At 37.2% G+C, this 115,471-nt stretch overlaps 6 protein-coding genes and 1 long non-coding RNA gene across 12 annotated transcripts; 5 read left to right on the forward strand and 2 right to left on the reverse strand.

Annotated features, from left to right (window-relative positions):
* Positions 1-13,287: 13,287 nt before the first annotated feature.
* On the forward strand, positions 13,288-20,381 carry urp2 (urotensin II-related peptide). Of its 2 annotated transcripts, none has more exons than XM_051910306.1 (5): positions 13,288-13,624; positions 17,376-17,861; positions 19,697-19,737; positions 19,832-19,985; positions 20,100-20,381. In XM_051910306.1, the coding sequence occupies exons 1-5, from the start codon at positions 13,510-13,512 to the stop codon at positions 20,129-20,131; spliced, it is 828 nt and encodes a 275-aa protein (XP_051766266.1). In that variant the 5' UTR covers positions 13,288-13,509; the 3' UTR covers positions 20,132-20,381. The 2 variants fall into 2 exon arrangements, with proteins under 2 accessions (XP_051766266.1, XP_051766259.1); XM_051910299.1 differs by having other exon boundaries at positions 13,306-13,624; positions 19,829-19,985; positions 20,100-20,378.
* Positions 20,382-20,641: 260 nt separating this feature from the next.
* LOC127521008 (chloride intracellular channel protein 4) lies at positions 20,642-31,513 on the reverse strand. 4 transcript variants are annotated; one of them, XM_051909857.1, is made up of 7 exons: positions 29,869-31,513; positions 28,715-29,508; positions 23,552-23,661; positions 22,432-22,557; positions 22,238-22,344; positions 21,954-22,135; positions 20,642-21,618 (listed from the first exon to the last, which is right to left on the reverse strand). In XM_051909857.1, exons 1-7 carry the CDS (start codon positions 31,391-31,393, stop codon positions 21,457-21,459), a joined length of 3,006 nt encoding a protein of 1,001 aa, XP_051765817.1. In that variant the 5' UTR covers positions 31,394-31,513; the 3' UTR covers positions 20,642-21,456. The 4 variants fall into 4 exon arrangements, with proteins under 4 accessions (XP_051765817.1, XP_051765809.1, XP_051765801.1 ...); XM_051909849.1 differs by having other exon boundaries at positions 28,715-29,628; XM_051909841.1 differs by having other exon boundaries at positions 28,715-31,513.
* A 1,100-nt stretch (positions 31,514-32,613) lies between these two features.
* On the forward strand, positions 32,614-51,512 carry rcan1b (regulator of calcineurin 1b). 2 transcript variants are annotated; one of them, XM_051910339.1, is made up of 4 exons: positions 32,614-32,972; positions 44,548-44,721; positions 46,889-47,048; positions 48,307-51,512. In XM_051910339.1, exons 1-4 carry the CDS (start codon positions 32,853-32,855, stop codon positions 48,477-48,479), a joined length of 627 nt encoding a protein of 208 aa, XP_051766299.1. In that variant the 5' UTR covers positions 32,614-32,852; the 3' UTR covers positions 48,480-51,512. The 2 variants fall into 2 exon arrangements, with proteins under 2 accessions (XP_051766299.1, XP_051766310.1); XM_051910350.1 differs by lacking the exon at positions 32,614-32,972 and adding an exon at positions 42,917-43,243.
* Positions 51,513-52,662: 1,150 nt separating this feature from the next.
* LOC127521266 (small integral membrane protein 11-like) lies at positions 52,663-54,976 on the reverse strand. Its single transcript, XM_051910446.1, has 3 exons — positions 54,814-54,976; positions 52,892-53,103; positions 52,663-52,814 (listed from the first exon to the last, which is right to left on the reverse strand). Exons 1-2 carry the CDS (start codon positions 54,826-54,828, stop codon positions 52,915-52,917), a joined length of 204 nt encoding a protein of 67 aa, XP_051766406.1. The 5' UTR covers positions 54,829-54,976; the 3' UTR covers positions 52,663-52,814; positions 52,892-52,914.
* Positions 54,977-82,761: 27,785 nt separating this feature from the next.
* Positions 82,762-86,980, forward strand: LOC127513916 (uncharacterized). Its single transcript, XR_007930526.1, has 3 exons — positions 82,762-83,176; positions 84,111-84,265; positions 86,664-86,980. It is a non-coding gene; the product is annotated as an uncharacterized LOC127513916 (long non-coding RNA).
* Positions 86,981-88,818: 1,838 nt separating this feature from the next.
* atp1a1a.4 (ATPase Na+/K+ transporting subunit alpha 1a, tandem duplicate 4) lies at positions 88,819-98,501 on the forward strand. The gene is made up of 22 exons (XM_051896039.1): positions 88,819-88,978; positions 89,124-89,237; positions 89,337-89,396; positions 90,061-90,264; positions 90,375-90,488; positions 90,570-90,704; positions 91,720-91,837; positions 91,923-92,191; positions 92,266-92,574; positions 92,724-92,858; positions 92,937-93,129; positions 93,220-93,395; positions 93,680-93,816; positions 93,905-94,055; positions 94,146-94,314; positions 94,402-94,556; positions 96,718-96,841; positions 97,472-97,617; positions 97,713-97,843; positions 97,933-98,034; positions 98,126-98,217; positions 98,365-98,501. The coding sequence occupies exons 1-22, from the start codon at positions 88,967-88,969 to the stop codon at positions 98,391-98,393; spliced, it is 3,075 nt and encodes a 1,024-aa protein (XP_051751999.1). The 5' UTR covers positions 88,819-88,966; the 3' UTR covers positions 98,394-98,501.
* A 2,785-nt stretch (positions 98,502-101,286) lies between these two features.
* Positions 101,287-111,760, forward strand: LOC127513882 (sodium/potassium-transporting ATPase subunit alpha-1). The gene is made up of 22 exons (XM_051896025.1): positions 101,287-101,527; positions 105,436-105,555; positions 105,646-105,705; positions 105,812-106,015; positions 106,117-106,230; positions 106,315-106,449; positions 106,528-106,645; positions 106,731-106,999; positions 107,101-107,409; positions 107,799-107,933; positions 108,013-108,211; positions 108,369-108,544; positions 108,634-108,770; positions 108,855-109,005; positions 109,331-109,499; positions 109,588-109,742; positions 109,833-109,956; positions 110,085-110,230; positions 110,317-110,447; positions 110,530-110,631; positions 111,043-111,134; positions 111,518-111,760. The coding sequence occupies exons 1-22, from the start codon at positions 101,516-101,518 to the stop codon at positions 111,544-111,546; spliced, it is 3,087 nt and encodes a 1,028-aa protein (XP_051751985.1). The 5' UTR covers positions 101,287-101,515; the 3' UTR covers positions 111,547-111,760.
* Positions 111,761-115,471: the final 3,711 nt, after the last annotated feature.

Raw genomic sequence — 115,471 nt, forward strand, 5'->3', positions numbered from 1 at the left:
ATAAATATATGGAATATATTAATATTTTGAATAATTAATATTTGAAAACCTTTTGCCTGCCAAGTTCACTTAAGTCAATACAACCAATATGCATGACGACATTTTGTTGTCATGTAACAAGAAAACTATAAAGCAGGGAATTATATCACCAACAGACCCTTATGGAAGCCTGTTTCTGCCATGAAATAAAAAATAAAAAAGGTAATTGCGACTTTTCTCAGAATTCTGGCTTTTTTCTCGCAATTGTGAGATATAAACTCAATTGCGAGTTATAAAGTCAGAATGTCCAATTGTGAGGGAAAAAAGACATTTTTTCTCAGAATTGCAAGTTTATATCTCGCAATTCTGTAGAAAAAGTCAGAATTGCGACTTTAGAAGATGCAATTGCGAGTTTATATCTTGCAATTCTGAGGAAAAAAAAGTCAGAATTGCGTGATAAAAATTGTGAGAAAAAAGTCGCAATTACCTTTTTAATTTTTTTATTTAGTGGCAGAAACAAGCTTCCGTAGACCCTTCATGGCTTGAAAACAACTAAAAAATGTTTTCTTCATTAAATTCTCAGGACAGTAAAACCATCTTTAACTTTTAGACTTCAAAGTGCATTTAACATCAGAAATTTTAAAAATGTGGAATTAGATCATTGTATGTGTCTAGTGTCAGTAAGTCTCATAAAAATATTAGATAATTGGACCTTTTCATGACACATCAAATGAGAAATGGTAGAATTCCAATAAAAATGCATGATATTCATGATTCAAATACTTTTTACTTTATTTATTAAATACTGATTATTGATTACACAAGTGCAAGAGATTATGATAGAAATAAAGTGATTCCACAGTGAAGGATTGACAGCTAGTTTACATAAGGCTGTCAACATGAAGATTTTGAAATGTTAATTTTATCTAACTGATGTGGGTCAATGTTTTACAGAGACAAACTAACTCACAACACCACAAAACATCACAGAATCCATCAAACACATTGGTAATACTTACTATTATTTGTGCTGTCTGTTTTCTCTCTAAAATGATGTCACTTCCTGGAGGATAATGTCTTCCTCAAGGTTTGGCTGCACAGTTAGCCCCTGCTGGTAGATGCTGTAACTACAACAATCTTTCTTTCTTGATTATTAATTAAAACTAAAATTATTACATCTTTACCCTTTTTGAGTGTAAAATTTTATTCAATATTTTAAGATATGATGATGGTAATGACAAGAAATATATATAAATAATATCATTGCATTCTTTCAGACACTTGTGCAGCAATACTTTTGCCGTTCCTTCAGCATCTCCTCACCCAGAAAAAAGACGTCAGAATCTGTCTTCATCTACTTCACTTCTGTCCCAGTCGCCCCATCTGTCAAAGCCGGATCTCATCCTCTGTGCCAACCCAGAGAAATGGAGGAGGAGCCAAGGAACTAGCTGAAAGACAGAGAGAGAGAAGGTAAGAAAGAGATGGCAGTAATTTCATTCTGCATCTTTCTGCTTCTCCATGTTGACTTTTATTAGAGGATCAATATTGTGGGAGTTGCAGCAGTTCCATGAGATGGAAAAGTCCTGTAATCACAGATGAAGTGTATCGGCTGTCACTGTCAAAACCCACCCCGGAGTTTGACTCGCGCGGCCTGAGTGACCAACCCACTGACCCCTGAACCAAAGGCATAGGACAGAGAAATCACAAATGAGATCTCTTTAAAATCTCAGCTGTTTCTCTTGCACACAACAGATACCAAAGTCTGAACATCCAACTGCAAAAATACTCAGACCGACTTTTTCCATCTTTTTCTTCAGAAAATGTAAACATCTAACTTGGTCTGTTTATTTCTCCTAATGAATTTCAGGAAAAACCTAATTGGTTTCTATAATTCGTACGAATTCGTACGATCTCACTCGTACGTTTTCGTAGTTCGTACCATAAATCCCAGCGACGGGTAAGTTTAGGGGCGGAGTTAGGGGTGGCCGTACGTAGTTACGTAAAATAGTACGTTTTCGTAAGATTCAAATCGTACGAATTCATACGAAATAGCCATTCGCCACCTCGTAAAATAGTTACGTTTTCCTGTGAGATCGGGTTGGGTTTCTTCAGCTAATTTCTTCCCTGTGAGGGGCGATAAAATCATCCGCTGATTGTGGTGGGTCAGTTTTTTTCTTTCGTAAAAAGCATGCGAATTGTATAGATAGAGTGTGGTTAGGTTTTGCAGTCAGTATTTTGTATATCTGAGGCGCAGTCTGTTGAAGTTCGTCTCGCGCAAACACAATTTGACTTAATCTAGCCCTATCAACGTTAGCCGAACCTCTCAAACGATTTAAACAAAAAAAATAATAACAATAATTTAAATTATATAAATCTACAATAACGTAATTAACAATACCTATGTTTTGTCGACTGTCAATCGTCGCCTGTAACGGGAAACGCTCGAGCTGCTTGCTGTTGTTATGGTTACTTCCTGACGCAAGCTAACGTCTGTTCGGCGGCGTCGATTTGGCGCCAGGAAAACCTAAACGGACAAAAATGTTTGAAAATACTGTTGAAACGCTTCTTGTATGCATAATATACATGATTTAAACTATTATTATCTGTAGTATACTCTGTCTGTACGTTTTAAAGATCTCAAAAAAGGAAATAAAAGTCACGGAAATTAATAAAATATATATTTTTTAAAAATTAAGAAAATGTGACGCTGATGACTGGAGTGATTTCTACTGAAAATTCTGTTTTGATCACAGGAATAAATTACATTTTAAAATATATTCACATGCAGAAAACACTTATTTTAAATTGTAATAGTATTTTGATTGTGACTTTTGTGATTTCCAGACCTAAAAAAGGAAATTTAAAATCTTTAAAAGTCACAGAAATCAAAAAAAAAAAAAAAAAAAAAATCAAAGCATAATTTTATTTATGAGCTCTTAGATTTAATCAACTAGATGGAGCTCTTTGTGAGTGCAATCTTTATAAAATGATTTCTATAAAAATTATTATGACCAATTCATGTAAATTAATTGGTCAAAAGATGTGGGAAATAATAGCAAAACACACACAGTTTTGATAGAGGAATTTAAATGATGCTACTCTAAAATGCATCATTATGACATCATGCACTTTGAGTCAAGGTTAATGTCCCTCTCTCTCTCTCTCTCTCTCTCTCTCTCTCTCTCTCTCTCTCTCTCTCTCAATGTCCACCTGTCTCTCTCTGATCATTCACTCTCTTTTATCACTTGTTCCTCTCTTGTTGTCCTTCTCGCTTTCCCTCCCTCTCTCTGCGCTATAAGTACCATGGTACTGAATGTATAATTCATACCTGCTAATGGGGAGCCGGTGCTGTAGAACCAGAGCCTCAGGTATCGGATCTCTGCTCTGGTCACCGGACACCGTGCTGTATGCAGTAACGTATACTTTAATTACGGCTCTGGTGGAAGCAGCACGGGCTCAGGTGTCCGGTGACTTTGGGAATGTGTCACTGGCCTGGGATGGAGGGCCGATGACAGCTGTGTGCGCTGAACATGTGTGGATAGGATTAAATATTATGCACTAAACTACTACATCCGTTTCGGAGGAAGTCAGTCAAACATTTGTGGGGGAAAGTAACAAAAAAACACCAAAGCTACCAATGTTTTTTGGACATTATAGCATGGTATTATAATAATATTCTTTGAGACAAGCAATGCCAAGCTACAGTAGCATGGGCTCTATTCCCAAATAAAGGGTATACATGCACTGTAAGTCACTTCAAAGTGCCTGCCATGTGCATTAAATGGGTCATTGACGAATAAGGTTTTCAAAAGTGTAAAAAGCAAAAACATAATGGAGATATAATTAATTTTTTATTTAAGTTTTATTAAGTGTTAACAATGAGATTGTGGTTTTTATAATCAATTAACACTGCTTTTGTCATTTTTTGCAAGATGGACAAAATTTGTCACCCAAAAAGTCATTCGGTTAAACCAAAATTTTGGTTTTACCGAATGACCATATTTTCAAACAATGCTAACAGGCTGATATCTAGCTAGCTAGCAAAAGGACAATCAAACATTTTATATTTAGTACAAGTTTTTAAAATATTTCAACATTTTCCATGTTTTATAGCGGTTGTACCGAATGACCTGATGTTTCGGGACATGCGTATGAGCAAGTGAAAACATGAATTTTTCAAATAGTTAAGAGAGAGTTAGTTACTTTGCTTTATGACCATGTGGTCCTTTGCAGGTGTCTGAATGATGTCACATCCTGTTACATGACATTGACGCTTGACTTGATCTAAAATGGTCCCTTTTTATTGGTTACTCCAAATGACATCAATGAAATTCATTTTTCCGGACATTCTTTCTCATAACAAAGCAATGACTTCTACACATAATTTTAATACCACTTTGCATTATGTTGATATATGATGTTATAAAATAATTCCAGAATAAAAAATATATACACTTATTACATTTTAAGATATTTTAATCACAAATGAAATGGCCGTATTGGCCTTTGGACGGTTAAACCGAATGACCTTTTGACAATTCAAAATCTTTAAAATACTTTATATGTAGGAAAATATAATTAAAATCTTTTGAATTTAATAAAAGAAATCCAGTTGTACTACCTTACATACTTTGGATGTCATATCTTTGTTTTTTATTATTATTAAGGCCTTTGGACAAAAAAATGAGCCGTCACGTCATTGACCCATGACAAAAACGCACAACAAAATTACTAAACCTTTAATTAAAATTAAAATAAATAGAAAAATAAAAACTAATAATTCTATAAAAACTATAATATTATGATAAAAACTAGTTATTTAGTATCACTAAATCTACCTAAATACATTATTTATACCAACAAAACTAACATTTATGGGTTAAAAGAAAGAAAGAAAGAAAATATAAAAAATGTTTCTCAACATTTCTCATTTTCATGTAGTTTTAAGTTGATCTAAAAACTGAAAATAAAACTGAAATACAAATAATGAAAACTATAGACATAAAACAACATTAAAAAACAAAAACTAATGTAAATGGCAAAAACACACTTAAAAAAGTAAGTTACCTGGTTGCCTTAAAATTTTGAGTTCATTGAAATTAAAAATTTGAGTTAATACAATGAAGGCGATTGATTTAATCAACAGAAACTCAAAATATTATGTTATCTCAACCACATTAATTATCTAAGTTGATTTGACAAGAAAAAATGTTGTGATAACAAATCATGAAAATAATTTTTAACAGTGTAGCTGTTATTAATACTATAATTAATATTAATACAAACTAATAGCTGTTGTGCCCCTAAAGATATAATTTTTGCAAATTTTTTTCCAACACTGTACTTTTTTTGTCAGAATTACAAACAGACACTGAAAAGAGCACAAGACTTCGAGGGAGAAAAGGGAAAGGGCGTGATCATTTTCTCTCCTTTTTGGCCCGTAATCTTTTTTAAAGCTGATTAAATATTTAGCGAGCCGAGGGAGTTCGCTCGACGTGCAGTAATGATTGATGGCTGGACGGGAGTGCAGAAGTTAGCACTAAAAAACATGCGATCGGGTTACGGTCCTTATCAATGTCACACCCATTAGTGTCTCCTAATAGTAACCAATCAGTCGCAGCGTCAGCCTCAATTTCCTTCAGGACACTTCCACACGCTCTCAGCCCATGGAAACCGTTCTTCGCCGTTACTCATCCTGCTCTTGCCTTTCATTTCTCTTCCTATCTGTTACCGTTCTTCTCTGAGCTGTCACGCTTCAGTCGAAAGACTCGTGTCTGTCACATTGTGGTCTCTGTGATATTTATATAGTGTTGTAATACTGTAGATCAAGCTGTCATTCTGAGTTATAAAGGAGTGACCAGTTCTAGATGTCTCAATCTCAGTAACTATAAGGTTTAGTCCAATTACACAAAGATCATAGTTCAAAACTGTTTTAATTCAGAACAATTTGTGAAGACAAGAGTGTCGGATCAGGGCAAGTTGTACCACGTGATTTATATGTTGTAATTTTATTTATCCAGTGTTTGGGTTGTTTTCGTGTTACCCAGCTCCTAGGTCAGACGTAACAACCCAATGTTTGGGTAGTTTTTATGTTACCCAGCTCCTGGGTCAGGCGTAACAACCCAGTGTTTGGGTAGTTTTTATGTTACCCAGCTCCTGGGTCAGGCGTAACAACCCAGTGTTTGGGTAGTTTTTATGTTACCCAGCTCCTGGGTCAGGCGTAACAACCCAGTGTTTGGGTAGTTTTTATGTTACCCAGCTCCTGGGTCAGGCGTAACAACCCAGTGTTTGGGTAGTTTTTGTGTTACCCAGCTCCTGGGTCAGACATAACAGTCCAGTGTTTGGGTAGTTTTTGTGTTACCCAGATCCTGGGTCAGACGTAACAACCCAATGTTTGGGTAGTTTTTATGTTACCCAGCTCCTGGGTCAGGCGTAACAACCCAGTGTTTGGGTAGTTTTTATGTTACCCAGCTCCTGGGTCAGGCGTAACAACCCAGTGTTTGGGTAGTTTTTATGTTACCCAGCTCCTGGGTCAGGCGTAACAACCCAGTGTTTGGGTAGTTTTTGTGTTACCCAGCTCCTGGGTCAGACATAACAGTCCAGTGTTTGGGTAGTTTTTGTGTTACCCAGATCCTGGGTCAGACGTAATAACCCAGTGTTTGGGTAGTTTTTATGTTACCCAGCTCCTGGGTCAGGCGTAACAACCCAGTGTTTGGGTAGTTTTTGTGTTACCCAGGTCCTGGGTCAGACGTAACAACCCAGTGTTTGGGTAGTTTTCGTGTACCCAGATCCTGGGTCAGACGTAATAACCCAGTGTTTGGGTAGTTTTTGTGTTACCCAGCTCCTGGGTCAGACGTAACAACCCAGTGTTTGGGTAGTTTTCGTGTACCCAGATCCTGGGTCAGACGTAATAACCCAGTGTTTGGGTAGTTTTTGTGTTACCCAGATCCTGGGTCAGACATAACAACCCAGTGTTTGGGTAGTTTTCGTGTTTACCAGATCCTGGGTCAGAAGTAATAACCCAGTGTTTGAGTTATTTATTGGGGGCTTTTTGCGCCCTCTTCAGGAGAGAGCAGTGCAGCTCCGTCAAATTGGTGCATGTCTTTGGTAAAATACAGGTTTGTGTATTTTATTTTATCTAAAAATTTGTCATTGTTCTGTATATCATTTAATTTTATGCAAAGCAACATACAGGGGCCTGATGTGAGTCACCTAAACGAGTGTCGCGTCTGTCTTTTCGCATGATGGAAATGCCTGATGCCTCGCATAAAATGTTATGATTTTATTCAAAAAGATACAAAATATAAATACTTAGGATGTTAAAATATGTTCTCAGAACACTGATTATTTATGGACAAGTTATGGAGTCAGTCACAGCAATTTTCAGCCATGAGTGAAACGCATTACAGCGGTCTGAAGTTATCAGTTCCCCCGCCGAGCGTGAGTCATCTCCGGCACGAGATCCAGTGCCGTTACGGTGGAAACAGGACAACAGAGACTGGTCCATTACACTTGAATTACTTCTAAATGTTTAATTTTTACTTATAATATTTGTTAAACAAGCTTAAATGTAGGCAATATGTATTAAAAAAAAACAATATAAAATATTCTATACTGTAAAATATAATCAAAAATAAAGGAATTATCATGCAAACCAGTTTTGTGTGGAGTATTTTTAAAAACATTGAGGGGATTTAAGTTAATGCATAAACATTAATTCATGTATGAAGTAAAAAAATAAAATAAGATAGTATTATAGTAAAAATGAAGTAGCCTAATGTGAGTAATATTATCTAAATAATTGTTTTAAACCATAAAAAAAAAAAAAAAATGATTTGTTGTTTTTGGCAGGATGATTTTACACACAATATTGGCAAAGCATCCATACAAATACATATATCAATACACCTAAAAGCACACAGAGAATGTATTGCTATTTAACAGTGGCGTGTTTCTTCCATCACCTCCAGCGGTCTGTCTGCTGTAACTCAATGATGTTTGCGGTGAGTGTCTTCGGGCCCGTCTGTGGCACAGCGGCGGGTGGCACCGTCACATGCAGCAGATATTGGCTCTCGCCCACAGTCTGTCGGCTTGGGTGGCCGGCCTGCTCCTGTGGTTAGAGGTTTCAGACGTTTCCAAACCTTCCCTGAACCACACTGGCCTCTGGTGAGCCACAGCGTCCGTGAGGTGTAGAGTGACAGCAGACAGCAACACACACACACACTCATTCACACACTACAGATTCAACACACCAGAAACAACCAGAAAAAATGGGTTTATGTCTGTAGAAAAAGTAGTCCATAAAAAATTAAGTAGATAATATGGTAAAGCCTAACTGTGCTAAAATCACCATAACATGTCACTTTTCGCAAACAGCAGCAAATGGCAATTTGTTAAAATACACCTATGTTTAATAAAATATTATATTTATCAATAATGATAATTAACAATAAACATTTCTTTCGGCAAATAATAGTTGATTCGTTTAATGACAGTTGATAGACAATATGCCACATTAAAATAGAATTCAGTTAATGTGCAGAATGTGGATTTTAGAGCCAGTACTACTTGATAGTATATCAGATGGGAACATTCTGTCAAAGTTGAACAAACGTTCTTCCAGGAACTTTAATAGAACGTTCAAAGTTATCTGGTCTTTAATAATGTTCTCAATACATTAGCACAAATAATGCTATTTATACATCATTCACGGAATGTTTTATCTGAAACGTCTTAGTTTGAATGTTTGTCTGACATTTTTTAAATGTTACTACTGTTTCAGAATGTTCAGAGAACATTTAAAAGTAACGTTCCACAATGTTTGCAAAAAGACAAAATGGAATGTTCCCTTAACATTTCCTTAAACATTTTAAAAATTGATGTTTTAAACATTCCAAGAACATTCAGAAATAACATTTTACTGGCAACCTTAGTGAAATGTTCTTAGAACATATTTTGTTAGCTGTGATACTTTGACACTGTAAAAAATGATTGAATACTGTACATCTAACCTACAATTTGAGTGATTTTACAGTAAAATAATGTTAAATGTACCATTTTTGGTAGTAAAAAATACAAATTTTCTTATTTACAGTAAAAATCTGTAAACTGACAGAATTCCCTGCGTGACGCTTCATTTGATGGTTTATAATTGTAATAATTATGTTTCTTCATGCACATCAGGGTTTTATGATCCATCTTATGTTGTTTGTTGAATGTTTGTTGGATTATTTTAGTGTTGTGTGTTACCATGTTGGTGTTTGTATTTGTGTGTATGACACTGTACCTTCCGTATATTAATATTTCCCTCCGCTTGTGTAAAAGCTGCTTGTGATGAACTTTGATTCATCGTATGTCTTTTCTCTTTGTAAATTCAGCAAAAAAGGCTGAGTTTAGAATGTAAATTTCCCCCCCTAAATTACATGCAGTTTTATATTGTAAAATTTACTGGTTCTGTTAATATTTTTACTGTATTTATTACAGAATCATTCTGGCAAACGCAGCTGCCAGTTTTATTTAGTAAAAACAAACAATTTTTTTTTTTTTTTACGGTGCTGAATGATTAACATTTTCATGTTATTTACATAGTACTTCCATAGTACTATGCCCCAAATCCTTTTTATTTATACAGCAAGGACCTATAAAAATAGGGGGAAAAAAGCCATAATGAATGAATATTAAAAATAAAACTAATTTATATTGATATTTGGGCCTGGGCCTTGCTCTGTACAAACAAACAAACAAATAAAAGTCACCAACAGAATCACACACACACACACACGGCAGCTCACACAGAAATTCTTAGGTCGTGCCCTTATTGTGTTGCATGGCTTTGGTTTCATCCTGACAAGTGGTAATTGATTCCGCTGTAGCTGCGCCGGCGGTAAGTGGGGGTGAGCGCTCGAGTTTCACTGAAAACAAATCGCTCTTTTCTGCGGCCTGACCTTCCCTTCCCTCCTCTGTCCAGCCTCACACTCGTCTTTATCTCCCCGCTGCTCACACTTCCCTCCTCTTCATCCTGTGATTTAGATGCTAAAATCTGTATTCTTGCATTTCTGGACAGACTCTGTGTGCTTGTTACTAAAGTTTCAATGGGAATATTTCATATTCAGATATAGTGATATTGTCCAATTCATTTCTCAGTGATTCAAGAATGTGATATTTACATGTAATGTTCAAAAGTTTGTTGATGTTTTAAGTCTCTGATGCTCACCAAGGCTGCATTTATTTGATCAAAAATACAGTAAAAATAGTAAAATATTATTACGATTTAAAATATCTGTTTTCTATGTGAATATATAGTAAAATGTAATTTATATCCAGTGATCAAAGCTGAATTTTCAGCATCATTACTCCAGTCTTCAGTGTCACATGATCCTTCAGAAATCATTCTAATATGATGATTTGATGCTCAAGAAACATTTATGATTATTATCAATGTTTAAAACAGTTGTGCTATATTTTTCAGTATTCTTTGTTGAATATAATAATAAATAAAAAAAAACAGCATTTATTTGAAATAGAATCTTTTGTAACATTATAAATGTCACTTTTGATCAATTTAATTTGTCCTTGCTGAATAAAAGTATAATTTTTTATACTTATATACTTTTAAAAGAAGAAAAAAAAAAAACTACGGACCCCAAACTTTTAGAGTGTACAAATAGTGTTAAATAGTGTACATATAAAGGTTAAAGGTCAAATTTACAAAATTTTAAGATTGTGACTGAATATAAAATGGACTTAAAAGAACAAAAGACAAATAAATAAATGAAAGTCATAGAGGGTATTTTAAAATGGACTAAAATTAAAATAAAGAAAGTAAGAGAAAAAAGTAGAATAATGACACTGAATTAAAATAATGCAGGTAAATTGCAGCACAATATGAATGCTCAGGTAAACAGATGTGTTTTCAGTCTAAAATACTGCGGGAAAAAACATACATTTATGATTAAGATTAAACAGATCATCTTGTTTCTATCTCTGAAATTGGCATCAGATTCAGGACATGCTAAATGAAATCCAACACTGCCCTCTAGTGAAGGATCTCAGCAAAAAAAACAAACCTAGTGTCAATCATGAGCTGACAGGACAAAATATATATTTAAAAGCCATCTGAAAAAATCAGGCTCTAGGTTAAAAATCTGCTATAATATAATGAAACATTTTTGTTTTTATGTCACAAAATAAGAATTCTGTTGCTCTCAGGAAGGAACATGAACGCTGCAAAAAAAATAAAATAAAGGTCACTGACACGGGCGGCCTGGTTCTTGTTCTGACAGAGTCGTGGGTTTTGTTCCTGTCTTGACTCCAACACTGGTTTCCAAACAAACAAGAAAAGGCTACTTTCTTGGCCGCAGCAGGGAAACATTTACTTTCAAAAGAGAGGAGTGCAGACAGTCTCGAGATGTTTTGAAGTTTTGAATCTCACTCAGAGACTCTCTTCACAGAAGTGGTGACTGTATTCAGGCTGAGAAGGGTAATGAATCACTGGATGCTCTCAGGTTAGCTTCTCCCTTCCCAGCAACCTCCATTGAGTCCCGTCCGTCTGTTCTGAGCGCATTCCCCGTCCCGCTCTCCTGACATCACGGCTCAAAGCAAACAGAAACCGGCACTTCCTGTGTCATTAACTTCCAGCAGGAACACACTAAACTTTCCAGAGCAAACGTTACAGATTTTATTATTTGCGAGTGATTTGCTTTATTAGAGATGGCACTGTTGCTCATATTGCTCATATTCTAGATATGAATGATTTCTCTAAGCATGTGTCTTCTTGAGGCGGGCTATAAAATGGGAAAAAATGTAAAATGTAGAGATCATAATTTCATTTCATAATTATATTTATTTGAGGGTTCACTCTTTTCACTTGGGCTAGAAACCACCCAGAACACCTTAGCAACTGCCTAGCAACACCCTAGCAACCACCCAGAACAGCCTAGCAACTGCCTGTGATATATATAGAATATAAAGAACACCCTAATGAGTTAATTTGGGTTGTTATATATATATATATATAATCACAAATTAACTCATTAGAGTGTAATATATATTCTAGGCCTATATATATTGTTAACTACAACTATTAAAATGAATTTTCATTAATTGAAATAAAGCGAAAATAAAAAAAATAAATACTAGATGAAAAACTTCAACAACTTAAATGAAAATTTGAAATGTGGCCTTGGCAACTGAAATAATATAAGTTTAAATGCTAAAATAACTAAAACTGAAATATGTACTGATGTATTAAAGCTCTATATTTATTATTTTATTTAGTATTATTAATTATTCTTTATTATATATATTTATTTAAAAAACATCAACTTATAAAAATGACACAAGCACATAAAATCACTAAAAAATTAAGTAAAATTAAAATAAAAATATAAAATTAAAAGTTAATTTGAAAATATTAATAAATAATATAATATTCTAATATACTAAAATAACACTGAGTTACTGTAAATAAGTGGTGCGACGACATCAAAACTCACAGACACAGGTAAATTATGCTGTTTAATTGAAATTATTTTTATATACATGTGACTGATCTAGTGTCAAGAGAGAAAACTAATACAGATTTCATTATGATGTCATAAATAAGTTATTTATAAATATTTTAAATAACTGTAAAAAACTAAGCAAATTTACACAGTTACATATCGTTTTCCATTGAAACAGTAATATACCGTAAAAACATTGCATTCTGGGTAATATAATTTGTCGTTTTCGAGAAAGTAACCTATAGCCTACTTTCTCGAAAATGACAAATATTACCCAGAATGCATTGTTTTTATGGTATATTACTGTTTCAATGGAAAACGGTATTTTGCTGTGTACATTTTTTTCTTTTTTAGAGTGTAGAACTATTAACTAAACATACTCCTATATTAAAAAATCCACCATAATCACATTCAATATTTTTTTATAAATATATGACTAGTTTATAATGAGTTTAAATGCACCAATGCATCATCGTCATCAAACGCACTTCAGCTTATGCTAATTTCTCCTCATATGCATGAAGGTTATTTGCATTGGCGCACACATCAAACGTGGTCCAGATTCGGGATGGCCCTTTTGACCCCGTTGAGGAGTGGACAAAGTCATTGGGTGCGCTGCTGTGTAAGCAGTGATAAGGCACTTCTTAATGTGTTTGCACAGGAGCCGGAGTGAAAAGGGCCTCTGACGCAGAAGGGCCCACTGCCTGCCGCCACCTTCACAATGGAGGACCCCGACACCAAACACAGCCCCAAATGTCACACAACGCCTGGACGTGGCGGGGAGGGATGCGCAGCCTGATTGGACGGTGTCTCGTATAAAAAGGCCCTGTGGATGTGGCGTGACGGCAGAGGAAGCGCGGCGTAAAATACTGTAAAGTACAACACACTTGACAAGCCTTCTCATCTTAGAGGCGCATCAGTGTAAAAGAGTGTGGCAGGTGTATGAATTCACCCAAACACAGACAGAGAGATCTTAACGCGTTTGCATTCATTCATAGCTGGACCGTCTCACCTTCAGGTCACTGAGATGTATAAGGTGGACATGTTGAAAGTATTGACCACAGTCGCCCTGCTGACCGTCGCTTCGGCTGCTCCGTTGATGCCTGGAGAACCAGATGCTTTTGAAGAACCTGCTGATGGAGGTAAGACGGGTCAAAACCAGCATTTGGCATTCCCATTGCATTCAGTGTATGCATTTGATTATTTCATGCATTTCAATTCAAGTCAAATTTATTTGCAGTGCTTTACTTTTACAGTGTCACATTACTTTCCTGGGAAATGAACCCTTGACCTTGGCGTTATGCTCTGTATTTGAGCTTCAGGAACGCTGATTTCTAACCTTATGGTTCCAACTTGCAAACATTCAGCATAACAAATTCAAAAGTCTCAATGAATTATAAATGTTTCAAGAATCAACTTCGTCTCAGTTGTTTTTCTCTTTGGAGAAATAAAAACAGAAGCAAAGGAATCAACAGTTGTCATACAAATATAGAGCTGCAAAAAATGAAAATTTGATCTTGGGAGAATTTGATGAGAAATGTTTGACTTCTCTGACTTTCGATTACATATACACATCTTAGCACAGTTAGTGACATTTTTGAGATGTCTTGGGAAACTCACATGAGCGATTACTGCACTCTAAAAAATGCTGGGTTAAAAACAACCCAAGTTGGGTTGAAAATGGACAACCCCAGCAATTGTGTTGTTTTAACCCAGCGATTGGGTTAAATGTTTGCCCAACGTGCTGGGTAATTTTATTTAACTCAACTATTGTTTAAAAATGACTATATGTCTGGCTTAAAATGAACCCAAAATAGGTTGGAAATTAAAAATCAGACACATAATTACTAGAGGCAACAATAATAATCAAAAGGTGAACATTTATTAATAAGCAATGAATGTTCATTTCCAACATACTTTGGAATCATTTTAAGTCAGCCATATAGTAATTATTAAACAATAGTTGAGTTAAATAAAACTGCCCAGCAGGTTTGGCAAACATTTAACCCAACCGCTGAGTTTGACCATATTTAACACAACTTGGGTTGTTTTTAACCCAATTTATGAGATTTTGGTCTTCCATAACATGTCTTTTTTTCTCAGACAGTTAAGTGTGTATTTTATTGCACTTTATTTATTTGCATCTGTAGGTTTCAATTACAATAAATATCTTTAAAAGCTGTGAGTTTTTTCTCCTGCGCTGAGTCAGAAACCTCCACTTCAGCAGCTTTACTCACACCAAAGGTTTGTTCATATATAATTCACCTGATATATACTTCTAACTTATACTTTTTATTCCCAAAAACATTGTGACAATGTATTTTATTCTTTCTGTTGACTGATTCATGGAGTGATAAAAACAGATATCCAAAAATCATTTAACACCAGTAAGTCAACAAAATCAAGCATGAAATTTGAACCTGGTTTTACCCAATGTTCAGATTTCTCTTCTGGACATTTATGCAAATTAGTGCATATTTAATCAAATAACTCTTCGTTTGCATATTTAAACATAACATTTCAGAAAACTGTGATTTAATCAGCTGGGGAACGTATGGTGATATCTATTAGTTTCCACCCTATTCACCTGTGGTGTCTTGCCGTAAAGAGGTCTCTGTGATTTCTCTGTCCTGTGATGTTAGTTTCACTGTCGTCAAGCCTACAGACTCAGAGATGGCGCTGGACCAAGGTAATTAGTCCAGTGGCGCCGGCTCTTGTGGTCCTCTGTTGGTCTTGTGCTGTCCGCACTTCCAGTGTGTGCAAACCTTAAATCTGTCGTTCCACATTCAGGATCTGGACTCGTCCTAATGCTAAAATTGGCTCAGGAGTTTCAAGTAGGGTTATGCAATGCTTGAACTAGGTCATTAAGTCTCAGCGGATCTCATTTAGGTTAATTCTGATGGTCTTCATGACCTGGATGTGCTCCTTATCTTCATGCAACAATAAATCTCAATGCACATGCATGAAAAGTATTCATAAATCAGTAAGTGCATGCACTGATAAAATGAATCACTATGGTTTAGGTCATGCTAATTTATTACCAAATGCAATCTAGTGCACTTTTTCATTGCAACAATGAATTAAGGGGATAATACCAACCTTATTTTATCAAGAGCTCCTTCAAAGTGTTTTTAATGGAGTGATGGCAAGTTCAGAGTTTACAAATGTCCAAAATACCCGCCTACGACGTCACCGAAGTGGTCGTCCAAGCAACTCCCTGTCTTCCCCAAGACTTCTGTCAACATGGATGCAGGCTCCACATGTGTTTGTACATGATTGTGAACAAGCGATTTGTCAGCGTCCACCTCTAACATCAGAATGATGATGAGGAACGGGTTAGAAAGTTCCTCGGACAAAAGGCATTTATCATCTGTTATGTCGTGTATGTTTGTCCAAGCCAAGAAAAGGCCTTTTAAGGGATGTTTGATGTTCGGAATGTCTCTCTTTTCAAGGTTCTCAGGGAGTTTCAGAGCACTGGCATTTCCCATTGACTTGTTTCTATGGGTATGGGAACAATTCCGTGTCAACAAGATTCGGAACGCCACTAAATGAGACAAACCCTTTCAGAGAACAGAAGGATGCATCATTCTGGTACCAACCATAAACTGGGATTTTAGAGACATGCAAACACTTTTCTGTAGCTGAAACTAATTTAATTGCATTCCACTGAGCACTAAAACAGTCTACAAAACAATGTTCCAATTCTTTTTTTTTTTTTTTTTTATAGAATATTTATTAATGATTTATCCGTGTACAACATTTTCTTTTTTTTTTCAGTAATCTTTAATCAAAATAACTTCCCCTCTGCTCTTGCAGTGACATCTCTTCTCTGATGACGTGTTTACTGGCGCGAGGGCAGGGCATCTCACTCACATGAGATCTACCAATAGCAAACCAATAGCAAACCACCAATCAGTTGCCTGTGGACAAAATCAAGCCCCGCCCTACATTTGTTCTTGTCAGAGAAGCCATTTCACTCGGATATATGAAACAATACACTTTTAAAATTAAAGGATCTTTTTTGGCATCAATGGTTCCATGAAGAACCTTTATCATCCATAGAACCAAAATGTTTAGATTATAAAAACGTTCTTCATACTAAGAAAAAAATGGTTCTTTTTAAGCCTGGTTCTTTGGGAAAACAAAAATTACCCTTCTATAATGGCATTAATATGAAAACCCCTTTTGGAATCTTTATGAAGTCTAAAGGCCCATTTACACCGAGAACAATAACTATAACGATAACTATATTTGCGTCCACACCAACAAATGATAACGGTCTGTTTATTCTCACGCGCTGCGGTTTCAAAGTGTGTACAACATGTTTTTGCTGTTCTTGTTGCATTTACACAGCTTTAACCAGCAGATGTCCTCAGCATGAGATGTTTTGAGTGAATAGCTAGTGTAATCGATCAGTGAATTAGTGAATTAATGAATTAATTTAGCTGACAAAGTCCATATAGTGGAATAAAAACAACGTCTAGTCTTTTCCACTGCAACGTCAAAGGAAGCAAGACAATGTTGTTGAAACTAGTGCTGGATACTGAGATAATTTTATGTTACACTGTTTGTTAGCCTGGCATAATGATCTCATTGTTAATACTTCTCAACATTTATTCCGTGGGTATGACCAATTGTTTTCCATATTTGCATTTTCTTTCAAGTATCCTTGAAAAGGGGGTTTGACTTGTCAAACAGTGGTGGCTTTTTCAAGAACAGCCAAAAAGAAACAGACCATTATCTTCCATTAGTGTGGATGCAAATAGTATCATTATAGTTATCTTTATAGTTATCATTCTTGGTGTAAACAACTTGGTGTTAACAGTGTAGGAAAGAAATGACTATCTCAGCTTCATTTCATACTGACTTTAAAGTGTTTGTATTTCCCTCCAGATCCAAGGAGAACTGGCACAGATGAAATAAACACAGCAAGAGCAAAGCTACTGAGGACCGGACCAATGACGACATTTCCCGACGGAGATGGAAAGACTGTAGTGATGAGAGCTTTAGACAAAATAATTACAGCGACAAGTAGCCCAAATGTCAGAGACAAAACAGGTATCAATAATCTATTAAAGACACTAACACTCCTTTCTGACGGACACGAGGAGATTGATGGATCTCTGAGGACAGACCGCACAACCAGTTCCCCCGATTCCCAGCGGCAAACGGAGAAGAACAGACTGTTCAGGCTGTCAGAGGTGATTGGGTCAAACGAGCACGATGACACTCCAACAGCAGCCAAACAATCCAAGCCTGATCCTGTCACGGGTGATCCTGAGGCTCGAGAGGAGCTGGTGAAGATGTTGAGTGCACTTGAAGAGCTTCACAAGTTAATGAACCGCACACTGAGGCATCGAATCACCATCATACCCAGAGGTGTGTTTGATTTTATTTTTAAAGGATTAGTTCACTTTCAAATAAAAATTTCCTGATAATTTACTCACCCCCATGTCATCCAAGATGTCCATGTCCTTCTTTGTTAAGTCGAAAAGAAATTAAGGTTTTTGATGAAAACATTCCAGGATTTTTCTCCTTATAGTGGACTTCAATTGGCCCCAAACGGTTGAAGGTCAAAATCAGTGCAGCTTCAAAGGGCTTTAGACAATACCAGGCGAGGAATAAGGGTCTTATCTAGCAAAATGATCTGTCATTTTCTAAAAAAAATTAAAAATTATATACGTTTTAACCATAGATGCTCGTCTTGAACTAGCTCTCTTCTTCTTCTTCTTCTTCTTCTTCTCTATTAGAATTCCGGCAGTGTAGACGCTGCTAAGTGAATTACTGCCCTCCACAGGTCAAAGTTTGAACTAAATTGTCATATACAATATGCTAGTGCAAGTATATAACAATAGTTCAAAATATGACCTATGGAGGGCAGTAATACACTTAGCAGCGTTTACACTGCCGGAATGTCCAAGGCATGGACATGTGGATGACATGGGGGTGAGTAAATTATCAGGAAATTTTTATTTGAAAGTGAACTAATCCTTTAAGACAATACATTTATTTAGCAAGGATGCATTAAATTTATCAAAAGTGACAAAATATTTCTATTTCAAATAAATGCTGTTCTTTTAAACTTTCTATTAATCAAAGAATCCTGAAAATATTCCCCTGATTCCTTGGCTCAAGATGATTCGATCGCACCATCTGACGTCATTTTCAATCATGATCATTTTTCCGCCATTTTGATTTTTCCGAAAAACCTACTTTTTCGAACTCCTCATGGGCTGTTACTCCGATTTTCTTGAAAATTGAACCAGATCATTTTCAGACCATGCTGACAAACAGTTATGAAATTCAAGTCGATTTGTCAAACCGTTTTCGAAAAACGCATGAACAAATTTTATGTAGCGCTTGCAAAAATAGACGTAAGGCTGTATCTCCTCAACAGTTTATCGTAATCAGACCAAACTTGGTCCATGTCATCACAAGCATGACCTGAGGTAACATGCTGCGTTTCGACACAGTGCCACCTACTGGTCCGGAGATGCAAAAATGGCTATTTTTGCTTATAACCTATGAACGGTTTGTCGTTAGATTCGGGGCATCATGCCGAGTCCAATGATATCCAATTTTCCCATATTGGCCATTTTGAATTTTGTCACAAAATGCTATATTTTACGAACGCATAGGCATATGTTATGAAACTCGGTATGTTTCTTCGGCACCATGCCCTGAAGGCACTCAAAATATTTTGGTGCAGCACCACCTTGTGGTCAAAAGTTAGAATAAGTTATAATATAAAATAAATTTACAAAAATGCTAATAACTTTTAAAGTAAATTAGCCTATTGTAATGAAACTGGTCTTAATAAATTCCTTGGGTCATGCCAAGAACATAGATACCAATTTTGCCATAGTCAGCCAAACTTTCTGTCCACCATTTTGATTTTCTTTAAAAAACTATTTTTTCTAACTCCTCCTAGACCGTTACTCCGATTTTCACCAAAATCGAATTGCATCATCTTCAGACCATGCCAGCAAAAGTTATGGATATTTTGTTAATAGACAAACAACATTTTCATATACCACAGCAACGAATTTGAGGCATGATGCCAAAATTACTTTTGAGGCCGTATGTCTGCAATACTATGGAATATTGACACTAAACTTTGCGTGTTTCATTGTCACCACACTATATATATATATATATATATAAAACATACATATAAATTATTGGCTTTTGTTGTCTTTTTTCTTTTTGTGAAGGAAATAGCAATGGGCGAGGTACTGGGAAAAAGAACAAAATGGTATGCTCAGTCAGTTCCTAAAACAATTATAAGCATATATAAACTAAAGTTCAATTTGTGCTTTATGCTATAAATAATATTTTATAACCAGCAGGTAGTGACAGATGGAAACCTGAAATCCACCACAGCGACCACTATAGACAGCGGTGGGATTTCACCGAAGGCCAGCACTGACCAGATGGATCCCAAACTCAATGGAAAAGCCTTTAAAAAGTCTGTTCCATCAGCTAAGAAACCCAACAAAAGAGGTATGATGCAAAGCAAATGCTTTAGATAACAAAATGTCATGTGCAATGATAGATACAAAGACAAAAAAAAACACCAATACATTAACTACTGCTTATCTTTCTCCAAAAAAACAGTGTGCTTCTGGAAGTACTGCTCTCAGAACTGAGCTTCGCCTAGATGAGCGACAGATTTCACCCTCATTTCACCAACCTTTGAAATGCCAAGCAACAAATCCTGTTCTCAAACATAGATGCTTAAACTCTTCTCAATGGACCATCAATAACATGACTGACCGCTCTGACCCCTGTGACGTGTGTACCCTTGATTTTGTGCACGAAATCCTGTTAACCTTCTATCAACAACACCAATAAAAATTCCAATAAAAATGACAAAGCATGCAAAAATACTGTGATAATAAAGAGAACTTTATTTTTCTACAGATATCTCTCTCGGTGATCATTGAAGACAGTGGTCATGTGATTTGTTACGATTGGCCTCACTGTATTAGCGTTTGCACAAGTTCTCATCACTATGGTGAAGCGGTAGTAAGTCAACAAGAAAGACAAGCTGTTGATATTATGCCTTCTTAATTGATCTGATTGCTAAGTGCTGTTGCTTGGGTGACCCTACAAAATCTTCACACACCCTTTGGAAATGAAAAACCATGAAGACTTGATGAATTCTGATTAGTTTAATTAAAGTCTCCTCGTCAGAGCTTCATAAGGCGTTCATGCAAGGTTACACAGTTGCATAACAAATTCTGTGCATTGATAAAAAAAAAAAAAAAATCAAATATAAATGAAGCAGCTTCGCACTAAGTGTGGAAAGACAAAACAATTACCTAGAAATGGAATTAATTTTTAAAAAATCCATCAACCTGTGGAAAAAAGCCTTCGTGTGATGATATAAAAGGAGAGTTTCATTAAACTATATGGTGATATTGTAAATAATGAACTTGATTCTCCATATTATTATTATTATTATTATTATTTATTAAATAGAAAATGTAAATAGAAAATGTATGCGTATATATTCTGGCCTGACCAGAGGAATCATAAGTAAAAATTCAGATAAAAACAAAACAAATATGCAAAATATAGAGATCCAGAAATATAGAGATCCATAGCTTAAAAGTGATTATGAGATCAATTTCGGTCAAGGCCATGGTGAACATTATGAATATACCATAGCTAGTCTATCTATATCATCCATGAAGACAGATAAGATACATATGGATTTGTTAAGAGTACTAACAGACAGAATATTTCATCTCTGTGTCTGGTCTTATACTATTTTCCTGGTCCTGCCATTGATTGAAGGAAAATGGATGCCAATCTATCGATTTAGGATCAATACACCATAGTATTAATGCAGCTCCACCAGTGAGTGCACACACACACACACACGCACATACACACACACGCATACAGTTACACACACAAGCATGTGAGGTTGACTACGAGTTACCACTACTTGTCTCGTCATCCTGAACTATTTGATCTTTTTGGCGACGTCCAGGTAAGCGAACTCAATCTCCCGGTCAGCAGGGCAGGTGTTCATGAATTCTTCTCTCTGGTAGGCGTTATTCAAATATCGTAAAATTCCGGTCATCTCAGCAGGAATCTCAAAACCTCTGTATTTCCTAGCAACAATCTACAAACCAGAGTATGCAGGTGATTAAACTGATTGGTCAAATGTAATCCAGCATATGCATTTTAAATTACTGGGTGAAAAATGTGTGCATGCAAAAAAATTTTTGCAATTACATTATATACATTTAAATAAAAATAAATAAATAAAAAAACATATTATGCATAAACCACCTCCACTTCCCCCAGCTCCACCTGCCTAGATCTGCTATGGGATTTATGTCTGTCTATTTATACAGCAGCAGCAGCATATCTTACATGCTCACAGCAGTATTTGCATTGTCATATTCAATAACATGCTAAAACTATTCAGAGAGTTGTCATAATTGAAAGACGCACCTTCATGATGTGTAGTTTGGGAAGCAGGTTACAGTCGGCCAGCGTGAGGTCTGGTCCATCCAGAAAGCCTCGTGTAGATGCACCAGGATCATCTAGGCTGTTGGCATCAATTTCCTCGGGCAGCGGCGTCTGCAAATACTCATCCAACCTCTTCAGGGACTTCAGAAGAGCTTTCTCCAGACCTGAATACATACAGACACCAGATTAAAACAGAATTACAGAAGAAAAGAGTCTCATTTCACAACCAAGACCAAGATCTTTTACTAAAAACCAATTAAACTCACCCTCATTAGCTTCTTTACGAGGGTTCTTGATGTAGGCAGAAAACTTGGCAAATACATCTATTCCTGCTGTGTTGGATTGTGGATGCTTTGCTGCCAACTTTGGATATCTAAAAAAAAAAAATAGTTTAAAATAATGTAACAAATCTCTGAGGCAAGTGCGTAAGAAATGACGAGTGAACCGATATGGAACGTACCGTGGTGGGACCAGTCGTTCCTCGAGAAACTCCTCAATCTTGTTGACGTCCACCAGAACCTCTCCATTGAAGGTCATGAATGGCGGGTTTGTTCCTGGAGCGAGATCCTGTAAATCCGCCGGCTTCCTGTGAGACACGGATCAACAAACCCGTCCTTCATCAGTGTTGTTATTGTAAAATAAAACTAAAACTATTAAAAAAAAAGTTTTTGTTATTTCAAATGCATGTTTTTTTTTTTTACCATGCTACTAATTCTTTTACACCCTTTTTATTAATTAAAAGAATTGAGAAATTCTTTGAAATTTAAAATTTTATAAGAACTACAGTAAAAACCAGTGCAAGAACATTTGTATCAATATTTATGAGAAATTTTATTTGAATATATCATTATATAAAATTTATAAGAACATATAATATGAGAATTACCAGTATGAACTCCATTGACCTCAATAGATTTAAATTCCTTTTAACTTAAAAAGGTGTTTTTTTTTTTTTTTAATTTACACTATTTGGTCTATGAACGTTTGATCATGACGTGAAAAATGTGTGTGTGTGTGTGTGTGTGTGTGTGTGTGTGTACATGTGTGAGTGTAATCTAACTAATATAAGTATGTAAAATAAAACAGAAAAAAAGAGCATAATTTCATGTGTACACAGTTCACTTGTGGGTCAAAATGGACACGAAAGCAAAAGACTATGGATTTTTTTTTTTTTTTTGATGTACCTCTTCCAGGTCAAAGCGGTCCCAAATGCATTACTAAAATAAAAATGAAAACTGAAAATATAAAAATAAAAGCCAATTCAAAATATTAATAAATACAATAATTGTATATACAGTACTAAAATAACACTACCTTTCTTCAAAAACCTTAGACTCCAATGGAACTTCCGATCATTTTTTGGAAGCAAAAGGATCTTAATGGGATTAAATAAGATCCCAATGTATAGACATTTTCTATATGATTTAGTAAATCAGAATAATCTCTTACAGAAGCTTAAAATCCTAAAAAAAAATTAAATAAAATCCTTTTGCTGTTCTTTAGGGGCATTTGGGAATCATAATTGTCCTAATGGGAAGTATGTGTTGTTTGTGTCTGTATCTGTGAATATTGTGCTTCACCTCTTGAGGTCCACAGTGGTGACGTTGAAGATGACTCCTTTCAGCCAGAGGATCATGAAGAGTCTCTGAGAGAAGGGACAGTTCCCGATACTCTCTCCATCACTGCCGGCCTGTGAGACACACAACATGCACACAGATTATGCCAGCAGTCCTATAAGTACAAAATCTGAAAAACAAGGTTATTCATTTCAGCATCTTTGTGATAGACTGACAACGGTCATTAGTATACTGTCTATTAACACTTTATTTTAATACTCCCCAACAGACAGTTGGGGACCATACTGACTATAACTTTGCAAATACATATCAACTTACTCTATTAACCCTAACTTAACAGTCTACTAATACTGCAATGACAGTTAGTTTAGATGTAGTTGCAAATTAATGACAGTTAGTTTAGATGTAGTTGCAAATTAATGACAGTTAGTTTACATGTAGTTGCAAATTAATGACAGTTAGTTTACATGTAGTTGCAAATTAATGACAGTTAGTTTACATGTAGTTGCAAATTAATGAGTTAGTTGACATGTAGTTACAAATTAATGAGAATTAGTTGATGTAGTTGCAAATGAAGGAGAGTTAGTTGACATGTAGTTTCAACGAGTTAGTTGACATGCAGTTGCAAATTAATGAGAATTAGTTGATGTAGTTGCAAATGAAGGAGAGTTAGTTGACATGTAGTTGCAAATTAATAAGAGTTTGTTGACATGTAGTTGCAAATTAATGATTTAGTTGACATGTAGTTGCAAATTAATAAGAGTTCGTTGACATGTAGTTGCAAATTAATGATAGTTAGTTGACTTGTAGTTTCAACAATGAGTTACTTGACATGTAGTTGCAAATTAATAAGAGTTCGTTGACATGTAGTTGCAAATTAATGATAGTTAGTTGACATGTAGTTGCAAATTGACGAGAGTTAGTTGACTTGTAGTTTCAACAATGAGTTACTTGACATGTAGTTGCAAATTAATGAGTTAGTTGACATGTAGTTTCAACGAGTTACTTGACATGTAGTTGCAAATTAATGAGAATTAGTTGATGTAGTTGCAAATGAAGGAGAGTTAGTTGACATGTAGTTGCAAATTAATAAGAGTTCGTTGACATGTAGTTGCAAATTAATGATTTAGTTGACATGTAGTTGCAAATGAAGGAGAGTTAGTTGACATGTAGTTGCAAATTAATAAGAGTTCGTTGACATGTAGTTGCAAATTAATGATTTAGTTGACATGTAGTTGCAAATGAAGGAGAGTTAGTTGATGACATGTAGTTGCAAATTAATGAGAATTAGTTGACATGTAGTTGCAAATTAATAAGAGTTTGTTGACATGTAGTTGCAAATTTACTTATAGTTTGTAGAATGTCCAAAGAGTCGAAAAGTAAAACTGATTTCACTTGTTAGCAGGCAGCTTGTTTAGACAAACAGTTTTGTCATTATTAATATTTTTGAATAAATATTTTGTCTGGGAAAATGCTAAGCAAAGCTTTGATTGCACACACACAAAAAAAGGCTACAGCTGAAAGTTTAACCGCACAAAAGAGTTTCTCTGTGACATTTATTTTATAATTAAAACACAATGCAAAACGATGTATATTGTGTCGGCCTACGATTTTTTTTTTTTTTTTTAATAAGAACAAATGTTTTATTTCTTCGTAGGTTTAATGTGAGAGCGTCTTACCTTCACAAACAGCTCAATGCTAGGAAATCCCAATTTTTTAGCTGCTACATCAAACCAAGCCATTGTGAAATGCTGCAGATACACTGCTTTTACATGTCTAATAAAATTGAATTCTCTGAATGCATGAAAATGCCTTTGTGAATCCAGAATGGCTGATTTCATTTGGTAAGAGTCTGTCTTCGTGTTCTGTGGGTGTTTGGGCTGGAGAACACGGTCAAACATGCAGGATGAGACACTGAGACGTTTGTTCATTGTTATCAGCAATAGAGAAGCCGTTCATGAGACGTGCATTAGGAAAGAGTTTTACAGGTCATCATTGTAAAAAAAAAAAGTTCTTTATGATGATGGGAATCACTATTATGATTTCCAGTATACAGTATATATAATATAACATTGCATGATCAGCTATACATTTCCATCCAACAGTTTAGTTCAGTGGTGTATATATGCGTGTCTCCTGCTTGTATGTGTTCTAAAGGGCCGTCAGGATCGAGTAAATTTACTACTGTGACTGTATTTATGAGTCTGGAGGATGTGGAATGATTATGTGAGGTCTGGTCACCTGAAGATAAGCTAAGGGAGAGATGAGGACATGAGGGTAAACCAGACCAACATAACCCCAGTAGAGGGCAGTGCATCATCTTTAGAGAGACTTTAAAACCTGATTTGATAAGGAACATTTGGATACAAGCACTCCGGTGACTGCACTGCAATTAAATTATAATAATTAAATTGTAAAATGTGTCACATTTTATGTCAAATTTTGTGGGCCAATAAACAGCTGCTTAACAACCATCCAGAATACCGAAGGAACACCCTAGCAACCGCATAGCAACATGCTAAAAAACACTCAGAACACCCTAGCAACCACATAGCAAATTATCCAGAGCACCATGGAAAACAATCCAGAATACCCTAGAAACGCCATAGCAACATGCTAAACACCACTCAGAACACCCTAGCAACATTATAAAAAACATTCAGAATACCCTAGCAATTGCATAGCAAAATGCTAAAAACCAATCAGAGAACCTTAGCAATTATCCAGAACACCCTAGCAACAATCTAGAATACTCTAGCAACCCCATAACAATGTGCTAATGCTAAAGACCACTCAGAATACCCTAGCAACATTCTAAAAACCATTCAGAACACACTAGCAATCGCATAGCAAAATGCAAAAAACAAATAAGAGAACCCTAGCAACAATCCAGAATACCCTAGCAACTCCATAACAATGAGATAATGCTAACAATTCAGAACACCCTAGCAACATTCTAAAAACCATTCAGAACACCCTAGCAATTGCATAGCAAAGTGCTAAAAACTAATCAGAGAACCTTAACAATTATCCAGAACACCCTAGCAACAATCCAGAATACCCTAACAACCCCATAGCAACATGCTTATGATAAACACCACTCAGAACACCCTAGCAACATTCTAAAAAACATTCAGAACACCCTAGCAATCGCATAGCAAAATGCTAAAAACCAATCAGAGAACCCTAGCAATTATCCAGAACACCCTAGCAACCTCATAGTAACGTGCTAATACTAAACACCACTCAAAAAACCCTACAAACATTCTAAAAACCATTCAGAACACACTAGCAATCGCACAGCAACATATTAAAAACCAATCAGTGAACCCCAGGACACCCAAGAATCCAATACCCTAGCAACCATTAGGAACACACTGGTAACCACACACATCATGACAGTGAGTTTTGCACATGCAGGAATCATATTATGACTGGACAAAGTCACTCAACCGCCCAAAATCTCAGATCCTTCTCACAGCCGACTCAGACCAACAAACATCTTAATCAGATTAGTATGTAGAGGAATGCTGGGAGATTAACCCACTATACTTCAGCTTCTCTATCAGGACAGAGGCATAGAGGTGTGCAGTTAGTAATTCATATTCAAATACAAACACATTATTCACTGTTCAATATAAGAGCAGAGAGGCAAAACACATCAAGAAACAGCTGTTTATCACTGAATAACAGGCACAGGTGCATCTTTAATAATAATTGTGAGCACATGTCATCGCTTAGATCCTGCTCACCAAAGCAAAACTAAATGATACTTTTGTGATCTGAAATGTACAGAGACTGTGGGAGTTGCACTTTTCACTGTGTTCCACTGCAACTTGCACAAAGGACGTCTTTGTTACGGGAATTGCTCTGCAGAAACATATGGGTGGGATTTAAGGACATTTTTACCAGGCTTAACGTCCTGCTGCTCAACCTCCTTCATATAACAAGAATTTGGCTGAGCGCTTTGTTTCCAAATGTTTCAGACAATTCCATGTAAAAAAAAAAAAAAAAAAAAAAAAAAAAAAATATATATATATATATATATATATATATATAAGCCAGTTCTTTCCTAATATATTTTGAAATTATACTTCATATGGTACTTTCTATTGGACTGTTCTAGAATCAAGTTTTGTCTGTTGTGTCAGATTCATTTTTAGCTCACTGATCAATCCATCAGTTTAACACACTGCTGAAAATAATCTCAATTAACTAAGTGCATTATATCACCAGCAACAACCATTTAGACAGTACATCACAAACAGGGTTGGAATTATGGTTGGAGGGGTCAGGCTCCAATTCCTCATATATTACTTTAAATTTATTGCACATTGATTGATTATTTGTTTATGTCATATGAACCAGTTTACCATAATTAAAACAGTTTAAAACAACCTGGCGACTTAGTCTAAGCTATTGAAGTTTCTGGTCAGAACAGTGGCTGTTGAATAAAAACAGCCAACTGACATAAAAAGGTTTGGCTCATGATTAGATTAGTTCAGTTAAAATGCATTATTAGTTAGGGTTTGGCAAGTCACTCAGCAGTGATCAAGTTGGTGTACCTGCCTAATTAGCTTGTGCCAGTAACATTGCCCAGGACTGGGAATTACAGTCTGGTTTTCTAGAAGCAGGATGACAGCTGACCAACTGACCAGTAGAGCAAAGACACTAATACAATTAGTGTTGATGATAGTAACACCATCTGCTGAGCAGAAGGACATGCTGTCATTGTAGGAACCTGTATGCTAACATGGCTAACAAGACAGCCTTATCATTGTCTTTTTAAAATATGACTTTACAGGGTTCAATTCATTATTTCTCTCAGCGTTTCTACAAAAATCTTAATTTTGTCTGCTTTTTAACAGGTTATATGGTATGTAAAATTCTGCCTTCCCTGTAAAATGTACTACAATAATCATAGTTCTCACCAAATTACTAAAACATTTATTGTTACTAAGGTAAAACTGTGGTAACTTGCTATTATAGCTTCTGATAGTTTCCAGATTGCATACTGATTACAGCAGGTCTACCGTTTTTGAGTAGAACCTGTGGTTATCATGAGAGTCACAAGAAAACCCATGTGACTCTCATTTCCTTCTAAAGGTCCAAAATGCAAATAGAAATCTTGACCATCATCTGGCTATAAATAACAATAGAACATACCTTCACATAGAGGGAGATCTGCTGGTCATGAGGATCGCCCTCCCGTTGAGTTGCTATCCTCGTCGGCATTACCAGGGGTTTTTTGTCTTCCTGTTGAACTACAGAAGATGGTATCTCAGGGAACCCATTGGCCATGGTGACCTCCTGTCCTTTGGTTTTGATATTCAGTTCCCCTTCACTGCCCCCACTCATGGTTCTGATCTGACTACCAAGGGTCTTCGGTGGCTCTTGGAAAGGGGCATCCGAGCTCTCATTGGCCTTCAACCAGGCAGGTATGGTCACTTTACGCCCCCCCTGGGCTTTCCTCCTTGGCTCATCTTCAATGACAGCCTTGAGCTCTTCTAGCCACTTCCCCGCCCCCGCTTCTATTGTTGTAGGGACTTCTTCCTTGACTTGTCTTGGCTGTTCCTTTGTAGCATCACTTCTCTCTGCGACCTCCCGTTTGTCATTGCCAAGCTGTTCCTCCTTCTTACATGCCCCCTCTTCTATAGGCATTGGCACTTCTTCATTGACTAGTCTTGGCTGTTCCTTTGCAGCGTCACCTCCCTCTGCAACCTCCCATTTGTCATTGCTGAACTGTTCCTGCTTCTTACATGTCCCCCCTTCTATAGGTATTGGCACTTCTTCATTGACTAGTCTTAGCTGTTCCTTTGCAGCGTCACCTCCCTCTGCGTCCTCCCATGCGTCCTCCCATTTGTCATTGCTGAACTGTTCCTGCTTCTTACATGTCCCCCCTTCTATAGGTATTGGCAATTCTTCATTGACTAGTCTTGGCTGTTCCTTTGCAGCGTCACCTCCATCTGCGACCTCCCATTTGTCATTGCCAAGCTGTTCCTCCTTCTTACATGTCCCCCCTTCTATAGGTATTGGCAATTCTTCATTGACTAGTCTTGGCTGTTCCTTTGCAGCGTCACCTCCCTCTGCAACCTCCCATTTGTCATTGCTGAGCTGTTCCTGCTTCTTACATGTCCCCCCTTCTATAGGCATTGGCACTTCTTCATTGACTAGTCTTGGCTGTTCCTTTGCAGCGTCACCTCCCTCTGCGACCTCCCATTTGTCATTGCCGAGCTGTTCCTGTTTCTTACATGCCCCCCCTTCTACAGGTATTGGCACTTCTTCATTGACTAGTCTTGGCTGTTCCTTTGCAGCGTCACCTCCCTCTACGACCTCCTGTTTGTCATTGCTGAGCTGTTCCTGCTCCTTACATGCCCCCCCTTCTATAGGTATTGGCACTTCTTCATTGACTTGTCTTGGCTGTTCCTTTGCAGTGTCACCTCCCTCTGGAATCTCCTGTTTGCTATTGCCGAGCTGTTCCTGCTTCTTGCACGCCTCCTCGTCTACAATCTCAGGTGCATCAGGTGACTGTTCTACCTCTGTACAGCTTCCCTCCTCTGATGAAAGCTCCTCCTTCTTGACCAGCTTTGGCTCCTTGGTAATCTCCATGCCTCTTTGAATCCTTTCATTGCTCTCTTCCTCTTTATCAGCTTCTTTATCTCCTCTTGTCTCCTCGGGTCCATTGACAATGGCTGATTGGGTATCCGCCACAGTTCTCTCACAGTTCCCTAGATCTGTGTCACCCACCACCTGTTGCAGCCACTCTAATCTTTCACATTCTTGCACGTTGCTTTCTGCCAACTGATCTGAATTCTGGACCATCTCCTCTATATTTCCACCACACAGATCAGTTTGAGAAGGTTGTTCTGTTGCAATCCAGTCAATCACCTTTTCATCTTCTGCTTTGTTAATGGTGGACGTCTCTTCATCGTTATTTGTGGCTAAGGCATCATTGTGCATTGGTTCTCCAATTGCTTTGCAGTCCTCAAATAAAGCCACCTCGGTCATAGACTTTGCCTCGCCAATGTTATCAAATGTTGCTGGTTCTTCCTCTTCCTCAAGACTCTGAAAGTTTTCTTTTGAACCGGCTTCACTGGTAGAAACCATCCGTGGCTCTTCATCCACAACGTTTTTTACACCCTCATCATCACAACCTTCCGCCTTTACCTCTTCATGCTCCTCTTCTTGCAAAACTATTTCATTTTTTACTTGCTGCATTTGATCATCTCTGCACTCGATTTCTATTTTCTCTTGAAGGCAACAAGTGACCTCTCTTACCTCAGAGAGAAGCAGCTCTTGTGTCTCCGTCTTACTTACACTCAAAGTCTGCACTTGTTGTTCATCGCTTTCCTTTTCATCTTCGTACAGTGTTTCCAACTTGTGATCTGCTCGATCCTCGTCCACTTCTTTGAACGCTCCTGCACGCACTTCAGCTTCGTTTTGAAGTTTCAAAACTTGTGTTTGCGCTGCAATTGAGAGTTCAACTAGTAGCTTAGACCTTGTTAGTTTGGCAGTAATGTTCACTTCATCTTCCATCTCTCCATCCTTTACCTCTTTTGTAGATTCGTTTTGCAGAATCGCTCTCTCTTGGTCCTCCAGATCTTCCATAATATCCTCTTGCTCTGTTTTATGGACGATGACATCTGTTGAGGGCATTACATTGTCTTCTCCACCATCGTCCATATACTCATCCACCTCTTCAGCTAGTTCAACCTCATCTTCCTCCTCCTCTTCCTCCCCAGTCCGCCGATCTTCCATCTCCATGCATGATCCTACAGGACAGTGGATAACAGCTCCGTTAGAAATCTCCATGTTGATACTTGTATCACTTTTGGCCTGGGCCATAATTCAAAAGCCAGAAGAGTGTTTAGAGTTCGCTATGACTGTAGAACTTGTTGTATAACTAACACACCAAAGCTCTTGTGTCTACCTCTCCGGTCTATGTTCTGTAGAGGTAACTACGACTTACTCTCTCCCCCCCTTTTTCCTCTAGAGGATTATGGTAAATTTCGGATTCTGATCCCCACATGACTTGCCTGCCCTCTCAAATCCGCTCCAATGGGAGCCTGGTCAGCTCAAGATGATCGGTTTAAGGGTACAGCATGCATTTAAAATGAATTGGAATTCTTTATCCTGTTTGCTATCTTAATGAAGTAGAATTAAAATGAACTGATATATATATATATAACTGTACCTGCAGGTAATATAGGCCTAATATTAATTAAATAAAAGGCCATTTAAATGTGCTTATAGAGAATACACTTTAATGACAATGTTTCTTAACACACTTTCACTTTTGTTTGCACTTAAGTATTTTCTTTTGAAGTATATTATTTCGATAATAAGTCATCTTTATTAAAAGTATGCTAAAGTGGATGGATGGATGGATGGACGGACGGGTGGATAGATACATAGATACATAGAATCTCTCCATATATTCATTTTATACATTAACGAAGTCACATTGCATTTCTCTTAAAACGTGTAAAAATAAAATAAAATAATAATGGGGGAATATATAGTTTAGTTAAAATTTGAAGGGTGTTGTTCAGTTGTAGTTCAGCAGATTAAGTATGAACATGTTCCACTAACCACAAATAAAACCAGTCACACCAGTCTTCATTTCCTGCTTTATATCTCTCATTTCTAACTGAAAGATCGTTGCTGTTTTGTATGTAAAGTGTGATTTTGCTGTCTTTAATATCTTCTTATTTAATGCAATGACATTCTGACAATTTTAGTGTAACTTGAGTATCAAAATACTCTTTGGCCACTGTATTTTAAGCAGTGTGCAATGCATTCAATGTCCACATTGCCATTTACCTGCATTGCAACAAATCTGACCAAAAGAGGGCAGTCAAAGACCACTTTACAGTGATAATCTTTGTCATAATCACATTTAAAATCCATTCACTGCACACATTACACAAACCTAACCGTGTCTTCAGTGACTCCCGTGTTTCTGGTTACATTTTGAACAATCTATACCATTGTCACAAATAATACTTGCATCAACCAATGCTTCATGCACAGCGCTCGTGCGTAAGCGGAAACCATGACGTCATATCAGCTGTTTTGGCCCCCAGTGCAGTCTGTCGCAAGTGTAGACGTCATTTTCGTTTCAGGAATACATCACGGTTTTAGTAGTAGCACTATGCATGCACTAGCACTGTAGTGTGTGTCAACTGGACGGTTTGACGCTGCTTCGGAGACGAGAAAGTAGAAAGCAGAGCATGGCGCCATGAGCTGAGCGCTGAAACGTTTGTGATCAAAGGCACCCAACGCCGCGGTTACATCTGTTGCCATGCAGCAGTCAGAGAGTGGCGGAGGGGCGGCGACTTCTGAGGTCCAGCTCAACGACCAACCCAGCGCGCTCATCGCGTGTAAAGTGCCCGAAGAGGTTTTTAATGAGCAGCAGCTAAAGGTAGGCGTGCACGCGCTTTGCGTTTACCTCTATTATTACCCGCTTTACCTCAACAGTGGAACCTGATGTCGCGGAAGTGAGAGTGTTTTCCACCAAAGCCATATAGAACTAAATTGTTGTTCCTAAAATGGGTCCTAATTCAGTTATTCAAGTGTGACAAGTGGGACATGAGCATTGCACTAAAAAATACTATGGTACTACCTTGCTTTGTGGACATGTACCATTTTAGTTACAAAATACATGCCATTATCAAGTTAAATGTCCAAAACATTGTATTACCATGCAAAAACCATTATACTGCTATAGTACAGTGTCCAAAAAACGTCAGTGCCATGTCCAAGAAAACAAGGTAATGTGCACGTCTAAAAACATGGCATTACCATGTTTTTTAGACATTGTACCATGGCAGTATAATGGTTTTTGCATATGCACCATGGTAATACAATGTTTTGGACATTTACCTTGGGAATGGCATGTATTTTGTAAGTAAAATGCACCAAAAAGTACCCTATTCTTTTCGGACATTGTACTATGGTACAGCCATAGTATTATTTGGACATATTACATAGTACCACAATATTTTTTGTAAGACTGCGCAGATGTAATCTACATTCATTTGAACGAGTCCATGTCCTGTGGAAACAAAAGAGCTTTAGGTCTGATGGTGGGCCTTGTGAGTTTATTGCTGGTTCTGATAGAAAGGTGTCAGAATACACAGTGCATCGCAGTTTGTTGCGTATGGGGCTGCAAAGCCGCAGACCAGTCAGGGTGCCCATGCTGACCCCTGTCCACTGCCGAAAGAGCCAACAGTGGGCACGAGAGCATCAGAACTGGACCACGGAGCAAAGGAAGAAGGTGGCATGGTCTGATGAATCACGTTTTCTTTTACATCACGTGGATAGCTGTGGCACCAGGATACACTATAGGAAGAAAGCAAGCCGGCAGAGGCAGTGTGATGCTTTGGGCAATGTTCTGCTGGGAAACCTTGGGTCCTGCCATCCATGTGGATGTTACTTTGACACGTACCACCTACCTAAGCATTGTTGCAGACCATGTACACCCTTTCAAGAAACGGTATTCCCTGGAGGCTGTGGCCTCTTTCAGCAGGATAATGCGCCCTGACACAAAGCAAAAATGGTTCAGGAATGGTTTGAGGAGCACAACAACAAGTTTGAGGTGTTGACTTGGCCTCCAAATTCCCCAGATCTCAATCCATTCGAGCATCTGTGGGATGTGCTGAACAAACAAGTCCGATCCATGGAGGCTCCACCTCACAACTTACAGGACTTAAAGGATCTGCTGCTAACATCTTGGTGCAGATACCACAGCACACCTTCAGGGGTCTAGTGGAGTCCATGCCTCGACGGGTCAGGGCTGTTTTGGCAGCAAAAGGGGGACCAACACAATATTAGGAAGGTGGTCTTATAATGTTATGCCTGATCGTTGTATATCTTCTACATATACTAAACAAACCATGTGAGACCCCAGTGCCAATATATAAGCCACCCTGAATTAATTTTGGTATAATATGGTTATAATAAGTGGTGTTCCATACATAATAGAGCAGTATTTCAAGCTAGATAGTTACATTTTCTTTAGAAAACCTGCCAAAAACTCCCTGCCATCATGCTTGGCTGTGTTTTGAGTGGTTGCCAATCCGATGGCAATCTGGTGTTTTTGAGTGGTTGCTATGCAGTTTCTGTGGTGTTTTGATTGATTGCTTATTGGCCCAAATCAAAAGAACCCTTCCCAACTATTGATGGCAGAAACAAAGCTTTTCGAAATCAATTGCTTTGCAAAATAATCCACTGTTTTGAAGCGAAAGATACACCAAACTCTAGTGATGTCTGCTGGTCAGAAAGGTGTAAATGCATTGAAACTGAAAAGTTTGCAAAGGTTTCAAAGCTTCACGAAGCAGTGTTTGGAAAGTGCTGGTCTCTAGATCAGTGCTGTTAGTTTATTAGAAAACTAACAGCACACATCTCTTTGAGAAGAGGAGATCTGAGTTATCAAACAGTTATGCACTGAAATTTAATATTAAGGGTTAATTCAGGTTTGTTTAAAGTATGTGCAATGATAATTATTATGCTTGACTTGGCAGTTGGTTCTGCTGTGATTTGTTGGTCCATTTTCCAACTTCTCCCTCATTTTCCATTCTAATAATATGACTATTACCCATTGGTGTCTCTCTTTGGTGAGGTTGTTTGAAGCTTCCACAAAGCCTTGGCTTATTTTAGCACCACACCTGCTTTACTGCTACAAAAGGACATTCAGCGAGGAACCAAACTCTTAGAAAGATCCTTGACCTCAGCTGCTCACACGGAAAAGAATATAAACCTTTGTTGCTTTGTGTTTTTCCACTTACACTGAGGTCAAAGGTTGATCGCTGTCTTAGCTCATATTTATCCCTTGAAGCCACATAAAGCATTTGGTTTTCTCTGTCGTGCATGACTTTCATCCCAGTATTGTTTAAATTTAGGCTTATTATGTAATATCATTTCCAAAGAGATCTATTTTTAGCAGGAACTTGGATTAAGTGTGGAATTTGAAACTATCCCATAAGAACAATGGAAAATGTGTTAGCTAAGAAGGCCAGGTGTCTGTCAGACTTACTACATTATAAATTAACAAACCTTTCCATACATCAGAGCATTGCACAGTATTAAAAATCTGATGTGAAGGTGAAGTGTGCAATTTTTTTTTAATGTTAAAAGTAGAGATGCACCGATGTATCGGCCAATAATCGGTATTGACCGATAAAAGCTATTATTTTCACTATCGGCCATCGGGGCTGATTATATCCTGTCAATCAAAAGGGTGCGGAAAAACTTGTTCAGACTCCAACTCATACTGTGTGTGAAGAAAATCTATCTTGTGTTGAATTTAGGCCAAGTTAAAGGCACAATATGTAATTTTCACCGCTAGAGGTCGCTTATTCAAAACAAAGGCGTAGCTTGTTGATGCCGTGAATGAGCGTGGAATCATGGGAGATGTTGTCTTCACTTCACAGCTGGTGGAAAAGAATCTGACGGGACTCGGGCAGAAATCACGTTCATGGATGAGCTAACCTATTAAAAAAATGTTAACGTTACTGTGGTATGAAGCAGTGTGGGCCGTTCCGCGGGAGTCCAGCGGAGCTTTTATTATGCTTATGCTGCAGTCTGCCACTTCCGCTCTTTTCAATGTGTATGTGGGATAATGCAGCACTGTTTTACATAGTTAAAAAACAATCATACTAAATACATTTGAAAGTTATAACGTTACTCTGTGCGTTTGCTCAGTCGCTGGTGTAAGAGACTTGCTGCACTTTGCAGTAATCTAGATCGATATTAGAATGTCATATTAATAAAAACTGGATGACTAAATGATTCTTGCTAAATGACATGGAATATTGTATGATGGAAAAATCTCTCTCTGATTATGCTATGTTAGCCACTTGACAAAATAGTGTTGTCTAGGCACGGTAAAAACATGGTATTCGTGGTAAATCAAGAAAACAAGCGATTCAAACAATGACTAACCATGTTGAACTATATAACAATGATTTGTCTAATAAAAAGACATAATATATATTAAAGCGTCTTTGGTGTTTCCATGGTTTCTACTAAAGTAAAGCTGGAAATCGATGATAATGTGGATATGATGTCACTGACAGGCGATGAAATTACACAGTCCGTGTCCTGGTTAAAATTGTGATTTCTCTGGATTTAAACATTGTTGGAAACATTTGGGATAATGTAAGTACACAAGTCAACAAAATATATAACATTGTTCTAGTGGTTTTTGGATATTTTAATCTAATAATCGTAAATATTGTACCTTTAATGCAACAATAACGCATTAACAGTTAAAAAATAGCGATGTAAAGCAGGGTTGCCAGGTCTGCGATTTTTCCCAACACCAAACATTATTTTGTAGCGTGTCTCCCATCCAATAATCACAAAGAGCTTTGTGCTTTGTTACTTCTGATAAGAAATAAAGTCTTATCTTTGAAATGATGTCCATTTTATCACAAAAATCAAACAATAAATGGTGTTTTGACGCTCTTAAATGTAACGTGACAGATCGCTGTTGCGCCTCCGTTTGAGTATTTTCTTCCACTTTACTACTAGTTACAGCATGAAAAAACATGCATGAACATCAGAAGGTGTGTTGAAAGATACAGAGCAACTTACCGAAATTAATCGTGTCTCATGTAATCAATGTTTCAATGGCGGAAAGATGTAATTAAAACAGCTTGTGAACAGTGTCACTTAAACGTTACATTTACCCCAGGAATGTTTTTCAGTGTTCACAGTTCATTAGTTAGCTATAAAAAACAGAGAGGAGTTAATTTACTCTTAATTATATATATATATATATATATATATATAATATCAGCAGTTATAATTCTCAGTAATCTGTTATCTGTATCGGCTGAGAAATTTAGTATCGGTGCATCTCTAGTTAAGACATTTCATAAAGACAGTTTATTAAGAGATGACTATAAGACGTTTGCAAAAATGACTCGCTTCACCTTTAAATTTAGCATCCTTTAATATCTATGGTACTTTTTAAATTATTATTATTATTATTTTTAAACTTGAGTAACTAAATCGAAAACATACAGATAAGCACATAATACTCACATTTAAGAGTGAGCTGGTCATTTTTCATCTAAAACAGTGATTATACAAATTTTTACTTTTTTAGACTTTTTTGTATATGTTTGACATTTTGTACCGTGTTTACTGTGTTTCTACAACAAAAGTGAAACGAAGCCGTGTTATGGTTATTCTTGTGTATGAAACACTTGCTGAATTGTCATTTTCTATCATGTGGGTCTGTCATTAAAGGCATCGTTCATCCAGAAATGAAAACTCACCCTCATATCTTTCCAAACTCATATGGCTTTCTCTCTTCTGCAGAGCACCAAAGAAGGACAAAGATAGCGTGAAATTAATCCATAAGTCTTCTAAAGTGACATGAGCACTATCATTATCTTGCTACAGCTGCTTTACAGCAGAATTTGAATCTGTCTCATTATTTGATGAAAGTAATTCTGTTACTTTCCTGTTTGTTATTTTGAAGCTGCTTTAAAACAAATTCTGTTGTATAAAGTGCTATAAAAGTAAAGGTGCAGTAAGAAAAACTCTGCAGTAAGAAAAAATCTTACAGACCCCAAACTTTTGAAAGTTAGTGTGTATGTTATGGTTAAGTATTAGACATTTCAGGTCACTTTATTCCACCAGCTTGTTTTGGAAGGAAAAGCTTCACCTGCTTCGGTGTCTGTATGGAAATGTCTGCATGGTTGATGTTTGACCACCAGCATCTTAAATCATCTTAATCATTATTAAAGAGCCACGAAACACAGTGCAAGTGAGAATACAGGACCATTCCTCTCCGCTGTGAGAAAGCATGGGGAAATGTTTAAGCTGTTCTGCACTATGGCTGAGCGCACATGTGACTCAGCTTCTGTCCCGGGATTGACTCGGTCCCGTATGCATGAGCGCTCGGTGCAGCACCGTAAACCTCTTTGTTCTGCATTTTGCCCTCTCTGACACCTTTCATACCAGGTTTGATGTGAGCTTTGAAGCTAATGCACAGATGGTGTGTTGTTCACCTTATGGCCACATGCGACATGAAATACTTCTTCAGCTGATGCATTAAAAGCCGGACAGGATGTACCTACAGTACACAGAATGTATTTACACATTTAATACAATAAATAATACAGGATAAGAGAAGGTACGCATTATAAATGAGGTACACATTATACACATATTACAACTAGATAAAGTTTGTCAAGACAATATTGGATGGTTTGAGAAAGCATGGACAGAAAGTTTGAAGTAGATTTAAAACATCGAAGTTTGAAGGACAGACAGATTTTACTGTATTCTGGGTGGTTGCTATGAGGTTGCCAGGGTGTTCTGGGTGGTTGCTAGGAGGTTGCTATGCAGTTGCTTGGGAGTTCTGGGTGATTGCTAGGGTGTTGATGGGTGTTGTGGTGGTTGCTATGCAGTTGCTTGGGTGTTCTGGGTCATTGCTGGGGTGTTGCTGGGTGTTCTGGTAGTTGCTATGCAGTTGCTTGGGTGTTCTGGGTCATTGCTGGGGTGTTGCTGGGTGTTCTGGTGGTTGCTATGTAGTGCTGGGGTGTTCTGGGTGATTGCTAGGGTGTTGCTGGGTGTTCTGGTGGTTGCTAGGTGGTTACTGCAGTTGCTAGGGTGTTCTGGGTTGTTAGGAGGCTGCTATGCAGTTGCTGGGTGTTCTGGATGTTGCTAGGGTGTTGCTATGCAGTTACTGGGTGTTATGGGTGGTTGCTATGAGGTTGCAATGCAGTTGCTTGGTGTTCTGGATGGTTACTAAGTGGTTATTATGCAGTTGCTTGGTGTTCTTGGTGATTGCTAGGATGTTGCTAGGTGTTCTGGTGGTTGCTAGGTGGTTATGCTGCAGTTGCTAGGTTGTTCTGGGTGGTTGATTGGAGGCTGCTTTGCAGTTGCTGGATGATCTGGGTTTCTGGGTGGTTACTATGCAATTGCTTTGGTGTTCTGGGTTATTGCTAGGGTGTTGGCGGGTGTTCTGGTGTTTGCTAGGTGGTCACTCTGTAGTTGCTAGGGTGTCTGGGGTGGTTGCTAGGAGGCTGCTATTCAGTCCCTGAGTGTTCTGGGTGTTGCTTGGGTGTTGCTATGCAGTTTCTGTGTTTTGGGTGGTTGTTAGGGTGTTGCTTGGTGTTCTGGTGGTTGCTAGGTGGTTATTCTGCAGTTGCTAGGGTGTTGCTATGCAGTTGCTGGGTGTTCTGGGTGGTTGCTATGCAGTTTCTGGTGTTCTGGATGTTGCTAGGGTGTTGCTATGCAGTTGCTGTGTGTTCTGGATGCTGCTAGTGTGTTGCTATGCAGTTGCTGTGTGTTCTGGGTTGTTGCTAGGAGGTTGCTATGCAGTTGCTGGGTTTTCTGGATGGTTGGTAGATGGTTACTGTGCAGTTTCTTGGGTGTTCTGGGTGATTGCTAGGGTGTTGCTGGGTATTCTGGTGGTTTCTAGGTGGTTACTCTGCAGTTGCTAGGATGTTCTGGGTGGTTGCTAGGAGGCTGCTATGCAGATGCTAGGTGGTTACTATGCAGTTGTTTGGGTGTTTTGGGTGATTGCGAGGATGTTGCTAGGTGTTCTGGTGGTTACTCTGCTGTTGCTAGGGTGTTCTGGGTGGTTGCTAGGAGGTTGCTATGCAGTTGCTGGGTGTTCTGGATGTTGCTAGGGTCTTGTTATGTGGTTGCTAAGGTAATCTGGGTGGTTTTAAAAAAGAATATCAATATGTTGGCTTTCTATTGCTGTTATTTAAAGCACTGACATTTAAAGTAGCTTAAGTGTCCATATACATTTATGGGGCTACTGTAGATAATATGTAAATCGTTCATATGTTACATCATCATGCGCTTTTGTGAAGCTGGATATAAATATCCTCCGGGGGCTTATGTGTACCACTGCTTACATATCAGCACAACTATCCGCTTCTCACCTCCACTTGTCTTTGCATAACACCCATCTAGTATCTGCTTCCCTTTGCATTTTTTCCATCACCTTATTTTGGTTTCATATTTCCATTTTTCCATTGAGTCAGAGATGCACAGTCCTTCCGCAATACACACACAGTGCATGTACACAAATGAGTGATCAGTGTAATCTTTAAACAAGTAAGACTTGTGGGTTACTGTCTAACCATGCAGTCTGTACCATCAACACATTTACACACACAAACAAGAATGAGTTCGCCACAGTCAGCTTGTTTTTTTTTTTTTTTTTTTTTTTTGTTGCTGTTTGGTGTAAATGGTTCCCACGGTCATTGAAAACCTGGAAATGTTGGTTGTATTCTCCAGGCATGGAATAATCTTGAGAAATGTTAAAAGTCATGGAAAGTTTTGTGGAAAGTTGTTCACATAGTGATGTCTGATTTATGAGTCATTTTAGGTTAGTGAATCAGTTGAACCAGTTCACACAATGAATCATAAGCAAATTGTTATGAATCAAAATGTATATGGTGGCTGGGTGTTCTAGGTTGTTGCTATGTAGTTGCTAGGGTGATCTCTGTGGTATAGGTGGTTAGTGGTCAGTTCACACACAGAAAGAGTCAATCATTAGAAAATTGGTATGAATCAAACTGATTAACCAGCATTCTCTTTTGACTGGTGAAAAAGTGTGCACTGTTAATAATGTTAATACACCAATCTGCTTCTTTTTACCTTAAAATGTGCTCGCACAATAGAAGGCCACATGATGAATCAGTAAGTGGCCTGTCCATTAAACATGGCCAATACTTGCAAATAAATGGTCATAAACACAAAGACAAAATACACACAACTAAGGGGCCGTTTACACAACACCGTTTTCAACTAAAAACTGAAAACTTTTATGTGTTTTATTCGTTCATTTACACGATAACGGCGTTTTTGAAAACGAAACCGCTATCATCTCCATGTAAACTACAAAAAAACGCACACTTGTGAAAACAGTGACATAATGTGCATGTGTATTATGTGTTCAGTCTATAGGCGAGTAGTTTCTTTACAAAGTCACATCGCCATCTACTGGCCTGGCAGCAGAATACAGCATTTTTAGTCATTTTCGCGGATCTGTTTGAACGGGGATCGTTTTGACAATGTTGACGTCTGTACGCAAAAAAAAAACGCAGAGGAAAAACGTTTCCATTTTTAGTGAATCATTGTTGTGTAAACGTACCCTAACTAAATAACTGAAAATGTAACACAAAACACCCTAATTTTACACTACTGATAAGAAAAATAAGAAGAAACAAAACTATTTAAATAAAATCATACGTGATGAATCACGCAGGGATCTCTGGGAATGTCTTTTGACTATTTTTTCACTTTAAATTATTTGGTAACTCATAGGTTTTACTCGCAAAAACCATAAATTTGACAGTATTTTACAGTAAAATCACATAATGTGACATTTAAACAGTTTTTCATTCAGTTTTTCAACCTTTTATATATATGGTAAAGTTACTAACAGTTATCCAATTAAAAGATTTTTACTGTGGCATTTTTACAGTCTTTTTTCTGTAAAAGTTATTACAACATTTTATAAAGGGCTGCATGATTTGAGGAAAAAAATCTAAATTTGATTTTTCTGATAAAGAATGTGATTTAAATATGGTTTAAAAAAATCCAGGTTTGCTTGTTTGTAGGGCTGCAGAATATAAGTTTTGTGATTATATATTAATATGGCTTTAAAATAACATTAATAATAATAATAATTACTAAATAAAAATGTAACATTTTTTAAATAAAATAAAAATATTTTACTGTAAAGTAAAAATCAAGTATTTAAGGAAAAATTATAATAAAACATAATAATATATTAAAATAATACTATGTGTATATATACTATATATAATTCATAAACTATAAAATTACTATACTCATCTTTTGTGGCTGTCTTTAGTTTATTCATTGTCAAATGTTAATCGCAGGGAACCATTAAAGCTTCTTTTTTGTTCATAAGCGCTTCTCATTATGAGTATGTGAAGATGGTTGGCACATGTTGCTTTTGATAATCGCTAAAAAGACATATTGCATATTTTTAGTGGGAAGCCATGGTTTAATAGTCTGATTATTGTGAAATAGTTTTGGCATCAGGTGCAGTCTAGGCACTTCCTGCTTTTTGGACAAAAGCTTCAAACAAACAGGATGTCACATTGTAAAATCATGATGTTAGATAGTGCTTAAATGACTTAGAGATGGTGAGATGGAAAGGTGAGAGACAATAGGATTGCCAAAGGCCTGCATGGAAACAGGCTGAAGGGAGAGAATGAGGATGTTGGACTGAGTGATGTCATGAGTTTCCAGTTCCTCATTAGGATTAGTCAGCAGCAAGGAATGAGAGACGGAAAGAGAGAAATGAAAGGAGGAGCTGAAGGTTAGAAAGGTAGAGAGAGAGAGAGAGAGGCGGTCCTCAACAGTATCAGCTGGACTATAAGCAGCAGCAGATAAACCCGTCGGTAAAGCCGTGACCTCGGAGCACTGCTAGAAACTTCTGCTGGCACGTGCGGCGGAGTGGCTTTTCTCTGAAGCATTTCATCTGGAACTGACTCTGCTTTGAACGTTTAGGTCTTGCGTTGGAAATCCCAATAGAGGCAGGTGAACATCCGCGGTGTTTTGCATGTAATTTGCTCATTCTTCTGAAACTGAATTATGCATCTTAAGACTACAAAGTGCAACAACTTCTGCCTGGTGGCCACACCAGTGGATCATGACATATTCATTCGGACACAGATTCGGGTAAGACTGATCGTGTCATTCGTACGTTTAGATTACATTTCTCTTTCACAAGGTTCTGCTGCTGATTTTGCATTAAACTAATCTTTGTTGCATCGTGTCTTTCTTTTTATATTTGGTCTCCCACAAGCTTAAAGATTTGGTTTAGTTTGTTACTTAAATTAACCTGGTCGTGTTAATCTGCTGCTCTTCACTGATGATCCACAGTTCTTATTTTCCCTGCTCTCCTGTTTTCGATGCCCTGTTTGGTTTAGATACTAGCTTCAACAACGGGATTAGAGGCTTGAAGCTTGAAACAGAATCTTTTGTTTACATATTTGAGTTTTGGGTTAATACGATTTCTTTTTTTTTTTAAATGTATTTTTAAAGAATTTCATACTTTTATCCAGCTATGCATTAAATTGATACATATGGTGTTAGAAAAGATTATATTTCAAATAAATTATGTTCTTTTTAATTTAATATTAATCCTGAAAAGATGAACCATGGTTTCCACAAACATATGAAGCAGCACAATATATTTTCAGCATATTAGAATGATTTCTGAAGGATCATGTGACACTGAAGACTGGAGTAATGATGCTGAAAATTCAGCTTTGCATCAAAGAAATAAATTACATTTTATAACATATTCACATAGAAAACAGTTGTTTTAAATTTTAATAATATTTCACAATTTTACTGTATTTTTGATCATATAGATGCAGCTTTGGTGAGCAGAAGAGACTTCTTTTAAAAACATTAAAAATCTTACCGACCCCTAAACTTTTGAACAATAGTCTGTGTTGGACCTCATTCATGAAACTCCAGCAGAATGAATTTCTATCTAAATCATTCTTTGAGACTAATAAATAAACACTCCTCCCACTGAATGTTCAAAGGCAGGTGTGTTGAACACATGATATAATACAAAGAAAAGAGAAAAACATCTTGCAAACTGCTGTAGCTAGCGGAAAAATCCAATATTTGGAAACATTACACATTGAATCTTGAAATCTTGAAATAAATGGATTTCCAATATTTGGAAACGTTACACATTGAATCTTAAAATAAATGGATTTCTAATATTTGGAAACGTTACTCACTGAGTCTTGAAATAAAAGGATTTCTTGGATGCTACGGCAGTGTCCTAAATGCAAATGATTTTCGTTCTACTCATTTTCATGATTGAGGACCATAGGTTCTTTGTTTTCCTTTCACATATGATGTTCGCAACCCTCTTAGCGATATGTTTTTCATTGAGGAAATTACGTTGTTTATGATTGTCCAGTTATTTGACACTTTTTCCCCTTGTTTTGCTTCATCAGGAGCAGTTTGAGGCTTTGTTCCGCGCATTTGATCCAGGCACATCGTTCCAGTTCTTCAAAAGCTTCAGACGAGTTCGGATCAACTTCACCGATGCTTTAGCAGCAGCCGAGGCCCGAGTCAAACTCCATAAGAGTGACTTCAATGGAAAGGAGATGCGTCTGTATTTTGCTCAGGTAATAACCCTTACAAAGAAGTACTATGGTGATATTTTGACCATATTTTTTATACCGTAGTGTTATAGAGCTGCACGATTATTCATTAAAAGATCAATTTAAACACCTATGCGATCTCATTTCTAAATGACAACGATTCACCTGTGTCTGTTAAACCTTTGACGTAAAAAACACACCAGAACATTTCTTACTAATGTTTCCGCTGAGCCTTAGAGAGCCATTGTCATGTATAGGTATGAAACAGCTTCACAAACAGTCTTTTCAACCACACAGTATCATTATTTCTGTGTTACAAATATTCGTAATATCACGGAAGTACTGGGATAAAAGTTTATAGTTCAGATATAAACACTGATGTCCACGTAAGTGATCAAAATAGAGTAAATCACCCTTTGAAAGTAATTTGACGGTTCAAATAGAGATTGTGTCAATTACACCATTACACCAGTAGGTGGCGACAAGTGACTGTTAAAAATGTATTTGTCATTGAATCATTCATTCAAGAGATTCGTTCAAAAACACTGATTCATTCAGTAATGAAACAAGTGAAGTCTTTATGAGTGAGTCATTGAATCATTCATTCAAGGGATTTGTTTAAAAACTGATTCGTCCAGTAATGAAGCAAGTGAAGTCATTAGGCTTGTTCGAGATGCATCGGCGCTACGCAGACCGATCGTCGTATGACATCAAATTACCGCGAGAGCTGTTGGAGAGCATACGACTCCTTATGCTTTTGAATAGCTTTTGCAGTACTTTGATGTCATACGACGATCGGTCTGCGTAGCGCCGATGCATCTCGAACAAGCCTTTTATGAGTGAGTCATTGAATCATTAGTTCAAGAGATTTGTTCAAAAACACTGATTCATCCAGTATTGAAACAAGTGAAGTAGGGCTGGACGATTAATCGAAAAGTAATCGAAAATTCAGAACCTCTAACCGATGTAATTTTCCCATGACGGTTATTCCGGTTTTTTAATCCTGTTAATATTTCCTCCTTAAAAACATACTACCGCGTGTGTAGCCACGTACCATACTGGTAGTATGCTAATTTATCTTTATCTGATTTACAACGAGCAGAAATCTATAAGAAATGTTACGAACCATAGATAAAATAGCTGCTGAAAGTGAGCTGTTATGTCAGATCACTCTTTCAATAGGAAAAAATATCCCACCTTTAATAGTCAAGCATATTTACAGTACAAACCTTGTCAGTGAACTATGAGGACAAAAAAAAAAAAAAATAAATAAATAAAATAAAATAATCGTTCATCATTCGTAATTGAGGTAAAATGTTCAATTAATCGAGGTTTTGATTTTAGGCCATAATCGTCCAGCCTTAAAGTGATGTCTTTAAAAATGAGTCATTGAATCATTCATCAAGAGATTTGTTAAAAAACACTGATTGATTCAGTAATGAAACAAGTCTTTATGAGTGAGTCATAGAATCATTAATTCAAAACATAATTCTTTCAAATTAATTTAACTTTTTTTAAAAGGACGGCAGCAATTAACATTACGTCAAATTATATTATTTTGTTTTGTTGTCTGTTCAGGATCGTGGGAGAACAATGATTCCCAATTTATCCAGAATCGTGCAGCTCTATATGAACAAAGATTATCTTAACTATAACCACATGGGTGAAAGTACAACCCAATATGTATCTATAATTGCAACAACTGCATTTGCAGAAAGCACAAACTTTTTGCTCAGATTACCCTAAAATACAAAATAAAAGCCTATTTAGGGATATTAAACATACAATAACATTTGAAATAACTGGAAACAGTTTGTGAAAATAAAAATATTGAATCAAATAAGAAAATGTTTTTTTTTTTAATATAGACATCATACTAATTATTAATTGTAATAATAATAATTATTATTTATAATGGTTACAAAATTGTATTGCCCCTGTTCAATAACAAGTAACAGTTTTATTGGATAAAAATTGTAACCTGGTAACCTGGTTTAGCTTTGTAGATTCCTGTAGCTCAAACATGACACTAGCAACACCAAGGTCATGAGTTCGATTCCCAGGAAATGCGTGAACTGATAAAATGCATATCTGTAATGCAGTGTAAGTCGCTATGGATAAATGCATCTGCCAAAAGCATAAATGTAAATATGTTTTAGCTTTATCCTTTTCTTTCTTTTTTCCTGTACAGTCGGTACATATTGGCAGTCCTCGCCTCGAGCCTCCTAAACCAGAGAAGCAGTTCCTCATCTCCCCGCCGGCATCGCCCCCTGTAGGCTGGGCGCAGTCGCAGGATGCTATGCCCGTCCTCAACTACGACCTGCTGTGTGCTGTGTCTAAACTAGGACCAGGTATAACCTATTTACCTCTTTTCCATGGTATACTTTAAGACTGAGCGCTGCACTGTATATATCAACAACATATGCGGCATATACACTAACGTTCAAGAAATTAATACATTTATTCAGCAAGGACGCATTAAATTGACCAAAAGTGACAGTAAAGACATTTATAATGTTACAAAAGATTTCTGTTTCAAATAAATGCTGCTCTTTTGAACTTTCTATTCATTAAGGAATCCTGAAAAATAATAAGTATCACGGTTTTCTCAAAAATATGAAACTGTTTTCAACATTGATAATAATCATAAATGTTTCAGCAAATCAGCATATTAGAATGATTTCTGAAGGATCATGTGACACTGAAGACTAAAGTAATGATGCTGAAAATTCAAATTTGATCACAGGAATAAATTACACTTTACTATATATTCACATAGAAACAGTTATTTTAAATTGTAAAACTATTTCACTATTTTTACTGTATTTTTGATCAAATAAATGCAGCACAGCAAAATTATATTTGCTGAGTTTTCTTAAAGGGGACCTATAATGCCCCTTTCACAAGATATAATATAAGTCTCTGGTGTCCACAGAATGTGTCTGTGAAGTTTCAGCTCAAAATACCCCACAGATCATTTATTATAGCTTGTCAAATTTGCCCCTATTTGGGTGTGAGCAAAAACACGCTGTTTTTGTGTGCGTCCCTTTAAATGCAAATGAGCTGCTGCTCCCGCCCCCTTTCCAGAAGAGGGCGGAGCTTTAACAGCTCACGCTTCGGTCGCTCAACAACAACAAAGCTGGAGAATCTCACGCAGCCAAAATGAGGATTGTCAGTAACGGTGTTCAGCCTTACATTGTTCAAACCGGAGTCGACACTGATGGAGAGACTCAGGAAGAAGTTACAACTTTTAGAGTGAAACTGGATGTTTCTGAATGGTTAGTGGATAAATTTATGTAGTTGCTGTTGAGTTGATTCAACTCATCGACTAGCATGTGCCGTCGTGTTAATCTTTTGTGCAAATCCAGCGTTGAACTGACCCTCGTTTGTGAAGCAGTCTGGCGTAAAATGACGGCATGTCAACAACACTCTACTACAACAACTCTTTCTCTTCTCTGAAGCAGCCCAACATGGCCTCGTCCCCTTTGTTGCGTGTTCTCGGGGGCGGGGTGTATGTAAATTTTAGGGTTAGTGATGTCGCTAACCCGGGAAGAAGCTCGTTGTAGAAAGATAGGTCCTCTTTAACTTGACACTTACATGTATTTGCAGGTGAGCAGTACGAGATCCACACTGGAACCACCAACACTCCCAGCGTCATCGTGCACGTGTGTGAGGACGAAAGCTCTGAGGACGAGGAGGAAGCAGCAGAAAGCGGCAAACGCGCCCGACCCAAGATCATCCAGACCCGTCGCCCAGACTATGTCCCGTCCGTTAACCAGTGAGCGGACATTCTGGGCCGTTTCATCTTTGCGACCAACGCTGGAATAACTAGGAAACATGCAGTCATGCAGTTTGTCATCCTTACCACCCGGGGCGGTGGTGAGCGTCAAATTCTCTTCCTAGTTAGCGAGGGAGTCAACCATCCTCATAATCTCGCGTTTCATTTCTTAACATCCATCTCTGATGGAGTCAGGGACTTGGGAGAGTTTCTCTCGTATTATGAATGTCATTATTTGCTTGACGTCACAACTGTGTATTTTAATAAACCGAGAGAAAAGCGAAGGGAAAATGCGAGACGGCATCTGATATACAGGAAGAGTTTTTGTGTTGCACAAACAAACGTGTCTGAAGTGTGTATCATTCGGGGCCACTAACATGTACTCGTCGTCATTATCATGTATCGTCTCTACGTTTAGTCAGTTAAGCACTCGTACAGTCTTTGAAAAGTCATTATTATTGTTGCTGAAGTTCTTTGCGAGCTCCTCCAAGTATTATGCACTTTAAAAATAGAGCCTTATAATGTGGTAAACTGACAACAACATGAAGTACTTGTCTTTGTATATAGAGCGCAACTGTGACCGCCGACTTTTTTCCGCCTTGGTAACGCGAGTATTTTTCCCCTTCATTTTCTCCATCAATCACAAGCAAAAAGGTATTTGAACATTGGTAAAAAATAAAGACACTTGTACTAATCTGTGCACTTAAATTCTGTTATGAGGGAATGAATTATTGTAAATGTATGGAAGGAAAAAAATATGAGCTAGGAGGAAAAATTATATGTCGATGCTTTTGTTCTGTCACAAATTTTTTGCGTTCCCCCTGAGAAACTTTGGGTTCGCTCGCAAATAACAAAAGTTTTCAAACGCAAAGTTTCTCAAGAGAACGCAAAACATTTGTGATCGAATGCAAAAGCTTGAAAAATATTTTTTCCTCCAATCTCATATTTTTTCCATCATGACGTTCCTTTAGGGGCTCTGTATAAATATATAATTGCATCAAAATAAATACAAATAAAAAAATAATAATGACTATGAGTCAATATTAATCAAATAAAATGTTTTATTTGTACATGCTGCCAATGATTTATAGTCATTATTTTATTTTACTTTATTTATACATGAAGCCAATTATTTTAAGGGGTCATGAATTGAGAAATCAACTTTTGATCTTTTGATATATAAGAGGTCATCGTACTATGAGAATATCCTATAAGTTTTAGAACTGAAAACTTCCTTGTTAGTCCAATAAAAGCTTTTATTGACACCAGACCCAGCGAACGACTCATCCTGTCATAGATAGGTGAAACCCCGCCTCCTTAGAAGAAATCAACGCCTACTTCATCATTGCAGCGTTAGCCCCGCCCACTGGCGTGTTAGTGAGATGAGGAGGAGAGAAGAGTGATACAGGACTAAAATAACATTACCTTTCAAATTATCCTAATGCTAGGAATATGGTTATTTATTTTCAACAATGTGAATGTCTCAGTTGAGCTTTATTTATTTGTATTTGGTACATTTCACTGTGGATTCTTTGGTAAATCAATCGCATTTCGGCGCAGGCTTTGCAAACAGAGTTTTACGATATGGACTCGACAGTAATGCAACAACATGTCAGTAACTGTGTTAATTCTAATGCCTGATCTGATATTAATGATTCATGTACAGTCAGATGATCTTTGTCTATGCGTCAGTAAATCAACTTCACGTTGTTTCTCTTAGTAGGATGAAAATAATCTGTTATTTAAACGTGATTAAATTATATATAGAAAGCAATCAAAGAACGCTCCCTTTACAATCGCTGGAGCTGTCAATCAAACAGCGCGAGTTTATCAGTGACTGAGTTCTGGACTCGCGCCAAAACTCCCGTTTTATTCAATGAATCTCTTAGTTGCATCGCGTTTGCACTGTTAGTTATGATGAAAGCATTCGTTAGTGTGCAGAAATTGAGTTGCAATGACGAGATCACAGCATTAATGCGCTCAACAACATGTCTGTGATCGACTACAATGTTCATCACTGCAACCTTTCATGCCACGATCCAAATATAATGCCATAGATCTAAACGTAATGCTATAATCAACGCTTTTCACGATTAGTTCACCTTAAGAGCTCTAATAGTAAAAACGTGCTAAAAGTTTTCGAGAGAGTAATAGTAAAGTATTTCAAATGAAAAGATGTCAGCCAATCACAGCAGTGGGCGTTTACACTGAAGTCTCACAGCAGACACTCCCCTTAAAACAAAGCATTCAAATCAGAGGGCTAAAATCAGGGTAGGAAAAATGCCTTTTATTTCTAAATTATGACAATATTTGATGTGAAAATCATACTAACATTATAAGTGCACCCCAGGAAACATTATAAAACAATAAAACAACGCAGTTCATGACTCCTTTAAAGTAAAATAAAATATTGACTGTAAAAATAAAGTGAAATAAAATTAAATATTGACTATGAATCATTGGCTGCATGTATAAATGAAATGAAATAAAATAAAATGTATTTATTAGATGATAATTTACATAAGTTGTTTTGAGTCTAGTAAGTCATTCGCAGAGTGAGCGGATGATTTTAAATGGTTTTGTTATGACTCTGATTGGTGAATCTGTTCAGCTAGTGCAGAATTCTTAAATTGAATTTTTAAAATAAAAAATAAAACCACTGACTTGCGGTTCTAAAAAAATGTTTATCATAACAACATTTAAAAAACCACTATGGAGAAAATGAATGTGATTTTACTGTTGCGCTCTTTGACCTGTCAAATGAACCGCTCTGTTGTGCTCTACTGTCTTTGGAGATATTGTCCTCTTTTCCATTACTGTAGGAGACGTTCTAATGTCATCCAGTGATTTTAAGCAACTATAACATACTGTGTATATTTGATGTGTTTGAATGTAGCCAATATCTTTAAAAAAAATAAAATAAAAAAAAAAAGCTTCAGGATTTCTATCAACAACAACTAAATCTTATTCATTAGGTAGCAAGAATATGGAGGGAGGAAAAGCATTTACCTTTAATAAAACTATCTTGACCAAAGAACGGAATCTGATGTTTATTTCTGCCCTATGAACCAGTCTTTGACAACAGAAGATGGTTGTCGTACAGCAGCTGATAGATATGTGCTAAAATCATTTAGATGTGTGTAAAGTCTTGCATTTGTCATATACATTCAACAAACTTCTACACCTAAACCACAGCAGATGTTTGATTTGTCAAAGTACTAAAGACCAATCAAATATAGTATGCAAATACAGTGGGATATCTTCCAAATGGGATATTTTATGATTTCTAATTTTTTTAAGCGTAATGTTGATATAAACCAAATGATTCTACTTTCCGCAGGAGACGACGACAGATTCACAGTCGCTCTTTGTCGATGGCTGTTGCTTATTTTCTGCATGATAATGCAGGATCAGCAGCTTAAGAATGATCTGCTTCATAATTAAAATTGCTTTTGATTGACGTCAGGACAGCAAAATACATCAGGCAGGGATGCTGTAAACTTTCTAGAGTTACTTCTGAATTTGCTTGAAAATTTAAACACTCTTATAAGTCAAGAGCAAATCATGTGTCTGTCTGATATTTCACCCCGAATTAAAAGAAAGATATTTTATAACGTGTGAAGATATAGTTTTAAGATTTTTGCATTGTGACATTTTTATGAGGCAGTAAAACAAGTATCATTATATGTTAATATGCTAAATAAATAATAGATAGATGGATAGATAGAATGAAAGAGAGACAGATGATAGACAGAACGACAAATATAGATATCAAACCTCAAACATGTTTGTTTCTTCTATATTAAGTGTCATTTATAGCAGGTGTTTTTCCAGAAAGCGATGTGTGTATTAGATGTGCGTGTGTGTATTAGTTAACAGGTCGATGTAACCTTGTCCTGGTCATATTTCAGTGTTGCAGCTCTCTGTCGATTCATTTCAAAATAGGCTCTTAACAGCGCCACCTGCTGGTGAGACTGTGATACATGCAACTTTTTATGTAATGCAAGTCCATACAGAAAAAAGTATTTTATTTGGTTTATTAGGCTTAACATGCTGTATATCACACCTGTCACTCATTATGAGCTGTTTGCATTTACAGCATTGGGGAAAAAACAAACTTTTGTTTTATTCTTACTCAAATTCTGAGCTATTTCAACTAAATTATGAACACACAGCAAGGATGGATATACATACAAAAACTTTTTATTTACAAACGTCAGAGATAATAAATAAAAACTGTGTATAAAAACAAGACTTTTGCAGCAATCCATGTTGTAAACAGCAGACAGAAGTTCAACAGCTGAATCCACAACAGGCCCACAAACGACACGCGTCACTCCTGCAACACAAACACACCGTTAAAGAGAGACACGGATTTACTGCACTCACGCTTGTGTTTCACCATCATTTCATCACCTGTTTTTCTCACGAATCCCATGTCAGTCGTCCTTCTTGTTCTCGATGAGCTCCTGCGTTTGCTGTGCGAGTTTCTTCTTCATCTCCATCTGCTGTTTCAGAGCAGCGTCTGCTTTCCTGCTCTGATAGATCTTTGCTCCAGCGAATGCCAAACACAGCAGCAGCGTCTTCGCTGCCAGGATGTACAGCAGCAACGGCACATTGTCCAAAGCCTGAGAACATACAATTACACACACCATTGTGACAAGAAGCATACAAGAAACCCCTTTAACATGATAAACGTATACTACACACATCATATAGTTACGACGACTAAAAATTATTTAACAATATGCAATCTCATTGAAAAAATAAACTGTAAGAAGATGCCGTTTCATTTCTGTTTGCTGCAGGGTTGTTATTGTGAACTAAAACTATTCAAATATAGCTGAAAAAAAAAAAAAAAAAAGTAAAATGAGTATTAAGTTGAGTTTAAGTACTAAAATTACTAAATAGGAATATAAAAAAAAAATAATAATAAAGTGACAAAAAGCAGAAAACATCACTAAAACTTACACTATTGTAGTATTTGTTAATATTTTGAATCAGCTTTAGTTTATAAATACTAAAATACAAATAAAAATAATTGAAAAAAAATATTGTATAATATTTCTCTGATGCAGAAGCACATAACATTACTAAAACTTGAACTAAAAATGAGTATTAATACCATAATAGTGTATAAATAATGAAGTGATGAATGATACTAAAGTGAAATGTTTTGAAATATTGGACAAAAAAAAAAAAAAAAAAAAAAAAAAAAATAGTAAATCATATTAGTTTGTTTACTTTTATGACAAAATTACTATAAAGTGAACATAGAGGTGAATTTAAAATAATTTAAATTGTTTTTTTTTGTTTTTTTGCTAAAAATTAAAGGCTTGTAATTTCTTTGGTAACTTTCTCCAAACTTACAAAGCAAAAAAAAAAAAAAAAAAAAAAAAAGTTTACTTGTGAATACTGTTGTCCTTTTTAAAGACCCTCCCCCAAAAAACAAACCTCCAGGAAGTGACATCAGAGGGATATTAACAGCTGCACAAACATCAGTGAGTATCAGCGGATCTTACAGTGTTTTGTGGTTTCAAGTTCATGTCCTCATGTAAGATTGTTAGAAATATGTTTTCATTTTCTTGTCATTATTAATTAGAACTTAACTTACATTATAAACTTGAAATGTTTGAGTCTGACCAGATCATATTTCACAAGCATGTTTATTTTCTTCAAAAGGTTCTGCAATACTATGATTATCATGGTAAATGTTTGTAAGGCACTATATGGACGACAGGAACTGTTTTGAGAGGCTTATATAAAACATTGTCACTTCACAGATGAGACTGACAGGTATAAGACATCAGCACAGTTCAGTGGGTTATGGAAGGTTATAGAAGTGTCTGGTGGCCTGATAGTGTTTCTGCATGACAACAGCAGCTGCTCTTCCACACAGAAGCACTGGAGGCTCATTTAGTGCCTGGAGCAAAAGCACTGTTGTTTTAAGAAATGCACCATCATGTTCGAACACAATATCAGCTTTCTGAAGGTTTACTGTGGCAATAACATGTATTTATACATGGACCATGGTACTACCATGTTATTCTTATAAGTGGTACACATACAAGAATACCATGTATACTATATATATATATATATATATTTTATATATATTATATATATATATAGTATTAGTATCATATTATATTATTATTATAAATAATTAGGTATTATGATATCGTACTATATTCTTAAGAACATAGTAGTACCACAGTACACGCTCAAAACACCATGGTACTTATTGTTAGACTGTATTACAAACGAAGTACTGTCAACGAGAAAAAGTTGGCATATTAGTATGTTTAAATATATCATAATAACTGCATGCGTCTTACCCGCCAGTTGATCATGATGATTTATTTTGTAGAGTGAAGGTAAATCTGCCCGAGACTGAACTCAACTCGAGCTGCTTCTATTTAATCGCCACACGAGACGATGAAATGACCTCTGGAGGCGTGTCGACATCACACAAACCGAATTAATGGGTAGAACGGAAATTAGTGTGAAATCGAATTCTAAAGAAGGCGGAGCTTAGAGGTCCGGTGTGGTGACAAATAAGGTCCTCCCTCGAATGGAGGCAAGCTATCCCATTGGCTCAAATTACTTTTAATAGGCACCCTCTGTAGCGCCTGAGTACAATTCCTACATAATCATTTTACGATTTATGCTGTTTGAACTACATTATAATGACCATTAATGTCTGTATTAGTTAGCTTATGTACTAGCATAGCATACAGATAACCGATTAGCCTGATACTTACCCTACATGTATACATTCAATCATCTTTAATGTAATACCTGATCATTTGAGTGTTACATGTCTAAATATTTAAGCTATAAAAAGAATGTAATGATGCTCAATTATTCATTTAATAGACTATTATTATTATTATTAAGTTATTATTTATCAACAATTGTCACGTGGTACACGTTACTTTTCTCAGCTCTGTGAGAATTGACCTAATTTACCGTAATAATTTTAATTTAAAATTGTGATTTTTTTTTTTAAATTGTAGCCTATATAATCCAATCTCAAAAACTTAAATTAATAGATTGTTATATTTATAATACTGTACTTTCTAGGTTCCAATTATCAAAAATATGTATTGAGATTTAAATGCGGCTCATTGGTTTTTGTGCCATAAAGCGCCCCCTAGAAGAATAAACTTTGTTTCATACGGAAAAATTATTAGATGACAACATTTTCCCCCCAATAATCGCATTTCTCCAGATGACCAATCCCGCAACGCATCCAGGTCACTCCTTTAAAGGCACAGACCAGTTCTAGAAAGCTGATGAACATTATAGAAGGATTATATATATGTGTGTGTGTGTGTGTGTGTGTACAGGGTTGGGCAAAAATACATCAAAATGTATTTTAAAATAAAATACCAAATACCTTAATTTTAAATGTATCAAAATAAAATACAAAATACAGCAGCCACACCATGTATCAAAATAAACTACTGTATTTTAAAAATACTAAAAAATACTTTTACAAGGGAGCATGAAATTTCTTCGCAAACCTTCCATCAATTGGCCTATTAGATCTATCCCTTCACCAGTACACTGACTCAGCTGATTAAGTAAACAATGTTTGATAGCAACAGTTTTTGCCGAGACATGCAATAAATCTGACATATGCAACCAGTTAAAGGCACAATATGTAGGATTTTTGGATTAAAATGTCCAAAAACCGCTAGAACAATTTTATATATTTTGTTGACTTGTGTACTTACATTACCCTCGATTTTCAAAGACGCTTTAGTATATTATGTGTTTTATTAGACAGAGGAGCACCTGTTTGGACACATTCATAGACAGAAAACTAATCATGTTACATAGCTCAACACATTATGTCTTTTTGTTTAAATCTTGTTTTCTTGATTTACAGCGAGTACCACGTTTTACCATGACTAATATCGATCTAGCTTATTGCAGTGTGCAACAAGTGTCTCATAGCAGCCGCCGAGCGAACGCAGAGTAGCATTATAACAACTTTCAACACATAAATGTATCTAATATGATAAAACAGCTCTGCTTTACCCCACGTGCGCATGACAGGAAGAAGCAGAAGCGGTGACTGTGGCATAATAAAAGTCCCACTGCTCTCGAGGTGTGTGCCGCACTCGTCTCTCATTAGCAATCGCTCCAGCGGTCTCGTTCAGTTCTCACAGCACTCGCCCTGCTCTGCTTCATACTACAGTAACGTTAATAATCACATCCATGAACATGATTTCTGCCCGAGTCCCATCCCGATTCTTTTCCACCAGCTGTAGACGTGAAGACAACACCTCCCATGATTCCACAAAATCAAGGCGTCATCAAGCTACGCCTTTGTTTTGAATAAGCGACCTCTAGGGTGAAATTTTAATATTGTGGCTTTAACAGGTCAAATATTCACATATCCCTGTGATCTCCCAGATGATGGTTAGTTTTAAAGTAACCAACAGTTTCCTAATTTAGGTGTTTGGTAACGAAGGGCCTACTTTGCATCACTGACTTAATGACAAACAAGTCATTTATAAGAAGACAATTGATGGCACCTGTATTCATAGCAACTAGTTTCTAACTAATTAATCATTTGATTGTTAATCATAAATATAGGGGGCTGCTGCTCGGTATAATAGTTTTCAAGAACATTATGTAAACCCTAACCCACTTATAACAATATTCACCAAAACTTAACACGAACTGTTAAAAATTATAGCAATTTATGCAAAAAATTGATGGAAAGCTGGCAGCCTGCACTACCTTCTTCCATATGGATCAATTTTCTGTTCTGATCTCCACAAGTCTGGGAAAACTACTGAGTAGACACTAATCAGAGGCGCAGTTTTATGATGTCATCATGTAGACTTCTTACAAAGTATTTAACAGTATTTTAAAAATACAAAAATACAAAACACTGTATTTTGATACAAAATACGAAGCCATTTTCATCAACCCTGTCAAATACAAATTACAAAATACTATTTTGTATTTGAAATACGTATTTGAAATACATGTATCATAAATACTGCCCATCCCTGTGTGTGTGTGTATATATATATATATATATATATATATATACACACACACACACACACACACACAAACACACATAAATATAAATAAATATATATATATATATATATATTTATATTTATGTGTGTTTGTGTGTGTGTGTATATATATATATATATATATCTCCTTGATCTTTATGTGCAATAACTCATAAATATAAAAGACATTTTAACATATTATATTATATTATATTATATTATATTATATTATATTATATTATATTATATTATATTATATTATATTGGTGTAATGGTTTATGATAATATTCAAATGTCAGTTTTAGTGCCATTTTTGTAAATTTTTATAGCAAATGCAAAGTCCCCATTAGAGGGCGCAACAACATTACACTTGGCTGTGAAAGGGTTTTTTTTGTGAGTGTTTATTTATGTAAATATGTAGAAAATAGCTGTTGAGCTTGCAAATCTCTCTCTATCTGTCATGTTTTTGCTCATACCCATAAATATGTGTTGTTTTAGATGGTTAGTGTGACCTTTCACGTTTCTGAATTTCCATGATGTCAGCACTGCTTGGAAAAAAAGATTTTGGCCATGCAAATGTTGGTTTCCATTTCACCAGCACCAGGCCCTTGATTCTTCACTGATTTGGATTTAGTCCCGCCGTGTGTTATAAGTGACATCATCAGTTATTGTCTTTGTGTCGACTGACTCAACAGAGACAAAACAAGCCAGAAACACCTACAAATCTGCACGGGTCTAAAATGTCACGCTCACATGCAAACTGTAAAACATCCACCCCCTTAAAGTGCTGTCATGATGAAGACCGTCCACCTACTCTGGTTTAATTGAATCCTCCTCCAGTACTCATGTCTCAACACAATAGATCTTCTGTGAGGTGGAGCGAGTGCATGTGGCAAAGAGAAACAGGCATTACGTTTGTTCAGGGTTTTACTTGCAAATGAATTACTGCAGTGTTTTATGGTGTCTGGCTGATGATCGTTTGGGTGTTTTTATCTGCAGTGTTATGAGGAAGCCCAAGCAAGAGCAGAGTGGAGACCTACAGGTGGCACTACAGCATCATTGTTAGTTGTGAAATGTTTAGGGGCTTGAGGTTGAGAATAGGCCTTCCGCACATACATATATATAGGGTCATTTACATGTGAATTTGATGTCAGATGTTTAGATGGTGAGTGTAATTGCACACGTACACGCTCAGCTGGAAATACTGGTCACTTTAGCCCTGAGTTCTTGACCCTCGGGACTCGAATGTTTTAAAATGTGAATTCCTTTACCCAAAGGATACAGCTACTGAACTGGAAGTACTGGCAAAACAAATATTTTTAATTCTGTTTAATTGCACAATGTAAATTAAACCATATCTAATTGGATTTATCCTCAATATATAATGTTAAAATTTATATTTAGTTGTTTTTGTGTGAGGTTTCAGGCCAAAAACATACTAAGAAGACATTAATGCATGGCCAACACACTTTATTTTTTGACTTTATCTTAACTACCTGATTTTTTATTTAGTCACAAAATGTAATTATATAATTGCTCCACCTTTATCTGCATATGTACTCTGCACTCACGTAAAGCGATATATATATACTATATAGCAAATCTCAACTGCTTGATCGCTTGTATTGTTGCAAAATGTAAACTTTATTATCATCCAGCTCTAATCTGCTAAATGCGACTATAATGCATGAAGATATTGAGATATTATAAACATTAACATCATGATTTCCTGTAAAGCTGCTTTGAAACATTGTGTATTGTGAATAAGTTCTTTTAAATAGGTTAAAATCATTAAAACTCCAGCTGACTTATTGTTTGAGTTCACATGTAGAGTCATGATCAGTCCTGCTTTTATGAAGATCAGTCAGCTGAGATGAACTTCGAAAGGTCGTAAAAAGATTATAAAAGTCATGTCACCTTTATAAAGCACTTTATACAGTACAGATTGTTTCAAAGCAGCTTCACAGTGATAAACAGTGAAAATAATGTCTATTATAAACACTGACTCAACTGTAAGTTCTTCCTTGAATTGTTTTTGCTCCAGAGAAGCAAAAAGCTGACATTTTTCAAGACAGATTTAACGTGTAAGTGGCTGAAATGGCCAAAACTGTCCAGACATCAACAGCGTCTTTAACACTTCACAGATTCACCTCTTGGGGAAGCGGCTAGAAGGACGTCACTTCTGAGAAAAGCTAACATGAAGTCACGCAGAGAGTGTGCTGAAGCCATGTGACAAGCATTTGAGAGAAAATGAGAGTAAAGTTGGTCTGGAAGCAAAATGCTATAATGCAATAACCAGGTAAAATACAGCTGCAAGCAGCCATTAAGGGGCCAAGCACAAGCAAGAAGTAAAATCATCAGTAAAATACAGCATTTTATTTCATATACTTTATTGTAGTTAGTGGCAATTTAATGTTTTGTTCAGTTATACCGCCACCAACAGGCACAATCCCACCACTTTTTTAAGTGTCAAATTTGGTGAAAATATCTCATTTCGTTTAGGAGTTATAGACATGTTTGAGTACATAAAAATGACCCATGCATGACTTTGATTACATTTTCTTGCCACTTACTGTCAAAATTTTGGCATTTGGGCTTTAACGTATCGCCGATGACCTGTTCTGAATTTTCTACGGTGGTTTCGTCTCAATCGGACTAATGGTTTCAAAGATATTCGTGAAAGTTGTTTTAACGCTAAATCACAACGTTGCACAAACCATAAGTCGAAACCTAGCATGGTATCATTCGACTCGGCAAGGATTCAGGAATCTTAGGAGATGGCTCCCATGAAAATAAGTTATGAGCATATGAATATTTGATTTCACCATTCATTGACGCTGTCTTGAAATTTCTCAGGCTCCTTCAGGGCATCGTGCTGATGACCCATACCGAGTTTCGTAATGATACACTAATGCATTCAAAAAATATAGTATTTTGCTACAAATTGCAAAATGGCCGACACCCAAAATGGCCCATATGGTAAAATTGGATATCATTCAACTCAGCATGCTGCCCTGAATCTAACAAGTTTTATCATTTTTGGCCAAACTGTTGGAAGTTATAAGCAAAAATAGCCATTTTTGCTATCTCCAGACCAGTAGGTGGTGCTAAGTCAAAATGCAGCATGTAACCTCAGATCATGCTTGTGATGACATGTACCAAGTTTGATCTGAATACGATAAAGCAGTGGTCTCAAACTCAATCCCTGGAGGGCCACGGCTCCAACCCTAATCAAACACACCTGATCCAATTAATCAAGGTCTTCACGATTACTAGAAACTTCCAAACAGGTGTGAACTTGAGCTGGTTGGAGCTAAACTGTGCAGAGCTGTGGCCCTCCAGGAATTGAGTTGGAGACCACTGTGATAAAGCGTTGTGGAGATATAGCCTCGCGTCCAATTTGGCATGCTCTTCGAATTTGTTTGAGCATTATTCGAGAATAGTTGGGTTTATCAAAAAGCTTTTTCCAGCAATGTCTGAAGATGATCTGATTTGATTTTAACCATCTAGGAGGAGTTCAAAAAAGTATTGGTCCAAATTTTTTTTGGCAGGATAAGTTTCATGATGGAAAATGTCATAGGGTGCAATCAAATCGTACTGAGCCAAGGAAATATAACGTAAACATAAGTGAAATTTTGGACAAGTGGTGGCCCTAGAGAGTTTGATCTAAAGACACCAAATTTGCTGTAGTTAATTTTGGGACTGGTTTCCATCAGTGTGCCAACTTTCATAACTTTCCCGCAAGCGGTTCTATGGGCTGCCATAGACTAATATACGCCATAAGCTAATATATGCATAGACTAATAATAACGCCAACGGATACAATAGGTACCATCGCACCTTCTGTGCTTGGCCCCTAAAAATCAACTCTGTTGTCTAGTGTGGTAGTGGCACTATGTTCAGAAGTTTTTTTTTCAGCTGCAGAGACCTGAATGCTTGTTGAACTCAACGGATAGACCAAAATACAGACCAGTTCTTGAGAAGAACCAGTTTCAGTCAGCCAGAGATCTGCATGTAGAGCAAAAATGAATTTTCAAGCAGCACAATCCCGCCTAACAAAAATATGTTGCAAGAACATTTTGCTAACATTCCCATTAAGTTATAAAAACGTAATTTCTGAATGTTTTCTGAACTTTCAAAAAATCCTAAAATGTTTCAATTGGTTATGTGAACATTAAGGGAACATTCCATTTTATCATTTTGCTAACATTATGGAATGTTACTTTTGAATGTTCTCTGAAGATTCTAAAACAAGTTGCAACATTTAAAAAAGTCCACATGAAGATCGATCAATCTGCGTTTCATATTTTTTTAAATAGTTGAGGAAATTTAAAATGCATTCAGATTATCATCGATGGCCTGAAGCGCTCAGCAGCTCGAGTCATAAAGTGAAGCGCTAATGAATATCAGTAGGAGTGCATGTGGGAGGAAGAGTTTATCGGCCCATCTGAACAAACATAGAGAGCGAGCGCGAGATAAGGTGTGTGCAGAGTGTCTTGCATTCTCCGTTCGTGACCTCCCTCGCCCCCTTCACTCCACAGGCACCTTCGCTCCACAGGGAGACGAGCGTTCGACACGCTGGGTGAAATAACACTGGATTCCAGGAAACCGGGGCCTTTTTTGAGTCTTTGCAAAACAACATCTGCCAGTTTGCGCAGCTGAGCTGTTTTTGTTTTGTCAGGGTGAGCGATGGGAGATTGGAGGTCTTCATTTTGACAGCTTCAATCCCAATGAAGTTCTCATAGCAAATTGGACATTCACTTTCAAGCTCTGTTCCATGCAAGTGAGCAGCCTACCTAGACGGCATTTTAAAGTTGGAACAATGCGCTGCCTTTTAAGAACCCTTATTTTGAAACAGATTTGAGATAAATGTTGATTGTCAATATGTTGTTCAATACAAGAAGCGTTTTTTAGGGGTTCAAGCACTGAAACTCTATTGTAATTGTTAAAATTTCCAAGGATCAGCATTCTCCCCTGAAAGTGATCGGGCAGAGCAAACTGTAAGTCGTAGAAACTTGAAACTTTGAGGACTGGTAGTACTCACACCGTCTACAATGTCACCAAGGCTCGCCCCAATCGGCCTGACGGGGGCGCTACAATGGTCAAAAGTACGAAATGGCTCATAACTCCTAAACCCTAGGCTGAAGTATCATATATCATTGGAATCTTTGGCTCAAGATGGACAAAATGCATGTCTCAGATTTGAAATTTCAAATCTGAAATTTCGATTCACGGTCCCTAAGGGCCGCCAAAACGTTCAAAGTGGGCGGAGCCACTTTTACTAAAATGGCTATAACCTGTGAACGGAATGAGATATTTTCACCAAACTTGGCACACATATGTAAGAGCTTATTCTGTGGTCACGTGAAAAAGGATGCGGCGACTGGCCACTTGGTGGCACTATAACATGGAAAAAAACTTAAAAATGGCTATAACTATGCAACCCGAAGTCTGATTGACTTGAAAATTGGCATGCGGTGCCTTTGACCAAGGTGCCAAGACTGCCTTTGAGGGCATTCGTGTATCTCAAAAAATGCAGCTGGTGGTGGCCAATGAAGTTTGAGCAGCTATCAGGCAAGGTTAATGGAGGCCGATCGGAACGAAACTCTGGGCCTGTGAGAAATTAGAAAGAAATCGTATTGTCTGTAAATGGTCTTTTCGAGATGGTTACAGACTTGCTAATTAAAACATAATACCTATGCATGTGCTTAAAGGCTTAAAAGCACTTGAAGCACTTATTTATATTTTATTGACTACTATTTTGAAAGAGGAAGACAGAACTGTTGAAGTGATGCCATGTGAGAACGGAAGTGAATGAGTAAACAAAATGGATGAAGTTTGCTATTCCTGTCTCGTGTGCTTCAATGCTTACTAACTCCTGACAGATACTACAATTTTTTTTTTAATTTTAGTTTGTTAACAATAATAAATAACCCAGTGCAACTGCTTATGCAGCTCACTAGTTTTTGGAGCTAAAGAGATTTTGATGGACCATAATGCAAAGAATAGCAAGTATTTATATGTAAATGTGTGTTTGTGGGACTGGCCCCCATGATCAAAGCGAGCCAGCGCTGCCTCAGTATACATATATGTGGGCTGTTTTATGTTTGATAATGAGAAAAGGCCTCTTTAGTACTTTGCATAATGTATGGTGATTTTAGGCTTCAGAGCTTTTAGCTGTGTACTGAAACCATAAGGTGCTCCAACATTTTACCTGAAGCCTTTGAAGTGAGCTTGATAGTACTTGATAATGTAGTCGAAAACTGATGTACCCTAAATAAACCACTCACAGGCCCATAGCAGCTTCCTTTTGTCCCTGAATTATGCTTTTGATATACTTTTTTTGCCCATGAGTTGTATTTGTTTCTCAGATGTATTGGTGTAAAAGATAGGCCCTTTTTGAGTGGATAATATGGAAATGTTCTGAAATTTCAGGGAAACTGGTAATACGGAATTATATCACAGTTTTGAAATTCCGTGCCTTGATTATGCACTGCAAAAAAATAATTTTCTTACTTGGTATTTTTTTCTTGTTTTAATAATACAAATATCTAAAAAAAATTTTTATCAAGATACATTTACTTGAGAAGCAAAATGACTTAAAATATCAAGTCTTGATTTTTGAAAAATGTATAAAAATGAAGTGAAATCATGCTTAAAACAAGAATCATCCACTTCAGCATTATAAATGTAGTGTTGTGTTTTTCGAGAGGCTGATGATGCACGTGTGGCATTGACACATTGAGAGCGCCGAGGGGCTGCGATTCCCCCCTGATGATCCAGTGTTTGTGGAGCGTGTTCTGATCCGCACCTGTGCTCTGTTGGGAAGGGCAATGAACCAAAATGGGTCATAAGCCCTGCGCACGAACCAATCCAACAGCTAGAGACGCTGACATTAACCTGTGTGCACACATATGAGAGACAAATTCTAAAATAAGTTCTTTCAACAAAACAGCTGTATTCAGATATTTAAAGGGATAGTTCACCCAAAAATGAAAATTCTGTCATCATTTACTCACCCTTAAGTTGTTCCAAACCTGTATGTATTTCTTTCTTCTGCTGTACACAAAAGAAGATATTTTGAAGAATGTTGGTAACCAAACAATTAGAGAGTCTTTGCATGATCCTGTCAGTTCCTCATGGATAAAAGTCCCAACCTGCTGTGTGTGTGTGTGTGTGTGTGTGTGTGTGCGTGTGTGTGCGTGCGTGTGTGTGTGTTAAATATCCAGTTGCACTCAAAATACATCATGTTATGGCAGTACATTGGGTTGTGAATATCATTTGTCATCCCTAGCAGTGTTTCTCATCATGTTTATCCTGCTATGTTCATCACACACCAGCTCCTGCTGCACAGACACAGACATCGAGACTGAGGACATTATAGACAGATCTATCAATATCCTTCCACATTCACACTCCAGACATCTCCAGATTGAAGTGCAGCATGCTAGTTTGCTTTTAATGAGCACCCTTGAGCTCTCAGACACATTCAGCACCAATCTATACTCTCATTCAGAGAAGGAAGCAGACAGATGAGACGAGAGAGAGAAACACCAGTACATGCAGACGCAAACACAAATACAGGTGATCTATTACAGTGGCTTTCGACTAGCAGGTCACAAACTCGAAAATGGGTCACAGGTCTGTTGTGATAAAGCTCCAGTGATGCTTGTGTGTTCTGGGGGGTTTCTAGGACATCGCTGGATTCTGGATGGTTGCTTGCTGAACTACGTCAAAGGTTTTGAACTAATATAACCAAGAACCACTAATAAACTTTCCTAACAAGTGAACAAACTACTCAGCTAACAAAAATATGTTCCAAGAATGTTTGGAACATTCCAAGCATTCTTGGAACATATTTTGTTCCATGAATGTTCCAATTAAGCAATGATATTATTTCTGAATGCTCTACAGTTTTTTAAAATGTTTAAAAATATGCAGATGTTAAGGAAACATTCCATTTTGCAATCATTATGGGAATGTTACTTTTGAATGTTCTCTGAACATTCTAAAACAAGTAGTTACGTTTAAAAAATGTTCCATTAATGATGCGTTAAAAAAACTGAGCTAACCTTTTGAGAACATTGTTAAAAGACCAGATAACTTTGAACGAACATTCTATTAATGTTACTTTGAGGAACATTGTCAGAACGTTCTGAGAACGTTCCCTGTTAGCTGGTAATAGAATCAACTGTTTTTATCGGTTTGATTCTGATTAGCTTCATTCATCTGAGCTGTGTTGTATGAATATATTGTACAAGGCATTCAAATGATTAAAAACTTAATTAACAGAATCCTGCTTTTTCTTTAGGCCACAAGCACCTAATTAATGTTGTGGAGTAGATGTCAATTAGAGTTGTGGCAGGCAAATCCTGTAAAAAAATGAATCTTGTGTTTTAGTAAAACAGATGTTCGTGAGCGTCTTTGTGACGCAGTGGCCTTAATGATGTAATATTCAGGCCATGTCTAGAAACGTGAAGTGGGAATATTATATAAGTCATATAGCATACATGATGGTCTGTATGAATGCCGTCAGAAATCACTGTGTCTGATGATTTAATGTAATGCAAAATTATGAAAACAAGGATTTAAACTTCAAAACTTGCATCAAAAGTTTAAAAAACACATAATATGAAGTGACAGTACATCATACACTCAAAAAAAATGCTGGTTTAAAAACAACACAGCAAATGTTTTTTTTTTTTTTTTTTTAGATACAGCGATTAGGTTTTTTTACCCCAGCATTTGAGTTGTTTTACCCCAGCGAATGTGTTGTTTTAATTATATAATAAATCAATGAAAAAAATATTAATTATAATAATAATTAAACAATAAACATTTATTAAATTGCTTATTAATAAATGTTCACCGTTTGATTATTATTGTTGCCTCTAGTAATTATGTGTCCGATTTTTAATTTCCAACCTATTTTGGGTTCATTTTAAGCCAGACATATAGTCATTTTTAAACAATTGTTGGGTTAAATAAAACTACCCAGTAGGTTGGTCAAACATTTAACCCAACCACTGGGTTAAAACAACCCAATCGCTGGGTTTGTCTATTTTCAACCCAACTTGGGTTGTTTTTAACCCAACATTTTTTAGAGTGTATAACACAAGCTGCATGTCAGCTGTGAGAACAGCATACTTAATTTCTGTGTGCAATTTTAATTGAATCGCATTGCAATTTTAATTAGCTGTGTACAGTTCTGCATACTATTTTTAGTGCAATTTAAAAGATACTGTTTAGTATTGTGTGTTGAACATTAACACACTTGTTTTGTCATGCACAGATGTAAGTCACCATCACTGTAAAGACTGTAAAGATTCAGTATCTGCTAGTCACTTTGAAGGATTTGCAATACAGAATTAATTTAATATTTCTACTCAAGGTCCAAAATTAACATTTTGTCTCACCATCCAAGTTTGGTGCCACTAGTGGCATATATTAAGCTAAATGCAGTAAAAATAGTTTGAAGATGCACAACCTTGGTAGATTATCTTGATTGCATTTGTCCATGTCAATTGCAAAGATCAGATTTCTTATTGATATTTAAACTTTGCATTATTTTGCAATACCTAAATATGTTTCAGTAACAGTAGAGTTTTTATAATTATTATTATTATCAAACCTGACTTGCATTTAATGGTGGAAATTCTGGACCCTGTTCTTGGTCTTTGAGGATGAATATGGTGTTCACAACCCACTTTTCTTACACAGTGTGACTTATTTCTGAGCGAGACATGATATTGTAGGCAAGGCTGGATTTACATTCTTTTGACATAGGCAAAAGAAATTTTTGCATTGCATTACGTTGGGTTATTAAGTTTATTGTAGCTGTAGCTACAATTTTTTTTCTGTCATTTGAGATTCTGTCAGTCTCATGTTAGGCTAAAAGAAGGAAGCTGCTACACACAGGCTATTTAAGACACGGCAAATGCTAGATTTCTCTGCTCCTCAAATACATAAAACATTAGCCATATAGTGTTTCTCGAGTAAAGAAAATTCTGTACTTATTCAAAGAACCAGTTCTTTATTTACCTTTGCAGTGCAAACAAGCAGCAACGGTCGATAGAGGGGGTGGAGTTATGTGGTTTGACTGACGGTTTGAGGAGCCAGTGAAGTTACGAGGTTTAGTCACAAGCTCTTTTTAATAGTTTTCATTGGTTAAATATTTGCAAAACCCACAGATGGATGTAAAATATGACCAATAGATAAAAAAATAAATAAAATGACGATATGGAGGTTTCTGCCCGACAGCGACGATATTTTAAATGTTATTAATTTATAAAGTAATTGTCTTACAGAGTTTTAGCATTAGTGTGAAATAATAATAATGATTAAAATACAATATTATTTCACCTCATTGTAATTACCTCCCCCTGTAGGGCAGGGATTAATTGGACAGTGAAATGGTGGGTTTGATTCCCAGGCAATGCATGCCATGAACCGATAAAATGCATATAAAATGCAAAGTAAGTCCCTTTGAATAATTTATGCCAAATGCATAAATGTAAATATGACAGGTTATTGTAAAATACGAGAGTTTGATGCTGTCAACCAAAAAGAATAATGTGCAATGATGAATTATCCACAGTTATAATTTCATGTTGACTTTAAAGAAGTGAAAACTATGATAGGGAGAGAGCACAAATATGCCGGTTTGTTCATGCAATGCCAGAACATCAGAAGTCATGCAATTGTGACAGATGTCAGCAGACATGTTAAACAACAGGGATGATTTAAAGAGGTCTGAGAGCCGCTAGATGCTGCTCCATCCATGAGGAAGCATCTTTCATTACTCATTCTAACAGGTCACTGTTTCCCACAGCAGGAGATTCACAGCGTCTTTAAATCATCTTGACCCTATTCTGGGTTACATTAATGACTGTCGTCATATATTTAAAGAAACGCATCCTTGCTTTGTATATGGAACAGATTATGATGCTGAAAGAGGATTTGAAACCAGCTTTGCAGATTACTTTATAATGGTAAATGTTGGGATTTGAATTCATTATTCTGGACAAAGTCCAAAACCAGAAAGCCTTTTAAAAAGGGCTGAGATGTGTGAGATTATTACTCCGTCACATGTTCTGAAGCCACTTTCGTTTTCTCGTCGAGGCGGTCGTGGCACGCAGCAGAACAGATCAATGATAAGCCAAACATAAACCACAACACACTATTTTTTTTAGATTCCCTAAAGGATGAGCCGATAGAAGCCGCAGGTCAAGAGGTCTGTGCGCTGACAAAGCTCCCACAGATGGGAAATGACTTCAGGGACATGACACGATATTTACTTCCTTTATCTTCTTCACTGAGTCCCTGGAGAGGCACATTAAGCCATAATTACAAAGAGTTCACGTGTGTGTGTGTGTGTGTGTGTGTGTGTTTGAGAAAGAATACAGTATAAATGTCAGTAAAAGGAAATTGTGGTGCTGATAATTCTGTGCATTCCTGTAAGGAAGGGATAGATGAGTGTCCATCGCTGATGAGATCAAATTATAGACTTTTTGTTTCTCAAAATAGCATTTGCTAAAACTGCTGAAATGATGTATATCAGTCTTTTCTGTTTTATTTGAGCTCTGTGTTTTAGACTGGAGCAATGGTTCTCAATTTTATTAACTGTTGAGGTGTTTGGTATGGAAACTATATTAAATATGAATAAAATAATAAATAAAGTCACATATGTGAGAAATAAATTTGCAACAATGTTGTTTTAGTATTATTTATGCACTATAATAGTATTTTGAATTAGCTAGTTTTTACATTTTTGTTTACATTTTACTAATTTTGTTATGTGCTTTTGGCATTTGTATTAGTTTTTTTTTTTTTTAATATTTCTAATTAGCTTTAATTTATTTTTTATTTCAGTTTTAGTATACTTCAACAGAAACTTATTTTATTTCAGTTTGTTGCCAAGGCAATAGTTTTTAATTTTCATCCAATTTTTTTACCTAATGTTTATATTGTACTTTATTTCAGCATTATTTCAATTAACTATTTTTAATAGCTTTAGTTAATACTAACAACACTGATTTGCGACTGTGAGATATAATTTCACAATTATGAGAAATAAAGTAGCAATTATGATTAATAAACCACAATTACTTTCTTTATATTGAGGTGGAATCAGGCTATAGATGGTGTCTATTTTCAGGTAAGTGGTCATCTTAAATGTGTAATGTTTTGTTCCCATTTTTTCATTCCATCCACATCCACTATTTTTACATTTTTAAGCAAGACATTTAGCTCATCTAACATTCTCCAGTAGCATTTGATCTTTGAGGTCAAGATCTTCAGAGGGAGATATTTTTAGTCACAGAACGATATGCGTCCTATTAAATGCATGATAATTAATCTTTCATGTTTGTTAGTTCCAGGTGAATAACGCAGCAGCGCTGTAATGATTTCAGCCGTGTTCTCAGATGCACATGTGTTGAAATTAAACATGTTTGTGTTATGTAACTCCATTGAGAGCGTTCCAGTAAAACACATTGATTATTCTTACAGAGTTCAACTGCGGTTCGACTGTGAATGTTCATGTAGGAGAATCTGAAGGAAAATACTGCCTATTATTATTTTAATGACAGTCAATCATATTTTCCTACCAAATAGCACTTTTTTAGCAGCATACATTTAACTACTTTGATACATAAAACCTTCATGCCTTTTTTGCATTAATAAAAATGAGATTTGTTTGCATTGCAAAAAGAATTTTGGGGTCCTAAATATAAGCAACAGTCATGAAGTCTCCCGCTTACTGATAGGCCTATAAATTCTACAACAATAAGTAGGACAGGCTTGTAAATTATGAAGAAGCAGATACAGTAACGGATGTGTTGCCGAGTCTGCGGTTTTCCCGCAGAGTTGGGCTACTTAGCAATTAGGTAGGTTTTGTTGTGCAGACCTGGCAACCCTGCCAGGAGGAGAGAAGCTGCTCTGGTGGGATTTTGTCTCAGTATTTGAGAATTCATCTTTCTCAAACTGAATAGCGGTTTGTTTTAAAGTGTCAGACTCTCGTGATCTCTCTCTGACACCCGCCCATTATTTTGACTGACAGTTGGGTCTCATTGAGCTCTCGGCTGTTTCACAGACATGACACGACTGACCTTAAGCATCGCTCTTCTGACTGACAGTTCTGTTTTAGATCTTCAAATCAACTCGTTCTCCAAATATCCAGCACTATTCTCATGTTGTACAGCTAGCCGGTCATTATGAAATATTGATTTGAGTGTTATTGATCTTATTATGTGAGAAGAAAGAGTGTGGAGTGAATCAAGAGACTTACCACAGCCATTGTGTTTATTAGACAAACTGAACGCTGATAACACGCTGGAAGGTCTCCCTCCTTTTTAGCCCGGAGGACACGGCGTCCATGATTTCCAACAAGAATGTCAAATTTGGACTCATCTGACCATAGAACACTTTTCCACTATGAAACAGTCCATTTTAAATGAGCCTTGGCCCACAGGACTAGACGGCGCTTCTGGGCCATGTTCACATATGGCTTCCTTTTTGCATGATAGAGCTTTAGTTGGCATCTGCAGATGGCACGGCAGATTGTGTTTACCGACAGTGGTTTCTGGAAGTATTCTTGGGCCCATTTAGTAATGTCATTGACACAATCATGCCGATGAGTGATGCAGTGTCGTCTGAGGACCTGAAGACCACGGGCATCCAATAAAGGTCTTCGGCCTTGTCCCTTACGCACAGAGATTTCTCCAGTTTCTCTGAATCTTTTGATGATGTTATGCACTGTAGATGATGAGATTTGCAAAACCTTTGCAATTTGACATTGAGGAACATTGTTTTTAAAGTATTCCACAATTTTTTTACGCACTCTTTCACAGCTCTGCCCATCTTTACTTCTGAGAGACTCTGCCTCTCTAAGACATCCCTTTTATAGCTCATCATATTACAGACCTGATATCAATTAACTTAATTCGTTGCTAGATGTTCTCCCAGCTGAATCTTTTTAAGCTTTCTTGCTTTTTCAGCCATTTGTTGCCCCCTGTGCCAACTTTTTTGAGACCTGTAGCAGGCATTAAATTTGAAATGAGCTCATTTAGTGGATACAATTGTAAAATTTCTCTATTTAAACATGTGTTATGTTATCTATGTTCTATTGTGAATAAAATATTGGATCATGTGATCTGAAAGTCTTTTAGTTTTCATTTTATTCAAATTTAAAAAACGTCCCAACATTTCCGGAATTCGGGTTGTATTAGAAGTGCAATATAGACGAGCTTAACGCATGAATGCAACTAAAAACCACAAGAGTCCAATTTTTGATTCTGGTCTTTAAAGCGAATACAAGAGTCAGGCTGATTGTAGAATGTCTATTTTTTGCCACCAGGGTTATTTCATGCTATCTTTATAGATAAAAATATGCAGCGAGAACAGCTGTAGGACAGCAGTACTGATCGCGAGGGAACGAGTGAACAGAACACATTGAAAAAGCAGCGAATAACAAGTGCCTATTAAAAGGAGCAAGAAAACAGAAAGTAAGCTGGTTATTATGATGCATTCTTCACTTTTAACATGCATTTATGGATAGAACAGCTGAAAATGACCATAATTAGTGGTGTTTGCTAAAGGGCATCACATGTACTGCTCATAGTTAGGGTTATGATTTGAACAAACCACTCAGAAGACCTTAGAAACATGCTAAATAAACACAATAAACCAGCTGCATAGCAACGTGCAAGAATCCTAGCAGTATGTTTGGTACAGTAAAACATTGTTTACATGGTCAGTTATGTCACTGATGCTCTTTTAAATAAACATATAAAGGCTCATTGGAAAAATGTGCAAAACTCAAAAAAAATTACCTGTGATTTCCAGCTAAAATAAACACTAGAGGGAACAACTTTTATTACTTTTCACACAAATCATGATTACAGGGGCAGATTATACATTAATGAAAAGACTTATTCTCACACGGTTCCTTAATTGTACAATAAAAACCCTTTTATAGGGTTTAGTGCATGATTTTGTATACTAAAAGCTACATGTTGACGTTTGCATCACATCCAGCTCCGTATGACTTTTCTGACGTATAGTTAACTTATAGTTAACGTATAGTTAACTAGCTCGGTAGCTCATTGTGTACATGCTGAATGTTCGAGTACGAGTCCCAATAAAAGAGGTCGCGGTCGCTTTTGTTAATGCTATCAGTTAAGGTTAGTGAACGTGGTACAAGCTACCACCCAACTAGACCAGACTGTTCTGCTAGTAAAACGTGCTAGCAATGTGTTAATTCATGATAGAAACATGTTAGCAATATGCTAATTCATGTTAAAAACATGCTAGCAACATGATAAAACATGCTAGCTGAGGTAAAGATGTTAGCAATGTGCTCATTCATGTTAACAAGATATCAGAACATGTTAACAATGTGCTAATGAAACATGCTAACAATGTGTTAAATCAAAAAAAAAAAAAAAATCATGTTAACAACATGCTTACAAATGTAAACAATGTGCTAATTCATATTATAAATAAGCTAACAATGTGTTAAATAATGCAAACATGCTTACACATGCTAGCAATGTGCTAATTCATGTTAGAAACATGGTAACAATGTGTTAAATCATGCAAACATGCTTTCATGTGTTAACAATGTGCTAATTCATGCTAGAAACATGCTAGCAACATGTAAATCATGCAAACAACATGCTTACACATGTTAGCAATGTGCTAAGTCATGCTAGAAACATGCTAATGTTAAATCTCTGTTTTTCTGATAGCATGTTTCATGTTAGAAACATGCTAACAATGTGTTACATCATACAAACAACATGCTTACATGTGTAAGCAATGTGCTAATTCATGTTAGCAACATGCTAGCAACATGCTAAATCATGCTAGCATTGTGTTAAATCATACAAGCAACATGATAAAACATTATAGCAATGTGATCAATCATGTCAACAAGATATTAAAACACGTTAGCAATGTGCTAATTCATGCTAGAAAAATGCTAACAATGTCTTAAATCATGCAAACAACATGCTTACACGTGTTAGCAATGTGCCAATTCATGTTAATAACGTTAATGATGTGTTAAATCATGTTAACAACATGTTTACACGTGCTAGCAATGTGCTAATTCATGCTAGAAACATGTTAACAATGTGTTAAATCATGTTAACATGTTTACACGTGCTAGCAATGTGCTAATTCATGTTAAAAACGTTAACGATGTGTTTAATCATGTTAACATGTTTACACCTGCTAGCAATGTGCTAATTCATGCTAGAAACATGTTAACAATGTGTTAAATCATGTTAACATGTTTACACGTGCTAGCAATGTGCTAATTCATGTTAAAAACGTTAACGATGTGTTAAATCATGTTAACATGTTTACACGTGCTAGCAATGTGCTAATTCATGCTAGAAACATGTTAACAATGTGTTAAATCATGATAACTACGTTTACACATGCTAGCAATGTGCTAATTCATGTTAAAAACGTTAACGATGTGTTAAATCATGTTAACATGTTTACACGTGCTAGCAATGTGCTAATTCATGCTAGAAACATGTTAACAATGTGTTAAATCATGATAACTACGTTTACACATGCTAGCAATGTGCTAATTCATGTTAGAAACATGCTAACAATGTCTTAAATCATGCAAACAACATGCTTACACGTGCTAGCAATGTGCTAATTCATGTTAAAAACGTTAACGATGTGTTAAATCATGTTAACAACATGTTTACACGTGCTAGCAATGTGCTAATTCATGCTAGAAACATGCTAACAATGTTAAATCTACCTGTTTTTCTGATAGACTTTAAAACTACATTAAACTTCAAACTACTTCAAACTGAAAACCTTCAAACTTCAGGCTTTTAAAAACTTTTTTAAACTTTCTGGTCAGGCTTTCTCAAGCCATCTTCAAAGTTCGTCTTGACAAACCTTTTTTATGTAGCTGATTATTAAATTGTTTTAATTAAGGTTTATACATAGTCTCCATGAAAGAGTTCATGATACATTTTTTTCATTACTACTGGAGCTGCCAGTCTGCTAAGTTTCAAATCATTTTTAAACATCAAGCACAAACTATGCAAAAGTGCAACCCTTCCGGTGCACTCAGTGTCCGAATTCACTCACTCGCTTTCATTCACTCCTTCATGTGAACTATTTTAGTGGAGTAATGTAGGGAATAGGAAACGAGGGTATAGGGGGATGATTTCGGACACAGCCTGACTGCTTCTATATCAACCGGAGCTTCTAAAGGAAGCCGCAGTGATGCAATGACTTCAGCAATTAGTGATTGGCTCTTTTATTTAGAAGGCCGGACTTATTCCACCATATTGTGCATTGCACTTTCTCCCCGTCAGATTCATCTGTTCATCTATAAAACTGAACGCTTTTTTAGCGCATCTCGCATTTCACTTTGAACTTCTTGCTAAATGTGCAAGAAGCAATGTAATGTCATTTTGCATAAACATCACCACAGGCGCATTAGTTCAATGAGCCTGGAATTCCTTTAGCTTTGCATAATAACTGAGGTAATGCAATAGGCACTGGTCTGTGTCCACTGTATCAGAGGCTGGAATTTCCCCCGGTCCCCGAATGCATGACAGGAGAGGCCCTCCATGCGTATCTAATCTGTGAGCATTAGCACGGCAGAATGTGGCATTGCGGCGTGGAAAAGTTCAATCTGCACTTGTTTAAGCAGCAAGCTGTTCAGTTCATCCTCTGCCGCCCTTTACATTTGCCGAGGAAAACAATGTTCTGATTGCACCTCTTGTGTCGCGTTGTAATTGTAAAGACATTTGAGTCTCATGGATTGCACGCATTAATCTCTGGCATGCACGCAGGTTGCCTAGCAACAGCAGGTTGGCGGGAGTGTTTGGTGCAAAGAGGGCAGTTGCGCCTCTCTCTCTTATCCTCCAGTCTTTGGCTAAATGTGTTGTGATCTCGATGGCTCTGCACTTTCCATTTTCAACCCAACTTGGGTTGTTTTTAACCCAGCATTTTTTAGAGTGTACTGTATGACAAGTATTGACTCATTTGCATAGAAATGGAATTTGAAATTTTATACAAAAGCTTAAGAATCATAGATTTGTCTTGAGCAGCAAATCATCATATTAGAATGATTTCTGAAGGATCATGTGACACTGAAGACTGGAGTAATGATGCTGAAAATTCAGCTTTGATCACTGGATATAAATTACAGTTTAAAATCTATTTCACATATAAAACAGCTATTTTATATTGTAATAATATTTCACATTTTTTACTGTATTTTTGATCAAATAAAAGCAGCCTTGGTGAGCAGGAGAGACCTCTTTCAAAAACATAAAAAATCTTACCAACCCCAAACTTTTAAACAGTAGTCATATATATCATATATGTGTTCATGAGGTGTATAAATGCACACTTAGCTATTCAGACTCATCTTTATGCCCATCTTCATCTATGTGTATTTCAGAGCATCATATTCTTCATCTGCAGGACTTTTTAGGCACATATTAATCTGCTTGTGAACAGTATTTCTGCATCCATGGTGTTTTTCTCTCTGATCAGTGACTGCAGGTGTGTCTGTTAATCATGTCATTAGGAGTATTAACACACCAGCACATCACTGCTAGCACAGTGTTCGAAAGTTCACTTTAAAACTATAATCAGATTACACATACCTGGATTATCATTGAACCAAACACATGCACTGATCCTGTCAAGGTGCTGCTTTGATTCATATATTAAAACTATAGAGTCTTTAAAATCAACATGAAGTCAGAATTGACTCTCCTTTATATATGTTCTTGATCTTATGATTGAAGTGCACATTAATATTTATTTGATCATAAATATCATTTGTGTTTAGCAGGAGAAAGTGATAGAAAGACATGAGGGTGAGTGAATAATGAAGATGATGAAATAACGATTTCGCCATTGCTTTTGCAAACTCACATCCGGCTTCATTTTGGTATGGAAATCCTACACTCTAAAAATGCTGGGTTAAAAACAACCCAAGTTGGGTTGAAAATGGACAAGCCCAGTGATTGGGTTGTTTTAACCCAGCAATTGGGTTAAATGTTTGCCCAACCTGCTGGGTAGTTTTATTTAACCCAACTATTGTTTAAAAATGACTATATGTCTGGCTTAAAATGAACCCAAAATAGGATGGAAATTAAAAATCAGACACATAATTACTAGAGGCAACAATAATAATCAAAAGGTGAACATTATTAATAAGCAATTTAATAAATGTTTATTGTTTAATTATTATTCATTAATCTTATTAATAAATGTTTATTTTCAACATACTTTGGGTTCATTTTAAGCAAGCAATACAGTGATTTTTAAACAATAGTTGAGTTAAATAAAACTACCCAGCAGGTTGGTCAAACATTTAACCCAACTGCTGGGTTAAAACAACCCAATTGTTGGTTTAAAAAAAACCCAATCGCTGGGTAAAAACAACCCAACCACTGGGTTAAAACATCCCAACTATTGGGTTATAACAACACAATTGTTGGGTTAAACCAACCCAATCACTGGGTTAAAACAACCCAACTGCTGGGTTAAAACAATCCAGTTGTTAGGTTAAAACAACCCAACTGCTGGGTTAAAACAATCCAGTTTTTAGGTTAAAACAACTCAATCGCTGGGTTAAAAGAGCCCAACTGCTGGGTTAAAACAACCGAACCGCTGGGTTATAACAGCCCCACCGCTGGGTTAAAAGAGCCCAACTGCTGGGTTAAAACAATCCAATTGTTGGGTTAAAACAACGCAATCACTGGGTTAAAACAACTGAACAGCTGGGTGATAACAACCCAATTTTTAGGTTAAAACAACCTAATCGCTGGGTTAAAACAACCCAATTGCTGGGTTATAGTTATGGTTTATTAGTTTTGGGCCTCACAGGTTTTTAAGAGAAACTTCCTCCTCTTATTGTGTCCTCTGTGACGTATAAAGTCAACACTCTCCCAGTGTCCTTTTTTCCCGGTTACACAGGCATGTTAATAAGAGTGCCATCTGTTTGGAGGTGAATGCGTGTCCTGGAATGTGTCAGGGATTATCTCCTAAAACCATTAATACATCGCTGGCCTTCCCGTAACTTTAGCTGCATGTTTGGAAATGACATTGTTCAATGACAGCTCACCCGTCTGTCAAACGGACACGAAGGCCACGTTAGTCTGAAGCCCCTCAAGCACAAATGGGAATGTGAGGAGTGAGTAAACGTGAGTGTGCCGGAACAGAGGAATGACCTCTACAGATCAAGGACTGTGAGCGCCGGACCTCCTCCCGATCCCCTGTGAGGAGCTTTTCCACGTTCTCTTCCCTCTCACAGTGTCCCTGGCCTGGAGTTTTTCACAGGGACTCACAAAGACAGTGTAGCAAGTGAAGGTCATGTACTTCATGTACTGGAGAACTGTTTAGACGTGTTTTGTTCTTTATGTTACTTTTTGGGATGATAAAGTGCCAGAGGAACATTAGTTCATTATTTTATTATTTGTTTAGATTGATTGTCTCAGCTGTTTCTCCTAAAATTCATTAAGAGAAACAAACATTTCTGTATACATTAATAATACGTTTATAGACTGTATACATTTATGCAACATATAACTTTAATGTAGATAGTGCAAACCATCTCAGCAAACTGTTTGAGACGCTATATCTAAAATGAGATTAGAGAGAGTCTGTGGTCTTTTTCTCAGCAGATGAATCTGAAACAGGATTTATCTCTCCATTTACTGTCACTGCTGTCTTGGAGGAACAATTGAGATATTAAAAAGTGTGATTTTTCTTTCCAATGGGATAATACACAATGCTTTTTGTCAAAATCACACAGGCAAGCCAAAGTAAACAAACGGCTCACCTTTTGAATGTTTTGTTTGCTGTAGTCTTCATCGAAAGCAGTGCAGGCTTTGCCTCGCCTCGGCATGATTGAAACTCATGATGTCATGGACAAACAGGGCGCCTTTTTTCACAAAGACACTTGTAGAAACTATGTACAACCAACGTGGTGAACCTGATTTCACCAAGTACAACATATTCCTGGATCAACATCTTTGGAACAATATTCCAATCAACCAATCAGATTTGAGTTTATGCCAAGTTCAGGCTTACAACCAGGGTTAGGTGCTTCTACATCAGTGTTATTCACCTATTATTTCCCTCTGATTTTAAGTATTAAGTTATGGGTAGGGTTAGGATTAGGGGTAGGACAAAATGTTTGGACAGGAATGTTGCTCCAGGATCAATGTCTTACATGGCAAACTCGCAGTGACCACAAACACACACATGCTTTTCTACTTCGCTTTTCTGGTTTGTTCCCTCAGTAAGTCATTCAGTAACTTCCCGCCTGAGGGTAAACTACCAGCCCAGCCCGCTGAATGCAGATTTTGCCAACTATTACACAAGACATGTCCACTACCTCACAGCTAACAAGGAACACTCTCAGAACTTTAGCTGATGTTCTGGCAAGTTATGAACAAAAGTTATTTCAGTCACATTAATAGAATGTTCTAATCTGGTCTTTAATAATGTTCTCAAATCGTTAGCACAAAAACATCATTTATACATCATTCATGGGACTTTTTCTCCTGAAACGTTTTAGTTGGATGATGATCTAATATTTTTTAAATTTTTAAATGTAACTACTTGTTTTAGAATGTTTAGAGAACATTCAAAAGTAACAATAAAATGGAATGTTCACATATAAGAAAAAACAGTCATGAACTGTGTTGTTTTATTGTTTTATAATGTTTCCTGGGGTGCACTTATAATGTTAGTCTGATTTTTACATCAAAAATTGTAATAATTTTGAAATAAAAGGCATTTTACCTACCTTGATTTTAACCCTCTTATTTGAACGCTCTGTTTTAAGGGGCGTGTCTGCTCTGAGACTTCACTGCTGTGATTGGCTAACATCTTTGCAATATGAAATAGATAATTATTACTCTCTTGAGAACTTTTAGCACGTTTTTACTGTTACACCTCTCGAGGTTAACTAATCGTGAAAAGTGTTGATTATAGCATTACATTTAGATCTATGGCATTATATTTACATCGTGGCATTAAAGGTTGCAGTGATGAACATTGCAGTCGATCACAGACATGTTGTTGAGCGCATGAAAGCAGTGATCTCGTCATTGAAACTCAATTTCTGCACACTAACGAATGCTTTCATCATAACTAACAGTGCAAACATGATGTAACTAAGAGATTCATTGAATAAAACAGGAGTTTTGGTGCGATAAACTGATAAACTCTTCTGTTTGATTGACAGCTCCAGCGACTGTAAAGGGAGCGTTTTTGATCACTTTCTATATATAATTTAATCACTGTTTAAATAATAGATTATTTTCTTCCTACTAAGAGAAACAAGGTGAAGTTGAGCGTTTAGTCACTGGTTTGATTTACTGACACATAGACAAAGAACATCTGACTGTACATGAATCATTAATATCAGATCAGGCATTAGAATTAACACAGTTACTGACATGTTGTTGCATTACTGTCGAGTCCATATCGTAAAAGTCTGTTTGCAAAGCCTGCGCCAAAATGCGATTGATTTACCAAAGAATCCACAGTGAAATGTACCGAATACAAATAAATAAAGCTCAACTGAGACATTCACATTGTTGAAAATAAATAACCATATTCCTAGCATTAGGATCCTTTGAAAGGTAATGTTATTTTAGTCCTGTATCGCTCTTCTCTCCTCCTCATCTCACTAACACGCCAGTGGGCGGGGCTAACGCTGCAATGATGAAGTAGGCGTTGATTTCTTCTGTGGAGGCGGAGTTTCACCTATCTATGACAGGATGATTCCTTCGCTGGGTCTGGTGTCAATAAAAGCTTTTTTTGGACTAACAAGGAAGTTTTCAGTTCTGAAACTTACAGGATATTCTTATAGTACGATGACCTCTTATATATCAAAAGATCAAGGAAAAGTTGATTTCTTAATTCATAATCCCTTTAAAATATTTAAAAAACTGGATGTTTTGAATGTTCAGAGAACATACATTTTGATAACTTAATGGGAACGTTAGCAAAACGTTCTTAGAATATAGTTTTGTTAGCTGGGACCTGTAACCCAAACGAACCTAATGCAGCTTGTTTCTCTGCCTTTCTCTCAGCATGTGAATAAAGCCATTTTTAAGCACAAAGCTCTTTAAATGTTGAGCTACCTTTGTTCCGACTGTAAATCTGCCATGTTAAGTGGGCATTGAGCCTTTTTGTGAATGCTATTTTTGTGAAAAATGAGCAGTTTGTGAAACAGGAATTCCTGTCTAGTGAATAAATACATCTGTTGAATCTTATGAAGTGGTCAGACTTTACTTCTGTGTTATTCTGAGAGCATTTGGTTGCCAAATCTGTCCTGACCAACTCAGAAAACTCACAATAAATGCTTTCCATGGTATTTCTGTGCTGCTTTGGATTTGCACCATCTCGTGTCAAAACCTAAAAGTGTCTTTCAGCATTTGCTGATTTAAGCAGCTGATCTAGTTGCTCCTTAAAAGACAGTCTGCTACTGTAACCTTTTAGCACTAAAAGATAAAAAATTGTTCCACAGTGGTTTCAGTTGAGTGATTTTTCATCATTCAGTTTGCTTGTCGCGTCCACCATGATCCCGCGTGTGAACCTGCAGCGTAATTATACTTTCACTGTTTTGAGTTTATACATTTGTGTTCTTTCTTCTTTTGTAATTCTGCTTCCTTGCTGTTTATAGATAAGCAAAGACGTCTCGAGGGCAAAACTGTTCAAGAGTGAAGCATAATGAGTGTTACACATCAATTAGATGGATAAGGCATACGATTGAAGACCAAAATAATTAATAATACAAATATTAATTACATAAAATGCTAACAGATTAATCAGATTAATACTTTTTGATTATAGTTAAACAGTATGTTAAATATACATTTCAACAATGATCGATTTTTCATTTCAATTAAATGAATGTACTATATTTTAGTTTGATAATGTTGTTTATTGAATATTTTATATTTTTACGGGGTTTTATGGTACTAAATTATATTTATGCAGTAGTTACAATCCATTTATTCACTTTTTGAGCATAGACCTGAAAATAAAATTTCCAACTTAAACTGTGGTAAATCTTGAATGTTCAGAACACAGACTGAAGTTTGGTCTCTTTTTAAAGATGACACTTGGCAGATTATTGCTGACATGAAAAAAATTTAAAAAGTGAAATTAAAAAAGTTATAGAATTTTACATTTATTGTTATGAAAAATGCACAAAAATACTATTTTCAATTGATATATTTTCCAAAATGTGTTTTTTTCCCCCTCTAAAACTGTGAGAAAATCAAAGCCATAAAACTAAACAAGCTGTGTTCCAAATTTGAGCTTGATATCTCAAAAAATGAGCTTTCAGTCAGATTTTGTCTGGCCGCAATACCAAATGTTTCCACTAGATGAAATTCGTTTCCCAACCTTTTCGAATCATGTCCATTATTTTTTTTTTTAGTTCACATAGAAAGTGGCAAAACCTTTACCAAGTTTCGTACCATTCCGACAAACAAACAAAAAAAACAAAAAAACAAAACAAAACAAAAACATTTTTTTCAGTCAAAAAAAAAAAAAAAATACAGTAAAAACAGTAATATTGTGAAATATTATTACAATTTAAAATACCTGTTTTCTATATGAATATATTGTAAAATGTAATTTATATCCAGTGATCAAAGCTAAATTTTCAGCATCATTAATTCATCATTACTTCAGTGTCTTCAGTGTCACATGATCAGAAATCATTCTAATATGCTGATTTGCTGCTCAAGAAACATTTATGATTGTTATCAATGTTGAAAACAGTTGTGCTGCTTCATATTTTTGTGGAAAAACCATGATATATTGTATTTTTCTGGATTCGTTGATGAATAGAAAGTTCAAAATAACAGCATTTATTTGAAATACAATATTTTGTAACATTATAAATGTCTTTACTTGTCACTTTTGATCAATTTAATATATATATTCATTGTTAATGCAGTGGTTTGTTGCGTTAAGTTTTGAGTTCATTCTCATATGTGTCCTGTATGTGTTCCTGTGTGAACCTGATGCACATGTTTACGGTCATTGTGTTCTGTAAACAGTCATGGGTTTAAGCTTCAGCCAGGTGTCAACCACATATCTACACCAATATACGAGGTTTTGTTGCTTGGAAGACTTTGGCAAGTCAAGAAGTTCTGGATGAGATCAATCATTAATGGTGCTTGTGTAGGCCTAATGCTATAACCGCTTAGAGTTACACTTTATTTTGATGGTCCACTTTAGACATTCTGCAACTACATGTCAACTAGCAGTCATTAGAGTATTAGTAGACTCACTGTTAGGTTATGGTAAGCAGAATAATTTGTCATACAGTATAGTTGCAAATAAGCGGACTATTGAAATAAAGTGTTTAACAGGGGAATGTTGGTGTTAATCACTATCAGGGCTAAAACAATTTCACCAGAGAACTTTGTCAAGCCCATATGGGACAATGTTTCACAATGGTTTCGGTAGAGCGCTTTTCCATGACCCCGTGTGGCATATTGCGTTTGTTGTGTCAACCTGCAGCTCTAACGCACAATCTTTACTTTCACTGGCCATTTTGTGCTTAGACGTTCGTGTTACTCTTTTGTACGTCTCTGCTTTCTTCTGCTGTTTATAGGTAAGCAAAGACGTCTTGAGGGCAAAACTGTTCAAGGTTCACGAGCGAAGCGTTATGGGTGATGAAAATAAATTAGCTGGCAAGAGTTCAGACGTTTAAATGATTAATGACGGAAAGAATAAATAATAAAAACTGTAACATATTAACAGACAATTATTATGTATTATCTCTCAAGTTCTTTTAAGTTGATTCAGGTATCTTTCTTTTTTGCACATGCATTTTTTTTCCTTTTTATTGTTGTTTTTTTAATTGTTTTAATTTTTAAAAAGGGCTGTTTTTTTCCATAATGTCACTATTTTACACAACCATTCAAATGTTTTGGGTTCAGTATGATTTTTAAAAAATGTTTTTAAAAAAAGAAGTGCTCACCAAGGCTGCATTTATTTGATCAAAATACAGTAAAAATTGTGAAATATTATTACTAATTAAATTAGCTGTTTTTTATGTGAATATATTGTAAAATGTAATTTATATCCTGTGATCAAAGCTGAATTTTCAGCATCATTACTCCAGTCTTCAGTGTCACATGATCCTTCAGAAATCATTTTAATATGATGATTTGCAATTTTGTAACATCTTTACTGACACTTTTGATCAATTTAATGCATCCTTGCTGAATAAAAGTATTAATTTATTTAAAAAAACAAATCTTGACCCCAACTTTTGGCTGTGGGCAGTTTCTGGTTAACATTTTTGGGCTTATTTTTGGCCCAGAATGCACACTGTCACAAGGCATTTTAAGTGTTTTGCTTAAAGGATATAATTATTGAAAAGATGTTTGTTTGCAGCAAGAGGTCAGATGTAATTTAGCCTTGTGCAACATATGTTTTATACACGTTTATGCAACAATGAACCAGATCTTCATCACTAAGAATGATTTGTTTTCTAAGTTTACACACAATCCCTCACAATTATTGTCTATTTTTTGCTATAGGCGAGTGTATAATGAGAGGATGAGAAGTGCAGCGCATGAATGTAGGTGTCTTCCCAGGAAAAAAGACGAGTGGAAAATTCTGTTCATGGACAAAGTGGGCAGACAGAGGCGGGGGGCGATGTCTGGTAACCTGAACCCTGGAGACACAATCTTAGGTAAATCTACTCACTCTGCCTCTCTCGATCGCTCTCTCTCCACGGCTCTGAGAGGGAACAATGCTCTCTCACATCGAGCACACAATATCCCTTATATGTGAGCGAGTCGCTCGTCTTACTGAGTCGATTCTCCGGGGACGGAGCGCAGCAGAGGACATCATGTGCTGAGTTTCCTCGAGGGCTTTCCAGAGGGGGGTGTGATTACAGGTGCCTTAGAATGGACGTTTTAAAGGAGTAGCTTCACCCCAAAAAACACAGTTCAGTCACCATTACTACTTATCATGTCACCCCCTTTTTGAGCACAGATCTGAATTTTAAAGGGACAGTTCACCCAAAAATGTCAATTCTGTCATCATTTACTCACCCTCAAGTTGTTCCAAACCTGTATGAATTTCTTTCTTCTGCTGAACACAAAAGAAGATATTCTGAACCAAACAGTTGATTGACTTCCATAGTATTTTTTCCCCATACTATTGAAGTCAATGGGCCCCCTCAACTATTTGGTTACTTATATTCTTCATAATATCTTCTTTTGTGTTCAGCAGAAGATAGAAATTCATACAGATTTGGAACAACTTGAGGGAGAGTAAATGATGACATTTTTGGGTGAACTGTCCCTTTAAATGGTTCATGAATGCTGTGGAATACAGACCTAAGGTTGGTCTTTCTCTCACTCAGCAGATTATTAAGCATAAACGTGTACATAAGTATAAGTTTACTGTAAAGCAAATGTATTGAACTAAACATTTTATACAAAATATGTATTTTACAAAATAATTTGGACCCTAAAATTGCTAGAATATTTTTATTATAATATTAATTCTGTTTTGAGTGTTATGTAACGTGAGGCTGTTTTTATCACTGATGCCTAATTTAGTTTATTTGTTATGAATGATAAGAATAACAAATATAATTTTGCCATATGATTGGCCTTTTTTTTTTTTTTTTTGCCAAATATGATTTTGCACATTGTAAAGATTCAGTTGCACATTGTAAAGAAAAGTTTGGAAAATATATTTATTTCAGCCATTCTGTTTACAACAACACATATATTTTGTCCCATATTATATTATACTATATTTCATTATATTATATTTGAAAATTTGTTTAGACGCTGTCAGAGATGTGAGCTACAGGCCTTCAGCGGCCATTCAGCGCTCATGTACCCACAGAGAGCAGCTTCATCTCGGCCAGTCCTTCGGGAATTTGCTGCTGGCTCTTATGTAGATAGTGCTTAAACATGAGGTATAATTCGTTTTGGGTATATCAAACAGGCAATCCTTGGTCTTATTAATCTATTACTTGTTCCAGAGCTAATAGATTTGGCTTAAGGGCTATATTAAGTTTCACAACTTTATATTTACATTGAAATTAAATCCTGTACTAACTAGAGCACTGCTTTTGTACATTTGACTGAACTGTTTGCAAAGACTTTTATATTGAAATGGACTGAAACAAGGAAACAAGGACAATGTTTTTACTTTAAACAACATCTTACGAGACGCAACTGACAAATGCATTGACTAGCACTGTCATGGGAAATCCTCTTAAATGTTAAAAGGACAAAGATATCGTCATATCCTCAGCGGACATTCAAACTGATTTTGTGATTATGAATATAAGATTGACCTGAAGAATATCAGCTAGATGCAGGTAATACACTCGCTCTTTCATAATACTCTACATATTACAATGAGTTTCAATGAAACAACTCAACGTTCCTTCGTTACTAGTTCTATAGTGACGTTTTAGAATTAGTAACGGATCTTGGGCTCAACTGTTAAACTGTCAGCTTGAGATTTGAATCCGTGGCGGAAGGAAGTAGTTCCTCACAAAAGAGGGTTTTTAAAGACACTCCGTGGTTATTTCTTATTTATTTACACATTTGTGCCATCGAACTGTTGTATAACTGCAATATCACACTCGTAGCCATGCGATATGGCTGTATATCAGCACACTGTGATTACCTACGGCCGAATCACAGCCATGCTGATATATAGCTATATCGCATGGCTATGAGTGTGATATTGCTCATATATTATACTATATTATATTATATTATACCACTAAAATAATTACTTTTTTATCTGAAAGTTTGTTCAACACAAAGCTAAGAGCTAAGAGTATATGAAGCAAGTTAAATTGTCCTTCAAAATGTCCTTCAGAAGAAAGAATGTCATACAGGTTTGGAATAACATGAGGGGGAGTAATTTATTTTAATTTTTGTCCTAACGATTATTGAATATGAATAGGCCACTGAATTGTGGGGACATACTAGAAGTGACATCCAGCTTCTAAAATCAGATTCTTGCAGCTTTCTGCAGTGTTGTTCACAGAGAGTCGTGCGAGACACTGCCTTCTTTCACAGTTGTCATGTTTATTATTCTCTCTCTCCCAGTGTCTGCGGCTGACATTTCCCTCCTCGCTCACAGCTGCGTGCCTGAGAGAGCGAGCCGCTCTTACAGACTCTACATAGTGCTTCTTACGCATTGATGAGCAGAAGAGTACACTTACAACGCTGACATCCATATTGTGGAAATAAAGAGAAGGAAGAAAGACTGGAATCTCTCAGTTTTAGGTTTGTGTGTGTGTGTGTGTCATTCAAAAGCTTGTGGTCAGTAAGGTTTTTTTCTGTTTTGAAAGAAATTAATACTTGAACTTTCTGTTGTATCAAAGGATCCTGAAAAATAAAATATATAATGGTTTCCACAAAAATATGAAGCAGCACAAGTGTTTTCAACATTGATAATAATCAGACATGTTTCTTGAGCATCAAATCATCATATTAGAATGATTTCTGAAGGATCATGTGACACTGAAGACTGGAGTAATGATGCTGAAAATTCAGCTTTGATCACTGGATATAAATTACAGTTTAAAATATATTCACATAGAAAACAGCCATTGTAAACTGTAATAATATTTCACAATTTTTACTGTATTTTTATCAATGAAATGCAGCCTTGGTGTGCAGAAGAGACTTCTTTCAAAAACACTTTTAAAAACTATATTTATATTTTATATTACATTATCAATTTGGAAAAAAAAAAAAATTTATTTCAGCCATGCTGTTCACAACAACAAATATATTTTGGTCAGAAAAAAAAAAAAATATTATATTATATTATAATATATTATGGTTTGCATCCATCTAGTTCCATAATAATCAAATAACATGAAGCACCTTTCATTTGTAAAGTAATTAATTTACTGTTATATCATATATTATGTATGGGCCAGACATTTATTACCCAAAAATGGCATTAGATGGCATTTTCCTCCTTTAAGAACTCCAAGCAACGAGGCTCGTTTGCCATTTCTGCTCACGTCCATAAAGCCCCCTGCTGTAATCATGTGTGTCAGAGAGATACAGTAGGAGCCCTTCCCCCTTCACATTTCTCTGCAGAACGAGCGACTTCAACACATTGGCCTTTCTTTTAGTGAATAATCCCTGCATCAGACAGACCAATTATGGGATGAAGCACTGGAACCGGTTTCCTAAATGATAGTCTTCACTGTTTAAGGCTATATTATTAGCTGTTACCCAATTTGATCCAGGCACAATTTGGACTTGTTTGTTGCAAAGTAATATATTCTCTATTATTAACCTGAATTCTGAGTAACACAAGGGCGGTCGCTCTCCTAAGTCACACACCACCTACTTTAGTATATAATGTTTCCTTTCAGAGACTGGACTGCTTCTTTAAAACAGGTTAGGTAGCTATTTTAAAGCCCCATTTCATGATCCCAAGTTAATGAGTGCCAGACCTTCATGAGGAAAAAGATATTAAAATGTAACCACAAAAATGGATTTCTGCTTGAATTGGTAACGACTGTCAGAGAGGATGATCGTCACTGTTGACATTCCCACAACCCTGATTTCACCTTGAATATCTGCACAGTTCGTCCCCTTCTTCCTAAAGCATGCTGTCATTAACAGGAGCACCAGCTGCTCGTGGTTTTCCTGGAGTATTTACCAAACAAATGGATGCAAACTCAAAAGGAAATGTGCAAAGCATGCTCACAGACATATAAGTGGTGCCAAGCTGTTGAAAAGCATAAATATAGACTAAACTTAATCCACTGTTGACAGAGAAAAGATAGCAAGCCGTTTACAAAACATGGAGAAAGCGTATGCAAAACCCACATTCAGAATTCTTGAGATACGTTTGTGGCCGTGTACAAATGTAATTTGATTTATCAGATTGATTAATTGGTGTTAAATGCCAAAGGACACAATTTACGCAGTCATTCCTCGCTTACCTTTGAAATGGGGAAGTGGCAAGAGGTCATAAAAGTAAGGTGGTGCCCGATTATCAAGAAATGAATGATTTACAAGCACAGAGAAACTTGATGTTGAAGACAAATCGGTGCACAAGAACGGTTTTTTAAATACTAGTAAATTGTTATGTGCAAACTACCACAGGTCTAATAATAAAATAAAATATTGAGTAAGCTATCTTGGTGTCAATGACATGACCTACCTGTATGGATGAAGGTTGAATAAATGTTAAAGCTCCATGACAGCAGCCAAACTCCTCCCTAATCTTCTTAAAACTCCTCCTTGAAACAGGTGAGTTGGCAGGGTATAAATTTTGTGAACCTGGCTAGGACACACAGGAGCTTTTTGTCTCCGGAGAGGCTATCAGGAGAGCTACGACAACCAAAATCCAAAAGTTTGATTTGGAATAAACAAGGAAAATGGGGCTTGGAGTGAGTGGACCATATTTTATTATACTGCCAGTTTGCTTTCCTGCTCTTGTTGCTCCATTAATTGTGTTTTTTAATCTTTTGCTCTGCTTTTTTTGAAATCAGCAATATGTTTATTGCTTATGTTAAGTATTGTTATTCTTGATAGACGGGGAATGATAAGTACAAATTGGCGGCAACTTCAGAGGATGGAGCCAAAAAGCCAAAAAAAGGGAAAAGAAAGCAAAAGGATATGGACGATCTTAAAAAAGAAGTCGATCTGGTGTGTATATGAATGCATTTAGAAAATACACACTGATCCAATAATCCAGTAGTCATAATGTGGGGAACAGAGATTTCAAGGCTCTTTTCTTTTACGCAGGACGACCACAAGTTGACGCTGGACGAGCTTCACCGCAAATACGGCACTGACCTGACCAGAGTGAGTTTAGTGAAATGTTATGCATCTCAAATAATTTGTATTCATCATTAATCTGATAAAATGAACATAAATGATTCTTGTTATTATCTACCTTTAAAAAGAACAGCTGGTAACCTGAATAAAAATCATTGAAATGTTGTAATATTAAGCTATTTTCTGTCAAATCAAAGCGCTTTTCATTTTAGTTCATTTTATGATGTCTGTGTGAGATGTTAACCAGATCACAGCAGGTATGTTCAAGGCAAAACAGTAGATTATTATGTATTGGAAACAGTAGATTATGAATTGTAATGGAAAACGTCTAATACAAGTACTTGCAACTTGTGTATGTAAGCTATGAATCTGAAACCTATGTGCATAAAATTATTCGACTCGATTGTCTTGAAGCAAACCCGGACATAGGGCAGTGGGTGGCATCCGTTAGCTCCGCCCCTACCTGGACCAAACCCTCTGCCCTACCCTGACCTTCACTGCACTCCAACACCTCAAGGACAGCATGCCCCTTTCAGTTATCCCACAATATCTCCTTGGAGTCTCATATTTATGTTCATAATTTGTTTTTTAAATAAAAGCCTCTTGGATGCCTGACATCCACAGTCGCTGTTTTGAGCTTCGCTCAACGTTCAACAACTTTTTGACAATGCTTTTTAAATATTTTTGGCAGGGCTTGTCTTCTTCCCGTGCAAAGGAGGTCTTAGCTCGTGATGGGCCGAATGCATTGACCCCACCACCTACAACTCCAGAATGGGTCAAGTTCTGCAAACAGCTCTTTGGTGGGTTCTCAACGCTGCTGTGGATTGGTGCGATCCTTTGTTTCCTGGCATACGGAATCCAGGCTGCCTCCGAAGACGAACCCGCAAATGACAATGTACGATGGAGCAAAAACGGTCTTCTCTTATTCATGTATATATAGTTCATATGTCAACAGAGTGCATCACATAATTCTTCATAGCATAATTAGTAGAATGACTTTTGCAGCTTTACCTGGGAATAGTGCTTGCTGCTGTTGTCATAATCACGGGATGCTTCTCATACTACCAAGAAGCCAAGAGCTCTAAGATCATGGAATCTTTTAAGAACCTTGTCCCTCAGGTACTGAAATTCAATATTATTCTGATAAACATTGTAGCTCTCACACAAAACTAGTCGTTTTAATACATTCTGGTTTTGTAGCAAGCCTTGGTTGTGCGTGATGGAGAGAAAAAGAGCATCAATGCTGAGGAGGTCGTTGCTGGTGATCTTGTGGAGGTCAAAGGTGGAGACCGAATCCCTGCTGATCTTCGTATCATCTCTGCACATGGATGCAAGGTAAGACCTAAAGCTCATCAGAATGGCAAATTTAACAATCCTACTGTTGAAAAGACTGGCGCAGTTATGAATGCTGGTCGCCAGAATGGGTTGCAGGTATACTGGTGTCCAACCAGGTGTAACTGAAGCAAGCTAGTAAGAGCTGTGCTTTTAAACCTCATTCCCCTAGCCTCAAGAGGCGCGCTAGTGACTTAGGCTAGTGGGCGTCCTTGTTAGCGTGCCCGCCACCCATGCCGGAGAAGCCGGTTCGAATCCCGCTCTGAGCTGGTCGAGTAGGACTGGTTACATTTGGTGCCATGACCCGGATGGGAGTGAGGTTAAGGGGGGTGAGTGTAATGGAAGCAAGCTAGTAAAAACTGTGCGTGTAAACTTCACTCCCTTAGCCTCAAGAGGCACGTTAACGGCTGACGCTAGAGGCTGTGGTCTTTGGCATCCTTGTTAGCATGCCGGCCTCCCATGCTGGAAATGCCGGTTCGAATCCTGCTTGAAGCGGGTCGAGTTGGACTGGTTACATTTGGTGCCGTGACCCGGATGGGACTGAGGTTTAGGGGGCTAAGTGTAATGGAAGCAAGCTAGTAAGAGCTGTGTGTGTAAACTTCACTCCCTTAGCCTCAAGAGGAGTGCTAGTGACCGACGCTAGAGGCTGTGGTCTTTGCCGTCCTTGTTAGCGCCTGCCTCCCATGCTGGAGATGCTGGTTTGAATCCCGCTTGGAGCGGGTCGAGTAGGACCAGTTACACAGGCTTCTTAAGTAACGTAACCAGAAAGATTTCTTTGTCTAACTAGGATTACTATGCAAGACAACCAATGTTTTGTTGGTGAAAAGGTTGTCTATGCTGGTCTACCAGCTAGACCAGGGGTGTCCAAAAACCTGCTCCTGGTGGGCCAGTGTTTTACAGAGGTAAAGCAACATTTGACACCCATGAGCTAGACCAACACCAAACCAGTATTAACCAGCATAAACAAGTCTGGACCAACATGGATATTCATGGTAATCTTCCTTTCCTTCTTTTCCAGGTGGACAACTCTTCCCTCACTGGTGAATCTGAGCCCCAGACTCGTGCTCCTGACTTCTCCAATGAAAATCCCCTGGAAACCAGAAACATTGCATTCTTCTCCACCAACTGCGTTGAAGGTACAATGACAATAAGACAGCTGAAGTTTGTTGAATAGCAAAAGCAATGACAGAATTATTTAATTATAATTACAATATTCAATAGGTACTGCCAGAGGGATTGTCATCAACACCGGTGACCGTACCGTCATGGGTCGTATTGCCACTCTTGCCTCCAGCCTGGAAGGTGGAAAAACACCAATTGCTAAAGAGATTGAGCACTTCATCCACATCATCACTGGTGTAGCTGTCTTCCTGGGCGTGTCCTTCTTCATTCTTTCTCTCATTCTTGGATATGGGTGGTTGGAAGCTGTCATCTTCCTGATTGGAATCATTGTTGCTAATGTACCTGAAGGTCTCCTTGCAACTGTAACTGTAAGTCTGAGTGCAAAGTACACTTCTAGAACACTTGAGCCAAAAATGATTACTTAACTTGTAACTTCATATAGGTGTGTCTAACTCTGACTGCCAAACGAATGGCAAAGAAGAACTGCCTGGTGAAGAATCTGGAAGCCGTGGAGACTCTTGGCTCGACCTCCACCATCTGCTCTGACAAGACTGGAACTTTGACCCAGAACCGAATGACCGTCGCTCACATGTGGTTTGACAACCAGATTCATGAAGCAGACACCACAGAGAACCAGAGTGGAGCCTCATTTGACAAGAGCTCTGCTACTTGGTCTGCTCTTGCACGTATCGCTGGCTTGTGCAACCGTGCTGTCTTCCTTGCTGATCAAAGCCATCTCCCAATCCTTAAGGTGTGCTTGATTTTCTCAATATTTATTATTTTAGGATATTTAAGGAAATATATAGATGATTTACCATTAGAGTGACTTGTAGAGGTTCAGCAGTAAATATAAGTTTGTGAAGACACTATTAGTAAAAGAACGAAATCAATCTTTTGTAGCGAGAAACAGCTGGTGATGCCTCAGAGTCTGCCCTGCTGAAGTGTATTGAGCTGTGCTGTGGTTCAGTCACTGAAATGAGAGAGAAGTACACAAAGATTTCTGAAATCCCTTTCAACTCCACCAACAAATATCAGGTATTTTTGTTGATGTATTCTTTGGAGATTTGCAGATTTGACTGGTCATCCTAACAGCACCTAATCTGCTTTTTCTAGCTCTCAATCCACAAGAATCCCAATCCCTCAGAGTCTAAGCACCTGATGGTGATGAAGGGAGCGCCTGAGAGGATCTTGGATCGATGCTCCACCATTTTGATTCAAGGAAAAGAGCAGCCTTTGGATGATGAAATGAAAGATTCGTTCCAAAATGCTTATGTAGAACTTGGAGGTCTTGGAGAAAGAGTTCTGGGTAAAGCCACCTTATAAAATTCACCTTGTGGAGTTTTGTTGCAGTGAAATCTATGCCTATGCACACTAATGATTATGTTCTTTCTCAAAGGTTTCTGCCACTTTTCGCTCCCTGATGACCAATTTCCTGAGGGTTTTGCATTTGATACTGATGAAGTGAACTTCCCCACTGAGAACCTGTGTTTTGTTGGCCTTATATCCATGATCGATCCTCCTCGTGCTGCTGTACCAGATGCAGTGGGCAAGTGCAGGAGTGCTGGAATCAAGGTGTTGTTTCACCTTGATTCAAGACTGATGGCTTGATTATAATGTACCCATATTAAATTAAATGAAATTAATCAGATGATCAAGCATTTATATCTTCTATCGCAGGTTACTTGTGACCATCAAATTACAGCTAAGGCTATTGTAAAGGGTCTTGAATCAAGATGTTGTTCTTGATTCAAGATCCACTGTTTGAATATGTTGCACCTTTGTTGCAGCATATTCAATTTTGTTCATACTTGTTGTATTGACATGCAGTTAATCAAATTCATAATCTTCTATTATAGGTTATCATGGTTACTGGTGACCATCCAATTACAGCTAAAGCTATTGCAAAGGGTGTTGGTATCATCTCTGAAGGCAATGAGACTGTGGAAGACATTGCTGCTCGTTTGAATATCCCCGTTGGAGAAGTTAATCCAAGGTAAACTCGCCATCTCAAAACAAAAACTTTATGGACAACAAGTTTTGAATTTGCTCTATCAGTCTGCTAATACAAAGTGTGCCTCTAGAGATGCTAAGGCCTGTGTGGTCCATGGTGGAGAATTGAAGAATATGAGTGAAGAAGAGCTGGATGACATCCTGAAACATCATACAGAAATTGTGTTTGCCAGAACTTCTCCACAACAAAAGCTGATCATTGTGGAAGGTTGTCAGCGACAGGTACAGCTAGAGAGTTATCTATCCAATCCTAGTTGATGCTAGATGATTTTATCCAGCTGGTACCATTTTAATGGTTTTTTCTCCCATCAGGGTGCCATTGTAGCCGTAACCGGTGATGGTGTCAATGATTCTCCTGCTCTGAAGAAGGCTGACATTGGTGTGGCTATGGGTATTGCTGGATCTGACGTATCCAAACAGGCTGCTGACATGATTCTTCTGGACGACAACTTTGCCTCAATTGTCACTGGAGTAGAAGAAGGTATGACATGTTATTGGGAACTTAATTGACTGAGGAATTATAAAGGTTACTTTGAGACTTATTTCTCAAATGTGTCTTCAACTTTAGGGCGTCTGATCTTTGACAACTTGAAGAAGTCCATTGCCTACACCCTGACCAGTAACATCCCTGAGATCTCACCTTTCCTCTTGTTCATCATTGCTAATATTCCTCTACCTTTGGGCACAGTCACCATTCTCTGCATTGACCTGGGCACTGACATGGTAGGTGAAAGGACACATTTTATTTGTATAGAATATTGTCCAGTTTGAGAATCAGGGGTCAAGCACTGAAGGTGCATAGACAACCATTGTGTGGATTAGTTTTCTTATTCTTCTTTGGGTGTGCAGCCCTTAGACCCATATGGTAAAACGTATTGACATTTAGCAAACTGATTGACCATTTGGATGAGAGCTGACCTGAGTTAGATGATGACATCACTGTTTTCTGCAGAGCTGCTTTACAGCTGAATTGAACTCATTTCTTAATTGATGAACTTTACAGTTATTGAACTGAACTGAATCAACACTCAGCTGACCTCAGCTGAACAATGACATTATTGCAGCAGAATTGAATTCTCTTTGCATCAGTGATCACTATTTTCCTGTTTATCACTCTAAACAATCTGGGCTGCATTTCTCAAAAGCATTGTGAGCTCAGCTGACCGTAGAGACCATTGGTGCCATTGGTTCTACAATCTACTTAGACTCATGATGCTTTTGAAAAACATATCCCTGTATTATATAATGCACTATATAAATAAAAATTGACTTGACTTGACCATCAATTTGACCAACTTTATGGTTGGCCTCTCAGACCCCGTAGTGCCACCAACAGCTCAACGTTTGACACACATTTTTGCTAATAACCCTTAACCAAGTTATTCTTTTTCCTCTGATTTGCTGGATCAAGGTTTCCACCATCTTTAAAACAAACCAACATACAGATCTTCCCCAGCTCTGGGTCAGATAATCGTATGGCGATGCCAATGAATAGCATCCCAACCAGGAAATGTGGCCTTATCTTGGCAACGCTTGGATGAAACCGTGTAATTGCCAATTCAGCCATGTCATTAAAGTACCTTTGTATACTGCGCCACCTACTGGACAGAAAATCACAAACATTCAAATGACTTCTTAGTGTAAAGCTATGACTCTTCATATACAGTAATGCCCATTTTTTTCCGATGTCAGCCATATTGGCTGTTGACCATTTTGTATTTAATTGAAATCTATATGCTGCTCCTCAGCTTGACAAAAGTTGTCTTATTAGGGCCCTATTGTAATTGCTCGGCCAATTCTTCTTCTTCTCCGAAATGAATCACATTTTTGAGGGCACTAAACATGCTCGAAAACTCATGACACGCGTCAGAAGTGGTGAAAATTTACGACTGATATGGGTTTCAGAATTAGTTGTGGCAAAATGATTCGATAGCGGCACCTACAAAATGTCAATTAAGTGCCCTTCGTGCTACATTTCACGTACAGGTATGAAATTCAGTAGACAGATGTAACATCCCAATACCTACAAAAAAACCCAGGGGTGCAAAATCTGTAAATCCAACAGGAAGTGAGATATTTTGAATTTTCTCTGCAAAATTTTGGCAGTTTTTGCCATTTCCACACGTTCTACTTCAACGAACTCCTCCTAGAGCTTTAATTAGATCAACATCATATTCGGTTGGTCTAATCCGAAGGCCTTTGAGACGTTAAATTGCGAAGAGTTCTCACCTGAAGGACGTGTCCGTGGCGGCCTGACAAAGTCTGATGTTTCGCCATGAAACAGGAAGTTGTTGTAACTTGGGCATACAATGTCCGATCTGCCCCAAACTTCACATGTTTTATTAGAGTCCTGACCTGAAGACATCTAGATGGCACTATTCAGTTATAGTCATAGCGCCACCTGCGGGCAACAGGAAATGACATGCTTTACACTGTAATTCACTCCCAGAGAAACATTTCAATATGCCACGAAGTGCCAAACATACTAGAAACACCTTAAATCATGCAACATTTGGCTAAGTGCTAATGTATGCGAATAACGCCACGAAACAGGAAGTTGTTGTAACTCAGGCATACAATGTCTGATCTGCTCCAAACTTCACATGTTTGATAACAGTCCTGGCCTGAAGACATCTACATGGCAATATTCAGTTACAGTCAAAGCACCACCTGTTGGCAGCAGGAAGTGTGGCACTTGGAAATGACTTTGCCATATTTCCCTTGTATTTACTTGCTTACATGCATGTAGCGCACTGTTCACTGTTTTCCTAAGGCCAACAGGTGGCGGTGAGCCCGGTTGCGAGGGCCCTTTCATCGCTGCTTGCAGCTTTAACTGTTTTCCTGTAATGCATTACTGAATTTGACTTTTTTAACATTTCCACAGGTTCCTGCTATCTCATTGGCCTATGAAACTGCAGAAAGTGACATCATGAAGAGACAACCCAGAAATGCTAAAACAGATAAACTGGTGAATGAGAGGCTAATCAGTATGGCCTACGGTCAAATCGGTAAGAGCATGGCTATTCTAAACAGATGTTCATTACTAGCGCTATCTTCATTCTTTGACCTGGTTTTGAACAAGAACTCTATTATTCTCAAACAGTGTGAACTATTTTACTCTAAGCATAGCATTTAAATTAATTATCATGGATGCTCAACATACAAAATATCACAGATGAGCAAAACACACCTTCGATGGTACTAATGCGTTGCAGCAGCAGACTAGCTGCAAAAGTATCTTTGTTACATATTAAAGCAATAAGCCCCAAGAAGCTGTAGTTTACAGTGAATTTAGGGCGTTGTTAGGCAGCGGAGCTTAATTCACTGTAAACCATGAGTTAGTGAAGCACAACCTGGAAGTTTGGCTATATCTTTAGCACATTAATATTGTCAACGAAACTTCGTAATTGCCAATTATGAACAGTGCCACCTACTGTTTTTTTCTATTTTTTAAAGAAAATCAAAATGGAATGCACTGCAATTTGAAATATAAATGCTAAATATTACATAAATACATACAATTAAAACAAACATTTGCATATTTGCACTTAATTGCAGGTTATACACAATTATTTTATTAATTATCTATTGACAGACCCTCTTAACTTTAATTTTAATGTCATCATACTTATTTTTAGGTATGATGCAAGCAGTTGCAGGGTTCTTTAGCTACTTTGTAATTCTTGCCGAGAACGGATTCCTGCCCTCCGATTTAATAGGGATTCGAGTCAACTGGGACGATAAGTATCTCAATGACCTGGAAGACAGCTATGGCCAGCAATGGGTAGGTGTCACAGCTCTATAAATCAAAAACTTCTATAATACAACAAATGTGAAGTATCAATCATGTAAATATTGCTCATCTGTTTATATTTCTAGACGTATGAGCGCAGAAAGATTGTGGAGTTCACATGCCACACGGCATTCTTTGCCAGCATTGTGATTGTGCAGTGGGCCGACTTGATCATCTGTAAAACCAGAAGGAATTCCATTGTACAGCAAGGAATGAAGTATGTAAACAAAGGGTCCAGCCATAAACTTGTGTAATATGTGTTATTTTAAAGGCCATGTCATAATGTTCACCACCTTTCTTTCATAGAAACAAAATCCTTATCTTTGGACTGTTTGAAGAAACTGCTCTGGCAGCTTTCTTGTCCTACTGTCCAGGCATGGACGTTGCTTTGAGAATGTATCCTCTCAAGTAGGTGGACATAACTAGTCTTTTGCACACCAAAAATTGGATTTTTTTTTAAAAAAAAAAAAAAACACCTAACACTGTTATTATGTTTTAGACCATGTTGGTGGTTCTGTGCCTTCCCATACTCACTGCTCATCTTCGTCTATGATGAAGCTAGAAGATATATCCTTAGGCGGAGCCCAGGAGGTAATAACATCTATATCTGTTTCACAAGAGGAAAGCTGGATTTTGAATGGGATTTCTGATAACTTTCCTAACAGTATTTTGTTGTTTTTCAGTGCTTTCAGAGATTAAGAATGAACTGGCTCTAATATCTGTGCTGTTTTGTTTCAGGCTGGGTGGAAAAAGAAACATACTACTGAAATAAGAAGACTTCATGTCGCAAACAGATGCAAGAAGACATTCATTTTGATATTTTCAAAATGATACAGAATCTGGTCATTTTCAATCAATAAACCAGTGAAACTAGATTGAGTTTGTTTTGTGTTTCTTCAATATGCTCTATGAATCTAAAAAGACGCAGATTAAGTGTTGATCATTTTCTTTTTACATTTCTTGATAGCCTAAGAGTATTGACGGTGAAAGTTTTGATTTTACACTCTTAAAAATAAAGGTTTCAAAAGGGTTTTTTCACAGTGATGCCACAGAAGAACCATTTTTGGTTCCCTAAAGAACCTTTCAGTCAATAGTTCTTAAAAGATCCATTTATAAGGTTCTTTATTCAAAAGGTTCCATGAAGAACCTTTAACATCCATGGAATCTTTCCATTCCACAAAAGGCTCTTTATTTTGAAAAAGGTGCTTTAGATTTTTAAAATGCTCTTCACACTTAGAAAAAAAAAAAGGTTCTTTTAAAGTGAATCCCGAATATTAAGACTTGTATGCCTTACTAGATTACTGTTGCCCCAAAGTGGTGAACGTGATTTCACCAAGTACAACATGTTCCTGGATCAACATTTTTGTTGATCCTGGAACAGCATTCCACTCAACCAATCAGATTTGAGGGAAAAGTTTACCATTTATGTCATGTTTAGGCTTACAACCTGGGTTAGGTGCTTCCACAACAGTGTTATTAAACTATCATTTCCCTCTGATTTTAGGGATTAATTATGGGTAGGGTTAGGTTTAGGGGTTGGGAAAAGGTTAGGACTAAATTTTCAAATAGGAATGTTGTTCCAGGATCAACAAAATATGTTGATCCAGGAACATGTCTTACTTGGCAAAATCACAGTGACCGCCCCAAAGTACACAGATAAAAAAACCTCAAAGGCATCAGGGCTAAATTGGAGAGAACAAAGACGCGGTTCTTTAGGAAGTTTTATTCGTCCACATTCTTCACAACTTCCCATTCTTTTCTCCCCTTCTTATCGCTAGGAAAGCAGTGAATACTTACATCGCTGTTCTTGTTGCCCTTCGACTGAAAATTACAACCAAAAGCCGCACAATGTGGCATTGTATATTGTATTCTGAGGTATGTTGCGATAAAAATAGCAACAGGGTAGCGCCAGTGGGTCACCGAGTGCAACCATTTGACGTAGAATGCACTGTGCACCTAAACAAAATGGCGCCCCCATTGTCCAAAATATGTATAAAACAATGTGGATTTTTAAAATAATGTAAATCTTTCATGGGTTTTCTACTACATATTTAGTGCGAGACATCATTTACGTTATATTAAGCCATACAAGTCTTAATACCAGGGGTTCCCTTTAAGAACTGGTCACTGAAAGGTTCTTTGCGGAACCAAAAATCGTTCTATGGCATCACTATTTTTGGAATCTTTATTTTAGCGTAAAGAACATTTTAATAATCTAAAGAACCTTTTTCCACTATAAAGAACCTTTAGTGGTTCCATGGATTCTTCATGGAATCACCGATGCCAATAAAGAACCTTTATTTTTAAGAGTGTACAAATCAGTGAAACCAAAACTGAATATGAATCAAATATTGGTCCTCGCAGAGACATAAAATGTAAAACCTGAAAAATCACATTATCACTTTTTTTGATGAATTATGTCTTCTTCAGGTGTAAAAACACCAACTGTAGAGGTAGCTTATGGTAACTGTAATTAGTTTAATATAAGAACAATAGAAACTGATGCAATATTTCATCATGATATAAAACACTTGTGATGATCATTGGGCTTACTACTGATTTATCTCAAGGTGACAGACATCTAACACATTTTTAAAATGCCTCGCTCAGAGGAGCAAATGCTCAGTTTCAATACATTAATGCTCAAATAAATCTAAAAAGCAAAAATGTACTTTATTAACATTTCAGAAAAAAAAAAAAAACTCTGGCCATGATGAGGCGCATCAGAATTCACTACTACCACTAGAGGGCATTCTTCTTAGTCTAAAATTAGGGGGTGACATGATAGTTTCCATGACAACACATTTATAGGCTAGAGCCCACAGCTTGTAAATAAAATTCAAGATATTTTTAGCTCCCCTACTTTGAAGATGCAGTCTCCAACAGGCGCTGTTTCAACTGGTCAATTCCATCATTGACGCACGCGATGCATGTGTTTAATGAGCATAATCCCTCTAATGAAGATAATCCTGAAAAACAGAAAAGAAGAAAATAACGACCATGAAATAGGATCAAAAATAGCCTGAGCTCAAATTAGTGTATGGTATCCTAATGATATAGTAATCCTTATAAATTAGTAAATGCAACAACATTTGCTTTATTTACAGTGAGCACAATTTGCTAAATGTATTTTTCTAACTTGTATGTAAGTTATAAGCCAATGAAAAACCAAGCAAGTCATAATTTTTAGACTGATTAACACTAAACATGATTATGTTTGCTTTTTTAAGCACATACCACAAGTAGAAGACCATGTTATAGTTCAGTACTCTTAAAACAAATTTTAACCAGGTTACTTTGAGCTCATGCAACCATATAGTGACTAAAGAGATGGAAAATCATATTTAGACCAGTTTCTAGATGGTCTGGTACACGCAGACCTGCGGTAAACCAGATACCAGTTGGTTTTTGGAACATGGTGGCCAGTTAATGACCATGTTGTAAGACATAGATACAAGCTTAAACTGGATTTTTAACTTTCAAGAGATCTTAAGGGGCTACTTAACAAGCATTTCACAAAGATAAGATCAAACAAAAAGAGTATCTTCACTCTGATATGGACATTTATTCAACATGAGCAAAGTTCAGAGGTGAAAGTCTAACACAGTCCCCCAGCCCAGCTCTTGCCTCCCCTTCAGACCACGCCCCTTTCCTCCGCGTTACCATGACAATCCGAGCTGACGTCACAGTCAGAGAAAAACCCCACTATATATAAGCATTGAATGATCAGACTGTAACGCGGCTTGGATGTGTGTCCGGGTTGAACACGTCCAGCGGTGACCAAGGAAAAACAGCCCAGAAAAAAAAGGACTTTTAATTTGTTGTTTTTAAAAGAAATCTTGGATTTTTTGGGAAACCCAGGAGATCGTTTTTAATCCAAAGAAGCAAAATGGGACGAGGAGTAAGTGTGAAAGTGTTTGTCGTTTAATTCTTTAAACGCTGTCTAGGAATTTCCATGTTCAAACAGGTTGTTTTAAAGTAACAGATAATATTGAACGTTTTGGTAAAGAGTTCCAAATGGCTTCCCAGAGTGTGAGACTTCCGCAGTTCGAATATTCAAATTAGTTTCTTTTAAATGAATGAAATGTGCTTTATCTAAACCTTATAAAGTCTGTTTTCTCTATTGAAGCAACAGGTTTTAGGTCTGTGGCTTTAAAAGAGTGTAAAGGACCCCTTTAAGACATTGTTCTTTCAGTACAAAGATTTCAGGAATGTAGCAGACAAACTTCCTCCTCTATGGCCGCGATGTTGCACGGCCTGTTTGTCGAAGCAGATATTAGTCAGTCTCGTGACTTTTACATTGCAGAACTAAACATTTATGTCTCAGGAAAATAGCAATGTGTGCCCCTGATGTTTAGTAGCTCTTAGGAAAGTCTTCAGCTCTTTCCTTTTACGACATTTCTAGGTTGGCCCGACAACGTGTTTCTGGCTGTGACGAAACCTCGAGATACATTGTAACAATTTAACCGCGTAAAACTCGAAACGAACCACGCGCTTAGTTTAAATATTTGGTGTTCCATTTGGAGATACAGTTTAACTCATTGTTTCAACTTCCACTTAAAACGTTCCATATGAACAAGACGTGTATTTAAAAATGTTCCACATTTTTTTATTTCAAATAAAACACTTAATTGCTCTTTTAACCCGCATACCGAAAATCACAATGTATCATTTAATCATAAAATATGACTGTACTCACACAAGATTTCAACAGTTAACTCCTTTTACCACGAGCTACACTGTCAAACTACTCCATTTAAAACTACGAGATGGGCCTGCATAGTTAAGCGTTTAAAAAACTCTAAATGATTTGCATAGTTTAACTATTTAAAGTAAAATCACGTAGTTAACGCTTTGACATGTCGATTTAATAGCGTAATCATGCTGTGATGTGTTGTGGTTCACGTTATGTCTCTGACCGTACAGTACTGCTAAGTAAACCATGTTACATTTTAGGGTGTAGCCTGACATGATAAAGTAGTTTCGTGTTAGATGACTAGTTATCATCGCGTCTGTTTGTCATCTTTATCTCTAAGTGTAGAAGGCTGAGTAAATACTTGACTTAAATAAATGAGAAGACTGTAGAAACACGTCTTTTGTTGGACATTAATCATAATTAAATTATATTCTGGAGCTGTAAAATATCTCATTAGTTGCATGACATGCTTAAAACTCTGTTTTCTTTCATTCCTAGTTTCACGTTCAGTCATAGTCTTATGATTTGCTTCCTGTAGGGTTCATTAACTCCTCTAATATGATTCCAGTATGCAGTGGCATTGCATAACAGCTGAATACCACTCCCTAATGTGAGGCTCTGAGCACCAGTGTAAATGTAAATTATGCATTCAATCCCAGGGTACTTCATGTGATGGAGAGCTAACAGCCATCCGCATGTTTCATCTGGGTTTGGTGCATTGAGCTACGCCCCCAACCCCATCAAATCCCACCGCAATGGGGCAGATGTCTCGCCTCTGCAGCCATGGGGTTGCTGCTGTGTTTGTGTTCAAGAGACAGAAACGAAATAACAGCATTTAATCTATTTTGCAATGTGGGTCATATTGAAATAAGAATGTAAATTGCATTTATATATATTTGCTAGTTTAATCTTTTAAAGTACTGTTAAGTTACCATGATGGTAGTACCACTTATGCCACCATGTTACCATATTCATATACATAGTATATAAATGATACTGTAAGGTATTGTTTCATACATAAATGTTAGTATACTGTGTGTTTTAGGACCGGCATCAGGTGTTGACCACAGCTGTGTACTCGCTCCCCCGAGTCTGTGTATATAGGCTAAGACTGTCGTTCCGTCTCCGAAGGGTTTAACATTCTTTCCATTCATCAGTCACTATGTGTTAGTGAGACCTTTTGTCATTGACAATCCCATCTGACAGAGGCTGACTACCCCTCCTCGCCGACCCCGACAGGCTGTCTCAGGGCCCCTTACCTTTTTTGGTTGCTACTATGAGATAGTAACATGCATTAACCTCCATGCAAATGTTGCTTTTCGTCCGCAAATGGATAAAGAAATAACTTTCCAGAATGCATTTTGACATTTTACAATGGGGTCAGAGCACATTGTAAATCTGTGGTTTGTCACTTTTTTTTTTTAGAATTTTGAAAATATTAATATCTTTAGGTGACTAGTTAAGTCTAAGTAAATGAGTGTCACTGACCATGTGACCCTTTGGTCAGATTTTGTTCATTCATTGAAAATCAAGATGCTCTTTGGAACGTCTCAAATCGTGCTTATCTCGTTCTGAAGTTTACCATTTTTTCATAATTTACCTTATATGTCAGATTGGGTATTAAAATGCAAGCTGTTGGACCCCACTGTACATTTTTGTTCATTTTATATCCATGCTCTTGAACTGAAATGAGCTTATGAAAGCTGTAGTTTAGCACTAATTGCCTTTTGAGTGGTGTGGAGGAGTTTGTACACCATGTTTTCTTTTCACCCTCCCCTGTTCATTCGCCACTTCTGAAACAAAGAGTGTTGGGTGTGACACGTGACTTAACCCATTCACGGGTCTAGAGGTGTGGCTCTGTTTCCAATGGCAACAGGGCAAAGTCCCAGTATGAGAGGACTGATATGCTTGAGCAAACCAATTTTGGCTCATGTGCAAGGTAAAAAATACTTGGAAGAATATTAACATGGTAGCATCCAAATAGAGCATTCTCTCACAAACGTGACCATTTTTGATTGGGTTCTGCCATGGTTGATTAATCTTTCACCCTCTGGCTCACTTTCTTTCAACCTTTTGACATTTTCCACACACATGTGCAAGATGTGAAGGAGCTCATATGCATATTAGATCTGATGACTAAGCATACGGGAGCTAAGCAGACGGGAAAGAGCGCTAAAGTAAGCTGTCATGTTCAGTCGAGCACTACAAGTGTTGACTTCTTTGTTTGTGGCCACTTCTATCAGCTGTTGCTCTCATGTACAGAAAATATTCAGTCCAATGTACTTGCAGATTTGTATCAGGACATCAGGACCTGCCGAAAGAAATAAAGATTTCATGCTGAGATAAATATCTTTGTAAGACGATCTGTAGTAATTAAAGCTGCCGAGAAATAGTTTTAGCCCATCAAAATGACACAATCTGTCAATTTTATGTTTATGATGTCACAAGAAACTGAGTTGTAGGTTAGATATTTTCTGAAACTGTAAAGACTTTTTAACTATATACATGCTGTGCACTTTTCTCTTTTCGGTAAATTGAAAAATGTATAATTGCAGATTTATTTATTGACGTCATTTTTCAAACAAAGCCTGTTGATTACTGAGCTGACTTAAAATAACAATCAACTTGGTTTAAATGCAAACTAGCAATCATATGCTTTATACTTTAGTGAATCATTTAATGGCTCATGTGCTTGCAAGACAATGAGTCACCTATTGTATTCATAGAATGCAGTTGTGATAAGAACTGTTGCTTAACAGTAGTGGAGGTCACTTGGTTAATTGCCCTTCAAGTTAAATGTTAATTACTACACATCCATTGGAATCGTGCAATCTGCACATGGTTAATATTGCTAATATTTTACACATTTATATGCATCTCTTCCACACATGTTGGATGATACTAGTTTCTTGTACATTAACAAGTCTATTTTAAAATCAACGCCCATCAATAAATGTTAGCAGTTAAAATTTACAGTGTTGCATCACATATTTGTGTCATTTCTGAATTCATTTCACATACTACAGTTGTGAGATGCATCCCTTTTAAGAAAAATACTATTGTTAGACAGTGCACACAAGATTTAATGGTTGTTTTTGCTTGCTCCACCACAGGAAGGTCGAGAACAATATGAGCTGGCGGCCACCTCTGAGCAGGGGGGCAAGAAGCCAAAACCTAAGGGCAAGAAAGAGAAGGATAAAGACATGGATGAACTCAAAAAAGAGGTGGACTTGGTGAGTCAGTTTAGTTTTAAAATGCTTATTGGCAAACAAATCAGTAGTGTTTGATGAGATGGTAAAATGTTCTTTCATGCACTGCTGTAGGATGATCACAAACTGACCCTGGATGAACTTAATAGGAAATATGGCACTGATTTAACCAGGGTAAGTCTGATTCAGTATTGGATTTGAACATGACTCTGTTTTTGAAGTGTAATGGCATAAAGCTCTCAGTCTGAACCTTCATTGTCTAACCTATCACTTTCTCCAGGGATTGTCAGCCACACGTGCTAAGGAGATCTTGGAACGTGATGGGCCCAATGCTTTGACTCCACCTCCAACAACCCCAGAATGGGTCAAGTTCTGCAAGCAGCTCTTTGGAGGATTCTCAACTCTCCTGTGGATTGGAGCCATCCTTTGTTTTCTTGCCTACGGCATCCAGGCGGCCTCCGAGGAGGAACCTGCCAATGATAACGTAAGGAGAAAACCCTGTTTGTGTTTCTTAAGGGTATGCCTTTTAAGATCACGTTGTTGTTCTAGCAGTATCCCTAACGTCTCCTCTGTTGTCCTGTGCAGTTGTATCTGGGTATTGTGCTCTCTGCTGTTGTGATGATCACTGGATGTTTCTCATACTATCAAGAGGCCAAGAGCTCCAAAATCATGGACTCTTTCAAGAACCTTGTCCCTCAGGTACTGACAATAATCCTTTCATATTATCAGGATCTTTTTTATTTTCTTTAGTGATGTTAAGTGAATTTCTACTTTGTCACATAGCAAGCCTTGGTTATCCGTGATGGTGAGAAGAAGAATATCAATGCTGAAGAAGTTGTGATTGGAGATCTTGTGGAAGTCAAAGGTGGTGACAGAATTCCTGCTGATCTGCGCATCATTTCTGCTCATGGATGCAAAGTAAATCATGGTCAAATGTCTTCTCCATTGGCACATTCCATCTCTACAAGGATTTACAAACAATCTTGTTCTTTCCAGGTGGACAACTCCTCCCTCACTGGTGAATCTGAGCCCCAGAGTCGTACTCCTGACTTCTCCAATGAAAACCCACTTGAGACCAGGAACATTGCGTTCTTCTCTACCAACTGTGTTGAAGGTACAAAATCATAAAGCATTTTTGAAGTCAAATTTGTGTATGTTAAAAAAGTAGCCATTTTAATTGCCTTTTGTTTTGTTTATAGGTACTGCCAGAGGTGTCGTCATCAACACTGGTGACCGCACTGTCATGGGTCGTATCGCCACTCTTGCTTCTGGTCTTGAAGTTGGTCGCACTCCGATCTCTATAGAGATTGAGCACTTCATCCACATCATCACTGGTGTAGCTGTCTTCCTGGGCGTGTCCTTCTTTATCCTCTCTCTGATCCTTGGATACTCTTGGCTGGAAGCTGTCATCTTCCTTATTGGTATCATTGTCGCTAATGTGCCAGAGGGTCTATTGGCTACAGTAACTGTAAGTGTCAGAATAATTGCAGTTGCATTATTGCAAAACAATAACAGTTTGGATTAATTGTAATATCAAATATAGATAAACCTCATTCTTGTTATTTCCAGGTGTGTCTAACTCTGACTGCCAAACGAATGGCAAAGAAGAACTGCTTGGTGAAGAATCTGGAAGCCGTAGAGACTCTTGGCTCGACCTCCACCATCTGCTCTGACAAGACTGGAACTTTAACCCAGAACCGAATGACCGTCGCTCACATGTGGTTTGACAACCAGATTCATGAAGCAGACACCACAGAGAACCAGAGTGGAACCTCATTTGACAGGAGCTCTGCTACTTGGGCTGCCCTCGCACGTGTCGCCGGTCTGTGCAACCGTGCCGTCTTCCTTGCTGAGCAAGAAAATATCCCAATTCTTAAGGTCTGTGTTGATACTTTGTGAAGGTCTGTCAAAAGATTTTCCAGTCTGACAAAGTAGTTTTGCATGTTACTGATGCCATTGGACAGTTGTTTACTATTTGCTAGCCCTGTTTGTCTGCTTGTGCTTAGTTCTGCTGTTTGCCTCCAGGGATTGTTTTAGCCCCTTGAGCTCCCTTGAGCTTTTGGCTGGAACACAGTGTTTTCCTGTAAACGCCCTCCAATTTATGCCAATTCTGACTTGTTTTGTAATGGGACTAATTTGTTGGACGGTTACCTCAAATTAAACAGCACACTTTTCCTTGCCTTGCATTTGCTGGAACATCCAAGCAGTCTTTATTAACATGTAAAAGACTGTTCCTTGTTCTCATGCTTTACTGTTTCCTCTCACAGAGAGACGTGGCTGGTGACGCCTCTGAATCTGCCCTACTGAAGTGTATCGAGCTCTGCTGTGGATCAGTGAAAGAGATGAGAGAAAAATACAACAAGATTGCTGAGATCCCATTCAACTCTACCAACAAATACCAGGTAAAACCATCTCCTACTTGGGGCAAGTCTTTGGATGAATTTAAGATGTCTAACGCCTTCTGTCTGTGGACATTTTTAGCTCTCCATCCATAAGAACATCAATACCAATAAAACTGAAACCAATCACCTGCTGGTAATGAAAGGTGCTCCTGAGAGGATCCTGGACAGGTGCACCTCTATTTTGATCCAAGGAAAAGAGCAGCCACTTGATGATGAGATGAGGGACGCCTTCCAGAATGCATACTTGGAACTTGGTGGCCTTGGAGAAAGAGTACTAGGTAATTTTGCATTTTTTTCAATGGTGTTTCTAACCTGTTAGCATTCCACTGTACCGCTCATGGTAAAATACCTTTCAAAAGAGACCTTAGGAATGTTAAGGGGTTAAACTATGCATGTCCATTCTACGTTTTCCTTCAACGTGTTGATTCTCCACAGGATTCTGCCACTTCAACCTTCCTGACGAACAGTTTCCCGAGGACTTCCAGTTCGATACAGAGGAGGTGAACTTCCCCACTGAGAACCTGTGCTTCATTGGCCTTATGTCCATGATTGATCCTCCTCGTGCTGCTGTACCAGATGCTGTGGGCAAATGTAGGAGCGCTGGAATAAAGGTATGTCATAGTTATTGCAAATAACTGCTTGTTGTCTTAAAGAAACAACCAGAAACATCTTGATTTTGAATACAAAATTGCTCTTCTAGGTTATCATGGTTACTGGTGATCATCCAATCACAGCCAAGGCCATTGCCAAGGGAGTGGGTATCATTTCCGAGGGCAACGAGACCGTTGAAGACATTGCTGCTCGCTTGAACATTCCTATTAATGAGGTCAACCCAAGGTAAAGGGTTCCTCCTTGATTTGGATGTTTTTGTCTGGATATTTATTGCGTTTAGTTTTTCATTCCATTTAATGTTCTTTGAAGGGATGCCAAGGCTTGTGTGATCCATGGAGGTGACCTGAAGGATCTGACCCCTGAGCAATTAGATGACATCTTGAAGTACCACACAGAAATTGTGTTTGCCAGAACATCTCCTCAACAGAAGCTGATTATCGTTGAAGGCTGTCAGAGACAGGTTAGTCGTCTTTACAATCTCAGATTAATCAACTTCACCAGGTTGCTTTGATAAGATAAGAGGTAAATACTTGGCCTGGCTAGTACAACTAGACCAGTTTCCAGCGTCAAGTAACTTCTGCCCAGACTTAACATATTTGAAGTTTAATATAAAGCTATGAGAAGCAGGATTTTGGATTTAACTGTTGGCCCAATTAACCAGCTTGACGCAACAGCAGTAAAAACCAAATGATTGACAAAATGGCTTGTTGCATTCATAGTTGGTTAGGACAAGAACTTGTCCGTGTCGTGGCATGGTGTAAGATTATTTTGTTATTTGTCCACAGGGTGCCATTGTAGCCGTAACCGGTGATGGTGTCAATGATTCTCCTGCTCTGAAGAAGGCTGACATTGGTGTGGCTATGGGTATTGCTGGATCTGATGTTTCTAAACAGGCTGCTGACATGATTCTTCTGGACGACAACTTTGCCTCAATTGTCACTGGAGTAGAAGAAGGTATGACATGTTATTGGGAACTTAATTGACTGAGGAATTATAAAGGTTACTTTGGGGCTCACTCAACTGAGACTTCTCAAATGTGTAGGCCGTCTGATCTTTGACAACTTGAAGAAGTCCATTGCCTACACCCTGACCAGTAACATCCCTGAGATCACCCCCTTCCTCTTCTTCATCATTGCCAACATCCCTCTTCCTTTGGGTACAGTCACCATTCTCTGCATTGACCTGGGAACGGACATGGTAAGCACCACACTTGACTAGTAATTATCTCTTTGATTGGTCAGCCAAATCACGTTCTTGCATAAATGGCATTGTCCTCTTATCTTCAAGGTTCCTGCCATTTCATTGGCCTATGAAGCTGCTGAGAGTGACATCATGAAGCGTCAACCCAGAAACCCCAAGACTGACAAACTTGTAAATGAGAGACTCATTAGCATAGCCTACGGTCAGATTGGTAAGAGTTCATATTTCATTAGTATAAATGATCATCTTGTGCAGTCAGTTTTCTCTGCCGCCCTGGTGCAAGGCAGTTGCGTAAAGTAGTTGGATGATTGAATCTCATTGCTTCTGCTTTCTCCACAGGTATGATTCAAGCTCTGGCCGGGTTCTTCACATATTTTGTCATCTTGGCTGAAAACGGCTTCCTTCCATCGTCATTGCTGGGCATTCGAGTGCTCTGGGATGACAAATACATCAACGACCTGGAGGACAGTTATGGCCAGCAATGGGTGAGTGTTTTCAATCATCCAATGGCCATCCAGTCGTTCTGTTTTTCCACAATCTCATCTGAATCTCATGTTCTTGGCCATCTTAGACATACGAGCAGAGGAAGATTGTAGAGTTCACATGCCACACGGCCTTCTTCACCAGTATTGTAATAGTACAGTGGGCTGATTTGATCATCTGCAAGACCAGAAGAAACTCAGTCTTCCAGCAAGGAATGAAGTAAGTAGACGGCCAATAATTTGTCCTAATTTGAATTGCTCAAAATGGATTTAAAGTCTTACGTGACTGCTGTTCTTTGCAGGAATAAGATTCTCATCTTTGGACTGTTTGAAGAAACAGCTCTTGCAGCTTTTCTGTCCTACTGCCCAGGCATGGATGTTGCCCTCAGAATGTACCCATTGAAGTAAGTCTTGCACTATTTTGGGGTCATTTAAGAAACAAGCTGAACATATTTTGGTGTAAATAGTTCATAATGCTATTGGTTTTAGTAGATTTTATTTTAATGTTAATATTTTTTTTCTTTGCATCACATGCAAACACATTATGAAACATAAGTATTATGTAAAACCTTTACCATTTACGCCATCGTGGCTTTAAGGTTTTATTTGTAAAGTTCTTTGTTGCATCTTTGTATGCTAATATTTTCAGTGCAAGTCACAAAACTCTTGTGTTTTGTGATTGACACTCAATGTTAAATGAATTTTGAGGGGAATATGTATTTTGTTGAGAGAATTTATTGTTGAAGTAATAAATATCAAACCGCTATAGTCCAGAACAGGTGTCATTTGTAATTTTGGTACGTTTTCCTCTCCAGACCAAACTGGTGGTTCTGCGCCTTCCCCTACTCACTCCTCATCTTTATTTATGATGAAATTCGAAAACTTATCATCCGACGCAGCCCAGGAGGTAAGAGAATATTTAATCGCACCATGCCTCATAACATCGGAGATCATTTTTATTTGCATAATGATGGTAAATCTTGTTTTCCAAAACCTAGTGAGTATTTTAATCATTTAAATATTTCTGCCATCTCGGATGGATTTTTTTCATGTTGCAATGCATTCTGGGATTGTCTTCTCAGTGAAGAACATATGTGATAGAAGCCAGTGTTTGATTTGAAATGCTCCCTAGATGAATATCTCACTAGGTTGTGGTAAAGAACTAATGTTTTTCAGTTCAGTTCAGTTAACTGAAGTTGATGCATTTACATAAACAGGATATACAGATCAGAGTTTACATGCATGCAATTGTCCTTCTGAGCTAATTTGAGTTTTATATTTTTGTCATAGGTTGGGTGGAGAGGGAGACCTACTATTAAAGCATCCAGTCTGCATCACACAAGTTTATTTGCATGGTTGTCTCGCTGCTCGGAATTTTAACCTCCGTAATTTGGATGTTTTTATATAGGGAATGCTTGATACAAACACTGAGATCGTGAACCAAGACATTGCGTGCCTTGTTTCCGAAGCCGGACCAATTTTATACATGTTTTTAAAAGTGTAATATAAAAATAAACTTGCAGTCAGGTCCCACATTTGTGTCACTTCCTTGTTTTTCATTTATAAGTTTTGGTTTTATTTGGAAAGTGCTCGGCGCTTGAGTGCATGCCCAGAATGCCCCTGTTTGTCTGGTACTGTTGGTGCTTTACCTTTTATATGTAACCCTTACAAAAATGTACCATGATAACCATAGTTTTCACCAAAATATCATTCTTGAGGTATTTATTGTTACTGCTGTAAAAGCTAAAAATATATGAAATGTCATTAAAGTAATGCAAGAAAACCCAATAATAACATTAATCATAGTAACTGTGATGTTTGGCGAAATATTATGGTGTGGTTACCATGGTAAATTATTATTTTATTACTCTAACGGAGACTGCATAAGTCTGTGCATGAGTGTTAAAAATGGCGGGAAATAAAAGAAACTCTTGCCTTGTCTCTGCAAACCCCCTGTCCATTTCAACAGCCTCAGCTACTGAAAAATAACATGAAAAATGAATCATTTTACAGTGCAATATCCTTCTCAATGAGAGTGGGTGCGTTTTAAACGGGTTTGGAAAGTGTAATCCAGGTCTCATGCCTGGAGGAGACCGGAGATCCACTTCTCTCCACCCACTCTACTGAGATCTGGCACGAAAACACGTCCAACAATGTTTCAGTCAAAGTATTGTGAGTCAGAATCACCAGAGAGAGCAAGGAAAGGGATCATAAAAATCAACCAATTCAGTTTTTTACTTTATTAATGACTGAAACCAACAACTAAAATCAAAAAGTCCGATAACCAATATATTTGTAGAACCAGTTTTTGCTTTTAACACAGTATCTAAATAGATCTGATCATGCCCTACAATAAAAACAATACGAATTGTGAATATCATAATTATCACTATCATTATTCGATCATGTTTTAGCCATCTAAATAGTCATGTATTTAATTTCTCTTTTGGAGGACTGTCTAACTGTAATTCTGCATGTCACGTAAAAAGCTGAGACATGCAAGTAATGCATTAAATTATTCACCTGGCCTGTCTTGTTTTATTCTGACAAGAACAGTGTTGTAGCCTTTTTTTTTTTTTTTTTTTTTTTAAGAGATTGATGACTTAATATTGAAGAACTGATCAAGTAGATAAGTAAATATCAGTCAAACCAATTATCAGTGCATATATTATTTAATTTTTGCACACAAGTATTCTTAAACACCTCTATCTTGAATAATTTGGAGCAAGTAGCATGAGTCACTTCATGTATTACCTTCCCTTGTTCTCTCTTTGCTTTTGACTCAGTGAGCTTTATCTTTGGATGATGGCTCTGGGTTAACAGCTCGATCTCCCTGAGGTGCATATCTGTTTCCCAGGGAAATTTGGCTGGGGGCCATGCTGGGAGAATACGGTCGGGTGGGGTTGAGACTGAAGAGGGATTGTGCAGTTCAAGCCTGGATGAGCTTGAATCTATTTCGGTCTTTTTCTGTTGAGTGATCATGCACTGCTAACAGCTTTTTCTATTTCTTAAATGAGGCTGTTGAAACTGCATTTCCCGTTTTATATTGGTTCATAGGATGTCTGTTGATAGTTTAATTACCTGCAATTTACTCGCAGTTCATTCTACTGCCGTTTCATGAAATTATGCAAGCAGTGCCATTAAACTCGATAGTATTCGTTCTCTGTGTTTTGAAGTATCCGCTCCACCCGCTGAGAAAAGCTCAGTTTGTGCTTTTTCCTGAGACGCAAGGTTATAACAAGCCGTTTGACCTTTTTCATTCAACTTTTCCACCGACTGCATAACATACAAAGTCTGAGTTGAGGCAGAAGGACAGTTTTTAAACTATTAACTGTGCCATTCACTCCTTTTCAAGACAAAGTTGCTCATCAACCACCAAAAAAGGGTGAATGGCGTGAAATTATCTGGGACTTTCAGCCCAAAATCACAAGAAATAATAGCTTTCATAAAGAAAGTCCTAATTTTAGGATCAATTACTGTGCAAGTATTTGCATTCACCTAATGGAAGAACTTATTGCAATGTACCGCAGTATTTTATGTTATTAAAATCAGCATAAGTACAATACAATCTTAATGGACCAGCCATTTGTACATGATGTAATATTGTTAATGTTTCCCCTCATTTACCTTCCTATTCAACATTGTGCTTTTTATTAATGAATCATTCCCATTGTTCCCAATCAATCAATGGAAGAGTGCTAGTGAAGTATTCTCTAGGGTTTTCGTCTAGTGAGGGGTCAGGGCGAGGTCAGTGCAGATTTGCGGAAACAAGAACAAATCCAATTTTTCAGGAGTAGGAGAATTTTGTTCAGTTTGTACAAACCATGTTGTGTTGCTGCATGATTTTTGCATGACTTTCACATGACTATGCATTTTAAAACTAGGTTGTTCCCCAATGTGTTTGGTCTGTTATGGAGTGAAAACCATTTGGGAGAGACTGCAAATAAACTCTTCAAAGCAACAAAGACACCAGCTTTAGTGTTTGATGCACCCTCAACAGTGGACAGACATGCATGTGCAAATGATATCAATTCTGAACCATTCTGGACACAAAAATCAAATGAAAAAAATGGAGCTTGTTGATCATTTTAGCCTATTGAAACATGTTGTATATGCAGAACCTAAATGTGACTGTATGAGAATGAAGACTGTTATGATGAAACCAATAAAGCAGACTTTTTATCATGTGTCTTGGAAGCATTGCATCAGCTGTTTCTGAGTGTGTGTGTGTGTGTGGACAATAAACAAGGGCCCTGGAGTCTCGTGCATAGTCAGTTTGCTAATGCACATTCCCCACTAACTTCTGCTGAGAGCCTTAATGGAGCGTGTCAAAGCCTGGGATTGGGTTTAGTTTCCGGCACATTCAGAACAACAAACTTCTGCACATCTTAAATAACTGAGTCAGTAAACAACAGCTAATTTGAATAGATATGACACCACAAAAAAGATTTATCTGGTTGAATGTGCGAGAATGTCATGCCATAAAGAACTTCATATGCATCTAATTGAAAAAAGTCACAAAATTGCCTTATTGGTTCAAGTGAAAAGAAACTCTGTGCTGTTCTGGTTTCCCTCAATATAAGTCAACAAGAGCATATGGAAAAAACTATAAACTTGTTGTCGTGACTATAAAAAAACACACCATGGATCCAAATGATGATTACAGGGCAATGTTGTTTTCAAGTTCACTTTCCATTCATCAAACACGCTCCTTAACATGCATCCTCCTCAAGGAAATGAGTGTCGGTCGCAACAGGGCTTAAACAAGATCTGTTTCTCTTTGATAAAGTGAAGCAAAGACAAAAATCCATCCAAAGCATCCAGCTGCAGTACTTCATCATACTTCTCTATAACCATGCCATTTTGAGCCAGGACTAGGCAAAGCCTCTATTGAAACGATCAGTCATCTGTCCCAAAAGAGCCACGTGTGTGAGGAAAGAGGCGTTTAATCAATATCTCCACAAACTATCTCTTGTGCTCGGGGACAGGAGACGTCAATGATATGATTCAGACAGTGAAAATGCTTACAATATCATAAGGCAAGTCCAAAATATTGAAGGTAAGACTAACATCAACCTTCCAAAGCAGAGATGAGCTGCAGTTTCAGGCTTTTCCTGTCATTGAGGAGGAAAGAGTCTTGATTTAATTAGAGTGGTCTTGCTCCAGTACTAATTACCAAGCCCACACATCCCATTTGAATTTCCAATGAGCGCTTTCTTTCATGTGAAGGAGTCAATTTAATTC

Source organism: Ctenopharyngodon idella, chromosome 1, assembly GCF_019924925.1.
Source record: "Ctenopharyngodon idella isolate HZGC_01 chromosome 1, HZGC01, whole genome shotgun sequence".
NCBI lineage: Eukaryota > Metazoa > Chordata > Actinopteri > Cypriniformes > Xenocyprididae > Ctenopharyngodon > Ctenopharyngodon idella.

What these genes read in the sequence shown, in the direction of transcription:
- urp2 (XM_051910299.1), top strand. Translation starts at nt 13,510, where the DNA reads ATGTATAAGGTGGACATGTTGAAAGTATTGACCACAGTCGCCCTGCTG. An exon ending in TGAAGAACCTGCTGATGGAG is followed by an intron (nt 13,625 to 17,375) that starts GTAAGACGGGTC and finishes ATTTCCCTCCAG; the next exon opens with ATCCAAGGAGAACTGGCACA. An exon ending in TAAGAAACCCAACAAAAGAG is followed by an intron (nt 19,986 to 20,099) that starts GTATGATGCAAA and finishes CCAAAAAAACAG; the next exon opens with TGTGCTTCTGGAAGTACTGC.
- LOC127521008 (XM_051909841.1), bottom strand. Translation starts at nt 31,393, where the DNA reads ATGGCCCAGGCCAAAAGTGATACAAGTATCAACATGGAGATTTCTAAC. An exon ending in AGATCTCCCTCTATGTGAAG is followed by an intron (nt 23,662 to 28,714) that starts GTATGTTCTATT and finishes TGTGTCTCACAG; the next exon opens with GCCGGCAGTGATGGAGAGAG. An exon ending in TCGTAAAGAAGCTAATGAGG is followed by an intron (nt 22,136 to 22,237) that starts GTGAGTTTAATT and finishes GTATGTATTCAG; the next exon opens with GTCTGGAGAAAGCTCTTCTG.
- rcan1b (XM_051910339.1), top strand. Translation starts at nt 32,853, where the DNA reads ATGCAGCAGTCAGAGAGTGGCGGAGGGGCGGCGACTTCTGAGGTCCAG. An exon ending in TTAATGAGCAGCAGCTAAAG is followed by an intron (nt 32,973 to 44,547) that starts GTAGGCGTGCAC and finishes TTGCTTCATCAG; the next exon opens with GAGCAGTTTGAGGCTTTGTT. An exon ending in TGCGTCTGTATTTTGCTCAG is followed by an intron (nt 44,722 to 46,888) that starts GTAATAACCCTT and finishes TTTCCTGTACAG; the next exon opens with TCGGTACATATTGGCAGTCC.
- atp1a1a.4 (XM_051896039.1), top strand. An exon ending in ACGGCACTGACCTGACCAGA is followed by an intron (nt 89,397 to 90,060) that starts GTGAGTTTAGTG and finishes TATTTTTGGCAG; the next exon opens with GGCTTGTCTTCTTCCCGTGC. An exon ending in CTCCACCAACTGCGTTGAAG is followed by an intron (nt 91,838 to 91,922) that starts GTACAATGACAA and finishes AATATTCAATAG; the next exon opens with GTACTGCCAGAGGGATTGTC.
- LOC127513882 (XM_051896025.1), top strand. An exon ending in TTGAAGGCTGTCAGAGACAG is followed by an intron (nt 109,006 to 109,330) that starts GTTAGTCGTCTT and finishes ATTTGTCCACAG; the next exon opens with GGTGCCATTGTAGCCGTAAC. An exon ending in ACAGTTATGGCCAGCAATGG is followed by an intron (nt 110,231 to 110,316) that starts GTGAGTGTTTTC and finishes TGGCCATCTTAG; the next exon opens with ACATACGAGCAGAGGAAGAT.